At 38.6% G+C, this 121,896-nt stretch overlaps 1 protein-coding gene across 1 annotated transcript; it reads right to left on the bottom strand.

Moving 5' to 3' along the window:
• Positions 1-326: 326 nt before the first annotated feature.
• LOC5574517 (protein phosphatase 1 regulatory subunit 3A) lies at positions 327-79,971 on the bottom strand. Its single transcript, XM_001661440.2, has 5 exons — positions 78,788-79,971; positions 25,655-26,417; positions 15,371-15,508; positions 14,855-15,123; positions 327-2,920 (listed from the first exon to the last, which is right to left on the bottom strand). Exons 2-5 carry the CDS (start codon positions 26,354-26,356, stop codon positions 2,527-2,529), a joined length of 1,503 nt encoding a protein of 500 aa, XP_001661490.1. The 5' UTR covers positions 26,357-26,417; positions 78,788-79,971; the 3' UTR covers positions 327-2,526.
• Between the last annotated feature and the right edge of the window lie 41,925 nt (positions 79,972-121,896).

Genomic DNA, 121,896 nt, shown 5'->3' with positions numbered 1-121,896 from the left:
GGTAAGCTTATCACCAGAGTATACGACAATCAGACGCTGTTTCTAGCTTTGGGCGGACAAAACCTTTGAACTTCTTTGCTTTATTACATTATTTAGGACAGTAAGAAAAATATGACAAAAAATGTCCTGGATAGCGAAGTTATGTCAGAATATATTGCAATAATCAGAAATTACATTCACTAGCAAAAACTATGAAAATAACAGATGAATTAGCAACAATCATCAACGATGCATACAAATTTCAATGACTGCCTATTTCGCCTGAAAAGTGCACTTCAGGAAGATGTATTTGTGATATTTCACTCGTCGATTGAAAGATCATTTCGTTAACTATAAAAATATTTTACTCATGATTTCACTTTCTTCACTGAGTGCTTGCTTCCACACACGAAAGCTTCGCCTATTTACATAGCCAGATATCAAGCCAACTAATGGATAATAGTAGTTATGTTAATGTTATACAATCATTAAAGGCTATTATCATATCAAATCCTCCGTTTTCTTGTCGATCTGGTCTTCTCCTTGTGGTTCTTAACGGTAATAGTAAAGATGACTAAAAATATATATATATGCGATACATGTATGCTTGACTCTATGTGTATGTTGTATACCATCATAATGGGCGCAGTACAGGTATCTTCTATTGCTACACAATGACACAACGTACAGTCCGCTCTCCATAACTCGATATTATGGAGAGTTTACTGTACCACAATCCTTCGTAATCATTGCTTTTCTGTTTTGTTTTATCTTTGCTCGCTCCGGCAGATCAAAATTTTCCCATATTTATAGGATCTAAATCTCTAACTTTTCGACGTAAATGTGTAAAAATGTAACATAGATAAGCGTTTTCTATTTGTAGAAGTAATTTCAAACATTCATTGTAGCTTGCTTTTTTGTGCCCAAAATCATTCAACTATGTACAACAGCGGCGCAAAAAAGGCTTTTGCTTTGCTTCTGGCAATTTCTGAGTTCTGCGTGCTTTCAGCTTTCAGCTCGACCGTAAACGAGGTTAGAACTCTTCCAACTTTGCGGTCAGATTCATCTCAAGTGTAGGCGGAGGATACAACAGTTCGCTATTGAACTTGCGTTATAAATATAAATGTATGTAAATATATTTGAGCTATTATCGATGGGCAAGAGGGGCCCACCGGGCTTAGTCACATACAAAGCTAGCCTAAAGACGATAGAAAGATGAGGAAGTATATCTACAATAAGAAAGTCTGAGGGTATCTGTCGAGTAAGGTGTGTAGAAGCACAGGTCTGCCCCGTTCAATATCTCAGATTGGCGGACATATGGGAGTTTTGTCCGTACTTTTGTTCAGCTTCTGTTGGTTGTGCGATCGTGACGTAGCTGCGGATCGCACTTTTTCGACATTCATCAGTTCATTTTATCAGATTTTGTTTCTACATCTAGTCTTTTCAATTGCCGCTTGAGTGTTTTGAAACCTTCGCTGAGCAGAAAGTTTTCGTTTGCCTTTTCTCTTATTTACTTCAGTTGATTGATGATTATATTATGATTTACATATGGCCGTTCCATTTCTCTGAGCAGTATTTGATACAATTTATTATCTCCTTTATTCGACATTTGACATTTTGTTTTCAGCATTCAGATGAATTAAAACATTGCGGGAGACTTTTGCTGTTGTTTGTAAAATTCTGGACCTACTTTTTCTTTGTGTTTTTTTTATCAATCGCTCTTTCCCTTAAACTTTGTCTTTCTTCCACGCTATCGCTCTCGCTCTATCTCTCTCACATGCAAATTAATGTAATTTGTGGACACAATCAGTCTTTTGGTTTCCATTTCTCATCTCCCTTCATCGTGTGTATCTGCTCCCTCCTTCATCTTCCTAGTTTCCTTCTTCTTCTTATACCTCCTATCACTAGCTTTCTATCAAACTGATTGCAATAGTGATTACCTTCTCGACTTACACTATAAATAATTTCTTTCCTTTTTCCATTGTTATGGCTGTCTCATCTCTGTTCATTCGAAGGTTATTGTTTTTTTTTGAGTCACGTTAGCCGTTGTCTAGGAAACCATGGCTAGAGCCGCCGTAAAACGCGCAATCAACAAAATCGGCTTGCACAAAACCACGTGTGATGTGTCAAATCAATAATAAATAAATAGTACAATTATCGTTACGACGGCTACCATGGTTACCCCAAAACCCCGGACATAAACAGCAACTGTCGCTGATCAAGCAAACGGGTATAATAGCAATACAACGAAACCGCCATCTGCTGGCTGTTCGCAAAGGTTCCTGTTCACCCCCAGATTCCCCTATTTACACACTGCTTTCAAAAAGGGCAAATTTCAGTCGGTTTTCTACACGGATATAAATATTTCAACAAGAATTTACACGGAAAAAATTGTTCAACTTACACAGATAGTTAAAAAACGAGAAGCTTTCCCCATTTTGATAGTAGGTATAGTACGAGAGACAAAACGACATTTTTTTCACACAAAAAAAAAGAAATCAAGGCAAAGTGCCATGGTCCGGAGGAGCGCGTTGAAGCGACGCTTCATCACACTTGCACGTTCTGGTTGAGCAAGAGGTCCCTTAGGCTGAGCAGGTTGGCCATGAGGTCCTCCTGACGATCGCGGATGTAGTACTGCCGTGCGGTGGCCCTCGGATAGCTGGCCCTATTGCTGTTAAACTGCTGCTGGCGGCTGACGAACTGATCTCCGCATGAGATGCGTCGGACTGGCAACGGAGAGGTCACCGGGGAAGGCATTTTGACCGGTTCGGGCCGGGCCAGGGTCGCTTTGGAGGGAGTGCCCACCGGGGACGGCACTTGGTTGAAGGTGCTGTGCATCGCTGGCGCAACAGTGACCGTCAGCTGGGTCTGTGGCGCTGTGAATGCGGACGTCACCACCACGCTATGCTCATCGTTCTGTGCTTCTTTATCGATGTCCATGCTGGATATATGGGAAAAAGAAGGAGAACGAAAAAAACAGGCTTGGTTAGTGAGTGTATTCGGTTGGCTGAGTTTGGATGGTGGATTGTGGTCCCATGTTTCGGGGTGAAGTACTTGCTACGCGACTGATGGAGTGAATGTATATGGCATTGCGATTTATTGAAACAAAACGGCTTCATTGTATTTGGAATGAAGATCTTCGATTTAATAAATGCTCTTTAAAATGTGCGTTTCACTATCCTTATCTTGAAGTTAGATTACTGCCATCTGTTGGGTGCGTTCAATAAATAAGGTTTCAGACAAGACGCAAATAGATGGCTCTAGTTCGAACTGGTGCGTGTGCACATCGAACACATCGAAGTATTACCCTCGCATAATGTTAAGATCCACACTAAGTCGAACTTTGAGAATTTGAGAAATTCCGAGAAACGGTGAGAAAAATGAAGTGTGTACACTCAGAAATAAAAATAGTCACGGAATTACTGAAGTTTATGCATTAATGACTATTTTCTATCTGCCTCTCTTTCATTCTGCTGTGAATTTCTACACTTAATGTTATTTCGCCTGGGTTGAAGCTTAGCGATGCTTCAACCCAGGCGAATTGACAAATAGGAATAAAATTCCCTGCAGAATGAAAGAGAGGCAAAAAAAATAGTCATAAATTACTAAAATTTAGTCATTCTTTGACTAGCCATGTTTCTGAGTGTATAGCTTGGTACACTAGACTAAATGTTTACGTGTTTACTTTATTTAAAGGACACAGCAATTGTTTTCACATTGAAAATGATAACGAAGATCGATAAACGGCCAAAGGAAATATTGATGAAACATGAAAAGAGATATATGGTAATCAGAAAAGACGGGCCTATGATTGCTTCAATAGCAGTAATGGTTTCCATATAACTCAAGTCCCCGTCATGACTGTGAAGATTACAACAGGGAGGAAATTCCTTCTGCGGTTTGGTATTCCCACTGGGATAATGCCTGCTTATCAGTGTAGAGTTCTGAGAACGCTTCTACTTTTATTAGCTGAGTTCTGTTTATTGTTTAAGTTCAATCTTTTGACTTCGTATTTTGTCATCGTCGTAAATCAAGGAAATGAAGAGAACCCTTCCAGATCCTAGAGCGTATCCTTAAGCGTAATTTGTGTTTGATATTAGATAAGGTTCGACACACTCTATTAAGAAATAGTTTGACTTTAAAATCAATATTTTACTTCGAATAAACTGTTTTTCTGGAAAAAAACAATTGATTCGTGAAAAGAAAATTGTGTATACCATTTTGTTACGCTGGAAGTTTCTTGTAAAACTTTGTCATATCTTTGAAAAAATTGAGTTTGAGATGAAGTAGGCCGTCATTGAAATCTGTACGCGTTACTGATGGGTGTTGCTAATTCACTCCTCGATTTCTAAGTAATGACTTTCGAAACCACATCTCAATCTGACATTGACAAGATGTTAGAAAACTTGGTAAAACTAAAGTGACCAGACGTCCCGGATTGTGCGGGACACTCCCGGATTTAAACAACCAGTCCCGCATCATCAAGCAGATACAGCCTTATAAGGCTATCCATGAGGACTTTTCGTGATAGGACTGACAGCTAAAAGTGTGAATGCAACCGAAATGAAAGAGTAAACAAATCATGCGAGTTTTATCAGAGCTTTACATTTTCCTTTGTAATCGAAAAGTCACTCCGATCGCAAAACGTCAAAAGCACATGGTAAACAAAAAAAAAACAGCTGATCGCAGCTGTCTCATGGATTGCCTTATGGACCTCTGCACGGGTTCACTATTTGACGTTTTAGCGGTGCCGTGTTATTTATGGAACTATGGAAACCAATGAATTCGGCACCGCTCAAACGTCACATTAAGGCGAAGTAGGCCGTCATTGAAATTTGTACGCGTCGTTGATGATTGTTGCTAATTCATCTAACGACTTCGAATCAAAGAAAATCAGTTGGTTTTGCACTGACACAGCTGAAAAAGTATCAGCATACTTCATGCATGTTAGCGCGTACAGTGATACATTTTAAAGTCGATATAAACGGTCAAGACTGAGTTTTATTACTTTGAAATGCAAGCTGAAAAGTCATCATTGTTGGCAAAACGAATGACGGGCTACTTAGCCTTAAAGAGCTCGTGCATCGGTCCATAGCTGATTATAGAAAAAACGCAGTAGGCCGTGCCGCGAGCGATTGTATTTTCAACTGTCTGTCACGATTTTTCAAATTCTGCGTGATGGGCTTTTATGCGATTTTGCTGATGATTCAGCCGGCGCTACAATACCCGAATAGTTCTTCTTTCGTTTGTGATAAATGTGATTCTGATGAGAAATTATAGCAGTTATAAAGTTGTAACATTTAATCATGTCCGTCCCACTCGGGCTCAGATTGGGTACCACTTCTAGTACTGCATTCGGTTCCTCGGTAAAAAGTACCCAAGTTTGACAGATCGCAGTACACTTTTCACGGCATTCTAGATTACCGTATGAGCCATAAAATTTTGGGCAACTGCAAGGAACATGAAGGTCTTTAATTTGTCTTTGATTTAATGGTGACATTTAGTATTTGTTTTCTTTTGCAAAGAATCATTTGGATTGCGGAAACCGCTTCGTTTATGATAAAACATAGGAACCCCTTATGAAAATTCGCCACAAGGAATCAGGTTGAAATTCATAAATTTACCTTATGAAATCGAAATTTAAAATTAAAAATAGTTTCATCATGCACTACTATCCCCCCAATCTGATCAAAGTTGTAGAAGTATACGATAAACAGTCTATCATAATGTGCAGCATATTATGATAGTTATTCTCTCAATTTTCGCAGGATTCAATCCCTGCGCCTGCCATGTCAGAATGCAGACCAATGAGGGAAAGGGAGAGGAATTGATGATGCATTAAACTGGCTCCCACGTAGACCGTATATACCACTGCATCTACGCCAGTCCATGCGGTAGTGTATGGGTTGGGGAAAGGCATGGCAGAGAGGTTTGCTCTTTAGTTGCTGCACGATAACTTGAATGACTGTTTCATCGATTTTGAATTGCTTTCAGATTTTTCCGCCAAATTTTGGTGAGTGCTCGTCAAAGAATATTAGATTACGATTCTAATGATTTTGAATTTTCATCGATCCACAATGCTAAGGAAAATAGCCACGGTTTTTAGTGTGGTTTTTGAAAAATGTCACAACTTTAAGTAAAATTTTAGAAAACATAATTAAAAAAAAAGGTTTTTGAGAAAATATCTACGAAGGAAGAATAATTCATGGCTTTCGAATGCGCCATAGAGAGTTTCAATTGGACGTGTAAGCAAATAGATTCGAACAGACCCCTTTTGTATGTTTTTTTAGGGGCTGAACCCCAACTTTTGCACGGGAGTGTAGGTACTCTAATACGAGCAGATAGTCTCGAAACTGCTGATAAATCAAGAGGTGGGAAACCATTTTTTTTTAAATAAACTAGAAACATGGTAACTTTTGCAAGAATTTTGACTAATATGTTTTTTCTTAAAGTTCCAACTATATGGACGGACGAATGCAAACAATTGTTTACATGTAACACACGTTTTACAATGTATGATCTAGAATAATCTGTTTTTGAGAGCCTGTGCGAAAATATATCCAAATTGCGTTATCCTAGTAAAGTTACAACTTCATTAAAAATGTCTACTAGGTTTTTTTCAACAGGCTCATCAAATCGTAGAAGTGTAACTAAACGATAAATCACATAGGGGAACTTACGTATTGTCGGCAGCCTAAGCAGCTGAACTTTTAAGAGGGCAATTTTACGCAACAATGGAATACAACAATCAGCAGGAGACACCTGAACTACACTTGAGCACTCTTCATCTATTAGTTATTATACACAAAACACTATTTTATTCTCTTAATCTTCTATTTTTCCTCACCAAAGTCACGAGGCACTTGTTCATTTATCGGCAATGCAATTTCTATTGTCGGCAATAAAAATGTTCACTTCGGCAATTCAAAACAGCGCAAAAACTAGTTAATGTATTGATAACATTTCGTATTTGTTGACAATTCCTGAAATTAAACGTCACTCATTATTTTCGACTCGTTGAAAGGGCCAATGCAGAAAAATACAGACTACACTGAGAACAAAATTGCAGTTATAAATAAAATAGCAGAGAGTCAAATTGAATACACAACGCCACTAAATTTATGCAGACTAAGGCGCCGTCCACAAATAAGGTAACGCCCTAGGGGGAGGGGGAGTAGGCTCAAACACATTTATTTTTTTCATGCAAAGACCGTTGCGGAGGGGGGAATGGTCGAAAATTGTACATTTTAACGTTATGTCTCAAATAGACGCTGCCTAATGTCGTTTTCATTTAAATAAAAAATAAATAAATATTTAATCGAATATTTTTTTATTCAATGCAATAGTGAGCAGCATTTCGGCTGTAAAAATTGCCATGTCATGGTTATAAACTTGCAGCAAGTGCGAATCCAACCTAGAAGTTGCAGCGTGACGTCATGGTTAAATGATTCATAATATTGTGCTCTGCAAGAAAACTCCACGGAACACGATTATCGGATAACTTGAATGTCAGAGTTGCGTTTGAATGGGTTACATGGCCCTCACACTACTGTTTATTAGGGTGCGGCTTATTTTTCAAAAGCTCTCAAAACCAAAAACTCTTGTACTTTTATGAATTCGAATCATATTCGAAGAGAAACCTCAAAGTTTGAGCTAAAAATATTAAGATTTAGAGGGGGCACAAGCGTCTTGAAGGTAAATTTTCAAGTTATAAAAAATGGCCTTCAGTGAAGTCATCATAACTTCGGTAATTGCTAACCAATTTTGAAACTTTCAGCACCATTATCTTAAAAATTAAATTTATGAAAACTTTGTAGAATATCAAATTTGTGTAAAATCAAAACTCGTTTCAATAAAAAGTAGTTTACTTCGAATGTTTCCTCATTTTACAAAAAAATATCTTTGTTTGACAATAACTTCACGAATACTCAAACGATTCCAAATCTTTTTGCATGGTTTAGAAGCTTACTTAATTATTTCAAACTTGTCATACACCACATTTCACTTGAAAAAATATTTTAACCAAGTTATTCATCAAAAACTGCACAAAAACATGATTTTTTAACGAAAAACGTCGTTTTTTTTGTTAATTTTGGCAGTTAAACAATATTTTAAAGCTGAAACTGGCTCTCCTCATTTGTTAAACCTTTGAAAAGGATTTTAAATTATTTTGAAATAATAATATATTTGCTCATGTTAAAAAATATATGCACTATTCAACTCGTAATTAAAACAAAATGCTTTATAAACAGAAGTTTTATAAGAAAAATGTAATTTTTGGCAAAGTAACTTAAATAATCCAAAGAAATTCGATATTTTCTTTAAAAAACATTTTTTTTAGGTAGTTTTTGTTACAAAACTAAGCCAAAACCATTTTTTAGAAAAATGTGTTGTATGAATAATATGGGAACAACTATTTTTTGCTTCAAGAACATGTACATACAAATATTTGAAATCGGTTGAGTATTTATGATTAAATTTTTCAGTTTAATGAAGAAAATTTTCAAGAAAACTACTTTTAACAAAGACTTTTTGATTTAAGACAAATTTGATGTTCTACAAAGTTTTCATAAATTTAATATTGAAAATAATGATGCTAAAAGTTTCAAAATTGGTTAGAAATAACCGAAGTTATGGTGACTTCACTGGAGGCCATTTTTTATAACTTGAAAATGCACCTTAAGACGCTTGTGCCACCCTAAATCTTAATATTGTTTGCTTAAACTTTGAGGTTTCTCTTCTTATATGATTTGAATTCATAAAAGCACACGAATTTTTGGTTTTGAGAACTTTTGAAAAATAAGCCGCACCCTAGTGTCTATGCGCAAAAAATCGCTAAAAGGTAACGCGAAATTGAAAATGCTGCAGGCTTTTTTACATTTTTTTACGTTCATATTATTCTCAGTGTATGAGAAAATCAGAATAGGCCCTTTGCAAATCAATCATCTTATGATTTGACACAAATACATCATCCTCTGATTGCCTGTAGAACAACAAGAGTGTTGCCAAAATAGTTAACCTGTTGTAAGACGTATATTTTATATGTTTCTCAGTATATTGAAGTTTATGCGCTACAATCTTCAGATAAGGAAAGTATTGAAAGACTCAATTATTACCAATGCATGCTTTGTTGCCTAATTCCAATGAATTAATTAGTTGTGTTCGATTTTTTCTATTAATTTGAATTCTGAATAAAAAATACACCGCGATTGAATATGGTTTTCTGGCAACCTATTCCCGTAATAGAAAGTGATTGCCGAGGAAAGCAAATTGCATTAATTTTAATTTGTGATTTGAAGCATAAAAATTAAGTATTTTCGAGTGATTTATAGACAAATCAAAAGTTTTATAGTGCATGAGTGATCAGTGCGTAGCTTTTGTGACAAATTGGTATTAGAGCGGAGAATTGGACCTTTCAAAGTGGTGAGTTTTTCTTAAGCTGTTCTTGTGTTGTTTTATTCGGCAGCTCACGAATGACGATAATTTCGTAAGCATTTATTTCATTCAATGATGAAACCCATGTTTTATATTATTTTTGTGAAAGATGAGGTTTACATGGAAGATTATAGTTCAAGGAATATGTTGAGTACATTGAAGTTAACTCTTGTTCCGTAGATAAATTTAAACAAGGACGGTAAGTTAGTGCTGCCGAAAATACCCTCAGGGTTCCGAAGCCATCATTTACCCTAATAAATCTTCGAGCTGTGTAGTGGAATACCAATAAGTAGATAAAAACCGAATTTAGTACTATACCGTAATCCGGGGTAACATTGATCAGCGGGGTAACATTGATCGAAATGACTCATCTCGTAAAAAGTTCAAATAAAGATTTGTTGATGAAACATTTTCGAATCATGAATGGTGCCTCTCTTTCTCATATTCATAAGCTAATGAAAATTAAGGTTTTTGCCAAAATTGCGTTAACTTCATGCGTAAATTTGTCAACTTTTTGAAACAATGATTTCTAGCACTTTCACTGACACTACCGAACATTCATGTCTCACATGAGTTCTGCAGACGACGTGATCAAGAAAAATGCGGTCGTTACTAAATATGACATCGCCGAAAACGATTCCGTTGTCAAATCTTTTATATGTTTATTCAATTAGGCAACATTAACTAATTACAATAAAGAATGTAGAATTTCCTTAGGAAATTGCTTACTTTTAGGCGTATTCCGCGGTTCAAGGTGTTTTTAATTTTGAAATAACTCAAAAAGTAAATGACTTGAAGAATTTGGTCTTCATATTCGGCTTCAGGGGCCATGATTTTAGTAAATAACGACATTTCTAATATTACCGAACATTGTTTACTCGGGTGATCAATGTTACCCCATATCAGCTGAATCAAAAAATCACTTAAAACATTTATTTAAACATGTTTAAATCTTTCGAAAAACAAAATAAAGTATATAGTTAGGAGCGGTGGGTGCCAGTACTTGTTTTAAAAATATAAAACTTGTAACATTTGTATTGTGAAATGAAAAATTTAAGAAAAACTCAAAAATATGATCAATGTTACCCCGGATTACGGTACCATTTAATTACACTAGAGTTTGTATCATTTGACAGATACGCGTATTTCGACATCAACTATAAGGCCGTCTTCAGTGTCGTGTACTAAACTCGACTTACACGCTGTCTAGTACACGACACTGAAGACGGCTTTACAGTTGAGGTCGAAATACGCGTATCAGTCAAAAGCTACTGACTCTTGTAGAATTAAATGGTATAGTACTAAATTCGGTTTTTTATCTACTGATAAATCACAGACAGACAAACCTAGAAGAATAGGTGGTCGAAGGAAAATGATTAGAGTAATAAGTCTGGTTATCTATTGATAAACTCTGAGCAAATAGATAAAATATAGAAGTACAAGAACAACAACCTTCAATTGCTTACGAAAACGGACAATTTCGCAACAGTTCGTCTGATCGGATATGATGGTGGATTAGCCAATTCACCTAAATACCTTCAACGATTGGAACTTCCGTACACCACCCTCTGGAGGAGTTGTTGCATCCAGCCTTGGTGAACTTGACGGCGACGACACTGACCAAGAGTAAAGCTACAGAGACTAAGCGTATGCGTATATATGTACAGCAAGTTACCTGCAACTTACAGCGGACACAAACATAATAAAAAAACAGAAGCGCGACAGGTAACTAAAGTCATTCCATAACCAAGCTACCGACATTCCATTGGCATGACCCGGTCGAGGTTATTGCATCTAGCTTTGATATTGATCAATTCCTCAGTACACACAAAGTCAAGTTTAACCATGTTCAACAAAGATCGTACACAAGATCCTTCCTCAGCCTAATGGTAGCATCCGTGGCTACGAATCAAAGCCATGCTGAATTAGGCTGGGTTCTGTTCCAGGTCAGTTCAAGATCTCTTTTGTAATGTAAAGTTCCTGGAATTACTTGGGCCTAAAGTATCATCGTACATGCCACAAGATGTACAAATGTGAAAATTACAAATTTGGCAAATAAACTTAACTTTTTTTTAATCAAAACTTTTCAGTTAACACCTGTGGAATTGTTTTAGAACACTGAGCTGAGAAACAGGCTTGTCCCAGTGGGAACGTGATATCATAAAAAAAGAAAGAAAAATAAGTTGTCAAACTTTGCGAGAGTATGATTTTTTGTGTAACCAAGAATAGAACGTTATTCTTCATCTTTTATATTATCGCGAATAGATACTGCCAGGACGAAACTAAAATATTTACATCCCGTATTTGTGAAACATTTTTTTGGATCTAGAGGTTTTATAGCAAAATCTAGGAATCCAAGAAAAGTGAATGCGATCTGTCAAACCTGAATACCGAGAAATTTAAATTGAGTTATGTAGTATCAATGGTACTCAGTGTGAGGCCGATCATTACGACTTTATTTCGTCTTTGGCTATAAGGCTATTAACCGTGAATGCGTTTCTATGTCAGAGTGTTGGCCATGCATTTAAGTCATGCTTTGAGGGCTTTAAGCCGTGAACGCAATAGTGCTGCGGTTGCAGTGCTAAAACGGCAGATTTTGACGACTGCCCACACATTTTGTCAAAATCTACCGTCGTAGCATTGAGTTCACGGCAGGCTTAAATGCATGGCCTACTCTCTGGCATAGAAGCGCATTGAAATAGAAAAAAAAAATCATAACGATAATCGAAGGTGTTCAGTTACAAATCAAATATTTGTAATTTAAAAATAGCACTCATTAAGCTGACTCATCCAGCTAGCTCAGCTAACGATCTTGGCAATCGAGTAATGGTCGAACATTCAATCGAAATATGAAATGAGCAAAAACTCGACAAGCAAGTGATTCATCTCTGGTTCAAATGACGCAGAAATGAACGTCAACTAACGAACCGAGAGGATCAGTAGGGCTTAAGCTATTAAGCCACTGATAAGCGTTTAGCGATGCACTCTAGCTAGCATGATGGTGCATGCACCAATGAGCAGATAGGTATAGCATTGAAAACATTCTACAGTAAAACCAAAGACGACATAGACATAGTAGTCGGGTTCAGAATGGGTACCACTTCTAGTACTGCAATTGGTCCCTTGGTACTGAAAAATGAACCCAAGTTTGACAGAGCGCAGTATAGTTTTCACGGCATTCTAGATTATTATTATTCTAGATTCTCCATTATCTTATGTGCCATAAAATTTTGAGCACCTGGAAGGAACATGGTCTTTGGTTGAATGGCGTTTTCCCGTTTAGTATTTTAGTGTAAATATCCTGATTTTCCCACTCTAATTTTGACGAAAGTAATATTTCTAACAGTCGAAAAACTCATTGAAACTTGATTCCCTATGGATTTTACTATTCAGCTCTATCATCTGGTGTCGACGATCGCATCAAATGTGATTTGATCCGCTGCTCAATCCCAGAGTTGCATCAGAGTAACCTGTTTGATTGTCATTTGATTGATTTGCGCAACTAGTTAGGCTACTTAGCTAGCTAGCCAGCCTGCTTAGATGGCAGTTCTCGAAAAATCCAGATTGCTTCGATTGGATTTTAATCATTGTCGATGCAATCGGTGCGTTGTCGCTTGCTGCGACATCTGGATCGGATATATATGGAAATCGATCCCGATTATGACACAGCCAGCGATGCAATGAAGAGCTAGAGGGCATTGTGACGGTGCTCGAACTTTGTAGATATAGAATGTAGAACAGAGGATGTTTTGAGGAAGTTAACTCTCCTCTCACACAAAAACCGGTTATCGCCTATCTGCTTGTCGGACAGGTGACGACGGTGCGTTGAAAAGCAGCAATCGTTCGCGCCGGGGAAGAACGGTTGTTTATAATTCGCGTAATGGTTTGTTGTACGATCTGATATTGGAAGCACGAAGTTGATGGCGATCGATTAGCATAAACGGCAGTGGGGTTTCATTCACGAGATGGGTCACGAGACCACGGCAGGGATGCCAAAAAAATCTAATCTTCTATGTCGTCTATGGAATACCTTACGAATTCGTTACAATTTTTTGCTGGATCTACCAGATTTTTTTTTAATGTAGCCTCAAAAATCTTGGAAATCCATACAAATCTAGAAGGTTGGCAACGCTGGACCACAGTAATCGTTCACGCTCGATCCGATAAACAATGCTCCCACACTACAACGGGAAGTATCGTACCGTGCACAGGTTGACCGCTGCAAGGCCGTACACCTGGACAACGACACTCCGCGTCATACGGTTTCGCCTTCTTCCTATCTTCCTATACCCCGAAATCGAAGAAGCCCAGTTTTGGTTCAATAGAATCGCAATGTCGCTTTGTCATGGCTTACTACTACGTTAAAATACTAAGACTACTGCTAGGATTGCGTACGGTGGGCCAATCGGTTTGTGATCTTCCCATTAATTTTCGGTTTTCGCGATTACAATTATACAAAAAAGCAAGCGTTAGTCGATGTTAGTAGTACTTTCTACACTATCGCACATGAACACATGGATGTTTTGAGAAAAAAAAAAAATGAATTTAGGCACGCAAGGTATTGGCACAATTTTAGCACGCTGGTTTTTCGAGGGGTCGGCCAATTTAGAGGTTAAGTGTGTCGTTTGCAAACGAGATTTTCCTACCTAGAAGAGACCTTAATCATCATTTTCGAGGGAGAAAGGCTGGGGGCTTAAGTTAGTGTGTAGCCAGATTAGGTTAGTATACGCCACTTAAACGCTTACACAACGTCTACTGATAAGGATGAGTCCGATTCCCAGGCGCGGGTGTCGTGAGAGAAATGTGTACACACATACACGCACAAAAATAAAACTACAAAAAATTACACAGGTGAAACAATGGCGGAAAAAGAGTAGTGCGATTGGATGCTTAGCTACCAAGAGCTTGACAGTGGTTACCTTGTTTTGGTCATTGGGGACGGCGGTGGTGACATTCGGCGACTACTTTGATCACCACTCGCTCGCGTCAGTGATGATGAGTTTATCTTGATATAGAAGAGGAAGGTGGTGGTGGTGGTGGTTGTGGTTGATCTGCCTAAGCCTAGATATTGAGATTTGATTTTTTTGCCTGGTTCCCTCTTGCTAGTACCTAGTTCTTGTACACACTTAACACTTGATTACATTGAATTGTTTCGTTTTGAATCGCGTAACATGCCAGCCAAAATGTGCGCTTTTGGACAGAGAAATTTCCTAAAGAAGATTGGCATTTTTGTGTTTTGTTTTTAACAATTTCGACTGTACAAACGATCAGACACACAAATTCGATTCGCTTCCGCTCCGATCTAGTTAGCCTTCTTATGCAAATGATGGCACAATGTACCTATATATCCGACGCTTGCTTTGATCCCTGTTGCTTTGTTGTTAGACTCGAATGTTTCTGTTTTTTTTGTTTGTTTTGTGTGTTTCTAGCAAAAATTTACCAGTAAGGGCCATCGTGGGCCTCCGGGTGCATGTGACGCCACGTGTCCAGATCGACCGTTGGGTCCACATACTGAGAACTATAGGCACTTAAGCTGGAACATTGTCCATTGACTGTGGTGGTGCTGGGACTGGTGGTCGAGTTTGTACTATTGGGGGAGGTACTGTTGCTATTGTTACGGTTACTACTACTATTATAGGGATGCGAGGGGAAGAATATGCTAGACTCCTGCCGAGGCATGACGCGGTTGGTGAGGGAGTAGTTGCGACCCTGTAGGAAGGAAGAGAAGAGAACAAACACGTCATATATTTCACGTCCTTGAAGGACTTTCCGAACGGTATAGGCCAAAGACGAAATAAAGGCATAGTCGGTATCCAAGTTTGACATATCGCAGTACATTTTTCACAGCATTCTAGATTTTGCTGTATTTCCTCATGTCATAAAATGCAGGACAACTGCAAGCGACATAAAGGTCTTTATTTCGTCTTTGGTATAGCCGAAGGCCAGGGGTACTTACATCATTGTTGTCCCAGAACTCGCCGGCATCACATTTGTAGCAAACGCAGAACTCAATCCGTCTGGACTTAGGGGGAAGAGTGAGCTTGAAGGAGAAGGTGTCGTGCATCGTGTAGGCCGATGCCAAACCGCTACCAACCTGGAATGGGGGAGGGGAAGAAGGGTATACCGATTAATTACGTTTCCATTTTCCATTAATTGGGACGCACGCAATTGGAAAAGGCGGCAAAATGCCAACAAGTCAACTTTGGATGATTGATTTCATCGATTCCCATTTGAATACCTTTTCCTTCAAACTGGAATGGTCGTAGTAGGCTTTGAGGTGTCCATTGTTAATGAAAAGGTTGTTCAAAAAATCACTGCAAATACGCCTTTTTGATATCAAATAAGATTCCATAACCGACAGATTATTCTGGTTCGAGGGTTGTAATATCCGTCGCAAAAATAATTGCTATTTTCGATATTTTGACTCTCTGACTAGGCATACCGACTTTGAAGCTCTTTCACCAATTTTCATTCCATACAAATTGTATGGGAGTCAAAGAAAAACAAGCAACTTTTACGAATCATGTTATTTTTTCTGGTGGAAACCATTGAAAAAAATTTTACTCATACCATTGACCAAAATGATGCTTATACTCCTTTGTGTTTGAGCCCATCAATTTATTGAATATGAACTATTATGATGTTTTTTTTTTTCATTGAAGTAGGCTTCAACTTGAATACGACAAAGATCTCCACAAAGTTCTCTAAAAAATCTAAAAATTGTTTCAAGAATTTGTATTGGGATTTAGAACGGAATTTCTTAGGAGATTTCTCCGAGAATTTCTGCAGTAATTACTCCAGTAAAGACAGTTACACCCAACAAAATTCCTTCCAAAGGATTGTCACAATTTTATCTTGATTTCCTATCATAAATGTTATGTTGTTTTAAATCGAGGATCTGGTTCCTCGAGGTCCTATGCTAAAGCAAATCACAAGCCAAATTCCAAGAAGGAATTTGAAAGAATTTCTAAAAGAATTGGAATTTCAGACAAACGTTCAGGAGTTTAATAGTTATTTATGCAACGAGTTGCAAAATGATGATTTTTTCAGCACGAGTCGTACATTTATCCAACGAGGCTCGCCGAGTTGGATAAACACGACGAGTGCTGAAAAAATCGAGTTTTGCAACGAGTTGCATACAACATTTTTTGCAATAACGAAAAATGCCGGTAAAGTTGGATTTTTGGGGATATTTCAAAAAAATCCTCATGACCATCCATGCGTTGTAGCAACTCAGTATTTCTCAATCAGGTAGGCTGTGGAATGGCTGTCACAAATTTTCTCACTTTTATTGCTGATTCTACTTTCAAAGACAGACCAGGTAAGGACGCCCCGCTTAGAATCTTCAACCATATTGTATATGCTGAATTGCCAAGATTACAAGAACCGCCCCTTAACGCTCCCGTCCTTTTTTATAGTGAACCCATAAATCCTCTACTTCCGCAAGACTCACAATCCCCACGGACAACCAGCTTCTGATTCTAGGATCTGAATCCGATTTAATTCGGTTTGTCAAATGGATGAAGAATTAACTTAAGTTCTGATTCTACATCCATTTGACGAACCGAATTGAGTTGGATTCGGATCCTAGAATCAGAAACTGGTTTGAGAAAATCACAGCATTTCAATAAATCATGTATGGAGGTGATCCGACGCCGATTCGGTAATTTCCAAAACAGTACTGAAAAGTGCTACTTTTCGATACTGTTATTAGTGCTGAAAAGTAACACTTTTGCCTTTTGGAGTCTATTTGTATGGAATTATATTTTAATCATTTGAGAAATTAAGCTTTTTCAGTATCTTAAGCATATTATTGATTTATTTGATTCTAGGTTAGGCTTTAATGAATGCAAGTTAAGGTCTTCCAAGAATTTCTTGAAGTTTGGGCATATGATTCTACATGAGTAAATGGAGATCAATTCATCACTACTAAGTAGAAGAAAACCTCACAATATGGCACCCTAAATTACTTATATTTATAAGAACCGGTTGAAACATCATGTTTTGGTATATAAGTGAGTACAACAGGTGCCCTAGCTCATCCAAAAACTTCCTGGAATTAATACCTTTAATCTACTAGTGTGATAAGTAATCTTTTGATGGTTTTCAATATGACAACAACCCCTAACTATTCACATAAGTAAACAGGGCCATATAATGCTTAAGTACCGATGTTCTTGATCCTCCACGAAGTTAATGGAATACAGGCCTAAGGACCTACGCTCAAGCAGTTGTGTATTGATTGTTTTTAATAATGCTATAAACTCTTAACCTTTCATAGAACTAAACGGAACATTGCAATTATTTGTACCGTAATCCGGGGGCAAATTGATCACTGGGGCGAATTTGATCAGGTCGGTACCAAAAAACATTTCCTCCAAAGGATGCTGAAGGTTTCGTTGGCCACACAGACATTCAATATTTTCTAGTTTATAGATGTCTAATGATGGTTTTGATCTATTTCATTTTTGTTAGGATCAGTTTTGCATAGAAATATTCACATTTTTTGAAGGTGTAAGCAGTACAGTTGGAAATGTCGGTGCTAAACAATCCCCTGGTGCTATGCCTAAATGTCAGCTTTAAGTGTTGAAAATGATGTGTAAGCTTAAGTATGAACTACTGAACTCATTTTTGATATCAAACATCCTAGCAAGTATAGTGTTTTGCTCATAAAACCGTTTATTCTCAAAAAATGTGCTAATTTTAAGGGAAATTGCCTAAATTTAGGCGTATTAGGCAGATTTTCAAAGTTTAATTTTGCAATAAAATAATCAAACACTCGAGTTGTAAGAGTTTTGACATCATTTTCAGATTCAGGAGACCCAAATTTAGTAGATAGGGAATATATTTTTTCTTAAACCTGCTTTGTTATATGGTGGTCAATTTCGCCCCAGTGTGTAACATAATTTTTTTGATTTTAAAACTATTTTTATGATATCTTAAATATTATTTAATGGAAATCCGATGACATAAACTGATAAAGATCAATGGAGTACTGATTTTGTCGAAATTTGTTTGACAATATTTGAGTTCCGAATGATTACACAACAAAAAGTTGTAAAATAGTGATCAATTTGCCCCCGGATTACGGTACTAATGTTCTTCTCCATCGACCCTAACACTTTTAGGCGTAAGCAGTAGTCTACTGATAGGTTTTGTTTGTGAAACATACCCTTAGTGTTTGGTCGAGATTCATTCCTACGTTGTGATTTTACAGTAAAACAAGAGCTTTTGGACTTACATCCTGCCATGGCAGTTTTAGAGTTGCAACTGATTTATTTCTATTCAAGTGGTCAGAATACATACAAAACGACATACGTATACAAGTAGCATTCATGAATACAACACATTTGCGCGAACACTTAGTTATTTACATAAGTAAACGGAGTATCGTTTAGATTTGTACCAATGTTCTTGATCCCTCAAGAACTCCATGGAGCAGTTAACAACAGTTGTAACAATAGTTGTTTCTCGACCGATGTGAATCATGGCACATAACTCTTAACTCTTCGTATAAGTATACTGAGTGTTAATTTTATTTGTGCACCTAACTATTCATAGAATTTAACGGAATATTGTGCCTTTTTTGTTTCAATGATATTGATCCTCCAAGAACTCCATCGAATGTAGATTATCAACCAATATGTCATTTTCTATGAATGTAGATTTCATGATATATAAACCAAGATGCTATTGAATAAAAAAAAGTCTATTGAACACAATAATAAATTGATCTTAATAACATGAGCCTACTGGACGAGTACCGCTTATAAAACAATCAGTTATTGCGCTGGTAGACCTTGGAGTTCTTATGGACTGTCTTCTTGAAGTAATTGCATGGCTTAGAACTTTCGTTGTATTCATTCGCAGATTCTCAGTTAAATTCTTTAAACATTTCTGAGCATGTACCAAATTTAAAAATCTTCAATATGCAACCAATTACGGTTGTTGATTTAACATGTCAGGAAGTTCTTGGATGTCTACAATTCTCCACAAACATATTTTTAAAGGAACTCTATGACCATTTAATATAATGATTCAGTGGATTACTAATAGTGCGTACTGCATCAATAATCGTCCACTACGTACTTTATTACGTATGTAGATTATAAGATCCATATTCCAAGAAGTTCTTGGATAACTTAGAACATCTCTTGAATGCACCACAACAAAACAGCAACACAACAAAACAGCAACACAATAAAAGCAACATATTGCTCTGAACTTTTTTGCATATATAAAGATTTCAAATGTTCATCGGTCGCGCTTATAGATCTGGTGACTATATTCCAGAGTATTCTGAAGTTTATGGCAGGTATGACAAATAGAATGTTACAATAACTCAGAGATTAGACACGTCTGAATTCACTCTACAAAGCATGAGTTGAAAACAAATCATATTATTTCTGCGTAACTCATCATTCCAATACATAATTTCCCATTTATTTGTCAAACTCAATTAACGAACTTCGTAAAAAAGTAACGTAAATTGAGGTTTTAGTGTATAAGCCACTTATGGAAATACCGAAATTCTCCTTGATAAATCACTGGACAAGGAAACTTTGAAATTGTGGGAAAACCCTTGGACGAGTATTCGTTGGAATTTCAGCAGTTTTCGATGTATTTATGAGAAAATACTGGAAAATCTGGAACTAATTTTTGCAGAAGTTTATGCAGAAACGTCAATTGAGAAATTTCGGGAGACTTCTAGAACTACTTCCTATGGGAGTTTTTGAAGAAACTTTAGAAGGAATTCCTGAAGAAATAGTATCTCCATACACATTACATGAAAACTTGCTGAAGGATTTATTTAAAATATATGGCTTTTAAGCAATTTCAGAGGAATCTCTGATCCAAGCTACAAATTAGTTTTCATGTTTGATTTCAAATCTGTAACATTACTGTAAGTTTATTTAAAAATAAGACAAACCATAGTATGTTATTCGGGGAAGATTTGCTAGAAGAACCTCTTGAAAAATCTCTAAGAAAACCTGGAACATAATTCATGAATCATTGCTGCAATCGTTGGTAATACTAAGATAAACTCCAGTAGAAACAGATTCTTCGTAGGACTTTTAAAGGAGTTGCTGTATGAACTCCTGAATAATTCCCCCAAAAAAATCACTGGATCTATTGCTTGGGAAATAATTTGAATCTTCTCTGAAAAAAGCCTGGGAGTAACCCCTACTAAAATTACTCTGGATTCTCCTGGTAAAATGTCTGATATGCTCCAAGAGTAACTTCTGGAGGAATTCCCTGTAGAAAAGGAAAAACTTCCGAAAGGGTTCTGGGAATTATCCCATTATATAAATATTGGAAAATAGGATAAGTTGATTTCTACCCATGAATCGCTATTCATGATGCGAATGATTAGGTTCATCCGCTGAAAGACGAATCTGAGCAAATTACTCCTAATCACACGATCACATCAAGCGAAGAATAACATCGTATCTGTATCGGCCTATGATCAGCACTGTTTCGCAAGTTGAAACAAGCGTGATAAGTAGCAGTAGCGAAGGAGAGCCCAGAAGAGAAAGCGATGATAAAACGCATTTAACTCTTTCATTTGTCATTGGGGACAGTTGTTTTACTCTGCTAGGTTTGGAGCCTAAATACGCTGGGTTTTATCATGAACTGTTATATCCCCGATATAATAAGAACTGTAGCAGTAGACGACAAACAGACTCTCATGATGAGTAGCGGATCATGATTGTTACAGAGAGAGCGATAAGTGTTAGATACTCTCAATTTTCTCAGAAGTCAACCCCAGCTTGTATCACATCATTGTACATTTTAAGGACATTATCATCACGAGAAATGATGAATTCAATACAGAGTCAGAATTAGGGCGAATGTGAACACTAATACATTGTCAGTAAAATCGGTTTGAAGTTCAGCGGATATAATTTCAATTCTATATTACGTTTCCTATCGATTTAATCGCATGATGCATTTTTGTATGATCCATTACAATATTACTTTTGTAACAAACCATTTGATTTATTTTCATATTATGAACAACATGTTAAAATAAATAAAAAAGCATCATGCACAATTAATCAAAATTAAGGATTGTTGCGCCCCTCGGTTTTTCGTCTCCTTCAGTTTGACAGCAGTGATTGCACCTTTCTACCTCATCCTTCTGGTTTGACTATCATCAGCTTCGCCGTTTTGCTACGCTCTTTCACACGAACCTTCTTCACTATCGACCTTCTGCACACTCAGTTTTAAATGCGCCCTGCTGCCACACTCAATCGCAAATGCGCCTGGTTACCGCAGGGGGGGAAGGTGGGCGAAATTGACATCAGAGTTCGTATCGAAAGAGAATATCAAATGCGCCTTTATGTTTTTCTCACTTATTTCGTGAAAAACGTTATTTTTAAGAAACAGTTGTGCAGTATATGATTGTAGTTTATCAATTAAACTGTTTGGTTAATAAAACTCAATTTGTTTACATTTGTCAGTTAGGCCGTAGTTCTGGTACTGTATTGAATTCAACTGTTTTGTAAAGATAAAATGACCGGGAGCCTAATGGGAGTATTTTGGATACAGTCAAAGCTAGGGACCGTCGTAATAGAGAAATGTCACTATGGAGAATAGCTGTAGCATCAATATATTTTTCAAGGAATTGAAAAGTGTCGCTCTAGGGAACTTTTGTCGCTGTAAAAGTTGTCGTTATAACGAACTTCGACTGTAGTTCGATGATTACACCGGAGCTCTGGTTTAGTAACAAAGTTTCACTTCTTTTCGAAATATCAATGCTTTTTTTTAACTTTAATTTTTGGAAAGATTCACATTAAAATCTCTTATCCTCTCAAAAGAGTCCTATCAGAACTCTCATCAGAATCGGGGAGCAGGTCGATAGCTGAATGTCGTTAGGCCAAATTCCGTTATGCTGAGGGCCATTACGCCGTTAGGCCGAAAGGGTCGTTGGGCCGAAATAACATTTGAGCATTCTACTATTACTATACTATGTTTCTAACTATGGCTTCTTCTTCTTCTTTCTGGCGTTACGTCCCCACTGGGACAAAGCCTGCTTCTCAGATTATGAGCACTCCACAGTTATTAACTGAGAGCTTTCTATGCCAATGACCATTTTTGCATGTGTATATCGTGTGACTGGTACGAAGATACTTTATGCCCTGGGAAGTCGAGAAAATTTCCAACCCGAAAAGATCCTCGTCCGGTGGGATTCGAACCCACGAACCTCAGCTTAGTCTTGCTGAATAGCTGCGCGTTTACCGCTATGGCTAACTGGGCCCCCGTCGGCTTCTAGGTAATGCAAATTATCCTGACCTACCCTTGTAAGTTACCCTAATGAATCGTAAGATCTATCAGATATTTTCGGCCTAATGACTCTTTCGGTATAACGGTATTCGGCCTAATGGCTTTCAGGATTGATTCAAGGATTCTCATCAGAATCTCTCAGGATTATGATCAAAATCATCTCCAGATTCACATCAGAATACTCCAAGAATTCGCATCAAAATCCTTTCGGCATTCTCACACAATTTTTTTCCGGTTTTCCTTCAAAGCTCTACCAGAATTCTCATCATAATTCTCCCAAGAATCTCGTTCGAATCGTTTCAGAACTTTTAAATCCTCCCATGATTCTCATCGAAATCCTTCCCAGATTTACATCATTTCATCATAATCGTTCCATGATTCTGTTCTACCAAGATAATATTAAGAATCGTTCCAGGATATTTATCAGAATCCTTCTAGGATTCTTCTCGCAAATTTTCCAGTATGATTGCCTGAATCCTTTGAGTTTTTTATCGGAAAAAAATCAGGATTTCCATCAGAAACCTTCCAGAATTCTCATCAGAGACTTTCCAGAAATGTCATCAGAAACCTTCTAGGATTCTCAACAGAATCTTTCCAAAAATTTTATCAGTTTTCTTCCAGGATTCTCAAGAAGAAAATCCTTCCAGGAATCTTACAACAACAATTTCAGTGTATAAGGAATTTCAATAACAAAATAACAAATTGACCATTTGAAATCAAAAAGTAGAATTTTTTAGAAGTGGTGCTGGCGATGTCTGAATGCGTGACCGTTCTTCAGTTAATGACTGTATACAGAAACGAATCTATGACAAAAGGTCGAAAGGACAGAAGGTCGAAAGGACAAAAGGTCGAAGAACAAAAAAGGAGGAACAAAAGGTCGAACATCTATTTCCAAAGAAGGAAAAATTTCCCTCCATGCAAATCATTTTCGACCTTTTGTCCTTTCGACCTTTTTCTTTTGACCTTTTTTACATTCGAAGTTTTGTATTTCGATCTTTTGTCCAGAAAACCTCCAGAAACATTTAATTAAAAAATACCATTACATTCTGACAGGTCGTGTCATAGGGGCAAACATAGGTGTGTATTATAAAGAAATGTGCAATCAAGGTATATGAATGTAGGTGTGTATAATAAAGTAGCAAAGTTTATGTTTTGCAATTTAGGTTCAAGATATATCAAGATTGTTTAATAGTGTGATCAGAATTCTATGAAGATAATCTCCCAAAAGACCAACAGAAAACTCAGAAAAAACTTTTTTGTAAGATTCATCGATCTTGTAGTGTACACTGAGAACAGCGTTGCGGTTGAAAATACTATATCATAGGGTTAAATTAAATACACAACGCCACTTGATTTGTGCAGACTAAATTCGCATTTATTTAGAATATTTTGTGCATTCAATTTTACCATGGCACCATTTGTATAGTAAAAATGACTATATCATGGTTAAAAACTTGCAGCAGATCAGAATCGAACCGAGGATCTGGCGATTGCCAAGCGCGAACGCTAGCCGCTCGGCTATCGACGCGGTTGGATCGAGAGGGAACAAAACGCAAATAAAAAGCGTTCATGATAGCTCAATCGTGGTTGGAATAGTAAATTTAAAAACACGTTCATGGTTCTCATTACTGCAACGCTTGTTTCAGTGTATAGTTCCTACAAGGATGGAAGTTATTTCGGAAATCAATCTGAAAGTTATGTCGTACTCTCGTCTGAGAAATTTACGAAACAACATACGAATTAGACTCCATGTGAGTCCGATGAACTGCCAGAGGAAATTTTTTAAGGATTTCTAGGAAGAATGTCAGATAACAGGAACTATATCTCCATAATCACTTGTTTAAGGGTAATTCTAATCCCACAGATAACAGATGTTTATGCTAAATTAAAAATATTCTGAAAACCTGTGTAAATGTCCAAAGGGCAACACGTTGAAATCACTAGCGCCGCCACACAGCGTATTGCGTTAAACAGTGGTGAATATCTTCTTCTTCTTCTTCTTCTTCTTCTTGGCATTAACGTCCCGACTGGGACAGAGCCGGCTACTCAGCGTAGTGTTCTAAGAGCACTTCCACAGTTATTATCGTGTGGCAGGTACGATGATACCTCATGCCCAGGGAAGTCAAGGAAATTTCCATTACGAAAAGATCCTGAACCGACCGGATCTTTCAGTGATGAATATAAGTATCTTGAAATATTTCATAATCACCACTGAACCCGTCATGGGAACTTAGCGATCCGTGCCACCACGATGTTGTTACTTGTTGTTGAAGATCGAAGTAATCATCCTTTTTGAGTTTAATCTAGTTACCGATCAACACATCTCCCTAGTTACCTAATTGTTTAGACAGACTAACAAGTGAAAATTATGTTCATTCCCAATCCAACCTTCGTCCTGTAAAGACCTAAATATAAGAAGTTCCTCGTTCAACCATTGCGTTTCAATCACCACTTCAAGACTTGTGTTGCCATTTAAAATGACCGTTAATTGTCTTACACAGTTTCACAATCGGACTTAAACGTCTGTTATCTGTGCTAATCCTTTGACCTATCAACGCCATAAGCAGTACTTCCTTTCCACTGCAATATCTTTGACATTTCTCCAGGCAAATTCCTGGCGAAAGGCAGGTCGTTGAAGTTATCCTGGAAGCTTTTCAAATCTATTAATGCCTTAGTGAACTATAACTATTACGTACCTATTAGAGGTTTATGCTAATGGATGTATTCTTGAATTCGTTGGATTTTCTACGCTTGTAGGTTAAACGAGAGTAATCTGCGATCTTAATACCTTTATACCTATGTAAAGTTCAATGATTGGTCAAATATTTCTTAATGAACCTTCGAAAACAGAAACTTGTTACACCAAACTTTTAGTTACTCAGCATATTTTGTAATCGATTGCGTGCGCCCCTTATACACCAAATCTACCACAAACTCAACATCCAATACTCACCACAGTGTACGTGCAGTAGGTGTCCTCGTGCGTTTTCCAGCCGTCGCAGGTCGACCGGACGATGACCTCCTTGTTGTAGCTGATGTTTTTCACCTTGACCGTGCCGACGATCAGGTGCTCCGTCTCCTTGATGATCACGTTCTCCAGCGAGACGTTCTTGTCCTCGACCTTCTGGCGGAACTCCAGGTAGGCGCTGGCCGGCTGCCTGAAGTCCACCACCCACTGTTCCTGCGGCACCGGACTGATCATGCCCTGGGTGACGTGCGCCAGGAACTGCAAGCTCCAGATCGGCGGCATGTACGAGGGTTCCTTCATGACCCGAACCTGCGTCAACTGGCCACCCTGATCGTCCGCGAAGACCACCTTCTTCTTGTTCCGATGCTTGTCGTGCGTGGGGTCCAGCGAGCTGTGGTGCAGATCGATCGTACGTTCCTCCTCCGGGGTGAGGTCCTCCGGGCGTACCACCAGACACGATCGTCTCGGTGACGCCGGCATCTTCGGACAGATCGGGCTCGGTGGGGTCACCTGGCGGCGCAGTGGCGACGGACTGAGCTGCAGGGACGCGGGCCGACAGAAGCTACGGGTCGTGGGACTGCAGCCGAAGCGGGTCCCGTCGCCGGTTTGACTCGAAATGTAATCCACGAGTGAGTGATTGTAGATCGGTGGGCTTTGCGATACCAGCATCTCGGCGTAGGCTGGCATTCACCAAGCGGCACACGAGGCGCCCGCGTGTCACTACTAATGGGCAAGCGGGGAATGGTCACTGCAAAAGAGAGGGGAAGAGATAACAGAGAAGTCACATGTTAGTTGCACTCGAAAGACACGAGGACGGGCAGGGCTCATCTCCCTTATCAGCACGGAAATCTGTTCATCTCATCTAGTTGGCCTTTGCATGCGGCCTACTATATGATCGGGCTGAAACAGGAAAATCAGCGTGCATTCTATTTCGGTTTGTTTACTGCGCTAAAAATAAACCAAACGCCAATCGGTAACCAGGCAACCTATTTCGATAAGATAAGAATTCGATAATGGCAGTAAAAATGCCGTAAGCAACGTGCCTCATTGCATCGTGTTTATCTCCGTGTCTAGCGTGACCAACGACAAAATAACGACATGGTAGGCGGACTCAGAATCGGTACGACTTCTAGTACTACCTTTGATGTCTTGGTACTACACTTGGTACTTAAGTTTGACAGATCTCAGTATACTTTTCACAGCTTGCTAGAATTTGCTCTATTACTACAAGTGCCATAAAATGTTGGCTTACTGCACGTCTATATTTCGTCTTTGGTATGACGGTGGAAAGCCGTCGCTTTCTGATTATCTCCCGCGCCATAAATTTGATGACGCTATTCGGTGTGCAACACGAAATTAATTTGTTTTCCCGAAAAATGCGAGTAAGCTGACGCGGGTGTATTATTAACATTTTATTTTCACCAGTTTGTTCGGAAAAAAATCCGCTCATGTGATGTTTATTACGCGTGTCTCCGCCTGCTCTGAATGAGAATTTCAATTTTCCGCTTTCTTAGAAAGCTTAGCTAAAACCGGTTATGAAAAAATAACAAACATTTTTTGAAATCCCGATACTGCCCTAATTTTCCATGCATTATTTTGTTCGGAAGGTCACTCGCCAGATGTCACGGGTCCGGCCTGTCTGCGCGGATCGGACTCAGGCCAAAAGTTGGCAACGATGAGCAGATAAACAACTTAAAATCGAACATTCGATGGTATAGAGAGAGAAAAAAAATCTGTCAAATATTGAAATGGGAAAAGTAGGCGCTACAGCGAGCCAAAGCATACCGTTTTGATTCAAACATCGTACTGTATCTTGATGTTTTACTTTGAGATACAGTTTTACAATTGGGTTCTTTGATGGTGAAAAAGATATTGCGGCTCTCATTTTAAATTCACATCCAGCGGCAGCAGTAACGCGCAGATAATATGCGCGCAATTCAAACGCAACGTCAACTTTCAAGTAGGCTTGGATTGTTCCGTTCTGCAAGGACGCAAATGTTTTAAATTTTCCAAATATGAAATATTTGATGATTTTTATTATCACTGCGATGATATATCGAGATTTTCAGATAAAGGCATTCCGTAGATTTCTCTTGAAGAGCACAATACAGTCCGGGTCAGAATGAGTATCACTTCTAGTACTACATTTGGTCCCTTAGTACTACACTCGGTAGCCAAGTTTGACAGATCGCAGTACACTGTTCACAGCATTCTAGTTTTTGATCTTCTTCATCATGTGCCATAAAATTTTGGGCAACTGCAAATTATTTGAAAAGAATGAATTTCATTTCAATTCATTGAACAGCACCTCGTCCGGTAATAAAATTTTTCGAGGGGTGATTCAAAAATGATTCCCATGTTGTTTTACCATTGAAAATGCTAAAAACAACCCATTTGGCATAGTACCCGACAAAGACAAGTACAACTTTGTCCGAACAGGTCGAAACGCGAAACCATACGGTGGGCAAGCCGCCACCAGCGTTGGGAAACTCGTGCTCGCGAGTTAAAAATTACTCACTCTCTTACTCGTTTGCGAGTAATACTCTCGCTGTGAGTTACTCATTCCTTGCTCTTACTCACGCGAGAGTATGACGTCATAACTCACTGCGAGTATTACTCACGTAAAGAGTAATACTCGCAGTGAGTATGACGTCATTACTCTCGGGTGAGTGAGTAAGTTACTCTTTGTGAGTATGGTGAGTAAGCAATTCCCGATGCTAAATTAAATTGTACTTTCGTATGTTTCGTTCTAGGTGGAAGACTTTAAATATAAATAATTCATTATGTTAACAGCTGCTGTCGACTTCTGTAAAAATGCTTTGGTATGGGTATTTAAACATTACTGAATTTAGAGTCACTTTTTAAACATGATTCAACAAGTTATAATGACGAAAGTGTTTTTGTGTTCAAATATTTTCCACACCAATTTCGTTCGTATAGCGACATAAAACAATACTGAAACTTTTTCTGAATGCTGTTTTTTACTGATATTAAAATATTAGTAATAGTGTTATACATAAAGTTTGTTTGCGATTGACATCTTGCCCATTTCATATGTTGCAATGGATTTGAAGATTCTTGACAGGTGTAATACTCGATTGGCTGCTAATTTTAGACGACTTTGACAATAAGTGATACTTGGCTTCTTGTTAGTTTACTTTTCCTTTTGTATGTTCTTTGTGTTGCCAGAAACCTGGTGCGCATAATTAAAAATTGAAAAGGAGATCCTAAAAGGCTAAGCACAGAAGGTGCTGATATTGCCGTACAAATCATTTCTGGTTACGCTGTTCGGTGGACCAATCTGAGGCTGATTTGTTTTGGCACGAAATACAGATACGTATTATCGAGTCTCTGTCTCAGGTTTTTATTATTGCGGTTGTGCTATGATCCTTTTATTGTAGTATACTTGTATGTAATACCACACGTTTAAGGCGAAGTAGGCCGTCATTGAAATTTGTACGCGTTGTTGATGATTGTTGCTAATTTATCTCACGATTTCGAATCAAAGAAAATCAGTTAGTTTTGCACTGACACAGCTGAAAAAGTATAAGCATACTTTATCCATGTTAGCACGTACAGTGATACTTTTTCAAGTCAATATAAATTATCAGGATTGAGTTTTATCACTTTGAAATGCAAGCCTAAAAGTCATCATTGATGCCAAAACGAATGACCGGCTACTTAACCTTAATGGTGGTAAGCTCCATCGAAGTTACGACCGCTAATCGCGTATTAACTTCGATGGAGCTTACCACTATAAGTGATTCACAATACAGAGAAAAAAAACTTAAATAGAGAAACTTTAAAGTAGATGGAGTACCGTGTACCTTTTAATTCCGCTCCTAAATGCTTATCTTTGACAGATACGCGTATTTCGCCTACCACTTGCAGTCTTCTTCAGTGTCAGTTACTCGTATCCACAGTGGATACGAGTAACTGACACTGAAGAAGACTGCAAGTGGTAGTCGAAATACGCGTATCTGTCAAAGATAAGCATTTAGGAGCGGAATTAAAAGGTACACGGTACTCCATCTACTTTAAAGTTTCTCTATTTGAGATTCTGCTCAGAGGATTCGAACATTCATTAAAGAGAAAAAACTTAAGTTTTGAGTAAGTTAATCCAAGTTCAACAATTTAAATTGATTATTCTTTGAGCCCATAATTTCTCACTATAATTTTTCTTCCTCACGAATGTTGTCAAAAGTACAAAGAGCTGCATTTACTTTGACACAATAAGCCAAATTTGGTAAAATGCAAGTTTCCTACAGCTTTTATTAAATAACTCAATATTGCGTATAATCAACCCAAAAATGAGTATTTACTTTTCAAATTGAACTTAAGGTAAACTAAAGGGTCCTAGAAAACTTAATCAAAATAAAGTAATAGGACTCAACTACGGAATAGCTTTTAAAAAACGTCGTAAGTATATAAATTGCTACAGCATAGTTGTATTGATGAATTTAATACATCAGGACATGATTTCACAGTCCATTATTCTGGAAGAATTTATACTTTCTCAATACAAATCATCACACTGAAATATGCATTCCAATTTAATAAAATTATTCGAAACACATTTGTATTCATCGTCAAAAACGAATGTCATTTTTCTTTATTTGCTGATAAAATCGGGTCATCAATATTCATTTTTAGTGATGCTAAACTTTTCAAGGTGCTGCAATATTCAGTATGAGTGTTGCAATACGCGATTCCATACTTATGGCGGGTAGTTTATGTTTTATGGGTATGTAGAGGAACTTATATATATCATCGGATATGCATTTGGCAGAGTTTCGTAAATTGTTTTCAAGAAGCAACAGATCTCATTCCAATAAATGAGCGTTTTTGAAGTAACAATTAAATTTTTGAACATCGTTCTAAATGGCCTATTAAGTTAACACATTTGCCCAATTCACTATATAATTTTTTCTTCATTTGATATAAATTTTGTTTATTTTAAATCATCGAATGTTCATAGAAAACTTTGAAATGCCATTTTGTGCAAGATATTTTTAAGTGTTTGATAAATTTTGCTCTGTTTGTATTGGTATTGTCAATTTTTCTAATATTTTCTTTGAGTTTCTTCAATGCCTGACATAATGAAGATCCACTTAAATAAAAAGTTTGAAAAAGATCTACTATGCTCTGAGATATACCGTTTGGAATGTTCACAACTATCTACTTTTCGATAAATTCCTTACTCTCGCACTGTGCAGTGTCGAGAATAATCAAATGCGATAAGTGTTTATGAACAAGCTTTGCGAATTGTCAGACGTCGCCTTTCATGGCGAACTGTCAATATGTGTACACGGATTCATAAACTTGGCTAATTTTCACTGATCGAGTCCTTGGCAGAAGATACAAGTTCAATGTAAATAATTTTCGTTTAATAGCGGTGGAAAAAATACTTGTAAAACTCATTGTATTTCTTTACTTCATTCATTAATTTCATAACGCTGAAGGGGTTGGGTGGGTTTTGTATGAGCTGAAACATTTTAAGAACACCCACACACCCCTTTCAGGTTTATGAAATTTGTGAATAGGCCCTAAGGCTATCGTAATTCCTCTTTAAAACCCATTCAGTGCAAGAAATGCAAACTCTGTAAGGGGAAATGTGACAACAGTATATTCCTTCGTGGCATCGATGATTGCATTATTCTTGCTTCAGTGATTATTTTACTTCATAAATGGATGCTGGGATAACTTTGCTATACGTGTTATGATTTCTTCAGACATGACCCAAACTAGGGTCGTAGGTTCATGCACCATAGAGATGATCATCTAATTTTCATCAAAATGAAAGCCTTTAAAAGCTAGAAGTTGTACAACAAAACCAACTACAAGCCAAAATGAAGTTAAACAATATTGAGTACGATGCGAACAATACCAAGCTGAACTAGCACATCACGTTTGTAATTTTAAAACATTCTGAAGAACTGTTCCTGGGCTGATTATATCTACTTTTTCACTAAGTATATGACACACAAAGAAGCTCCGTAATCCTAAGCATCTCTGTTCGTGGTAAAATTAAAGAAAATGAAGCAAAATTCAGCAATAAAAACGATTTTCTAATATGTGTTTGAATTGCACATAATATATGACCATATTATGGTATGCATCAATTAAAAAAAGTAAATTATTCCTTCCTAGTGTGTACTTTAGAACACCGGTTTATGGACACAAACAGACAATGATATGTTTTTTTTAAAATTTAACCTATTTGCTGTTTAATCTTTTGGAGTGTTTAGTGAGTAAAGATTATATGAGATGAATTCACAATAAAAAGTAGGGTGCTCATATCACTCCATCGATGAAACATCAGCTCGAAAAATGACAAGTTTAATCATTTTTTCATTCGTGAAAATTATAAGGTAACGGAAGTCATGCGGGTCTAGTGTACTGATCTGAAATTAGAAATAGTTTAAAGAATTAAATTTTCATCTTTTCATTTGAATAAGGCCGCAACAAGAACAGCCTTACTCATTACCAATTATTAATATGAGCCATTCGCAAGCTTTTAGAACATTTACAACACTTCAAGTGAGTAAAATTACTCACGAGTGAGTTAGCGTTAGTCAAAAACTCACTCACGAGTATGAGTTGTACAGCTTGAACTCACGCCTGAGTATACTCACGTGAGAGTTCAAGCTGTACAACTCATACTCGCGAGTGAGTTTGCAGTTTTCGGTGAGTACTCACGAGTTTCCCAACACTGGCCGCCACACGCGCGACGGCAACACATTGCGTCAAACGGGACGCGTTGCGTTGCGGTCATCTTATTTACCATCACCTTTCACGTTGATAAAATATACAGCAGCTGATTGGTAAAAATAGCCGCCACTCTTCGGCGATCTTTGTTGCCATCCATACTGCTTGCACCACCCGTAATCGGCGGTCGCAGCAAACAGGAAAAATGGGTTGCGTGCGGTGGTTGTTGGCTGTTTCCAAAAAAAAAAAAAAATGCAAATCACAAGGAAAATCATCAACTACTCTCGAGTTGACAGCGCTTTTCCCCGAAACAGCACAGCAGGCATGTAGGTATTCAATGCACGGGGTATCATTCATCACTTTTGCTGACGCAAATGATCTGCCAATCGCACACGCGGCGAAAAGAATAACGCCAGAAGGGCAATGCATTGTAGATGAGTCGGTTTGAAATTTGAATTGATTCTCGCGCCGCATCCAAGGAGGCGCATGGTGGGTAGTAAGCGACTGAATCACCTCAGAAGTAGAGTCAACGCCTGCTGGTTTCGATAGGAGCTCGTGAGCTGCAGCGGCCTACTATGACGATGATGATGAGTGACTGATGACCATGTTCCAATTTTCAATTGCAAACGATACACATTTGGATCATATGGTATATAGTACAAACGCATTCCAGCGCCAGAACGCTTCTGATAGAAAAGATGCAACGATGTTCTTTAAATCACTTGAGTGTGTCGGATATTATGCAAATGAAGGAATAGAAAGGCACGTCTGGCCGGCGGCCTCAGATGTGATTGTTCAATGACCGACCTAAATAGATGCACCCGGCGTATGATCTCAGAAGGGAAGGCCGTTTTAGCATACCTCTACCATAGATACGTACGATACAGTAGTCTAAATCCGGTTACATTTCCGTTCCATTTCGATAGGTAGCTACCCCTCATTTTAAGGCCGTCCCTCGTCTATGGTGTGTGAATTGCCAGGCTAATAATAAACGTGACTTCAGAGGAGAGACGGACCTATAGTTTTTAAATTTTTAGATGCGACCTTTTGAGGGAAGACGTGTGAATGAAAACATCCGGACAAGACAGAATGGTTCAGCATTCAGGTTTGGCTGGGTGCCACTTGTCGATTCGCTAACAACTCCAAGGTTTTACATAGGAAGCGATTGAATAAGGCGTAACATGATATCGACGCGGTTTTTAGAATTCCGCTTGAGGTAAATGCCTATTATAATTGTATTATTATGCATTTTCTATCAAGAGATTACCAATGAAGCATGTTAATTCGAAGTCATGTACTTCACAGATGTCTTGGACAACTTTAACTAATAATTTGGTTCGAAGTTTGGCAGATTATGTTTGATACAGTAGGTTGTAGATCTGAAGACCTGTACTCAATTAGAGTTCTTGGTTAACGTTTAATACAACTTTCAGACTAGAGGTGATATGACGGCGTGCATTTATTACGTAACGCTAAAATTGGAAAATTTTGAATATTGAATATTTGAAATATTTCGCAAATGTTTCCACAACCTATCTAGAAACGCTTATTTGAGAAATTGCGAAAAGAGGTTTTAAGTTAGTGTAGAGAAATCTTTCAGGCGTATCTTTTAATGTTCAGTATCAATATCTTTGTTCGAGATTATTCTTCTTTAAGGGTTAAACAGCTTGGAATTAAAATTCATTAAAGTCCATTTTACGAGACGTTTTCGAGCAGCTGCTCGCATATTTTATGAATGAAATTTTGACAGGAGGCGGTGTCGTAACGTGCGAAAGTAACAGCAATATCATCAGTATTGTGGTTTCGTAAAATGGATTTTGGATGGATGGAATGGATTGCCATTTCATTTTTTTTAATGGAGAAGCGTTATTCTTCCGAATCAATAAATTGCGTACCCAGCTATTATGTTTTTTTTTTTTTTTTTGAAATTTGTATCGAATTCCATATATAATTTTTCAAATTCTTCGACCTTCCGCTTCCATAGAAGCATTGGTTTAAAAAACGAGCAAATTAAGATGATAATTGAATGATATTCTCATGAGGTTGATAACTCATGTCAGTATGCTTCTATCATGTTGATATTCTGTAACTTTGGATTTACAATCGAACCAGAGAAGAATAGATGATATTTTGGCTTTGTGAATAAAAGTCAACGACTTCATCAATTGTTATCTTTCCGAAACTATTTTGGTACACGGTGTTTCACCAAGTAGATAAGTTCCGGTATTACTGCAAATAACGCAAATGTTTTGTTGTTCCAAATGGAGTATGTTTCCTGGAATATTTCAAAAACACTTGGCCAGATCTGATTAATGACACCGATTAATTAAATGTAAGAATACTTGCCTTACAATGAACTTATTGATTACCTTTGTACTCTTGAAGTTCAATTCCGAATATCCATCAGTCTTGTTTTTAACTGAAGCATTTGCGACTATCATTCTCTTTTTCTTGGCATCCCCATGGCAGGCTCTATTGCTTCTCAATTCTAAGTGTACTTCCACAATAATTAACTCAGAGCATTATTTACTAAATTTCCTAAAATGGGAATAGGAAATTTACATTTCCATTATGAAAAGATAATAAAAAAAATCGTAGATTAAACCCGGAAACATTTTAGCATGACTTTGAATTGTAGTTATAAAAATAAATCTAGTTATGGTACTTTGTAACTTCAAGTGGATTTAAAATGAACAACATTTGGATACTCCTTTGGTGGGTTACATTCGTCTAATGTAGCAAGTTTTCTGAAACTTAATTCGTATAATTTATTCTGGTGGGTCGCGAAAAAATAGCCAGATGGTTTGGTGGGTCGCTCATCCGGAAAGTTTGGGAGCCTATGGGTTATCTTGATACTAAAGATCATACTTCTTAGTTCCAGTGAAAACTAGATGCATGATTTCTGATATCAAAAGAGCCTGTATTACGTATTATCAACTCTAGTCTGAACCTGGGAGGGAGGCACAGATACTACACACGAAATTTGATACAAAGTTGTTCCAAACTGCAAGATAACTCCGGTTTGCCAACGACAATCAAGCCAGGCTCGGTGCAAATCGCTAATCTTTATTTGTTGTGTATCTTCGATCTTTCTGGATAAACATTTAAAAAGGGCCACAGTTTTCTATGCGTTTAATTTTTATTTTTAATGAAAACAGTAAAAATATTCGTATTACAATACATTATATTCAATTAAAATAAAGAGTGCTTGCGTGACGTTACTTTTGAATGTGCATGCATTGATCCCCATTCGATTTTTGTTACCTTTGATGAAATGCAAAAATGTGCTTTGATTAATTACGCGCTTTTATTGCAATTTTAGGGAAAACTTTCCGTTTTACGGTGCAACGAAAAGCTACCGCAGCTGTCACATCACTGATTTGCACTGGTGAATCATCAGTAGGCTTCAATGATACCTTGGATACCGTCTTGATGATCGTTGTTTGTTGTTATTTTTCATAGCGTTTTCTCTTTTAAGCATACTATGATTGAATTATTTGCTTCAACAATGGAATGATTTCGAAGCCTGCGGTAGAACTTTGTCAGCTGCGGTAGAACTCTGCGGCTACCGCAAACCGGAAAATTTTCTTAACAACCGTAATATCATGTTTGTCTATTGTTTAAGATCTGGGCCTAAGACAAGACGTGACAGGTCACAGTACAAAAATGAAACCAATTGCCTGTCAAAAAAGACCACTTCTCATTGGTCGTTTTGGCAAAGGCCTACTTTCACATCGTTGAGTTGGATTTCAACAGGGCACTTTGTTGCTAGCCCGGCCGTGTTGCTAGATCATAAATTAAAGTTTCATAAAAAGTTTGAAAATTTGTCATGAAGTCTTTTTGTTTCGAATCCATTTATATTCCATGTTAACTTTTCTCATGTGCTCCTACAATACTAAAATCAATTAAATATACTTGATTGAGAGCAATATAATGGAAATTGTGTCAATTTTCTCTACAAGTATTGCCGGTTTCTAATATAAACCTGAATTTTTAAAAATAAAGCATCCTCTAATGCACTATACGAATGAAGCGTGCAAGAAACAACCAAATTATGGGCATTGATATTTGAATTTGTTCACAAGATTTGATTAAAATGAATACTGGTAGCACTGGCTTTTATATCGTCCAGGATATCGGCCGGAAAACAACTGGGCAGTCTTAGTTGAGCTGTCACGTCCTGTCCTAGATCTGAGCTAACAGTGACAGTCCGTGACAGCAAAATCTCGGCTCACTTTGACGTAGAGAAATTTTGTATCGGTTTCTCCCTCCCAGGTCTGAACCTGAGAGAGACTCGAGAAGTGGAAAAATATCAACGTCATATGTAACCTAGATTACGCTGTCACGAAACGTCAAATGCAGCCCGTCGTTTTTATGACTGAAAAAAAATGAAAAGTATTATATTCAAAATAAACTGTTATTAAAAATCTCAGTCAACGGAGCAGTGTTCCCAAAGATGCTGATAAATCTAACTACAAGGCTAGTTATTTCTAGTGTCTGCTACGTTTGCTGGCATGAAATTTCATTCAAAAGCCTGTTTATGTTTCGGAGCGATGCAAACGCATAATTTTTTGCTGAGATATTGCGGTCAAATCCAACATGGCCACCAAATATTTTTGTTTTTGCAAATGAAGCTCCTATGTTTTCTCTTTCCAAACCCATGTTGTTGAGTAGGGGATGTTGAAGAAATTTCTGAGTTATGGCATTTTGAGTGAGCCAAGAATTGTCAAAAATCGAGCAGTCCGCAAAAAGCTTTCGAATAAGCATAAATTCAAGCATTTTGAAACACCAAGTGTAAATAGTGGGTCATTCTCAGCGTGAATTGCTCAGTGCTTATTTAATTCCAGTATGCGTCAGTCTTAGAATCACAAATGATGCAGTAATATGGTTTCTATGCGGTGGAAGTGCTATTCTTACACGTGTAAGCATTTGTAGTGCTAGTGCATTGCATTCATGATGCTGATGCGGTGCTTATGGTTACTTGGGTTTTGTTTTGGTGAGTGCCAAAAGAGTTGCCTTAAATTATCCTTTGACAGCGTTATCATACTTCACTCACAAACCCAATACGTACCAACCTAAATCAGTGATTGATAGGTCATGGGTCAGTGTCAGACCACGTCAGTGCAATATTCATTTCGTAAGCCTCACAAATACGTATGTAACCATTGCATTGCGTTGTCATTTCCGATTTCGAAAAGTGGCCCTAAGCAGTATACGGTAATCGTCATTACCTATGCTTCTTTACAACATCGCAATGGCCGTTTGACCCCATACACGAAGCACAGACAAACAGACGTCACAGTTTCATCACCTTTTACCGGTTGATTCGAATATATGGTTGATTGGCAATCCACCACTCGGAGTGCTCGTATCGGTTTTGTTTGTGTTTGACGTTTACACACTACCGCCACCTGTTGGCCTATCGGCCAAACACAGTAATAGGACGTATATGTCACGTCACGACTCTGATTTAAATCACTATTTATTCTAAATGTTACGTCTGTTTGTCTATGGAAGCGTCGCTTGCTTCGACACTTTACCAGGGCCACGCCCGTCGCGCCATCTTCGATAGCCGACAGGGCAGAGGGGGCGCAAGCAAAACCAGAAGCGGCCGGAAAGGGCCGCTGTTGAGGTTAATTTTCATGGTTATCAACTGTTTTGGTTTCCTTAATGGTGCGCCATGCACAATGCAATGCCGGACAAGAGGAAGAACTCGCGGGGAGGGCTTTTCCTTCCTGGAAGCGTGTACTGATATGGGTTACAATCACCTTAGCTGGTCGCCGGTCTTCGCCATGGCCTACCACGATGATGACCTTTCTCGTGCGCGGGGGGTTTATGCTGCTCTTTGTTGCTGTATTAATCAGAGCAGGCGATAAACTGCTGCGCCTCCTAGGTGGCGTGATCCAGAAGATTCACGAAGCGTAAATAAAGCGTTGAAGTACGGCGACTATCGGACCGTCGAATAATTCTGGAAAATTAAATTACGATGTGATTAAAAGTAATCACAGTGCGCCTATTTTTTTCGCTAGCGCCACCTGGTGCCCGCTTGACCCAATCCAGGGGATTGACTTTTGTGTAATTCAAATTTGTAAACTGTGCTGCCATTTTCGCAGCCATTTGATCTTCTAAAAGGCAACACAGCCGACCGTGTTGCTATCCATGGAATTTTCCTTGCTCCAACGCTTCCATTCAAGTGTCATCTTCCACGAACTCTTGCATCGATAAACGTCATTCAACACCGCTCGAGACGATCAAATTTCAAACAACTTCAAAAAATCAAACTAAACATTTACCGTTTACAATGTTCCACAAGATCATGCGCTCCGCCCGGCAAAGATGGAGGCCGGACCCACACTATATTGTTCCGAAACGAACGACCTCATTTGGCCCCCGAAGCCGTTGCTGGCCCTTGGCGTGCACGCTAGTGGCCCTTGTCGCTGATGCTCTCGGGAGAAATTGAAATAAATTACGGAACCATTCACGCCACTTTAGGTCGCCGATGCGCATCCTCTGCTCGAGGGCGTTGGCTGCACATGTAGTGTGACTAAATCAAGCCTACACTGTGTAGTCCATTTTTCGACCATGGTTCATTCATCTTCATAGTTGGAGGGGTCTATGAGCCATTTTACGAGACGTTTCGGAACAGCTGATCGCCGCAACGGCGTCAATTGACAGGAGACCTGGGATAAAATCCAGCGTGATTTTCAATAACGCCTCATCTTACCAAACGAGGACATGGAGAAAATGACAAAAAAGAGATCCAAAAATGTTCGTTACTGCAACATTACACCTAGTTATTGTATCAGCTACCTCTTTGTTACCCATATTGCACATAAAAAAGCACTTTTGTGATCAAAAATATTTTAATAATTTTTCTCCATTTAAGTTTTCGCCTGGATGAAAAGCTACGCTAGAAATGCGCACAGTCATCAACCATCATCATCGCGAAAACTGACGCCGATGATTGAAAAATCCCAGGTCTCCTGTCACTTGACCAGGCTTCGTAAAATGGCTTATAGACATAGTAGGCCTCGCCCATTCGATCATGATGATGATGATGGATGATTCAGCGATTTTAGTCGTGATGGTGGCGCCCATACGCATGGCATGCTGCGATGGGATTGTTTTCCCGAATAGGGTTGCTCGCTCGAAAAGAAAATCCGATTTTGAATTCAAACACAAACAAAGACTACAGGGAAAACCTTCAGAAGGTGGTCGTCGTAGCGCGGTGGTGGTCGAAGTGGAGCGCGAATGGTGCTCGGAGACGCGATGTGTTATCTCTCTTACGTACGGCGCTGGGTAGGCATGGGCGGTAGGGCTGACAGCCACGTGTCAATCATAATGTGCGGTTCGATGGTTTTGACTGATTTAAAGCCAACAGCATTAACAGTTTGAAAGATCGCATTATAATCTCACGAGGATTGTCAATCCGTCAGTGATTTGTACCAAACTGTTTACATTTTGGTCTTACAATGTATACATAGTTTGACGAAGTTTATTTTTAGATTTGTTACGGTTTACAGTTTACACAATAGTTGATACTATTTTTACTTAAATCATCATCAGGTTTATAGGCCTTTTCATGTGACAGGTTCATGTATGCATTAGTTTACATCGGTGTAGGATTGTCATTTCCATAGAAGAACTGTCAAAGGGGCCCAGATAGCCGTAGCGGTAAACGCGCAGCTATTCAGCAAGACCAAGCTGAGGGTCGTGGGTTCGAATCCCACCGGTCGAGGATCTTTTCGGAATGGAAACTTTCTCGATTTCCCAGGGCATAGAGTATCTTCGTACCTGCCACACGATTAACACATGCAAACATGGTCATTGGCATAGTATAAGCTCTCAGTTAATAACTGTGGAAGTGCTCATAAGAACACTAAGCTGAGAAGCAGGCTCTGTCCCAGTGGGGACGTAACGCCAGAAAGAAGAAAAGAAGAAGAACTGTCAAAGTGCTTCGAGATCAGCTGATTTGAAATTTCTTGTGAAAAGGCATATCCTGGTTTATCTTTGTGACAGCACTTCTGTCAGAAGATAACTTACCATGGCGCTCTTTATCATATTAACTATTTCAAATAATTGATTTTCAAATGTACATTCAATGAAATATTGTAAATTTCTAAAAGCGGCCACGCGCTTCGTAAAAGATCGAAAATAAGCCCAAAATAGATTTTCCCATCGGAAGTTAGAAATGAATCGACAAATAAAGCAAAAGCTTATCCACCGTGACCACCGGGAACGATTAAATGCCAAAATTTTAATTTTCACCGCCATCTGAGCACGGCACAGAGAAGGAAACGGCGATCTCGAGCACTTGCCATAAATAGAAATTTCGATCCGTGGCCGAAAACGGACGTCATCGAAACGCAGTGGCCTGCTGCATGAAAATTGCACATTGCGCGACGGAAGCCACCGTCAGTGGACTATAAAATTAAATGCACACCCAAACAAAACAGAGTCATTCAACGGCTTTAACACTGCAGCTTATAAACATTTCAGCAATCGTGGCCATCTTTAATGCAAGGCAAGAAAAATGACATCGCGATTAATTTCCATCGATGATCGAAGCTCGGTCGAATGTTTTCTTTTGAGTGGCGCGTGGCATCTGCCACTAGGGCTGCCATTAAATTGTGCATCCGGGAGCAAAGCTGGTGGCGCTATTTTCGATCGATTGGACGCGATCTGTTTCCCATAACATCCGATAACGGGGGTGGTGGATCACCTGTTTCGATCGAGCGCTGATAAGCTTCTGGATCGAATGCATTGCATCAGCTTTTCTGTGGAACCATCGACACACGTGGTTTTATGAGCGGAGAAGTTCCCTGTACTTTGAAACGCATCTAAAGTAGCTGATCACGCGGTGAAGGCGTGCTTCCTAATGGTTGTTCCCCCTGCTTTCAAGACACACTCAACGACGAAAATAGATTCCTAACCTACAGTGACAGTAAATCAAGCGCTAAATTTACCGACCCATCTTGGCAGCCTACTAGATTTGTCTTCCCTTTGACATTAGGTAGGTTCTCGAGATGTGAAGGAATAAATGTGAGAGTTCTTTGATTAATACTGTTTCATTCGCCAGACGAAACACAGTTTGATAATCCTTGCCGGAATTTGATAAATGAGAATACATGAGGATCGCTTCGAAGGTAGAACACATCGCGCGCGAAGGTAGAACGTCTTCTGATAGGTTATCTTCAGCATGTCACAGTAGACTGGCCCTTAAACAAAAAAGTAGTAAAACTCACCGGGGCACCCCCTAGATATAAGCCTTAGGGTAAGAGAAAAGCTCCCTCCAAATGTCAACTCAATTGGTTGCTCCACCAGCTGGCGCATTCAATTTGAAGTTTGTATGGATTATTCGTCTCAAATATATTGAAAATTGTCCATATGTCACTGTTTCGTTCCGTTTACTAGTTGATTGCGTTTAATTGAGCCCAGAATGACAAATAATGAACAAAATTGCAGAAGGTTGTATCTGGATTTGATCTAATTTTCATTACCCTTACAGTTGATAAAAGTTAGGCTTAGTTCAGTACTCCAGTACAATCACTTATATGCATGCGCCTTGAGCAACGGCTCGCCCAGCGTCATAGGTGGCTATGATGCGCTTAGTGACTACCACCAAGCTAAGGTGAAGAAATACAAAGCAGTATTGCATGATCTACTTCAGATAGTTAAAACATCAACTTTCTCCATTCTCATCATAATACAACCTTCTACAATATTGTTCGCTATTATATCAAGTAGTGTTTTTGACATTCTGGTTCAATTGAACGCGATCAACTATTTACCTGAAGCAAACAGGAGATAATGTGCTGTTTCCCATATGTTTGAGCTGAAAATCCCATATTAAATACATTTCAATTGCGCCAGCTCATGGAACGACCAAATGAGCTGAAATTTTCAGGAAGTCTTCATCTAATCCCAAGAAATAATCCTGAGAGGTGCCCCGTGGAATTATACAACTTTATTTTTCTTCCATACTGAGATGGGCCAGTCTAATGTCACAGAAAGCCGGTCGCTTTTCCCTGTTTGCATACATGCGAAGATTAATGATTGTCGAAGAATGCCACAAAGGAGAACTAGATGAGAATTTTGTTTTTGGTGAGGGTGCTCCGCAGATGACGGTCATGGACGAAAGTGGCCATGTGTGATTCATTCAGAGGTTGCTTAGATTCTGGTGTGATCCGGTAGGTAGAGAGCTTTCATCTGTGCGACGACAATGACAGGGCCGGACAAGGGATCGTCATAAAATTCGAATTTTCTCCGCCAACGACGCAGTTTGGCTTTGGCGGGGGTGTCATCCCATTTGGTACACCTCGTGATCGGTCTTTAATCGAGAGTGGCGGTATATTTATAAAGCAAATACCGCCTCCTCTGACTGGCGATGATTTCAGTCGGAGTTCTTTTTCATACCAAATCTTTCCTGCAGCAGAACCGAATGCGAGAATGGCGCCAAGGTGTCGTGCTCGTGTCGTGTAGGACAAGTGCGAGCGGGACAGGTAAGAATGCAAACTTTCACTTGCACGGTAAGCCCTGTCTGTCTGGTGTTAATACCTGAAGAGCAAACATTTTTAAGGGTATCAGTGTCTTCAGAGGACCTGCACCCGTCTGGCACTGATAAGCGGCGAGCGAAATCCTTCGCACCCGCGCGTTCTCCTCATCCGCACCGCAGAAAACCTTTCTCTTTCGCTGAGACATGGTTTGTTGGCAAACAAACCCTCAATTATGTAAACACAGTTTCAGAGGAACGGTCTAGTCATCCGGATTCGTATTTGAATACCGCTAAACAGAGAAGACCTTAACCTTTCCGATCCAAAGTCTACTGCGCACGGTCAAAAATAGCCGAATGTTTGTATGCATGGCCAACTGAGTGGGCGGATAACAATGAGCGAACCGCAACAATCTATGGTCAAGTCAAACCTTTCCTGTTAGGATTCGGGACAAATTTCCGGTTGTGCAACGGGTTTCTGTCACGTGATTTTCCTGGATAATTATTCGACTACGGCAGTGGACAAAAGAAATTGTCAATCGGCAGAAATAGCTTGACAAGAATCGGCGCCGAACCACAGTTTGCAGTGCATTCCTAGCGGGACGAGGTTGGCGTCGGTTTTGGTTCTTTATTTTGGTTTCGATTTTCTCCGCCCTTCGACGAGAGCGTGTCACGATGTCCGGACAGTGAATTTCCGTCGAATTATTCTGTTTGCCGAAATTATAGTCGAATAAACTTGCTGGTTTGGTATGTTTAAATAGTAGAAGTATTAACCTAAGAATGCTAATGTCGCTGCTGTTCGTGTGACCAACATCTAGTTTGCTGCGATGTGACAACATGAGTACCGGGCCTCAAAGTGTCAAAGGCCAAAACAAATCATCCTCTATTACGTGGGATCAATCAATTAATGAAAAATAACAATTAAAGGTAATAATTAGGTCAATCAGTTTTGTGACAACAGAGCCACTAGCGTTCTACTACTAATATTTCTATTGTTTAAATCTAAGACGTTTGAATCACCGAATAATCTGATCCAATATGAACAATACAATAGTGCTAGTCTGAGCGCGTAAGTTGATGATCGGATTTTCTTCATCAATCATATAACTTACGCCCTTATACTAGCACACGTTTGCATTTCAGACGGAAAAACAAACATCAAAAAATTAGTTTGGTACAGCATTTTTTTGCGATTTCTCATTGTGATAGGCTGTTTTTCATCACGCCAATCCTCTATGGAATGGCCTACTTTTCTGCATCAATTTAAGTGTGTCAAAAGAGTTTATTACGCAACTGATTTCAATTGTGCAATGTTTCATTGCGCAACGCTAGTTCATCAAGTAACACGGCAAATGATTTTTTTTCGGTCGACGATGGATAACGAACAAGAATGGCAGTGATCGAAGAATAAACATAGCGTCTGCTGCTGGAGCTAATGAGACTGGATATTTGAAGACATGCCTCACGTTTCCGGTAAGCTGATATGCACTCTTCTTTGTGAGAGGTTCTATCGAGTCTCGAGTTCTATCGAGTATTTTGTCCTCGAATTTTAGGACATGCAGTCTAATTTTGTCTTCTTTCGATTGCTTCCAGTACTTTCTAGTTTACCGTCTTGTCACTAAAGATTATTCATGCGCCTTTTTAAACGCTTTTTCATTTTTTGGAAAACTGACATTTTGGTATCTGTCGTTAGAGGGAATGGCATTCGAGGTAACAACAATCGGGAAAATGTAGCAACATCGTTTTTGCATATCTTCCAACAGGTTATGGGCCCAGGAACAGTTTAAATAACTACACAGTTCGAACGAAACGTGTAAATTTCTGAGACATATAATGCACATAATTGGAGCGTGGAATATCATGGATATTTACATGATATGTAATGTAAACTTCAATTATATGGCATGTAATCCAGCAGAATCCTGAGTGATTACATGACATATAACACACTTTTACATGATTCCAGACTTAAACTTACATGACATCATGTTTACATCGCATAAGTAAAGTTTACATGACGTGTAATCTTCATTTTTTTTCAACTGTGTAACTACACGAACAACAGACTGATACGCTACCAGCCAGCTTCTCACTTTTATTCATTCTCTGACTATACAATTTTACAACTCGCTGAAAGCGCTACCTCTACAATGCTCACCCAAAGACATCTCCGCTGCAGGATGTGTGATGTACCTGCGCTCCAAAACTCCTCTTAATCACACAACCTCCGAACCGCACATCTGCCACCGAGCTCTTCTTGTCCTCTAAGCTCCTTCTGGCACCGAACTCCTCCTAGCCTCGAGCTCCTCCTGGTCAGCTGCACCTTAATCCAAGCTCCTCCTTGCTATTGAAATCCGGAAACAAGACTCGACCGCATCCTGGCCTTCAACTCTTTGGCACCTCGTCCAAGCCATGAACGCGTTCAACAGTGCCAGTTGGGAAGTTCTGCAAAGTTACTTTCAGAACCGGGTACTGGTTTACGACACAACCCAGGGACGGATGTCAATTGAAGTAACGACAGGAGTTCCACAGGGATCCATACTTGGTTCAACACTGTGAAATATGATGTACGATAGAGTGCTACCATTGGCACTGCCAAATGGAGTCGAGATCGTCGGGTTCGCAGATTACGTCGTTCTTGCGATAACAGGCGAGACTGCGGAAGAGGTGGAGATGCTAACGGCGGAATCGCTGGATAGTGTATGACTGGAGTCAAGCTGCAGTTGGTTCATCACAAAACGGAGGTGGTGCTGGTCGGCAACTACAAGATGGTTCAACATTTGGAGATCAACGTCGGAGGACACGCAATCTCATCGAAGCACTCTCTAAAGCACCTTGCAGTAATGGTCGACAACAGGCTAAACTTCAACAGCCACGTACATTATGCCTGCGATTATGTCCAACATTGGAGGACCAAGAAGTAGTACCTGGCGTCTTCAGTATGGACTGAGGTACGGAGTCCCGGCTTGGGCTGCAACGTTGAGAACCAAACGAGAGAAGCTGCCAGGTACGTTCCGGCTCATAGCTATACGGGTGGCGAGTGCTTACCGCACTATATCGTCGAAGGCAGTGTGCGGTATCGCCGGAATGATCCTCATCTGCATCACTCTGGCTGAGGACATAGCATGCTACCAGGGAAGGGACACAATGAATGTGAGGGATACCATCAGAATGGATACAATAGCGAAATGGTAGCAGGAGTGGAATAACTCGGAGAAAGGAAGGTGGACCCACAGGCTAATTGCTAACGTGTCGGTATGGACGACCAGAAAATATGGAGAAGTTAACTTCTTCCTGACCCAGTTTTTGTCAGGCCATCCATCCGGCAATATCCGGCAACAGCTCCGGGTCGCGATCGGAGTAGGCTAGATCCTCCGTCGAGGACTAGACCGAGTAGAGCGGGCGTAGATTAGTATCGGTAATAAGTCGTCGGGCGCCTGCAACCCGGAAGTTATCCTCCAACCGGAATTGCAGCACCGACCCTGGCACTTGGCCGACCAACGTCAAGTCGGAGTAGGCTGAGTCCACCGCCGGGGTTTAGCTGAGTAATTCGCGAAACAGCACCGACGAATGATCGTCGGAGCGCCTGTGAACCGGAAGCTTCCCACCACCGAAATTGTAGGACCGACCTCGGCATCTGCCCGGATACCATTGGTTCGGGAGATCTTCCACCGCCGGGAAAATTTTCGTCGGAGCAGGATAGATCCACCGCCGGGAACTACTCTGAGTCGGAGCGCCAGTGAACCGGAATCTCTGGACTGACTTCGGCACTCCACTGGCCAGCATCGAAGCACGAAGAAGCGCGAATCCAGAGTAGGCTAGCTCCACCGTCGGAGACTAGGCCGAGTAGCATCTATCTTCACAACCCAGTTTTGGGTCGTCGGGAGCGCCAGTGAACCGGAAGTCATCCTCCAACCGGAATTGCTGGACCGACCTAGGCAGCCAACTGGTCAACTAGCCAGGAGAGCTCGAACAGCAGCAGCGGAGAACGAGTCGCCGTAGAGCAACGAAATGCACATGAGCGTCAGGTAGAAGTTCAACAGGGCTCTGACGCGAGGCCAGCCCAAGGGAAGTATGCGTCGTCGCACAGAAAGCTGTCCAAAGCCCCGGCGAGATCTCCAATCACCAATTGAGCTGAAGTTGCTTGATGTAGTTCCGGGGGAGATCGAGGCATGGGAGCAGTAGAAAAAGTTTTTTAGTGGTCAAGCACGCCCAACGAGAGTCCCACACCGTTTCAAAACACAACTGGTCAGGCTTTTGAAGCTTTTTTGTACCCTACTAGTAAGAGCTAAGTGGCAGATTGTGTGAAACGAAAAATGAAGGAGTATGATGAGAAGAAATGTTGGACAATTGGTACATCACACATCTGTAGACTGTAGTAGAGATGTTTGGAGGTAAATTCGTCATAGAAGAAAGCTTAGGATGAACGTTATTACAAATATATCCAGACCTGGATAAAAGAGACGTGCTGAGCTGGTAGCGATGGAAGACTGAGTAAAAACCAAGGTTCTCCCTTACGTAACCATAGAACTTAAAGTCAAAGCTCGCGAAGAAAGCAAGGCATTGGCACCGTGTGTTTTAGGCGTGAGAAGCAATGCATTAGAATGTTCTCAGAACAACGAGAACGACAAGGAACCATGAAGTCTATGAAGAATATGTCCGAGGCGTTCCCAAGCCTAGACCATGCCTTTGATCTGACATGGATAGGAGAGCACTTCGTAAACACTTTGAAGAGTTACTCAAAACTCACGAAACTCAGAATCTGAAAACAAGAATGCATGATCTAGATGATTTAGGAGCGAGCAACATGTTTGATTTTTAAATAGATGATGAAAAACGATTCAGGGCAGAAGTTGAGTTGACAGCGGTCTACCTGGTCAATTGATCGCCAACGAAGATCATCTCCATTACTCCTTTTCAAAGGAGTTGACGGAAGATAATGTTTCGATATGTATGGATTATGTGTCTAGGTGAATCCATACTAAGTGGGATTCTAAGCGATACCAAGGCTATCGTTTAGACGATACAAAAAGCTAAGAACAATATGTTGAAAACGTTTCTAAGCCCAGACCAGCAAGAAATTGAAAGTCCTTCAAGCTGACATCGATGAGAAGTTTCTTAAGACTCACAAGGACTCATAATTCAGAAGGAAACGGAACGACTGAATTCCTGAACCATGCGGTTCAGGAGTTAACATTGTTGTAAGCAATCACTGTAGTCGACACGGTTTTGCTGACATTCGTTAGCCTTGGCCTTCAGCATTCACTGACAAAATAAAGTATGAGAAAACATCATTCGGGAAAAAGTAGCAACATCATTTTTGCATATTTCTCAACAGGTTATGGACCCAGGAACGCTCTAAGGAGATGATGATTCCGATTTGATGAGGGAGACAAGCGCAGGACGAGTAGGCAGGTCTCTACGAGGAAATGTTGTCTGGGCGACTAGATGGATTCTGTACGAGGAGGTAGCTTGGATAAGGAACCAAGAGTCGGAGGCCAAGATTCGGTTGCTGAGGCTAAAGAGGAGCAGTTGCTGGCAGATCGAAGGAGCTAGGTAGTTCTGGAAGGAACTGGGGTGTCAAAAGAAGCTAGAAGTTCGGTGTCAGAAGAGGTGGAGTGGAGATGTCTGGAGGTAAATTTGTCGTAGGAGAAAGCTATGAGTGAACGTTAATGCAATATACCCAGACTTGAAAAAAAAAAAGGAATGCTGAGATGATAGCAATAGCGGTATCAAGTAGTGGACAACCTTAACCTATGGTTATGGCATGAAGAACCTTCGATCTAATTTTCACTTATGAATGAGGAATCGAAGGCTCTCTATGCTATAACCATAGAACCCAACGCCAAGGCTCACAAAGAAAGCGAAGAATTGGCAGCGTATATTTCAGGCGCGAGAAACTGGCATACTACGTATTAAAATGCTCTCAAAAGTCATAGTAAGTGGGATCCTAAGATACCAATGCTATCATTTAGACGTCACAAAAAAGTTAAGAAGGATTGACAGAAGACTTCGTTAACCATTTCGAAGAGTTTCTCAAAACTCAAATCAGAGTGAAATAGAATGACATGATCAAGACGATTTAGGAAAGAGCAAAGGTTTTGAACAGAAATGATAGCGCATATATTCTAAGGCCGAAGCAGTAGCCTGGAGGTTACAGCAAGTATCTTCAACACATCCACAGTAACCTAAACATTAGCTAATGAATCATCAGAAAAATCGGCGTGATAAGTCGTTTATCTTCGTGTGACAAGCAAGAGACACGATCGTTCATCATAATGGATCGTCAATGACGGATTGAAGAATTAAAGTGCAGACGATGAAGTACCATCTTCCTGTGTCGTTTGTACATGTCCTTCACATAACCCAAAACCAGAGTTCAACATGTTCCGGACCAGTGACAATCATCAATGGGCATTGTTTACTACCGTTTTTACCGACCCCAACCGGATCCAGATCACACCGATCGCCACTCAACCATATAAGTAGACGATAACGTGCGGTGAAGATCACCTTGGGCCGATCTGACGGAAACTAGAAACGATCAGTCGGCGAGAGAGAGGAACATAAAAAACCCTGGCCCTTCAACACAAAACATGGGAAATGACGACTACCCTGCGCAGCTATATTACGCTGATAACCGCGTCGTCGACTCGCATTTCATCGCAGCAAGCGGTGAGTGATCCTGCTATCAAAATCATCGACGAAAAAAAAATCCCTATGGCGCCGCCGACTGCGATGGTCGTCGACGGTATCACGCCGTTGGCACGTGAATGCATCACAGTAGCCCAATCTCTCTGGCCGCCGTCGTCGTAAGAGCGACACAAAAGCAGAAGCAGGGGGCGCTTCCAACACACAAAAATTGCATCTTCGTGCGATAAGCTCGCCGTGGTCGTTGGTCTACTGAACAACGTTCATTCAGTTCAAACAAAAGCATCAGAGACAGACAGTAGAGTGTCATCAGAATCAGATCAGTGGTCGACGTCGCGTGCGTTTACACGCCGCTTCAGTAAGTTAGAAGGCGAAGGGTTGCCATAAATAGATTGTAAATAGATGTGGCGGTCCGCACAGTTCGGATCGCAATCATCTGCCGTGAGTGGGCAAAGTATGGTGCGGTTTGACATTCATCGACCCTGGGAACAAGGGCGGATGCGGGTTTGGTTGGGCGAACTGGCAACCTTTCCCGAAAGATGACAAAGATCTTCGTACTGTCAAAACCAAATTGCATCCATCACTCCCACCGCAAAGGTGCACGAGTCAATTTGTGACAGTTTTTGAATATTTCACTCGTGCATGGCAATCTACGATTGCCGTTCAATTCATCGCACTCTCTGCGAGGGGGATTACCCAAGGGGCGAACAAATCGATTATTTATGTTTTACTTTCCTGCAATCGGAAACATGACCAGCACTGAAACGTGATAGTGGTTGGCTTGATCATGTGCCGATCGAGTGATCATCGTTCACAGCACAGTCTTGACGGGATTCATTCGAGCACCTTGTTGTTTTGATACAATGTGGACTGCAATGGCGCCCTCGTCAAACTTGTCCGGTTATTTCACTTCGCCCGCGACCATCGGCACCGTCTTGAAATATGGAACCAACGTCATAAGGTCGCTCAACCAGAAATTTTGACACAGTTTAGCAGTAGATCGATGTCGGTTTTCGGGTGTTTCGGAATTCTCGTATCAGTCAACGGGGTGATAAGCAGGCCTTGTCTGAGCGCGAACGCAAAGCAACAAAAGTGGGGGATGTCATGGCTTGCTGCTGACTGATGATACCCGACACCCGAATGTACTTGTGCGATGACCCGCATCACATCAGCTGCTGCGGCTGATTACACCGCATCTCAGCAGACTGGCAAGCGTGAATGGGCTGTCGTCTGGTCGATGCAAAGAACATGCGTGACAATAGACTTCTGGATGCGACGTGACGTCATCGCATGTAATGCGATTTTGAATGAGCGTCCTACCCAGTCGTTGCATCATCGTCTCGTGATGGAATCGAGCCTCTTGCGATGCAGCGATGCCGCTGCCACACGCCTGCACCGTTTCGGTGCACGTGTCCGCGATGCTCGTCTCGGAAATTACTCCGAACGAAAAAATGCCGGCACACCGTCCGCCATCGTACGTTGTCGCCGCCGGCACATGGTGGATTGTTTTTGCGACTGTTTATAGCCGAGAATAGATGCCACTGGATTATATAATTATAGGAACGAGGGGTATGTCGCGAGTTGACCGAAATAGAACCAACTAAGGATAAGCAAAGGTTATGTTTGGGCGGTGGCCAATTTGTTTTCGTCGTGGGATTTTCCCTGTTTACATCGAGAAGGATTCGTGTAAATGCACCTCTAAGGAAATTTCTCGATCTATCTTGGTGCGTGTAGAATTTACGCATATGAAAAGTTAGGCTCGCTACGTGGTGATTAAGAGAAAAAAATAATTTGCGCTTCAGTTTACGGATGAAAGTTTCCGTAAGGAAATGTAATTTTTACAGTATCATTCAAAAAAGGTAAACCTATTACCTGTTACATAAGAACTAAACATAATTCGAACATTGGTCACTCACCTGTAATGAGAAGAAAAGAAGTAAATGTTAGAAATTTAATCAAAGTTGAAACACTATTTAACTAATCTAATGTGTTTAACACCCAACACTCAAATTCTCTTTCAAGCCTTTGACAAAAATGAGTTCAGTGCTTTTTTGACTTTTGATTTATCAGCAGCAGCACTCTTGCAGGGTGAGCTCAACTTTGAAGCTTGTCACATAATTGATATTTCTAAAAGTTTGAGAAATCTAAAGGAAGCCTTCAGACGATTTTCGAAGGAAAAATTAAGAAAATAACTAATGGTTATGTCTCTAAGTTTTATTGAAGAAATTTCATGTGCAACTTTTTTCGCAGACCCAAATGAATATGCTTTGAAAACTTTAAAGAAAAATCTCTGAGCAAAGTATTCTCATGACATGAGTGTCTCAGTGATATGTTTCATTTATCATAGACAAGTTTTTCCCAATGTTTTTTCGTGTGTAGTGATGTTGACTATGTTTTGGTAAAGTTAACAGATTAATGTAGTCAGATGAAAATCGTTGGTGCAGTTCTTAATTTTACCATGGATTCAGTAGTTTCTACAATAAAATTCATTTCAGTGTACGAGGAATGGAAAAGATAATGATCGTATCGCTTAATGCAGCCCACAGACGCTCAGACGGTTTGACCAACATTGACTTCCACCCCCCAGGTCTGTGCTCATGTTGGTGCTATGTTTGACCGTGTGTGATGCTGCTTGACGAACCAATTTGACAGTTTGCGAAACATGTTTGACGGTTGACGAATCGGTCGGCCAAAATCAAACGAGTTTGATTTCACTCAAACCGCTGTTGGGCTGAGCCAAGTGTTTGACAAACTGATCGTACTGTCTGTGTGGCAGTTGTACGAACACCGGCGTCAGCTAGTCAAATAGTAGTTTTGGCGCCTCATCAACTACCAATGCGCATGGGTGGTAATTTAATTTGCGTAAATTTATGCAGCATTGTCGCCGTGGGAATGTAGAAAATGCGCGCTTTCGAGTTTAGAGGAAAATAACCATCATCGTTTTCAAATTTTCCAAACCAGTTTTTTAGCTCAAAATCGAAGCAATGTTCATGAAAATCTACCATTGCATTCCACTTACTATCTGTAATTCAATAATAGATTATCATAAGGATTTCTTTAAAGTTGAACGAAAAAACTAGTTTTTAGTTTTATTTGAAAATCTATCAAAACTTTTACGGATGTATAACCAGAACATCTACAAGAATAATGTACGTCAGTAATACCAATATTGATTCAAACATGATTTTTTTTGGGGTTTTTAAATTAATTCTTCTAAAGGTTTCTCAAGGAATTATTCTAGGGATTCAAGCAGAAATTTCACTAGATATTGCACCAGGAAAACTCCGATAATTTTTCCCTGGAAAATTTTTCAACGTTCCCACCAAAATTTCATCATGATATTTCAAAAACGATCAAACGATCAACTGGATGGAACATACACTTCGTAGTTGCTACTCCGTGATCAATCAGGATAGTGCTATTGCACAGAGAACCACTCAGATGAAGCTTGGGTTTTAGCTTTTTTTTCCATCTTCAATGTACAATCACACTTCCCTTGATATTTTTCGATTGATAACGGCGCCGGCCACGTCCTTATGTCCACCGGGAAGAGGAAGGAAGTTAATTAGTTAGCTGTTGTTACTAGAAAACCGGAGAATCTCCTGCGTTTCCCACAGCTACCATGGAGATAGGAGTGTTTTTTGTTAGTGATGGATGAGGTATTCGACCGTATGGATACCACTGTGGTAAGCGGTTAAGTCGATATATTCAATTCTAGCGATAGATAGAACTGATGATCTTTGCGCCATAATGACGAAGAGAGATAGAGAAAGACAGCTTTTTTAGAAAGAGTGTTACAAATATGTGAAAGGGACGGGCCTGGGATTGAACCCACGACCTTCTGCTTGCAAAGCAGAAGCGATAGCCATTAGACCACCAACCCCGTCCAAAATTTCATCATGATATTTGAAAGAAAAACTGTTCTTCTGGAATTCCATATGGAATTCTACCAGACATTTCCACTTGGAATTTAGAAAAGATTACACAAAACAATTAACAGGGATTACACCAGTACTAGTTTCAGAATTTTGACTAGGGATTCCACCAGAAATTCTTCCATCGCGATTTCACCGAAATTCTTTCTACGGATTCTACCAGGAATTCCTCCTATTCAAGCAAGAATTCTTCCTGGCAATCCTTAAAGAAATCCATCAGAAATTTCACAAGGGATTCTACCGGTTTTTTTGTACAGGGCAACCTGGAGTTTCTCCAGAAATTTTAACTACGAATCCCCACAAGGATTTTCTCTAGGATTTGTATCAAGATTTCTCCCAGAGATTCCAACAGGATTTCCACCAGAAGTAAGTATTTCAATTTATTCTGTCTGGGATTCGACAACGAATTCTCCCAGGAATGTGACCAGAAGTTCCTCTAAGGAATCCACCAGGAATTCCTTCATGGAAACAACCTGGAATTCTTCAAATAATTTCACCCAGGAATTCCTAAGAGTATTTCACTAGGATGTTTTCAAAGATTACTTCAGAAATTCCTCGTGAAATTTCACTAGGAATTCTTTCAGACATTCTACCAGTATTTTTTTTAGGAATTTCAGCAAGAAATCTTCCAGACATTTTATCAGGAATTTCTACTAAAATTCCAGCATGAATTTCATCAGGAATTAATAGTTGCCTCCGGCGATTTCACCGGGAAATTTTCCAAAGATTCCACCAGAATTTTCACAAAAAATCCTTAAATCTGTTATTCAATTGCTTGGTGGAATCTACAAAAGAATTCCTTGTAGAATTCCTGGAAAAAATCATGGTCAGATCTCGGTCGGAAATCTTGATTTAATCTCCTTTGAACACATCCTGGTTAAATTCCTGAGAGTATTTTAACTGGAATCTATGGAGGAACTTCAGTGAAATCGCTCTAGAAAATAATGGTGGAATCTCTGGTAGAATTGGAAACACTGATGATATTAGAGGTGAAATAAAGACGTTCATGCCTTTTGCAGATGCACAAAAATGTATGGCATCTGAGGCTGTAGAGCAACATCTAGAATGCTGTGAATAGTATACTGCAGTATGTCAAACTTGGGTACCAAGTGTACTGTCGTAATTTGCAGAAAGTGACGTAAGCGCCAACAAGTCTGATTTGTTTTGTTTTCTTTTGTACCGATTAAGTATGTCATGGGTTTCATTATTAAGATATTTACTACAAATTTTGCTACTTTTACAACAAAAGTGGTGGCAAAATGATAAAAAACTTAATAGACAAATGAAAACAGAGTGCGTAAACACCTTTTCAACTACCGTGAATACTCACGGAATCCCTGAAACATTTTTACGTGGATATTCTGATGGATTTGCTAGTTGAATTCCATGAGGCAAAACTAGTTGAATTTCTGAAATAATTTCTAGTGTAATCCTTGGAGGAATCTTTTGAAGAACTCTTGAAGGTAGAATAACTTTTTCGTAGAGAGATTCACTGGTAGAATCTCTGGAGGAATTCCCGAGGCAGAATCTATAGAACAATGGATTCTCTGGAGAAGTTCCCGGTGGTTGCGAAAATTCCTGGTGTTATCTCTGTAAGAATACCAGGGGCTATTAGTTTGTTTTTATGAAGTTCTTGTCTGACTTAATGGTGAGATCATTGGTGGATTCTCAGGTTGAATCCCTAAATTAAATACCCTTGGAGAAACTGGTGGTATCCCTGGATGATTTTTTTTGTAAAATTGGTGGAGAAATTCCTGGTGAAAATGTTTAAGAAATCTCCTAAAGAATTTCTGGAGGATTTTTTGAACAATATTCTGATAAAGTTCTTGAGGGTTCCCTGAGCAATCTTTGTGGAAATTTATTGAGTAGTTTAAGTGGTAATTTTTGTGAAATCCCTGAAGAAACAAGTGAAAAAATTCCTGCAAGAATCTCTGCAGGAATTTCTGACTAGATCTCTGAAAGAATTTCTTGGGATATCCTCGAAGGAATATTTTAATGATACCATTGACGAGTTTCTGTAGGTAAGGAACGCTATAAGGAATCCTTGGAGAAATTCCTGGAAAAGCCTTGGAGAAATTTCCGGAGGAATTGTAAGAGGAATCTCTTAACAAATTTCTGGAGGAATACCTTGGGGGTATTTCTGGAACAGTCTCTGTATAAATCTCAAAAAAAGTCTCTGATGATTTTTTGGAGGAAGCTTCAGGTATATCGTTGGAGAAATCTTCGAAGAAAACTAATCAAAGATATGTTATGGAATCCCCGGAATACCTTCGGGGAAGTTCCTTAAGAAACTCATAGAACAATTCCTAGAAGAATACCTGACGGAATTCTTGGCGAAGCTTTAAAAGAAATGTTCACTATTTGCCGGTAATATAACAAGAGAAATTTTTGAAGTAATCCCTGGAAAATTGGTGACAGAAATCCTTGTGGTATGTAAGGATAAACTCTGGAGGAACTCCTGGAAGAATGCTTGGAAGACCCCTTGGAAGCAGCCCTGGAAGAATCCCCAAAGAGACTGTTGAAGGAATCTCTATAGAAATTTCTGATAATGCTTCATACAAAATGGTGTAGTAATTAGCGATGGAGTATTTGGAGAGATTTCTGTAGAAATTCCGGGAAATTGGTGGAAAAAATCCTGAAGGAATTTCTAAAAATATATACATGGATGAGTCACTAATGAAATTCCTGATGAAAACTCTCAAGGATTCCTGATGGAATATTTGGAGGAATTCCTCAAAAAATTTCACACACATTTCTAGTTTAATCCCTGGAGAAATGCCTGGAGGAATCTTTAGAAGAATTCTTGAAGGTATGGCTGGAGAAACTCCTGGTTGAATTGCTTATGGAATCTCTATGAAATCCTTGGATGATTTCTCACACATACCTGCAGGAATTCCTGGATAAATCGTTGGAAGCAATCCTGGAAGAATTCCTGAATTAAGGAATCCCTTAAATCCCTGGAGAAACTTTAATGGAAATAGTGAAGGAATTTGCGTTGCGTTGCGTTGCGTTGCGTGGTAACGGAGTATTTCGTAGATTGCATACTGAAAACTGTCATGTTAGAAACTTTACAACACTTATTCCAATTACTCATGGAATACTATTTTGGATCAAATAGTTATCCAATCGGAATTCAGAGATGCAAAGACATGATAATTTCCATTGCCGGCCACGCCCATCTTCTCCGTTACGAGGAAAGGAAAGGAAAATGATGAAATGACACCTACTTGAAGAGAGGCCAGCTACTCACCGACGCCCTCATAGATGTCAAGGAGTTGGATGATGGGAAGGGTAATGGTCTAGGATTCACTATAAGCGAGTGATGCGACCGGATTGAAATTTAGTGTATGTGTAGTTTAGTATACTTTTTGTAATTGAGTGTAAGCGTGAATGTAATGTTTTCATCATCGTTGGGAGTGACGTTGCTAAGAAAGTTAAAGTCACTCCATGCGTGTTCGTCTTCCAGGGATGAGACACAGGTATTTCCACCTTGTGCCCTAGCTAAGAAGCTTTGGTTTGAGCGCCATTACTCGCTCTCTGGAACGAGAAGATAAAGTGACCCAACCCCATGCTACAGAAATAGCCCAGAATTAAAAACAGCGGTTAAATCGGAACAAACTCACCAAATCCGTCCACTTATCGAAACGCCGAGTAAAAACACGTTTCTTCAAAAACTTTAATATTAATCTGTTGGGAATTTGAATCGACATCCTCTGAATGGTTTCATATCTGAATTTGGTTTGAACTAATTTCTGCGTAGCACAATAATTATCATCGAAGGCGGCTTTCATACTTAACACAGGTTTTCAAATTAAAAATGATAAAAATCTCACAACCGTATGATTTTTTATCTTATTTTGTCAAAGTCACACTTATTCCAAAGGAAAAAAAAACTATCCGGGTGGCGTAACACTAACGGAATCATGCAAAAATTTAGCACGCTACAAGCCATCTTTAAAATCGTCGCAAATAAAAACTAACACGTAAATCACTGCATTATCAGCCAGTTTTATTGCAGCTGTTTATCACTGTACAAAGCACTACAACCCGGATTACGTTGCACCTGCTAATATCGGCGGATTTGAGAACAACGAGATCACAAAACAAATTTGAAGGTGGCATAGCGCCATCAGCCGAATCTATTTTTCACCGCCCGAAACGCAGAACCGAAGTAAACGTGACAGAAAATTCAAAACGCAGCCGCCCGCGCGCACGGCTTGCTGCGATCTCTATGACTGAAACGCATTTATTTTCACTAAAAACTAATTTTATTATCTATTTAAATCGTTTTACAATTGCTTCCTTGCTACACAAAATGCTTCCTTCTTCTCAGACAATTTTTCCACTTCTCTTAATGGAAATAGTGAAGGAATTTGCGATGAAGAAGAATTTTCGTTTAATAAATACCGGAGTAAACATTTGGGATAACTTCTTAAAAATGAAGTGGGAAAAGCATGATAAAATTTATGAAAAAGTACCTGAGTTAATTAGTAAATATCTATAAAAAATCATGGTTTAACTTCTGAAGTAGTTCCTGGAGGAATATCAGAAGAATATTTTGGGGAACCCCTTAAGATTTTTTTTTTTTTTTGAATCCCTGATGAAATTAAAAGAACACTATCGATATGAATTCATGTAAAATTTCCTGAAGAAATTTTTTAGGGACTCGTGGAGAAACTTCTGAAAGTATTCCTGGTGAAATTCCTGGAGGAAATCTTTAGAAATATCTTTGGAAAAATTCAGAAAGAAATTACAGGACCTGGTGGAATTTCATAAGAAATTTCAAATTTTCGAAGGATTTCTCGATACAATCTAGGAAAAGTTTCTTGATGGAATCTAGAAATAACTCCTAGTAAAATTCATGAAGGAATATCTGGAGAAATGTTTGAAGAAACTGAAAAATTACTGGAAACATTCCTTGAAGAATTTGTGAGAAATTACCTGGATTAACCCTTTGCCATAAGTTTTGTATTGATACCTGGATGAATTGCAGGAGGAATTTCCGTAATTTTCTTTGAAAGAATTATTGAAGGCTTTTCTGGATCAATGCCAGGAAAATTCAGAATTAATTTTAATCTTTGCTTATGATATCTTCAAAATCTTAATGTATGTACATAGAAAATTCCTGTACAAATTTATTATGAGAGTATTGACAAAAAAAACTCCGTAATCCTGGTACATACCCAAGTAACCAAATAGCACTTTAATTCGCCCTCCGTGCTAATATAGGGCTTTTATAGAGCTGACGTGCCCTTTATTAGCCGTATAACAGCCCTATAAGCCCAAAAAGGCGAATTAACGGGCTAATGGTTACTTGGGTATGTTGCCTTTAGACAAACACCAATGCAATGTACGATGATTAGCTCAAATATCGTACTAATAACATTTCTAATTAGTTTGTCTTGATGCTTCATAAATATTTTCTCCACTGTGGAGCGTGGTATTAGCTATTCATTGATTTTTTTCTTTTTATCCGGTGGATATCAGGCGCAATTTCTATCTTTTTCTCATTCACGGGAACAACAGTCAATCGAAATATCAACTGTCGAAAATATTCTCCGTCCCGATCACATTAATGTTGGTGCAACAAGATTTGACAGTTCGTCAAGCGGTCGTACGAAGATAAATTGGTTTGACTACCTTTGGGGCGGAGCCAATGTTGGTCAAACAGACTGAGCGTCTGTGGGCTGCATAAGGAGAATTCTTTAAACACCGACGCCCTCATAGATGTCAAGAAGTTGAATAATAGGGAAGGTAAAGGTCTGGAATTCACTTTTAGTAAATGATGCAATCTATCTAGGGTGCATGAATTGAGTACATGTTTTGTAATTGTAATTGTGATTCGATATTCCATGCATGTTTGTCTAGTGATTTATAAGATTTACCTTGATAATGAGACAAATAGGAGTAGAAGAGCATCATAGAGAACAAAGTAGTCGGGTTCAGATTGGGTACCACTTCTAGTACTGCATTTGGTCCCTTGGTACTGCAAAAGGTACCCAAGTTTGACAGATCGCAGTACACTTTTCACGGCATTCTAGATTTTGCTTTTCAAGCAACTGCAAGGAACATGAAAGTCTTTATTTCATCTTTGATCCAACCCTTTGATAGAAATGAATCTGTTAAAAAAGTATCAATGCATACAAAAATCTCACTTGTGTCTATTATTTAATGACTCATGATAAATGCCCATTAGCCGTTACTTCCCAAACAATTTCTCCGTAAACTTCCTAAAATCCGTTATCAATTGGAAAACAAAATTAAGCCGAAACAACAAACGCCAAACATTCTCGTGGCCCTCTTCGATCGGCGTCGCGTGTGCATCGTAAACGCAAGCTCCCCTGCCGGGAAGCGTCGCGTCGCATCGCGTCTTATGCCTCTGCATGGGAGGAGGACACTTTCAAAGTCAAAGGCTACTTATCTCAATAATTGCACGTCTCGCACCTCACGTCGCGATTGGAAATTGCGCGAAGCGCGACTTGTTTTTGCTACCACACCACGCTATTTACCTACCTACCTATCATCATCAGTACTCCGTGGCAATTATCAGCGCTCAGGAAAAAAAACGGAGCATTATTGTCGGGAGTAAACACACAAAAACGCGGTGGTCTTCGTTGAGGTTTTGTTGATCCGCGCGGGATGCAACGTGTGCACGCGGCTACCTCCCGAAAATATGATCGTCTATTTTTGTGTGTAGAGTATAGAAATTGTCCGGTCACTCACCGGTCGGATGATTCAGTCATTCCGAACGCGTGTGTGGAGTAACTTCTTTTTTCCCCGATGGGCATTGTTTTCGACGGGTATGTATCACGAACTCGATGCGGGATTTAAGGGTGTTACTAAACACCGTCGTCGGTCGCGGCCTACTGCTATCAGCCGCACAGTCACTGAGCGAGCGATTCACCTTTTCGGCGATAGTAGGGTCGCCGAAGCAACGCCCTCTCGTTTTTTAAGGCGACTTCCCTGCTCGATAGAGTTACACGAGCGTACAGGAAAACGTTTCTTCTTCAGGTTGGCATTTCGATCGAATTTGAATAATTGAAGGCTATTTTTGGACACGACACGTATTAATTGGCGCTTCGACAGTGAGATTGCGGCTTGCAAATGTTATGGAAGAAGCGAATTAATTTCTGACGCAGACGGCGGGTTTGAGTCTTCAGATAAGGACTAGGTCTCGCGAAATGCATGAATGGAATTTTTCCACTGTCAAACAGATGTTGGTCAGTAAAATATTTGACCCTGATGTGTACTGTAAGGTTTTTGAGTCACCCCTCGGCGATAGATCGAGCTGTCATTATATGCATTGAACAGTTATTATGTCCGAAATCTCGTTTCATGCTCATCGAAGAGTTTGCGCAAACCCTATCTTCGCTACTTTAAAATCTACACACGAACAAGTCTAAATTGATTTATTCCGTCAATTCTCGATTACTTTTTCAAATCGACGTAAGTAACTTTCATACGGTTTTGTGAAAACTAATTGAGAAGAATCACAACCTGTCTTCTAAAACTGTTTTAAAATGAATCACCTTTTTAACATTTTTTCACCGTGTACATCGCTCAATATTTGCATACAATCAGATCGCGTTCAAAAACTAGGTAGTTTTTATTATTTTCAACAAAAATAATTATAACAAAATGATAAGCCGTTTCATACAGTTACTTTCGACGTTTTTCTACCAGTGTAAAATCGGCTCAAGTAGTGCTTTGTTTTGATTCGTGGTTAAGTCACTTTGTCTCTCTATACAGCGGGGTGGCGAAAGTAGTGGTTAGGTTGCGAAAGTTGAAAATCTTACTTTCGTCGTTTTGTAAATCCGGAAATTAAACGTTCTAAAAGTGAAAAATCTAGTTGGGTAGGAGCGGAACATGTCGAATTTCGCCTGCGAAACACGTAGGATCAATAAAGTAAGTTTATTCCCTTTTTTGACTTGAGACTATTTGAATAAGTTTTCGAGAATTAATAACCAACATATCAACGTTAAACGTGCTCGCAGCCCAAAGTGAAATTAACAGACCCTATCAAATCGCACCTCCTCTTCGCCTCAATGCAATCAACTGCCCTTTCGGGTCACGACGACGACGACAGATTAATGAATATTGTATCCCAATTGGTAACGCCCAACGACGAATGTGCTTTTCCCTCTACATACATTAACCGAGTGCCGATAAATGACGATCTTAGGCAGCGACGACGAGGAGCAAGAGCAACATTGTATGGAGGCAATCATAGAGCTCCATATTTATAACGTTTCTTCACGCAATCAAAGTAAGCCATGACGACCATCATCCCCGGCGCGGCGGATCCGATGCAAGAGAGCAAGGTATGCTTGCGTGGGTACCCGGATAAAAGTTAAGCGATTAAAACCATTGGTTCACCATAAAATGATCAGTTCCGATATAAATTTTGTAATCAAATGGAACTAAGCGTATTTGGCAAGGTTCAATCATTCTGCATAAACTGTCGCCATAAATAATGCCCAGTTTGCTAAAACAAGCTACCTGGATGTTGGGATATGAGAGCCTAGGCTTCAACCATTAATGCCGTGGGTTTATTTTTTTTTCATCCCGCGCATCCCTTTTGGATTTTCAACAAATGACGGACTATTCCACCGCGATTCAACTGCTTTGTTGTTCTTCTACAAATCAGAATTTCTTCAAATGCGTAAGGAATTGTTGTTCAGCAATCTCCAGTTTTGTCTTCAGTACTATTTATTGAACATTTAGCATTTTTAAAAAAAAAACCTTATTTTACATATCTTTATTTTTTTTATATTCCGCTCTGTGTTTGAAGAAATTAACATTTACAAAAAGCAGGCTGGTCCATCATGGTTTGAAAGCTTTATTGCATCCCCGAAAATTGAACATGAGGAGCTTTCTTTATTTTTAGCAGTCATAAATGTAAAACAATGAATATACGTTTCATTTGCTGCACTTATTACCCATTTACACCAACATCGAATAGTAAAACGAAATAACCGGTTTTATCGAATCGGCTTACATTGCAGAATTTTAAAACTCTAGTGGAATGGAAAGATATAGTGCTAAATTCGATTTTTCATTTATTTAAATTATTAAAGTTTGTATGAGAAAAAACATGTATGTAAGACTGCGAATAAGTTGATGTTTGAGTACACGTATGATTTTGGGGAAGTATTGATGCATTTTGAGAAATCAAAAATAAAGATTTACTAACTTTTGTATATATACAGCATACTTCAAGTGAAATATGTCGGAATCCAAACATGGCCGTCACAATGGCCGGCTTGTGTCCCTAGTAAGGACTTCCTACTCAAGCTTACAAAGGCTCTAATTTGCAGACATATTGAACGTATGAAGTCGATTTTCATATTTTAAACTTTTTGCTCTTCTCTCAGATGCTGGGAAAGCTTCTCTCAGAAACTGAGAAAGCCTGTCTCAGAAGCTAGAAAATCTTCTCTTACATGATGGAAAAGCTTAACTCAGAAGCTGGCAAAGTTTCTCTCAGAAGCTGACAAAACTTCTCTCAGAAGCTGGCAAAGCTTCTCTCAGAAGCTGGGAAAGCTTCTCTCAGAAGATGGGAGAGCTGTTCAGGATTCCATTCGGTATTGTGTTCAGCATTTCGTTAAGTGCCTTGTTCCGGATTCAATTTAGTGTCCTGTCCAGGATTCTTTTTAGTATGCCGCTCAGGATTTCATTAAGTCTCTTGTTCAGGATTCCTTTCCGAATTTTGTTCAGGGTTCGTTCAAAATCTTGTTCAGATTTTGTTCAGAATCCTGTTAAGGATTCGTTTGGATTCCTATTCAGGATATATGCAAAATACTTGTCAGGTTTTGTTCAAAATCATGTTGAGGATTCGTTCTGTATCCTTTTCAGAATTCGTTCAACTCCTGTTCAGGATTTGTTGTTGTTTCTTTTTTCCAGGATTCCGGTCCAAATCATATTCAGGATTCAGTTTCAAGTCCTGCTCAGGATTCAATTCCGAATCCTGATAATCCGTTCCGAATCCTGTTCAGAATTCCGTTCCAAAATTCGTTCAAGATGCCGCTCCGAATCTAGTTGTTCAAAAGAACTAGAATAGAAATCGCATTCTCGTTTGATGCTGCTTTAGCGAAATTTCTGCCTGGAGTTTGGATTCCAAGCCTTTTTACCTTAACTAAGGAGGTTATAATCAAAAAGGTGGAAGCGAAAAAAGAGGTAATTTTGAATTAATCGACTTAGAAGTATTTTCAGCAATGTTTCATTCCATACAAATTGTACTAGAGCCAACCTTCTACGAATTTTGTTATTTTTCTGTTGGATGGAAAAATCACCTAAAGTATCGATGGAAAGCTTGAAACAGTAATATTTTTTAGCATGTTAACTCAAATCCGACCAATTGTCATGTGCGTTAGGGCCTTTCAATAGGGTCCTAAAGCCCTGTCTCAATTTGATTACCAAACGCTCAAGTTTAAACCAGAAACACGTGTTTACTCAATTTTTAAATGTTTTTCGTTTGTTTAAGTACAATGAACATTTTTTTACGATCTTTGTGATTTTGTAACACCCCATGTTTAAAATTAAATTTTGGTTGTGTTCTGTTTTCCGTATCTGTTTCGAAATGTCAGATAGGAGCAACTCCAGTGTTAAGTAGTCAGATACACGCTAACTTGAAAATGGGTTCCGTGTACCCATTTTTATAGCAAGTAGGGGAATTAGGGGCATAATGGACACGTTAAGCAAATGTTCGTTTTAAGACCATACAATGGCAATGTTTTTAATTTACCCCCGGCTAGTTTTCAAGTTTGATGTTAGTACGACGTGCTACATTTGTTCATAATGATAAAAATCATATCATATGTCAGAGAAGCGACATAGAACATTTGGTTGAAAACAAGGCTGGTAAAAAGGTATCGGGGCGAAATGAACACCTGCATGAAAGTAATGATTCCTATATATTTAATGACTGTCAATCGTTCCGATATATAAAAGAGCTCTCCCTCAATCATTATAGCAAAAAAGAACCTTTCTGGGTTCATTACTTTGCTCAAAAATTAGATTCTTCCACGGCCTTGCTTATATGCCAATTTGAAACTGAAAAAAACTTTTAATCAAATTTTGAAGGAAAATTGGAGCAAAAATTAAACTTTTATACCGTCAAACATTTCGAATGCAATACAGATTTCATGCAGTGTAGGAACTTTTGATGAAGTATGCATATTCTCAGATATTGAGGGGGTGTCCATTTCGCCCCGTATGTTCATTATGCCCCTAATCCCCCTATGAAGTTGTCAGAAGAAGGGCATTTCCAATGACATAAAAAGGATACTTTAACCTCACTATGAAGTATCTCAACTGGTAATAATAATGGGTATTAGCACACATAACCCTTTTCAAAGCAACAGCGCCATTTTTAGACCTTAGTTTGTAGTCGCACGGGGTTAGTGGACAATTTTAAAGTGAATATTTCGGTTCTTCAACACATAAGTCATATAATTGTACATTTCCTGGTAAATTGTTTCTTTCAAACATATTTTCTTATTGCAGATTTCAAATGACTGCGAAGATAATTAGCTACAGCGATTCCAGCGATGTTTGGGATGTTTTGCGGAGATTTCATCATTCCATTCGACATCTGAAGAGATAGGCAAAACGGTTCATTTTAATGAACGCATCCGATTCGAATAACTCATTTTAATGAACCGGATCTTTTAAACGGTTCAGTGGCTCGCAAAGCAAGAGCGAACTGACCCGAGTGAACGAAAAAAAGAGCGGTTTACTTCTGTTGCGCGACATGCGTATCTCTCGTATTTTTCGCTCTCAAACTCTCGATACACACGACCGGTTTCCCCTACCCGAACCGAGAGAAGGAAGCAAAATCAAGCGTGTTCTAGAATAAGGGCGTAAGTCTCATGATCGATCCTCTCTTCTATGAATAAAGATGACAAGATGCGGGTTTGTCAGCATTTTTTCACCTCAGGATGCAAGATTGCATTGCTGCCGAGCGGTCTGAAGCGAAAAAATGTTAACAAACCCGCATCTTGTCACTTTAATTCACAAAAGAGAGGATCGATGAAGAAAAATAGATCATGCGACTTAAGCTCTTATTCTAGCACTCGCTTGAAATGTGCTTTGCCATTCACGTGTGTACTACCTGCTTGTATGCAAATGAGCGGAATGCCATTTACTATGGAGAACTAATAGTTAGCAACCAAGTTTCTCCATGAGTTTGCTCTGTGGTATGGAAACGCTTATTCCTTAATTAAATCATCGGAAAACCTCAAAATTTAAGCAAAAAAGTGAAAAATGTCGGAAAATTAAAGAAAAATCTATGAGTTTATGTCCAAGGGTTGTGGCGGCAACTCTTGTGTAAACATATTTTAACATTGTTTGGCAAAGAATACAAATTGAAACGTTCTAGGGAAGATTTATGAGGTGAGCCATTTTATCCCATCACTGCGTCTTGGACTGTGTTCCCCTACTGTGTTTGCATGTGTGCCGTGGCGTGCGTGTCAAGCGGTTGACTAAAGACTAATTTATTCAAATAATCGTTACACTCAATATAGTTCAACGGTTGCTACGATTCGCAATCTCTAACAAATCGGTCGATGTTCAGACAAACTGAACTGAGTGATTTTTTATGGTTTCAGAAAAACGTACCCAAGCATTTGAAATTTCAAAATATTTGTATTGTTTGTTGTAAAAATGGTACTCATTCATATGATAATACATCTGTATAAAACTAGCATCGAAAAAATCAGAATTGATGGAGTCCTTAACGTAGCTTTAGACCGCTAAAATATCGTCTAGTCCAGTTTGTCTGAACACCGACCAATTTAAAACCAGATTTTATCAAAAGTTTTAGGATCCTATTGTCAATTTTTTAAGTCTATGCTATTGTTCTGCAATCGAACAGGAGACCTGTCAAAACTGGAACATGACGTCACTCTTGATTACAGGCACTCTAATCCTAACGCACAAACACAGTTAAAATCCCGAATAAGCTATTAAGAAACTTGTAGAGTTCAAATGATTTCTAGATCTGTATAGACTGCATAATACCATATAGATTTTTCTCAATCAGCTTATGAGCCATAAAATTATGGGCAAGTGTAAGCAACATGGAGGTCTTTATTTCAGCTTTGGTATATCTGAATCTGAGTATAATTGAAAACAACTTTCAATATACACTAGAAATCATCGTATTGCAAAAAGCGGTATGAAAAAGTTAGTTATTGAATGGCAACGATACTTAGAAAACTATGAAATCCATGGAATGAAAAAAAAAAACCTAATTTACCACTTGCTATAATGATCAAAAGTTTCATTTTATGATATTCCCATCTGTATTTTTACTGTGATTTCTTTGGTACGGGAAAAATGGTGCAATAACAGCGGTATAGTTTTTCACTCGGGTATACAGTTGGTGCACTGCCGACTCCCGGCAATCAAAAGCCGGTTCGTTCCCTCGGATGTCAGAAGGGAAAATTAACATAAAATACGGTCCCCAAATGCATCCGTGGCGCGACGCATAACGCGTCTTCGTCGTCGCCAACGTCCCATAAAAGGAATCTTGCCGAGGCCGACCCATTCGACCGACCGCCTGTGCCTACTTAGTTCGATATGTGTGCGAGTGGGCTGGCATTCACACAAGAGTTATGGGCCCGTTCAATTGGTTTATGCTGCGCCGAAGAAAGCATAGCCTCCTACGTGAACCAAATTGCCGGCGGGACGCTGAATCAAGGTGCCGATTAACTCTGCGTGGGCAAGGACGTTGCCGTTGTACAAATTAGTGCAATTGCATGAGTCTGAGGCGCAAAAGAAAACGACTAATGCTTCAATTGGGATAATTTAGATCCCTTTGACGTCACGCAGCGCAACCATCAATTCTGATTGAATCGAACGAAAACTGGTTCGGTCCCGTTTCCGCAGCGCGGCATCTATGATTAACTGACACATATGGCAATCGTACATCACCTGCTGACTAACGGAACCGAATCGAAATAGCAGGTTTCAAAAGCGGAACACGGCTGCATGCGAAGGACCTTCAACCGGTCAGCTTCCTCTCTATCTCTCTCTCTCTCTCTCTCTCGCTAAATAGCGATGCGAATAGAGCAGTAAATCCGAGCGCATAGAATTCGCATCATCGGCATCGGGCTTGGGCTTGACGACTGACACATGTAAGTCAACGACATCGAGAACTGGCAAAGCAAGCCGTTGAATAATTCATGAGCTAGCGGTGAGGTACTAGAGCGCGCTGCGCCCCGAAGAGTGGGAAGTCGGTTTCGCGCACTTCCTCCTCTTGTTGGCACGCGAGCTGCACGAGATTCACGACCGATTGCGAACTCGTGTCGTGTGATTGTGACGCTAACTGCTAAGTAATCGTCCAATGAACGAAATATCTTAAGACGTATTCAGAAATCATTCCAGAATTGTGTCTGTGGTAACAGAAGCGGCAGCAGGTGTCAAATTCGTAGCAAATTCGCTCGCCTGCTACGATTATTGCAGTTCATCAAAGATAATCAGCGATTGAATGCACGAGCTATGAAACATTCGGGTTGATGCCATTTTTTTCAAGTCATCAAACGGATATCTGGTTGTAAAACCACACCTTGATTTTAATCGACATACTTTGGCCCTATCTAAAAAATGCAATTTCTTCAGTCGCTCGAACATCGAGCCCGTTCTAGATAAGTTACGAGCCGTGCGATAAGCGCATTGTAAAATTACGGAGCAAATACTCGAAGCTTACGTCTGCACGAACAAAAGTGAAAGCAAAACACAATCATACGAATCATACGATTCTTCCCATTGGCCGTCCGACGCCGTCTTCGTCGGAATGGTTCACTTTCAGACTGCGTGTGTAATGCACCGCATTCTAGATGACGTCCGTCGGGGGCGACATGGTCATTTATAAATATCACTACAGCACAATAAACTGAGCAAGCCTTGGCCGCGAAGTGGAACAGTTTGAGCGGACAGTCAAAACCCGTAGACTGGTGAATAGGATTTGAAATGAAACGTCCGAACACCTGAGGCGTCTCGGAAAGCATCTAAGAAGGCGGTCGTTATTGAGTGCTCTTTATACTTTTCTAAACTTCAGAACCTTAACAAGCAATAGAGAACGGATAATAGAGCGAATAGTGTATTTTACAATCCTCTTCTCATTTTATAACATCAAAGACCAAATAAAGACCTCCAAGTCCCGTAAAATTCTTCAAAATTATTTAATTCTTGTAGAAATAGAACAAAATCTAGAAAAGCAAACTGCAATCTGTCAAACTCGAACACTTAGTGATCGAATTTGGTACTGAAAGTAATACCCATTTTAAGCTCGACTACTCAGTCTTAATTTAGTCTTTGTTATTATGTCATAGTGAATTGACAACTGATTAAAAACAACAACAAACAACTGAATCAAGTTTGCAAGGCAAGGTCATCCACCCCTTCGGCGGCGATGCATTTGCGGAAATATCAAGGATGTCCGCAGACGACATTCAGCGAGTTTTATTCCGAACATGCGCCGGCAATTTTCATAAACAATAACCCATTGCAGGTCGCTTGAAGGCGACGACGGAAGATTCCATTGAATCGGTTTTCTCTTTTATCTAGTATTCATATTTTGTGCAAACGATCGGACCACCGCACACGAAAACAACATCCTAATTTCGGAATCTCATCAGCACTGGCGTTGCGGTTGCTTGACAACAGCGCAGCACTGCTTCGTCTATGGTGTTCTACCATCAATCCAACAGACGCAACAACTCCGCTAGGCAAAAACCTGACGAGCTGCAGCGGAAAATGGCCACCAAGAAGAAGCTTCTTCGTCCACGCGAAGCTCTAGTAGCCGACCTGTCGCCTCGGCCGGTTCGCTGTTGAAGGCGTCTGTCTGCATACACAAAACCGCAATCTTGGACGCGCGGTGGACATGTGATTTGCGCGTGAACAGCAATACACAATTAGCGCAAAATTTCGGAACCGGTTGCTGCGATGGCGTGGCGTGTGGAACGCCTTTCGCCCGGGTACCTACTCGAGTCGAACTCGAACCTGAAAGCATGTAGGTATTGGCATTTTATCGCAGTATGCTGCGGGTTGCAGCAGTGATAATAATTTATTGGTCGGAAATTGACTTGTTTTTCGCCGAGGCGAACAACCCTTGGGAAAGCTTATTGGCGCCAGCATTTTTGCTGCGGGACGCTTAACGCTGTTTCACCGTGATTTCTTGAAATTTTAGGCCAATTTCAGGGCCTAAATATTGTCGCTCAAACAGTGAACTGAGCTGTCATTATGGACACAACATTTACTAAATTTTGAATTGAATGATAAAAAATTTAATTAAAATGGAGTTAATGTTGGGTTCATAATGAAAGTTCAGTTTACTGTTTGACAAGTATGCGCGCAGTTGGACGCAAATATTATGAACACATATTTGAACTCCGATTCATCTCGAAAGTTCAATACCACATCTATATCTGTCAAATACCTAGTGTTGAAAAAGTCAAACACCCTTAAACGTCAATGTTTGAACTGACGTAATGCTGAATTTTAAACACTGCACAGCAAACAATCCTCAGCAATGGGCATTTTTCGAAACATCGAAATCTTCCGATGCGATCATGATCTCCTAAAGCGGAGATCCTCACGCGCGATATCGCGGAGACTTTATTTATTTTGGTTTTGTTTCGCTTTTCATTCCATTTTCTGCTGTTGCTGACCGATACGACGAAGCAAAAGCTATAACAGTCTGCCCAACTCGAGAGAACAGGTTTCGCTAAATATAGCTAAATATTTACTCGCATTTTTCGGTCGCTGCTGCTGCTATCGTCCCTTTAATTGCAATCACGCGTGCAGAACCGGCGGGGTGCCCGAGCAGAAAGTGTTGCATCCAAGTAGGCGAGATTTTCGAAAAAAAAAAATGAGATTCTGAATTCTTTGAGAAGAACTCCAATACGTCTTGGTATTATGTCTATGATAGAACGGGTTTTCTTCTCATCTCTTAGCTTGATTATTCGAAATTAACATTAGTTATCATTTGTTATCGCCCAATTTCACCTCGATCGGGTGCAATATTTTTAATCGGGATAATGTCATTGCTGAGGAGACGATAATTGGATTTTCAAACATGATTGTTTTCTGAAGTTTTTGGAGACTCTTTGGGCAGTTAATTAATTTACCAAACGAACTGTCCATTGCCTTATTGTCATTTACAATGGCATTTTCCATATAAAGAATTACCACAGACAACTGGACGTAACATTTAGTTTTTTTTTTAACCACCGCCTACTTCGTTCATTACACGGTGATCATGTTTAGCGAAATACGATTAAGTTCAAAAATGACCTGCAGAAGGCGCTAGTGTGAAACATCGAACACTAATGAAAACGATTCGCGCGCCTCTGGTTGTGAGGTATAAAACATAGAAAATTTAAAATGATCATTTGACGAGTGATCGATGGAAATTTCGCCACTGTTACGTCTGTTTATCCGTGGCATTACCTTCACAATTCACCAGTTTCTTCGAAACAAAATCGAAAACAACAAGATGTTGACGACGAACCTTAAAACTTTTTTTTTTTTTTTTTTTTTTTTTTTATTAAGGCACTCCGTGCTCGTGGCCACTACTGTGCCGGAATCAGTTTTATCTGTATCTTCCTTACCGATACAGTTCTATTTTTAACTAATCTATATTTACATCTGCTTTCACTCTCTTCTGCTCTTTTGCTCTCACACCGAGCAGGTAGGAGAGTGCTCTGCTGTTGGTCCAATCGATTTCCTTAAGCCATAGTCCATTGCTCTTTTGCGGTGGTTCGTTTTTGCCGTGTTCCTGAGTCGTTTGAGGCTAGCTGCCTGCGAAAAGGGTCAATTTGTCTCAGTCACCATCTGATACTGACGGAGGATGGATGTGCTCCCCTATGCACGGTCCTCCGTGCGGCGTCTTCTGGTGGCTGGACGGTTTATTTTTTGGAGGGGCTGGGATTTGAATCCATGACCTTCCGCTTATGAAGCGAAAGCGTAACCTCAAGGCTACGGACCCCCCTATAACGACGACGAACCTTGTCGTCGGGATTCGGAAAAGGCGAAACTGATTCACCGAGCGTGGGATTGCTCGACATTACCCGTTGATTGGATTATTGCCGCAATAAGAGCAACCGTTGCGCCGTTGCGTGCGTAAATCGAGGACTTACCTTTAACATATTTATAAGTAAATGTTTCATAATCAAATATGATAATCATAAGATTAATCTAATCAATGTGACTTTCGCTCGGGAAAATTACAATTCGGGATAAATCAACGCCTTCGGAGCCGCCAATGAGTCATTGACTATTCCTTCGGGACCTATCCGACTCGTGAAATTCCGGTCCGCCAACCTGTATAAGCCATGCGAGCTCTTCGACTTGTTCGAAACATAATATGTATTCCACTTCAAGCATAATTTCCGCGTTTCCAGTGCAACAATCGTTCAACGCATGTGGGTCGCAATAATACAGTAGGCGTAGACTTCAGTGTGCAGTTGGTCATGGCGGGGTTGCATATAGCAACCGCCCAGCAAAACCGCCTACTGGTTTGTTTTCTTATTAACTTCGATGCGATTGGAAATGCTTGTTTTGCGTAGGACCTCCCCGACTCTTTGGCGGTCCGACGACGTCGACGTTTGAAAATTGCGTGCAATCAATCGCCATCGAAGATCTTGTTTCGATAACGATCTATGCATCCATTAAAGATGGCCATCCTACCACAACGACCTGGATCGGGTACGTTGAGGCTGGTATCGACATTCGAAGTAGATTGCTGAAGTAAAATTTGACGCTAATTACCTATTTTGGTATCCTATCTTACTTTGGTGGTTAAAAAAAAATTTACTTTTTAATTTTACTTTTCCATAGCTGGATTTTTTGAAATATTTTGTTGATTTTGAGCTAGAATTCAAAAATTCCGCAATTTATAGTTTTGAGCAGGCAGTCTTCCAGTTTGACATGTTTATCTTAATTTTTGAATTACTCTCTCTAAATTGTAAGAATTCTTACCACAACAATAGAGAAGTGATAACGAAGTTTCTGATTTCCATACAGTTCCCTAGTTGATTCTATTCTATATGATTTTTTTTTCGAAAAATATGTACTTTCGGAAGATATTTAGGTTCAATTCCGGTCAAAACCTTCGAGGTTCTGTCGAAACCTCGCTATTGTCAGAGTGATGAAATATCCGTGAGGGACGAATGACCTTCTGGATAAAATCCCTTCCGAACAACAACAACAACAACATGACATATCCGTTGTAATATCGATAAGAACCTTAGTAAAAATTCAGGTTTACTACAGGATTATAAAGATTTAGGATTCAACCGTTTCAGTCCTAAGAGCTCAAAAGAACATTTGAATGTATAAAACTACACACTGAATAGAAGTCAATACTTTTCGGCAAAAGCCTTGTAAAATTGACTGCTTCCGTGGCGGAAAACATTAATAATACATATTAAAGGCTCAATTAAGTCTCAAGAATCCATCCTTCAATCATCAAAAATAAACCAGTTTTTTCGTTCAAATTTAGAGAAATCCTCATGAAAATCTATCATGCACTACAGATAGCAAGTGTAATGCAATGATACATTTTCATGAACGTTGCTTCGAATTTGAGCAAAAAAAAAAACTGTTTTTGAAAATTTGTAAAACAATTGTCCTGGTAGCGAAGTTATGTCAGAATATACTACAATAATCAGAATTTACATTCACTAGCAAAAACAATGAAAATAACGCTTGTGGATGCTAAATTCACGTTCAAACAATTTTCGAAATTTTTATGGGCCATACTATATGTTCAAAACTTCGTTCCCTCTTTAGTTGAGATTCTGTATAACGTTCGATTTGTTTTTTAAGGCGATCCAACATTCTATAGCAGTCGTACTCAGGCTAGTATATACTGCGTGCTATATCAATCAACGATACGAACCGCATAAAATAATCAAAATCCTACGAATATTAAGCTGAGTATTGCAAACTGGATTTAGAAGAATTCTAACGGAATCATATGTCTTCCTAGTGGATTTTTGAGATATTTCAGCGGATACTTTAGGATATCATGCGGGACCTGGAGATCCTTAGCGGACATTAGAGGTTTCCGGTGGGATCCTGAGAATGTATGATTGGTTATTGCCGTTTGTAAGTTTTGGCGGTACCTAGCCAACTCTTAAGAGTTTCTAGAGCGTCCTATGAATAGGTCCTGCATAGGTTCCCAGCAAACTTTTGGAATAGCTAGCAGTAGCCTGTTGGTCCAGTGTTCTGAAGTTCAGGACAGTTTGATAAAAGCCCATACAAGAGAAAAATACTACTGTTACAACTGGGGATCTAATGTTCTGAACTCCACTACAGCTTGAGTAGAATATAGAACATCAAAAGTATGGTTCAAGGTTACCTCAAAATCGTCTGCTGAACTTATCGAAAGCGGAACTTACTTGATTGTACACCTATCGCAATATTTTATATCAAAAAAGCTACTTTAAGTTATGTATTCTGAAACAATTTGTATGACCTAGAACATCTCAGACAATCCTTCGATGTCTGTTTATTTCTCCGAAGTTTTGTTGAACCTGGTTGAATACATATCATAATAATGAACTTCAAACCAGTTTGGACCACCTAGCATACCAAAAAAACGTTCTTCAACTATTTTTGATTATTACATTTTTATTAGCCTTCAAGATAATCATCCAATAATGCCTTCAAATGACAAAATTTGAAAGCGCCTGAGGGGATTTTCTTCGCATTTGGTTAGCGTCTGCGGCCAAAGGCTAAAGTAAGGCCTTCATTTGTCAAGAATTGAGCTCATGAGCTAATAAAACGAAATCTTTGAAGTTGTGAAAAGCAAACTGCAATCTGCCATACATGGGTTCTGAGAAAATAATATTAGTAACAGTAATCGTTCTCAGTTTAAGCCCGACTATCATGTCTCAAATTCGTCTTTTGATTCACCCTCCGTATTTGTACACTGAGGCAAACATACTTTGGTTTTCCATAAATCATGACTTATGAATTATCCAAATAATGGACGTTTAACCATTTGAATGACAATAGTAATTTTTTTTTACCAAAATCATAAGTAAAACTAACAAATTTCAATAATAATCATTCTGGCGCCAAATCAACACTGATTCTAAAGAAATTATTAGATTATTTTGCCTAAGTGCACAATTCACGCTTTAAATTCAAATGTTTCTAAGAATTGATTGCTAAGATAAAGATTTCGCAGAGAATTTACCGAAGATATCGAAAAAAGTTGCCAAGCATAGCAACCATTTTGGTTTAATTGCAGTTTTATAGGCTATTCTATGATTATACGTCAGCTTATTAGAAAAGACCATTTCAAATCCGGAAGTATAGCTAGGAAAGCGTATTTGAAGTGTCACAACTTTTTTGTCAAGGATTTCCCAGTAAACACACGATCGTATATGATGGGATATAAGAGTACAAATGTGGAGGCGATATACGTACATCTTGCATGCAGCCTTATGGCGCATGCACGTATATCGCCTCCACATTTGTACTCTTATGCGCTATCGTATACGAGTTTGTGTTTACTGGGTTTGCAATCAGCCACGAATTCATTGAAGAGATTTTCGGTGAACGATAGTATGTCAGTTTTCAGTGGTTAGAGACTACCAAATTCTAAGAGATAGAAAGATTCAGACTCAGGCCTAAAACCTCGATAAAGGTTTTCCAACTCTGGAAACAGTTTTGGTTTTGAAGCAGTTTTACAGACCATTTTCTGACGGTTACAAAGCAAATTTAAATAATAAAATGTTGTTTAGAAAGCGTAATTGAAGCAGTTTACCAAGGATCGATCAGATTTTCGTCAAGAATGTTGAAATCTTTCATGAATTGTTTTCAGAGATTATCATAACTTCGACATTCTATATCGTTCGCAGTAATCAGAAAAACTAAAATACAGGGTTATTCAGATTCAGTTCTTTTTGAGAATTCGATAAGGAATTTGTTCAAAAATCTCGATAAAGGTTTCCCAACCCTGGCACCAGTTTTGGTTTCAAGGCGGTTTTATTAAGCATTTTCTGGTTTTAAATCAGTTACTAGACCAGTGTAAACCCTGAAAGGTTTCTTGGGAAGCTTTTTTGATAAAGTGTATTGAGAATCGCCTAGATTTTTGTTTTTTTTTTTTTTTTTATATCTTTATTTGAGTGTATTTTAACACACGAGGGCTAGTTCTACACTACCTAGATTTTTGTCAAGGAATGACAAAAACCTGAAATGGTACTTGGTAAGTTTCTGAGGGTGTTTCCTTAGCATTTTGGTGACGTCTGTGGGCAAAGATTAAATTAAGACCTTCACTCTCAACTCTCAAGAATGGATCATAACCTTCTGAAAAATTAACTGCGATCTGATAGTTTACACAAAGCGGTACAAAGTGACTAAATGTAGCAATAGAAACCCGATCACTACGACTCAATGTTGTCTTTGGTCCAACTTCGATATTTGTTTTCCAATTTTCGTAGCCACTCTGATCATCCAACAGGTATTTCAGGGATTTCTATTTGATGTGCAGGGGCCTAAATGACCAGGACAATATATCGATGGTTTCTCATCACACAATCATAACCTCTTGATCATAAATTGTATCCCAAACTCTGCAAACTGCTAGTATACGATTAACCAGGCCTACTATTTAGATCAAGTGATCTGTAAATAGGTTTTCCAAAACCAGCAACAAATTTATGAACTACTTTCTGGTTTTAAGTCAGTTACAAGACCATTATCAATTATAAAATGTAGCTTGCCAAGCGTTTTTGAAGGAGTTCGAGGATATTGGAATTTACCATTCTTTTCAGAGATTCTCATAACGATAGACTACAGAAGACTACAAAATACTAAGATTTAGGACGATTCAAATTCAGGTCTTGCTAAGAACGTTTGCCAAACAATGAATGTTAGTTTTATTGCGGTTTCATATACAAGTTTTTCAAGGATGTTTTCAGAGATTTTCAAAGCGATAGAATCATAAGACTATAAAATACTAACGATTCAAGTTCAGGTCTTGCCAAGAACTTTTCCCAACAAATAAATGTTAGTTTTATTGCTGTTTTGTAGTCCAATTGATTGGTTTTAAGTCAATTACAAGACCTTTATAATTCCTAAAATGTAGCTTGGAAAGCGTTTTTGAAGAAGTTCCAGGATATTGGAGTCTGACATTGTTTCCAGAGCTTCTCATGACGATAGAATGTCTGTTCGCAGTAATCAGAAGACAACAGAATACTAAGGTACATGACGATTAAAATTCAGGTCTTGCTATGAACGTTTTCTAACCAATAAATGTTGGTTTTATTGCAATTTTATAGGCAATTCTTTGGTTTTAAGTCAGTTACGAGACCATTATAAAAAAATTAAATGTAGCTTGAAAAGCGTTTTTAAAGAGGAGATTAAGGTCTTCCACTCTTTTCGGAGATTTTCATGACGATAGAATATATGTCCACAGTAATCAGAAGACTACAGAATACTAAGGTATATGACGATTCAAATTCAGGTTCTGCTAAAAACGTTTTCCAACTAATAAATATTGGTTTTATTGCGGTTTTATAGACCAATTTCTGGTTCTAAGTCAGTTATAAGACTATTATAAATCATAAAATTATAGCTTGGAAAGCATTTTTGAAGAAGTTCGAGGATATCGAAATCTGGCATTCTTTTCACAGATTCTCACATCAATAGAATGTCAGTTCGCGGTAATTAGAAAACTGCAGAATACTTAAATTTAGGACGATTCAAATTTTAGTCTTGATAAGAATTTGATTAGGATGTTACAGGGAATTCCTCTACAAGCAATTTCTGAATCTAGCAATACATGTTGGTTTTATAGACGAATTTCTGGCTTCAGTCAGTTACAATACCATTATGAATCCTAAAATCTTGTTTGGATGCAGTTTTTGAAGACATTTGCGTAGATTCGACCGAATTTTTGGCCTTTTATGTATGTATAAGGCTGACATCTTATATGGGATAGTTGCACATACAAGCATTGCATAATGCAAAATGTTATTTCGTTATATGCTTGCTTTATAACAATAATATGGAGGGAAACTTTCCTACAGGTTTCACAAGTCACGTGTGCTTTAGAAACCTAATCGAACGAAATCACATCGTTTTGTGAGACAACCAAACGCTAGTTGATTAGCACTCTCCGGTGAAACGATAAAAGTCGAGTAAGGTGCCTGCCACAAAACAAACACGAATCAATTAGTCAACTTTGAACGCCTTTTTTTCGACATCAATTTCACGTCCAATAAAGGGCGTTTTTTTTTATTACTGCCCAAGCCGGACGGACAAACTATCAAAGTAGGCGATTGAAAAGAGCATTCCAGTTTATGCTCTCTTCGTCTCTGCCGTTTATCTTTCAATGAACGGAAAACCAAACGCAAGATCGAAACTGGAGATCAAAATGTAAGACCAGAGAACGGGCATTAATCACATTCATTCCCAAAGGTATGCATTTTTCGTTGTATGCATTCCTAGGCAAATTCCGAATATTTGAGGCCGACATACACTAAAAGAAACGTTCAGCGTAAAGGTTTTCAAATACATTTTGTTTATATTTCATGAAAACTATCATAGAAATTACATCTTAATTGACTTAAAATGTCATAAAATTGTGAAAAAAAATCAATTGTGACAATTTCCAGTTAAGGAATTGATAAATGACATTGCTCATCAGGTGGAAATTTTCCACTGATTTTTTTTTGTATGCTACCTCAAACACCATAACAAGCGAAGGTGTGCAACGACGGTGATGCAACGGATGCGAAAGAAGTCAAAAGAGTTGGCACGAAAATGTCTAAAGAGACACCGGAAAGCTTTCTATGGATGGGCCCATCCAGTGTCAGCCTAGATTTTCGATGTAAGGACAGCAAGCACTTAACGGTGCGGCCAACCGAGGCCTACTATTCGGGGGTCTCTGTAGGCATTTTAGTCCGTACACCGCCATGGCTACAATGCACGCATGTAATGGTATTTTTCACGATGCCGAACGACAAGCAGTCATGCAGACATGAAGCAGCTCCGAACGAACCAACCGGTCGGTCAATGCAGTTCGATGGAGATTGTTTGACGACAACTTTCATTTCGTTTACACCCCCAATATTTGAACTGGTCGCATTAGTGCTGCTGCGTTTCGTTTGTATACGGGTAACTGCTCGGTGCTGACGTGGACAGCAATCTAGTAGGCATCTACCCGCTCGAATGTTTGCAAACAGGCCTTAGCAGTGATGCTTGCCCACCAACGATATGTTTGCTTTGATGAACAAATGCATGTCGTGTCATTTATGAGCATGTATGTTTAACGAGCCTAGCAGGCGCAGAAAGAGAGTTGAAGAAACTTACCTCAAATCCTACTGGAATTCCTTTCAGGCACCACAGAGCAACGCCTACTTTGGTTTTGAATGATGCAGAAAAATGCCGAACGGGTCGAGCGGAACCGTAGAAGTTGTCCACGGATTGGTAGCACGATCGTTAATTTTCGCCTAGCGAATGACGTTAGTTGTGGATCAATTATTTTTGCTGCCTGACCCTTGCAGTATCAACCAGACTACCAATTTCAAGTTGCGGCGTCCACTTCTCCTAGGATAGACGCGTGCAGATTTTTTGCTTTTCCCGCTATTCGACTTGAACCGAGTATTTTTAGAAAGTTCAAACACCGGCTTTCCACACTAGTAATCAAATTCGGAGCGATTCTTTGCACAAAAGACCGCCAGCTAACTCGGCTTGCGGGTTGTGTAGAATGTTTCCCGTTTGCTTGGATTTTTTCTAGACATCAGAAACAGTACACCACTTAGGCTTTCACCAAATTACAGCACTAGGCTACTTGATCTTCCACGTTTACATGCAATCCTTAGACAAAGTTACAGACTCTTAAAATTGATTTTCACAGCTTAATCACTACACTTTAAAAACGACATTTGTGCACGACGACTGCCATCACAATTTGGGCTTCTGAAGGTATTCTTTTCAACAAAAGACGTAATTTCACTTCACTCTCCGAATCTCTTCCCTTCTCGCCGAAGCTAACCAATTAGCATTATTCTTCTTGTACACTTTGCTGGATTGTGTCCCTTATCGTGAGATATTCTCTTTTCCACACTCTCTCTCACTTGTTGATAACACGTCTGATATTGTGCGATGATTGCCGATAAACGAATCAACCGACGAACGAACGAACTGATGGGATGCTGCGACAATGGTCCGCGGAGTTGCCGTGAAACTGATATTCTTCCTCCGCGCGCTGATTGGACCCAATTTGAAGACAATTGACTATACTCCTCAGATACTATCCACGCTGCCTCTGCTTACGAATAAAAACGCTTAAGGTACCCTAATTTGTGATGATTGTGATACTAGGCTTAAGCAGTAGAGGAACCTTCTTTGCTTTCAGTTGGACAGGTTGAGTATGAGTACGTCCATACGCTTCGACTGTTTATCGAAGACTGAATGCGACCAGCTCCTCGACAGCCAGTAATAAATTCAAACGCCACTCGGTCGAACCGTCGCCGGTCGATGCATACAAATGCCGCTAGTGTAGTATAGCTCTCAATTTCCCATCTATGTGTACCCGCCCTGTCGTAACCCGAGTAGAAATGCAGAGGAATTAAAAACAGGAGAGCGTATCACCATCGCAGTAGGCGCGCGATAAGGTTGTTCTCTGCTCCTACGGCAATAGTTATGCTCTTCTGCTCCCATTCGCTCACACGTTGGTTGAGGCAAATGTGACCTGTCTGACCGCAGTCGCAGCCCATGCCCGCAAGTCCTCAAGCGGAGATTATATTATTTTTCCTTCTGGTCGATTGGCTTCTAGGAGAAAGTGGTCACTCTCCCATTTTGATTGTGTGCTCACGAAAATAGGATGCAGCCATAGGCAGGTAGCTGTCTAACCGGAACATCCTTGCGACACCTTGATAAACAAATAAGCAGATAGGCTCCCTTGACACGCTTTGGGATGGTGATTGCACCTGTGAATAGAAAGAGATTGGAAAGTTTGATGATCAATAACTCACTATCAGTAATGAGTAATTTCCAAATCATTAGTCATGTGAAAATTACTCCATATGATTGCGTTTAATATGAATTTTCTGGATTACTTACACTCATGTTCATATAGTTGATTAACAAAAGTACAAACATTTGATTCTGTATTATGATTTTGCAATTTCTCATCGTAATAGGCTGTTTTTCATCACGCCAATCTGTCACGAAACAGCCAACTTTCCTGCACTGATGTATGTAGTGCGGGAACAGTCATTATGCAACTGAAACCAGTGCTGTAATGATTCATTAAGCAATGCTTTCTCATTACGCAACTGTTTGGAGTTGCGTAATGAATCATAACACAACAATTTTTCAGAAATTGTAAAATAATGGTAAATGCATTCCGTTATAATTTCCGATACCCTCAAGTGGTCTTTTACAAAATTGCAAAAAAAATGTTGTACGCTGGGAGGGAGAAACCAATACAAATTTTCTGTACGTCATAGTGAGCCGAGATTCCGCTGTCACGAACTGTCACTGTGAGCCCAGATCTCAAACATTGGACTAACATGAAAAAAGCGCGTAACTGATTAAAACACATTTTCGTATTTCTTCAAAAGTGATAAAAATCGAATGAAAATCAATTCATGAACATAACGCAAGTAATGTCACGTGAGCACCATTTAATTTGATTGAACATAAAGCATTGAAAAACGCATCGTTCTACTTTTTCCAATGAAAATGAATATTTAGTGCATAGAAAACTGTGGCCCTTTTTTCATGTTTGTCAGGAAAGATCGAAGGTGCACAACAAAAGGAAACTACCGATTTTCTCGAAGCCTGCCTTGATTGTTGTTGGCATGCTGGAGTTATCTTGCAGTTCAAAATAACGTTGTCTTATATTTCGTGTGTAGTATCGTTGCCTCCCTCCCAGGTTGTACGTAAATCTTGGCAGAGCTCGACTTTTACAGCACTCGTCGTAATTATCCTATAAATTGACGACTCGTGTTGTAAAAATCATCATTCTGCAACTTCTCTCGTAAACTATATTAGGGGGAGATCCCCCAGTACCGGACACTTAAGCCACTAAACTCATAATTCGAAAACTATTGATTTTATGGGCTCGTGTTACCCATTTATGATAAATATTATCATTTTTATAGTGTACAAAACTAAATTTGAAAATATAAATATGAATTTCGACATCGTATTTTGATGATGTATTTTAGTATCAAATTGATCGTTCTTGAAAGGTGGCACCCAATACCGGACACAATCTGGAAATGTCTCAAAATCTGTTAATTTGAACATCATTGAATGTTTTTATTATAGGAGTAGTATAGAATTGCCAATTCAATGCATTTGCAACATTAAAAAGAATAATTTGAGTTTTTCTTAGTTTGCAAGATGCCTATCAAAAACCTCTTCCATATATGATGAAAAATTGCACATTTTACGAAGTTGTTCTGAATGTTCATTCTTCTTAATTTTATTGCATGTTTGATACCATGATCGACCCATGAAAAATCAAAGTATTTTGAGACACTGACGCAATAATTACAAAGATATCATATAACAAATCAAGCTGTCCGAAACTGAGGGACAGGAGGTGCTTAACGAAAATTGTAATTTGTCCATATTTAGTTCAATTGTGGTACAAAATACATTCATACTATCAAATAAGGATTATGTTCGATCATGCTTGCGTGATCCAAAGTATTTTTTCATATACAAAATAATTATTAAATAGGCTCAAAATTAAAAGAATACGTCAATTTTTTAAAGACTTTCAAACTTTTCTACTTTTATAAAAAGGCATGCATATTTCAAGGATGTGTTATTCTACGCAAACATTAGTCTACATAATAGCTTTCTTTTCTACTAATACACCATCTTGATTGGACCATGATTTCTCAATGTTTCAACTTTGTCCGGTATTGGGTGCTGTCCGGCACTGGGGGATCTCCCCCTACAGCACGATTCGTACATTTATCAAACGAGTCCATTTGAATACCAGAAATAATATTAAGTTGCGCACATTTTTTTTTTAATTTTAATCCGTTTTGTAAGAATCGTAATGCAACTTAACTGGCGTAATGGTGATGTTATGAGGAGAACAAAATATGAAATTTTAGGTGCGTCATTCATAGGTCAATGAATAAGGTGTGAAGATATTTTTTCTAGGTGTTTTAGTTGAAGTACTTAACACAAATTGTTAATGTTGATGTTCTTGTAGAATGAGTTTTTTGGTGGGTGTTGGTGACGAAATTGAAAATTATTTGTAGCTGCACTGTCGATGATGGATTTTCAATTGGTGAGCTCGTTCCATACTTCTTTTCCAAATAAGTGTTCATGTCTACACACATCCTTACCGTGACAACGGCGTAAATGTTGCATTTATTTATTTTTTCAGGGTGTCGACAGAATGTTAAGAATGGTATTCCCTGACTTTCCCCGACCTTCAAGTCTATTAGCAGAAAAAAATCCAAACGATTGATTTCAACCAAAACGAGAATGATTTGTACAAGGTACATAACTGACATTTTGCATTACACATATTTTAAGTTATTAAACAATACATATATAATACATCTATCTTCAGACATTGCATACATTCATAAATGGATAGATTTAAGTCCCCAGAACATTTTGGATCACATTCTAAAATCAAGAATAAGAGAAGTCCTTAAATTGATTACAAAAAATAGTGCTCTACAGGATACTGTGAAGCTTTATTTCTGAGTAGACTCATATTCTAAACACCCTAAAATAAAATTAGCTTTCCATCACTCAATATTGAAAAGATCATTGAGTTTGAGATATTGAGTGTGCTACGGTTCAAGAGATTATTAAGCACAAAGTAACCATAGGCTACTTAGCAACCATGCTCCATATCACCGCCAGCCTAGCAAAGAAAACCAATCGTTGACTTCGCCTTCCTTGTTGAAAAATCTTACCGCGTTTGGTGTTCCCGCATTTGATATTTGCATTTCAAACGCACATAGCAATATCTATGGTTCTATAACTAAAAATCGAGATATGGAATTGCGATACGTCATATTGTATACAAAAATACTGTTGATTGTACTCCAATTTGAGTGCGTAGGAACGTCCCCACTGGGACAGAGCCGGCTACTCAGCGTAGTGTTCTAAGAGCACTTCCACAGTTATTAACTGAGTGCTTTCTTTGCCAAAGTTGCCATTTTCGCATTCGTATATCGTGTGGCAGGTACGATTATACTCTATGCCCAGGGAAGTCAAGGAAATTTCCATCACGAAAAGATCCTGGACCGACCGGGAATCGAACACAGACACCTTCAGCATGGCTGTGCTTTGTAGCCGCGGACGCTAACCACTCGGCTAAGGAACGCCCCTGGGAGGAAATCGTAACTGCTTTTAAATTCGAAGTTAGTAGCCTTCTGCATTTTGAAGTCTATGATAAGAAAAATATTAGAAAGCTGAACATGTTTTCAATAAATTAGCTTACTTTGATTTGAGATACATATGAAGTCACTGACAGCACCCGACATATAAAAAACATCAGTTTGAAAATAGGTTTCTCCCATTTCTTCATTTTGACGTTGGTTAACGTCTTACGGCAACATACTGGGGTACAATTTCGAAAAACGAAAATCGCTCGCGTCACGAAAAGTGATTAGGTTTTGACTGGTAATAACATACTAACGCTCAGATAGATTTTCTAGATTTTTGCACCAATCGATTGGACATCTTTCTACGAATCGACTCCAATAATGAAAACTATTGATTTTCATGTCTAAACTATTGATAAATGGGTGAATATCGAGGCATGTCATTGTCCACAGGAAAGCATGTTTTTCTTGGTGTTATAAGGTTTTGACGTACTGAAGTTTACGTGTACCGTAATTTCGCTTGAAATTGATCATTTTTCATGGTTATCTTGTCTGTTTTCAATAATATTGAAAATGACAATAAACTGGTGCAGGGAAACAAGTACGACGGTCAGCCTCTTTGACTCATGTGCCAAAATTTTCTAACAAATGTGTTTCGACGTTGGATAACGTCCTTCGGCAACATATACACTTAACTCTTAAGGTGAATTTCACCGTAATCTCAACAGCTGAACAGTTCGGTGAAAAAAAAACACCGTAATTCCGTCGAAATTTTACGGATTCCGGTGATTTTTCACCGAATACTGTAAAAAATTACCGTACTCCGTTAATTTATTTCACCGAACTGTTCAGCTGTTGAGATTTTACAGAAATTCGTAAAATAATTTAAGTGTGTATGGGGGTACAATTCCAAAAAACGTAAAATTGAGCATGTAACGATAAATGGTCAGGTTTTGACCGCTAATAACTCAGCCATTTATCGATAGATTTTCAATATTGATCCATCAATCGATCGGAAATTTATCTACGCGTTGATTCAAATGGAGAACACTATTGATTATTAGCAACAAACTATTGAAAAATCGTTAAATGTTGACCCCTTTCTTATCTAACCAATCACGTTCAAGCACATTTTTGGTTTCCGCTTTCCACTACACGGAGCCAAAAATAACGTACGAATTCCATAAGAGAACGCTTGTGAATTGCTTTCTTGACTGGCTTGCCCTCTTTTATAAGATTCTTATGAAAAGTAAAACGTCCGATAATCACAAGAAATTCTTGTCGTTGTCATTAGAGCAGAGTTGCTCGATGTCACTATCAATGCTTAAAATTTGCTGATTTGTACAGGCCGACTGCGATACAAATCGGATCATTCCATATCACATCAACATCATGCAGTCTATTCCATCACCAGTGCATTGATGGCGATAGACTATGGATATCACTGATGGGTTAAGTTTAGCTTCAAATTAAGCAGATAAAATGGCAATTCATGGTACGATATTTTCGAAAGTGTTGCAGATAGATTGAAACTATATGTTGGTCACTGAAAAACATAAATAGCATGGATAATGACCACGTGATCACTAATTCTGCAGTTATTTTGATCTAGCGTGCGATGTCGAATCACTGCTGTTGGTTGTCAAATCAAAGTGATATTGATAGCTCGCAAGTGATATTGATAGTTTAAGACCATCAGCCATCAGCTGATTCGATTGATATTAAGCAACTCTGCATTAGAGATCTTATGAATATCTCTTTTTTCTTAAATTCCAAGAGATTCTCTAAATACATAATGGTCCTAAAAAATTCCATAATTGGAATCTATGATGATAATAGCACAAAATGTTCATAATAGGTCAGAATTGACATGCAACAAATAGTGTGAAAATTGATTGGATTTTTAGCAGTAGAAATCTTTCATAGGTTCGTGACGGTCTCAAGCCAGGAAATAGAAGAAACTAACGTTATCCAACGTGAATTTGGCGGTCGTATTTTTTACTTTTTTAATTTAAACTGATTTCAAATCTCAATTCTTTAAATACTATTGTTTGTTTTGCCTTAGGTTCATTTTTCTAAAATATTGCTTCCAGCAATAATATTTTTTTTTTCGGAAAACCAAAATGATGTCTTCAGAGTTCATACTTTGTTCCCTGAAAATTTTCGTTAAAATTGCCAGTTTCAGGAAAGTAGATGTTTGTTTGCTGAAATTCAGAAAATACGTACTTTGCTAACAATCCACAGTTTTCGTCGATATCTAGTTTAACATTTATTTATTCACTTTCTTCAGCTTCATTGTATTTTCTCTAATGTTCGATTATTTGCTTTTCGAAACAATACTTTAAAGAGAGTCTGTTAAAAAAAATAATCAATTGGGTGGAACCTTTTTTTCGGAATGTTAGAACCCCTATCTCCCTTCGTAGTCATTTGTCCATACACAAATATTAAAATATGTAAAGAGCTTAGTGACATTTGAACTCACGAACACTTGTATGCGCTCATAATACACAGTTTGATTTATTTTCCTCAACGAAACTTGCACACGCTTTTCAGACTCATCGAAACGCATATGTAAATATTACCCAATTTGAAATTTGTTTACCCAGATTCTCGGTGAGACAGAGTGCATACTATTTTCCTCTGAGTTTTACAACTACATCTGCACTAGAGCACCCACACTATTGAGAGTGATAACCACTATAGACCGTGGTCTTTGGCAAGGGTGAAGCACCTCCCGCCATGTATGACCATGATGTTGCTGTTACCCTAGAAAACATAAAAAAATCATATTGTAATTTTATGATTTCTTGGAAACAACTCAATCAATTTATTTGATTTTTTTTTTAGAGAAGGTCCTTATTACCTGACATTGCATAGACCATATTTATTTTTAATAAATGAATTAAAAAATGAACTAAAAATAAATGAAAAAATGATAAATGAACTAAAAAATGGTGACCAAAGAAATTTTATACGTAGAAGGTCGGGGACTAAAACAATAATATATCTTAAAAAACCGGATGACCAATGATTAATATCGATACAGATTCTGTAAATACAAAAGATAAATATTTCTAAGAACTTGTGAAAAAAAATGCTGCAAAAATATAGAAGACAAAAATGTTATCACGATTTGAATATTTTTGCGGTAAAATAATGAAGCTGGTAGTAGAGGGGCAAAGACAAAAAAATGGCTTGAGTGACCATTTTGATTAAAATAGAAATAGAGACTTTAGAGATCTTATATAGTACATTGACTGTAGAGATTCATAGTCTAAACATGTTTTACGCTGAATAAATGAAAATGACAAAAAAAAGGACTGAATAACACTGCTTGACAAAAAAAAAATTGGATGGATCAGGGACGCGTTTATATGGGTCTTGAAGTGCAAGAAAAGTGTAGAAAGAGGCCGTTTTCAAATGATATGCTGCACCCTTGGATTATTTTTTGACAAAGTTTGAAAATTTGGCATTTTTAATCACAAAAAAGTCTAATAAGCAAAATATCAATATCTTTTGAAATTAAATTCAACCTTTGAATTTGTCAAATCAATATGTTTTAGCACTGAATGACTTCAGAGAAACGTGCACAATTTTAGGAGAATATTGGCATCAATTTTATATATGAACTTGGAATGTTAACGATCATTAAACAAACATATGAGGATGTACACCATATAAATACTACTTTTTTATTAACTACTAGTGGTCCCGGCAAACTTCATCTTGCCATCAAGTAGGCTGTTGAAACCCGCAATGAATCGTCCCATATAAAATGACAGTTCCGTTCATTCTCGTTTTTTCGACTTTCCCGGTGAATATCCTGGAACTTTTATACACACAAACACGTCGGAACCCTTGACGAACAAAATGGAGCAATAATCATTCAAATCCGTTGCCCCGTTCGTAAGCCATTTCGTGACATACAAACACCATTCCATTTTTATTTATATAGATGTAGATTTCACACATCTGCTTCATTATATAATAGTTGTTATAGGTTCAAAAAGACGCTTGATTTGGATTTGATTCTTTGCTCCATTAGATAAAGCAAATAGCAATGCAATCCAGTAACATTTGATTTGATCAAGAAAACGACTTAGGAAAATGTATGTGTCTGTTATGTTTATATGGGGTGGTTGGTCTAATAAACTCTCAACTATGGGCTGGTTGGTCTAATAAACTCTCAGCAGAAATACAAAATTCATATAGGTTGGACACTGACATGTAAGTGGTCTTACATGCGCTAGCTGGTTTATCAGGAGACCATGTCTGTAAAAAAATGTGATAACATTGTTATTTGCGATTTCTAAATGTTTTGATAGGTACTCATTAAGAATAGATTACATAACGTGAGATTCATTTTCATCAGAGTATCCCTTGAAAAGTTACAGAATAACATAAAATAGCATCAAATAATTCAGTAATCAACATTGACGGGGTTGGTGGTCTGATGGCTACCGCTTTTGCTTCATATGCAGAAGGTCATGGGTTCAATCCCAGGCCCGTCCCTTTCCTCGTACTTTGTAGTTGTATATCTCTCACTTGCTTCTATCTTCCATTCTAAATATATCACACTCAAACTATTCGTTCATAGCAAACGCTAGAACCAGAGACGGACAAGAAACCGTTTCCCTAACGCTTCCCACTTCCACGCGCACGCCTGATACATAGGCAGTCTGCTAACCACAAAAGCAAACCTCTCTGCCATGCCTTTCCCCCATCCATACACTCCCGCATGAACTGGCGTGGATGCAGTGGAATATACGGTCTACGTGGGAGCCAGTTCAATGCATCATCAATTCCTCCCCCTTCCCCTCATTGGTCTGCATTCTGACGTGGCAGGTGCCATTGTTGCCTAAAAATAGAAGATCACCAGCACTTATACACTGAGGATGCCTGTTAGTCCCAAGCAGTCATTCGGTTGGTTCCTTGTGTAAGTGCAGCTGATCTGGCGATACTGGAGTGCATCCACGGGCGGCCAATCAAGCTCAAGCTCAAGCTCAAGCTCAAATAATTCAGTAATCAACATTGTCACATTTTTTGTGAAAGCCGCTCAGGCAGGCATGAGCTCCTTTTGATTCAGTTTGTGCATACTATTCATTTTTGAAAACTGATTTAGTGGTATCATGCCTGCTTCTTACTTGTAAGATGAAACAATTTCTGGTTAAACCATTCCCGATATTTTTTTTGTTCTACATTTCACATATTTTTCGGCAATTTTAATCTAACTTTCAGGTTTGAGGTTTAGATTAAATTTCACAAATAACTTCGATATAATCTAAATGAGTAAATGAGTTTTTCTATGTCTTCCTGTTTAAAGAAAGAAAAACAGACATTATGTGAGGTTTCGCAAAATTGTTTATCATAAATGTATGGCTAAATTGTTCCTTCACTCAATCGAAAAGCATTTTTACTTGTTTAGAGGATATGAGAATGGGAATTCATAAATGGACACGATTGGCCCCATATGGGAAACTAGTTTAAAATTAACCTTAATGGTCGACTTCTTTATGCTTACAACTAAACCCATTGAACAAAAAACTAACACTTCATTTGAAATTTTGATTAAAATTGCCGAAAAAAATGTGAAATGTAGAACCAAAAAATAAAAAATAAATATCGGAAATGGTTTAACCAGAAATTGTTTCATCGTAAAAGTAAGAAGCAAGCATGTTAACACTAAATCATTTTTCACAAATGAGGACAAGCTGAGTCAAAAAGACCTCATGCTTGCCTAAGCGGCTGTCAAGTGGTGTCGCAAAAAATGTGAAAATGTTGCTTACTGAATTATTGGTTGCTATTTTATGTTAGTCTGTAATTTCTAGATATAATCTGATAAAAAATGGATCTCACGATAGGTAATCTTTTTTAACAAAGTGTCTACTCGTTTACCGAAATGAAATTCCCTGATATTTCCAGGTTTTTTCTAGGTTTTATAAATTAGTTTCAGGTTTAAGAAATACTCTAATTTTATAAGACCAAAACAAACTAATGACAATTTTAAAAAGTGTTTTAAAGTGTATTAACTCTTCTAGACATTTAAAGCAATGTGCTAAAACTATTAAAACTTAATTCGAATATTCATATGAATTGTATTTTGTTTTATTTTGTTTGTAAAAGTTCTGTCCATCATCGTGTTTAGAAAACGGATAATAAAGTTCCCGTTTAATCGAACCCGACCTGTGTAACATTTACAAATGTGGTAATTTAGGTAAATGATTAATTGTTTGCATTTCATTCGAAAACTTTCAAGATCTCTGAATGAATCATGATTGCAAAAAAAAAATAATTCAAAGTTGTTCAAATTCCAGATTACTTATCCGGAATCGGGTTTTTCCGAAATTATTTTCCAATAATTTTAGAAATTGTTCATGAAGCATGGCTGAGTGTTTTGAAATTAGAAAATTCAGAAACCTCTTTCTTTGAAAAAGGGACCAAACAGTAATCAAAAAACAAACCGAGACCTATCAGGAACCAGAAGAAAAAAGTTTGATTCTCTAAGGAATCAGACCTGACATTTCTCTGAGAATATTTTTTTGTTTGAACTTCCTCGAGACATTACGACAAGTAATAGTGTTTGTATTACCGCATTTTCAATGATTTTTGATAATCTCAGGTATTTGTCCAAAGATCCAGATATAACTCTGAAGATTTCTTCAAATTAGATAAATGGATAGATATTTTAATTTCAGAGATTTGAATTTTTCTCCCGGATTTCATTTAGTGATTATTTCCCATAAATCCACTTCAAGAATTTTCTCAAGGAATTTCTCTAAGAATTTTATTTTGAATATCTTAAAAAACTGATGTTTTTCTCAAAAATAAACACAGAAATTATCGCGATGATTCCATCAGGAATTACTTCATAATTTCAGATATTTTTCAAGAAAATCTCTAGTCCTAAAGGTTTTTTTTTGGTGATTTTCCCATCGGTTTCATAGAACATCGTCCAAAGGCTCCCGCTTGCAATATTCAACCTGAAATGCCTCCAGGGATTTCTCAGGATTTCCTACATAATTGTCCTTCAGAATTTCTTCAAGATTTTGACTAGGAATGTCTCTAAGGATATCTTGAAAAATTACTCCAGATATAGCTTCTAAGATTTCTTTGAAAATTCCAGAAACAGGAAATTTCACTAACAGTAACTCCTCCAGTAAATTTTAGAGATTTCTCAATAAAGTTTTCACAGATTTTTCCAAGCATTCTTCCAAGAGTTTTTCGTGAAGAATTTCCAGCAAATATTAGAGTAACCTTTAAAAAAAAACTTGTGTAAGTTCTTAAGTCATTCTAGGTAAATAAGGATTTTTAGAAAAACTCTTGACAAAACTTAAGAGTAATTGCTAAAATTATTGAAACAAAAAAAAAACAGATCAATATTGAATCTCTGTGAAGCAACTCCTTGAAAAACGAAATCGCTACGAAATTATGTATGAATGATCGGAGGATTTCTTGGAAAAGCAGTTGTAGTAGTAACTAATGTGGAATCTTAGATGAACTTTTGAGAATTCTGGAACAACTGTAATGTTTGAGGAATGTTTGGAACAACTGTAATCTTTGGATGAAATACAGAGGAAATTCCAAAAATAAATAATAGAGAAACTGAACCACGAAACACAGGTCGAATATGAAATGTTCCTAATAACTGATTTACTGATTAATTACTCGAGGAATTTTTGTAACAATTCTTTGGAGTGAATGTGGACATAATGGCGTAAAAATTCTTAAAAAAAATCCCTGAAAGTTTATTAATTAACCTTGCGGGCTTCTTGGAAGATATTCTGTGGGAATCTTTGGAAAATCTAATAGAGTTACAGCTGGAGAATTCAGTTGAAGAATTAGTGAAAAAATATCTCGAGGAAGTCCTAAAATAGTCTTTGGAAAAAATAATTAAAGTAATCCCTAAGGAAATGACTGGAGGTAGTATTGTTGAAGTGCTCAAGGATGTCCTGAATTTAATTCTGGTGACATTCCCTTAAGCATCATTTGAAAAATTGCTGGTAGAATTGGCAGAGGAATCTCTTGAAGAATTCCTGGAGAGAATTCTGTATTAGTCCCTGAAAGTATTCCAGATGAAATATCTGGAGAAAACACAAGGAAAATTCTTGGAACATTTTCTCCAGAAATATGTGAAGAATTTCTGATAAAATTAGTTGAATAGTCTCGTAACAGGCTCTGAAAGTTTCTCGAGGCCTTATAGAATGTTGCATCAGAATTCACTACAAGCAAGATATGGAAAAGAGATCGTTTAGAGACCATATTGGTTAAAATAGACACTTTTTAGAGATTTGATCAAAAATAGAGACCAAGTCTCTAAAAAGAAACCTGCCCCAGCCTTACATACGTGAATCCTATACTGATAAGGCGATTAAGTTCCATACCTAAAAAGATCCTCGCTGAATAGCTTAAATAACGTTATGATAGCGGGCAGCCGAATTTTTTTTATTGAAGAGAGTATTCTGGAAAGTAATAGTAATCTCTGGATTTTGACGCAAAAATCCTTTGTAGTGAACATATTCTACCATGAATTACTACCTCAAAATATTTTCGCTGATTGTAATTCAAATTCCCTGAGAATTCCAAGTTTTTTCCAGGTTGAATAAAATTCATGATAAAATTCCCTGACAATTCCAGGTTTTTGCAGGTAAACCTGTTTAAATGAGTACCTATCAAAATCTTTGGAAATCGTAAATAACAATATTATCACATTTGTCACATACTTCACCATCGGCTCCTGATAAACCGACTAGCTCATGTAAGACCACTTACATGTCAGTGTCAAACCTAATTTTGTATTTATGCTGAGAGTTTATTAGACCAACCAGCCCATAGAAACATAGCAAACAACAATTTCCCGTAGTCGTATTCTTGTCACTCAAAAATGTTACTGGATTGCGTTGCTCATTGCTTTATCTAATGGAGCAAAGAATCAAATCATAATCAAGCGTCTTTGTGAACCTATAACAACTAATGAAGCAGACGTGTGAAATAGTTAAAAAAAAAAACAGTAGTATTTATATGGTGCACATCCTCATATGCTTGTTTAATGATCGTTAACATTCCAAATTCATATACAAAATTGATGCCAATATTCTCCTGAAATGGTGCACGTTTCCCTGAAGTCATCCAGTGCTAAACAATATTGATTTGACAAATTCAATGGTTGAATAATTTAATTTCAAAAGATATTGATATTTTGCTTATTACACTTTTTGTGATTAAAAATGCCAAATTTCCAAACTTTGTCAAAAAATAATCCAAGGGTGCTGCAAACCATTTGAAAACGGCCTCTTTCTACACTTTTCATGCACTTCAAGACCCATATAAACGCGTCCCTGATCCACCCAAAAAATTTTTTTGTCGAACAGTGTAATGCAGGTAGTGGTTTAATAGCGGGGCAGCCGATAAAAAATTGATCGGAAATAATTTGTATCACAAGAAGAACATATTCTACAAAGTGTTACCTACAAATTCAAAAAAATACCTGAATATACCCGAAATTCCACGATAATTACACGTTTTTTCAGGTTCTATGAAATTCCCTGATAAATCCAGTTTTGCCAGGTTTTTACTGGTAGCAGACACCTTGTAATAGATTTGCCTAACAACATTCTTAAAACGACTTTAATATTATTATCTTTTAGTTGAAACAACGAGGTTTTTACGTTAGATAATGGTCGATTGTCATCAATTAAACGACATTTGAATAAGTGGACCGGTCCGGAACACCGAAGTCGTTTCCGCCAGGGACCCTGGCCCGTCCACTTATTCAAATGTTGTTTAATTGATCACAATCGATCATTATCTAATGTTCAACATAAAAACTTCGTTATTTCAACTGAAATAAATGAAAAAAATAATCACTTTTCCAAAATTTGGCACTCTTGTGACCCCCCCAAGTATAACCGGGATTATCTCCGACATGGTTCTGAATTCAGCATTATCCATTCATAACAAATAACTGGTACCGTAATTTCGGGTGAAATTGATCATTTTTCACGTTTTTTCTAGTCTGTTTTCTATAATGTTAACAATGTCAAACAACTTAATGCAGGAAAACAAGTACGAAGGTTTGCCTCATCGACTCATGTACCGAAATTTTCTAACAAATGTCATATTAGTGTTAACAAATATCTCTAAAATAAAAAATCAGAGAATCTCATTTCGGGGTGAAATTGATCACTTGTCAATGTCATTATTGTTAGTTTTCAAAACAACTCTTCATGATAAATTTGAGCTCCCTGAATCCGAATATGCTTGTCTAATTCTTAACAGTGCAATATTTATATAAATAGTGAATAGTTAAATTTCAATAATTTTGCGGAAAACGCCTAAATGTGTGCAATTTCCTAAGGAATTCAATGATATCTAACATAAATTCAATTATTTCAACCATTTGAGCTAATTGGAACGAGTTTTGGTGATGAAATCTGGTTTGGGGATATATCTCAAGCATCCTCACAAATTTTCAGGTTTATACTATGTTCAAATCCTTGCTTATAAATAGAAGTTTATAGGTGTTTGTCAATACTGCACCGTGCATGATTTTGAAATTTTACATTATTTTCATAGTAATTAACATTCTTCAACGCAAAAAACTTCACAACACACAATTCGACAATAGTTACGACAAAAAACGTTCATTTACTGCAGCTTACATTGATATTTGTGCTCCATTACGAATAAATAAAATCGTGTGATACGATGATCAATTTCACCCTTCTGATCAATTACACCCGATTTTACGGTACGTTTTTAGTCAACTGAGGGTGGTTTAAAAAAAAAGGGGGAAATTGGCGGAATGGCAGCTATTTGAAAATGCCTTGTCGGGGGTCAGTAACGTAAAGGATATTCAATAAGCAAATCAAGAACATCACTTCATTCAAAATATTGGATCATTTCTCAAGAAGTTGATTTTGGAAGGAAACAGTACGGTGTCGGCGGTGCCAACAATTGTCGGGTTCAACTTAGTGTGTATTTTCCTATGCATTTTAACGGTACATAATATTAGACTTACTATTATTTTTCCGTGCTCATCTTTGTTTTACAGAATTGTATCAGTGTTTTATCAAACTTCTGAAACATTGAGGCATGATTGAAGTGAACTCTAATATATTTTTTTCTGTCATTAAATGTCTATAAATATGCAAAATGTCATCATAAGAGAATGAATATTATTAGTAAACCGCCGCTGATTTGAACGGTACCTCATGCAACCCATCGGGGTTCATTTTTAATTTAAACTTCTAGTCACCCTAAAATCGTGTTTCTAGTTACTTCTTTCACTGCTTTGTTTTAATTCTGCGTTCCGTTCCACAGCGTTCCATTTCACTTTACTTCGTTATATGAGCAAAATGACGTATGAACCATTTTTAATCTGAATGAAATGCAAATTAACGGGGTACAAATTGAAAAGTGTTTAAATTAAGTTTGGTCAAACCAACGGGGATACCCGGTGTATTGAACTATCGAAAGGTAACTTACCACCTCGAGTAAGTTAGATATATCAAAGCAAAATAAAAATATTGCAATTAATTATATTGAATTGGTCTTATGAATAACTTTGCCGACAACCAAATATGTCAATGCTCAGTTTAATAACAATCAAAAAATTTTATCTGATTCATGTTGGAACAACTTTGGGGCCTTCCTTAGCCGAGCGGTTAGAGTCCGCGGCTACAAAGCAAAGCTATGCTGAAGGTGTCTGGGTTCGATTCCCGGTCGTCGGTCCATGATCTTTTCGCAATGGAAATTTCTCTGACTTTCCTGGGCATAGAGTATCATCTCATCGTACCTGCCAACGAATGCGAAAATGTCAACCGTGGCAAAGAAAATTCTCAGTTAATAACTGTGGAAGTGCTCATAAGAACACTAAGCTGAGAAGCAGGGTTTGTCACAGTGGGGATGTAATGCCAAGAAGAAGAAGAAGAAGAAGAGAAGAAGAAGAAGAAGAGAAGAAAATTGGAACAACTTTGGATATTAGAACATAGTATGAATGTATTTTTTCTGACCTTAAGTGAAGTGAAATTCCCTGACTTTCTAGGTCAGAAATGAATATCCCTGACATTCCCTGGCTTTCTAGGTTTTTTCAGCTCTTAGTGTCGGCCAATTATTTATTTAGATAATACATATTGAAGGACATTTTCCTTCGGATCTGATTATTGCTCTGATATGTGACCTGTACTATCAAAGTTACATGCATTATTAAATATACTTTTTTATCTTATCTATATTATATTCCATAGTTAGTGAAAGGTAATGTATATTGACCCAATCGCCGTAAAAACGCTCAAACGAACCTTTCATTAGTAGAAATTGAATTGAAAGAGTTCATTTTTCGATCGTAAAAGACATCCATTTGTGTCAATATTTCTCCAATTAAAACGAGGATTTTTAATTACTCATGCATAAATTAGTCCCTCCTGCCGGTCAACGTGGACGACCGTAACCAACCAGTTTTTCGAGCCCGCGCATAGGTTACTGTGATTTTAGCCTCTCTCCTTCGTCATCGCGTTATCACCCATCGCCTGCCTAGACTGTCACTCCATATCAACGACTCAAAATGCATACATAGTAGAGGAGCATCCGATCATACACGTGTCGATCACGTGATCATCGATTTGTGCTATGCTGTGGTCGATGGGAGTCTTCTCAAAAATGTGCAGCATCATCAAACATGTTGGTATTCAGTCCTACAAACTTTCAGTAGGATTTGTGTAGGGCCAAGATGTTGTTGTTGTAAGCATCGTACGATCGTTTAAAGGGCTCTTTTCATACCTACATGTCTGGAGACCGGATAACAGTTTCGATGGGAAAAGGCATAGACGAAACGATAGAGAAAAAGAAAATATTAGAAAAACCTCAAAATGAATTTTAAGTTACTCGATAGGGCCTCTTGGTCGCCGAGCCAATAAGCTTACGCGGAAGACGAACATTCCTGTGAAGCCTTTAGCGAGGCATGGATAAACACCAGACATCTGAAATGCATGAGACAGATACGAAGAAGAATGATAAGTGTCTTTCTTTTCATAGAGATTGGCTGCTTTGCTTTGGTTCACCGCCTACGTGATCTCGGCCTCAACCTGATCTAGCAGTCTATTATTTTATTGATTTCTAAACATCAGCTTATTTTGCTCGCAAATAGTGCTAAATGGTTTTCTCAGGTCACCTACGCCCACCTCGACCCGAGCAGGATCTACAACAGCAACAATAAAGCTTCTTGGCTAATGAAATCCCTTCACAAACACGACCGATCGACAGCTCGATTCAGCGCATCTCAAGTCAAGCGCGCTGTCGCCAGTCGCGAGGTGATAAGAACTTTCCCTCCAGTAACACCCGGCAGTGCTGAGAGCCCCGTACAGTCACCCCACAGTTATGGGCAACCCACCGATATGGATCAGTTTCGGGTGTTAAACACGGAATTTCTCATCATATACCGTAAGGGTGCCATTCACCGCTCATTGAATTATTTTGAAAAAACCTGAACAAATTTTCGCAATAAAATATACAAATATACAAGCTGTCAAATTTGCATGCAAGTTGGCTGAAATAGTCGAATTTCGGATTTTCAACAGTTAAAATCTAAAAAACTAGACGTGCAGTGGATTGCAGTGGCAGTGGATTCAGCAATCCTTGATTAGGTAAATAGCGGTATTTTGGTGTTTGTGATAAAAATATGTTCCGCGGTGTTGCAGATTCTACATTTCTATAAACAGTCAACTCTCCCTTACTCGATATTCTGTATCTCAATATTTCCTCCAACTTGCTGGAATGCGCGGTTCCTTCTCTCTAACTCAATGTTCCCTAACTCGATGCTATCTATTTCAGTTTCCCATGTAGAGTTCTGTTTGATCTTTCGACCTTGACACTTGCTTTTCCCGGGGCGAGCGACGAGGGCAGGATCAAACATGTCGCGCGTTGGTCTAGTAAGTGAAAAAGTGGCGTGATCGGTGAGTTCGGTTGGAGTAACTGAAAAAGTGCCGCGATCGGTTAGTTCTGTTTGGTCCTTCGACCTTGACGCTTGCTCCTGGGCAGTGCGTCAAGAAAGCCCGAACAGTTTTTTTTTTTATTCTTTTTGGGTCGCGCGCTTATTTTTTTTTTCCTGAGTGCTTTTTTATAGCCGAGCAAACGAGTGAAGCCGAAAGTGGATTGTGGCTGCTCAGTCAAGGATAACGGATCAATTGGTGAGCTCGTTTCATGCTACTATTTCTAATCTATAAAATATGTATGACTGCACATTCAATCGTTACAATGGTGGGATGTAAATATGATTTTTCAACAAACTATGGATGGTTCGTCACTGTGAGTGTCGACACAAACTCTGATTCATGATTTATTTATGTTTAACATTTTTTTTCAGAACACCTCTTATATACCTTTATTTTTGTAATTAAAAAAACTTTGAATGGTTCGACACTACAAGTGTAGACTTGCGAAAGGTTCACTTTATTCAACAAACTTTGGATGGTTCGCCACTGTAAGTGTCGGCATAAGAATAAGAGTGTTCTATGATGTCCCAACCAATCGAGTTTTTTGTTTCTTTTCAAATGAGTAAAATATAATAACACATGCTTTCGTCCTGACAGCTGTAGGAATGTTACATTTAGGTATTTGTTCAACAAACTTTGAATGGTTCGTCACCTCAAGTGTCGGCATAATTTTCCTCTACATAGAAATTGTTCATATCAAATGAAAATATTATATTTACGTATAAGCATGTATATATCTCACAAATCATTGTTTATCATGGTCTAATCGCTTATCAAAGTGAATCCTATGACCCAACGATCCTCCCCATTAACAAACATCCCTCCCAGTAACCTTTGTGGAGATGCAGAGGCAAACACGGTCTCCAAAAAGCAAAGGTTACACACTAACATTCCTTCCCCCAATCCCACCTGACTGCAAGGACGTGGCCGGCGCCGTTATTGACCCTGTATAAATAGAGGCACTGAATTATGCACACTGAAGGAGATTATGGCCAATCCCAGCCGAACTTCTAGTTGATTCTTTGTGCATTTTCACTGACTTCGGTCAATCACGGAATAGCAACCATTGATATGTGTAGTCAGTCTAAGCTAAGCTATCTATTTCAGTTTCCCATGTAAGTTTACCTCTCTAACTTGATATTTTCATGAAAAGTTCCAAATGTACTCCAAATGTTAATAAATTTCATTAATTTGAATATTATGATTAAATTGATACAGTAACCCCACGCAGTTGAATCACCCACAATTTATGAATCAACTGATTTAAAAAGACAAAATTATTATCAAACTTATCACAAAACATCACAGAATCATTTTTAGCGATAAGCAACACATATTGTTCAGCCATTTCAAGGCTTTTTATCTCCGAAAAAAAGCTCTTGATCGCGGTATGAACCGACAATATTACTAAATTATTTTTGTAGCTATTTGGGCTTTATTTTTGGCCAACTTTGTAAGCCGTGTGGCTGTTGACGCTTAGCTAGAAACGACGTTTTAAAGTTGGTTTCAAAGATTTTTTCTGAGAGATTAAGTCCCAGACAACTTTTACAGATTCAATAAACATAGCTATAAGAGATAAACGCGTATTTATATGGATTTGGCTAAGATTTTTGAGTAAAATACTTGATCAATAAATTGTGGGAAATATACACACCAGTCACAGTTTATGAATCAGCGTTCAAACTACTAGTGCTTAGTATTTTTAAAAATGATTTTTAGTTTCAAGTAATTTCCAATGTTAAATTTTGTTACGGGAGAGCAAAAGTGGTTTGGGACCGTTCATAAACCACGGATTTTTTTTTGTGGAGAAGAAATCTGAACATAGAAATGAAATTGCATGATTTTGAAAAAAAAACAAATACTTATGAAAAAAGTTATTAAGGGGGTTTAAAGTCTTATTAGACTATAAAAATTGTGGACGTTGTTAATATGTAAGGCCTCAAAGATTATTATGTTGAATAATTTTTGGATAAATAAAAAAATCCTAAATTTGTGATTGTTCCTCAGTTTACAGCACAGACGTAAAAAAAATAAAGAATTTTTCTAGTTACACCTGATTGATTCTTCATAATTTTGCTATAAAAACTAGGTATTGCTTCTGCAGAAGGACCAAAAAGCAACGAGTGGAAATAAAAAAGAACTGGTTTGTATCCTCTCTGATTGATATCAATACCAATTGTTTGTCATTTTTATGATCACTTTTGTTGCACGTATGTTTTTTAGATTAACTCCCAGGCTAAACTATAAAAAAATATTTATTTTCTAATCTTTTATTTATTTAGTTATCTAGTTTGAAGAAGTACGGACTAAGATTCTGATGCATGGACAATATCGGTGTCATTTCTTGACTTTATCAAGGGATCCGATTTTGACTGATAAAGGGGCGTGCCTGCGGAGAGTGACCCATCAACGAAACCTTTCAATTAGAATCCTTTCCTGAGATCAAGTTAGGAAAGGCAACTGTAAAAAAACGAATACTTTATCACTTCACGATTGTGACAAAGTAACACGACTTGCACGGAACAAAGGACAATAGATCAAATTTTGGTCGCAGTGGTTTATGTTCCGAACAGAAAAAACCTGTTGGCTCTTTTATCAGACACATGGAGAAGTAAAATATATTCACACTTTTAAAAATAAAAACATCGGACAACTTTACTAATAATAGAAAAATCAAATTTTCATAGAACACATTCAGCTTCAAAATTTGCTTCTTCTCTTTGGAAGAATGATGATGACTGTCGTTCGACACGAAGTCCAACCGCAGTTTAGTTCGCTATGGGTTGATCGCAAACAATTTACGGATGGTACACGAATTATGTCACGTTAAATTTGAACTTTTTCAACACCTCCTCCCCCTTTCGTCACACTTTTTGTATGAGTCCTCCGAAAATTTTGTAAGGCTTCTCACGCTTGACTCGACGCCTCCCCCTTGAACGTGACGTAATTTGTGCATGACCCTTTAGAAGTTTTGAACATGGAAATCGATAGCAAAGCTCATCGATTTCAACATAACAAACCCATTGCGCAAATCGATTAATTGACCAACTTGAACATAATGATCATGACACAAGCTAACCATAAGCAAAACACATGTGTTGGGTGATGATCTATATGCATCCATAGGTTGACGCATACAAATCTGAAGGGAAAGCTTCGGGAACTTATGTGGAAAAATTTTGGAATTCCAGTAATCGGTTGATGAATCAATCCATGAAGCAAAAAAAAGGAATTTGATGTGTAATACGGACGAAGTTTGTAAGAAAATCACAGCAATTCGATATGAACGTTTATGAATCGATCCATAAGTTTAAACACACAAATCAAACGTGTGAATTTTTATCACTGCAGTCAAGGCAGTCGAAGAATCAAGCATTTACGAGTTCTGCAATCTAGATCTAATGATTGTCTAATTACACTACCTGCCATCATCCTCCAAATGAACATTCTCCAAAAGCATATAAATCCACCAATTAAATGTTCACTAGTTTAGCCCGCTCAGTAGCAACATTAAAAATCATGCAATGTCATGCAGATTAGACTGGCCCTTAAACAAAAAAGTTGTAAAACTGAACGGGGCACCCCCTATATATGAGCCTTAGGGTAAGAAAAACGCTCTCTCAAAATTTCAACTCAATTGGTTGCTCCACCAGCTGGCGCATTCGATTTGAAGTTTGTATGGGATATTCATCTCAAATATATTGAGAATTGATCCTATGTCACTGTTTTGTTCCGTATACTAATTTTTCGCGTTCAAATAAGCCCAAAATGACAAATACACTAGTTGATACCCTAATGAACATAATTGCAGAAGGTTGTATCTGGATTTAATCTCATTTTCATTACTCTTTTAGTTGTTGAAAGTTAGGCTTAGATCAGCACTCCCGTACAGTCACTTATATGCATGCGACATGTGCCTCAGCTCGCCCAGCGTCATAGGTGGCTATGATGCGCTTAATGGCTACCTCCAAGCTGTGTTGAAGAAATACAAGCAGTATTGCATGATATACTTCAGATGGTTAAAACACCAACTTTATTAATTTTGATCATGGTACAATCTTCTACAATATTCTTCGCTATTACATCAAGCAGTGTTTTTGACATTCTGGGTCCAATTGGACGCGATGATCAATTTTTCTGAACGAAACAGTAGATGATGTGCTGTTGCTCATATGTTTGAGCTTAAAATCCCATATTAACTTCAATTCAAATGCGCCAGCTCATGGAACGACCAAATGAGCTGAATTATTCAGAAAGGCTTCCTCTAACCCCAAGAAATAATCCTGGGTGGTGCCCCGTGGAATCATACAACTTTATTTTTCTCCCATACTGAGCTGGGCCAGTCTAATGCAGATTCTTGAAATACTTGGTTCCGGTTAACCTCCGGATATAATTAACGTTGTCCGTGGCAGTGTTCTAATAAACATATGAACTATATAGCATTTAATTACAAAATAATTAAGAGTAAATAACTGATTCATAAATCGTGTTCACATTGATTCATATTTGTGGGCAACTTTTTTGCCGATTCATAAATTGTGGTTTAAGACAATGTTCAAATAAGTGAAAATTTCAAATGTTTACAACAATTTTAATGACAATATTGTGCATGAACTGCAGGTATATACCCCACTTTACCATTTGGCATTGATTTAAACCAAAAATATTGTTTATTTTGCTCTCTATAATTTTTCAAATTTAAGCTGAGCCTTAAATGATTCATAACTGTGGGACCAGTGTAGTATAATTGAGGTTTACTGGCTATATCTAAATATTGAAATATTCAATTTTTCCAGATCGTTAAAAAGTGTCACTTACAGTCAGTGACAAAAGTTAGTAACCAAAAGTTGTTTTTCCATACAAAATGCCCAAGTTTGGGGATCTATATCTCAGCTACAGGTAGTTCGAATTAGCTGAAATTTGGATGACAAATTACAAATAACCTGAAGTTTTGTGTATATTGAGCTCATTCAATTTCAATAATTTTCCGAGGAGTTTCAAAGGGTTGGTAAAAAGAAAAGTAAGTAATCGAGAGACTTTACGATTTAATTCAATAACTCTAAAAAACCTCAAATCCTTTTGGGACCATTGGCGTAAATAGAGAGGGGCCAGGGGGGGCCTGGCCCCCCCGAAACGTGGACTTGCCCCCCCTTAAAAATTTTGAAAAATAGATGATGAGATAATTAAGGGGGCCCAGATAGCCGTAGCGGTAAACGCGCAGCTATTCAGCAAGACCAAGCTGAGGGTCGTGGGGTCGAATCCCACCGGTCGAGGATCTTTTCGGGTTGGAAATTTTCTCGACTTCCCAGGGCATAAAGTATCTTCGTACCTGCCACACGATATACACATGCAAAAATGGTCATTGGCATAGAAAGCTCTCAATTAATAACTAAGAAGTGCTTATAACAACACTAATCTGAGAAGCAGGTTTTGTCCCAGAGGGAAGTAACGCCAGAAAGAAGAAGATGATGAGATAATTAAACTGCATGTTGAATACATATTTTCTAAACTATATAAAACTATTGATAAACAATCAATTAACTATTGAAAAACAACTTTTTTTAACGATTTCGAAAAGTTTATTCTATTTGCAACATTGTTTGCTCAAGTGCTTTCCATAAAAACACTTTTTTTCGTAGAAAAAATGGCGATCAAAGTCGTGGGGAGAAAGCAAGGGTGATATTGGCGGCTCTTTATTGCTACCCCAAAGTGTCGCTGGTTCTAAAATGTAAACAACCATACAAAATAACAACTAAATAATGGTGAAAGAGTAATCATTTTTTTCGCAAAGATCTTTTTTGGGAATTCAGCAGAATTTTCTGATTAAATTGCCAACAGCGCACTGCAGTAGCACGTACCAAATAACTGCTTGCAAACAATTTCTTTCGAGCGCATTGATTACCTGTAATTTTGCGAAGAATGATTTTTACTTTTCCGCGTTAAGCCTTAAAACTGGTCCTGGACTTAGGTTGGCGGCTTTTCAATTTCCCTTGAGAGAAAGGCTTAGATCTCTAGTTAAACAAAAATATATGGGTGAACTTCAACTCATTTCAGTTTTATTTAAAATCATTGTATTTCATTTGAGCCACATCATCTGATTGTGTTCAAAACGTTATCTTGCCAAACAAACCAAAATTATTAGATTTTAGTGATGTACACTACACGTAATTATCAAACGATTTGTTACACTTTCGAAGTTATGGCCTACTTTTATGTGAAGGTGTGCCACTGTAATCGATTTACAAATATTGTCTAAACAAGCATCGGATTTTTTTGTAGATCCTTAACAATCCAATCCAACACCTCCAATGCTAAGGGACCGTGGCCCCCCCGAAGTCTGATGACTAATTACGCCCATGTTTGGGACGGACGATTTTCCACCTTTATTATTCCTCTCGTTAAGTAGAAAACATCCAGAATAAATTCTACTCGTCATGAGGTGTCGATGCAACTCAATCACTATGGATATTTGACGACGGAGAGGAAGAATATATGGATCCCGCTGTAAATGAGACTTTTCTAAAAACTCTGTCCAGCACAATTGTGCTGCTTCGTCCCGATAGGGATATCGAAATTTTCAGATTTCTTCAAGGATACTAAACCAATTTGTATGATTTTTTTTTACAAAATAGTTCCTTATTACCTGGCAGTGTATAGTACACATTTTATTTTTTTGATAAATATACCAAAAACAAAATGACCGCCAAAAACCTTTTATATGGAGAATGTCGGTTCCCCAAGGAACATCGGAATATCTTCAAAACTAGAGCACCAATGATTAATATCGATATGTATTCTTAAACTAGAAGATTTTTTTTTGAGATCTTGTGGTAAAATGGTGGGAAAATATCAAAAAAACAAAATAGTTATCGCGATATGAATATTTTTTTAGCAGTAAATAATGAAGCTGTCGGTAGAGTGGTTAATATTTTATAAGCCATACTTCAAGATCGATCGAATTAATATTACTGTTTTGATTTCTGGGAAGTTTCCAGGATGATTTAACTAACGGAATTCATCATATTTTGAGTGCTTCCAAATTGAGTTGTTGTACTGCAATAAGTAAACAAAAAATATGTTTTCAACTAATTGTCTGTTGTGTAGCCACTTCAAAATAGGAAGTTTGAAACATAAACGTAAGGCTTAACCCTTTTATTATCAGACATGTGATGCGAAACCCCCCGAACCCTTTGATCGTTTTACACGTTTCTCAGTTTAATTGATATCACAATTTACATGCTCTGCACAAGCCATTATGTTTTCTATAAGCAGCATAAAACGGAATAGGTTTGATGAAACTAATTGTGTTGACCAATATGAACACGTTTTGATATGATATTCAACATTATGAATGAAGAGTTTTGGGCCATTTAAAATGTACCGGATGTGGCCACTCGACCTTAATGCCCTGAAGTGCCGGCTATAGATTTGATGGATACTAAACCGTTTCAATTCTCGAAAAGTAAAGATAAAAACAAATAGTTCACAAAAATGCGTTTGCATTGGCTTGACACAGATGTTTAGGTCACTAAAGTAGTACATTTTATTATTATCTTTATTATCGAGACTTTCAGCCGGAGGCTGGTTCGTCTCCAAAGTAGTACATTTGAGATGTCCCGTGACCCGAAAATGGTCATTTCTAGGATCAATCAAATGCAAGGAAACGTGGTTATCCAAATCAATCGTTCCTCAAAAGGTTTTTATACGTTTTTGACGATTTTCTTGAGAAAAACACATTAAAATATATCAGGAGAAGCATTTCTATTCATTTACTACAATCTAGGGTGAAGAAAAGCATTATAGAACACATATTTCGTCCATTAATTATGTAAGACGATTTTGGCGGTTCTGAGACCCCCTCCTCCCATAAGGACTGTTCATGTTATAAAGTGGACAACTTGTGTAGGAGAAAGGGGTGGAACACTGTGCCTTCTACCGAGAAAAACCAAATTTCGATGAATTTTTATCACACACGAACGATTTAGAGCATAAATCAGAGTGTTCGGGTTGGTATGGAGGTCAATTGAAGTGAAAATATCAACGAAAACTAAGATTTTAGAAAATTAGGTTTAAAAATTAGAACTGACGTAACTTTTAGCTCGGAAATCTTGAGGTTTTACAGTGAGGTGAATATGTTATGTCAAGTCTGATACCTTTAGAATTATTTTAGAATTGGTTACAATCATTAATGGTTATATTTTCAGTAATGCAATGAAAATTTTCTGAAATATTTGTTTAGCTCACGTTCTTTGCATGATGTTCACTTTACCACCAACAGCTGTTCTTTTTACCTACAGAGTGCAGGTAAACTGAACATTTGCATCGTTTTTTGCCCTTCATCGATGCTATATCTATTTAATTTATTAATGAAATTACAATCGGTTTTCTGTGCATCGTTCGACTAATAGTGTTCCGGGTTTTGTTGGCTCTACGTCCTTCAAGACATGACCTGCGCCACAATGTTACGCCAACTAACTCGGTCCATGGCTGGTAACCTCCAATTTCTCGATCGCCACCTAGCTCGTTGCGCTCCCCTTCGTCTTGTACCGGCCGGATTTGAGGTGAACAACATTTTTGCGGGATTGTTGTCCGGCATTCTCACAACGTGTCCCGCCCATCGTACCTTTCCAGCTTTGGCGACATTCTGGATACTGGGTTCACCGCAGAGTTGCGCAAGCTCGTGGTTCATTCTTCTCCTCCATACGCCGTTCTCACATACTATGCCGAAGATCGTCCTAAGCACACGTCGTTCAAAAACTCCTATCGCTTGCAGGTCCTCTTCGAGTATTGTCCACGTCTCATGCCCGTAGAGGACTACCGGTCTTATTAGCGTCTTGTACATGGTACACTTAGTACGGAAGTGAAGTTTACCAGACCGCAAAGTCTTGTGGAGTCCGTAGTAAGCACGACTTCCGGCAATGATACGTCTTCGAATTTCTCTGCTGCAGTTGTTATCCGACGTTATCAATGTTTCGAGGTAGACAAATTCGTCCACCACCTCGAACTCATCCCCGTCGATCATCACGCGTCTGCCAATGCGAGCTTTATCGCGCTCGGTTCCTCGAGCCAGCAGATATTTCGTCTTCGACGTATTTACCTTCAATCCAACCCGATCTGATTCACGTTTCAGCCTGGTATACTGTTCAGAAACCACCTGGAACGTTCTTCCGACAATGTTGATATTCGCGACATTTTTGGAGGATCTGTCGCAACATAAAGATTTGGTCTGTTGTCGATCGCCCGTCCACAAAACCAGCTTGATAACTTCCCACAAATCTGCTTGCCAGTGGCGATAGACGGCGGAAGATGATCTGGGAAAGAACTTTATAGGCTGCGTTAATAATGGTGATCGCTCGATAGTTCTCACATTCTAACTTGTCACTCTTTTTGTATATTGGGTATATTATTCCCTCCTTCCACTCCTCCGGTAGCTGTGCTGTATCCCAGATCCTGGCTATCGATCGGTGCAGACAAGTGGTCAACCTGTCCGGGCCCATTTTAATAAGTTCCGCTCCAATACCATCCTGTCCAGCTGCTTTGTTGTTCTTGAGCTGTTTCTTAACTTCGCCTATTGTGGGAGTTGGCACGTCTCCCTCATCCGCCGTACTGATGAAGCCATTCCTCCTGCTGTCCTGATCTTCCTCCTCTGCGCCGTTTAGGTGTTCATCATAGTGCTGCTTCCACCTTTCGATTACTTCACGTTCGTCCGTCAAGATACCTCCATCCTTATCCCGGCACATTTCGGCTCGCGGCACAAAGCCTTTGCGGGATGCATTGAGTTTCTTGTAGAACTTACGTGTTTCTTGAGAACGATACAGCTGCTCCATCTCTTCGCACTCCAACTCTTCCAGGCGGCGCTTTTTATCCCGGAATAGATGGGTTTGCTGTATTCGCTTCTGTTTGTATCGTTCCACGTTTTGACGGGTGCCCTGCTGCAGCATCATCGCCCGCGCTGCATTCTTCTCGTCCAAAACCGTCTGACACTCCTCGTCGAACCAACCGTTCCGTCGATTTCCGTCCACGAGCCCAATGGCACCTACCACTGCGTTGTTAATGGCTGCTTTGAGACTACTCCAGCAGTCCTCAAGAGGGGCTTCGGTGAGCTCTCCATCTTCCGGCAAGGCTTTGCGCGTATTCAGTTGCGACTTCGGGTTGCTTGAGTCGCTCCAGATTGTACCGGGGTGGGCGTCGGTACCGAATGTTGTTCACAACGGAGAGTCGTTGGCGCACTTTAACCGTCACAAGAAAGTGGTCCGAATCGATGTTTGCGCCGCGATAGGTTCTGACGTCGATAATGTCCGAGAAGTGCCTTCCATCAATCAAAACGTGGTCGATTTGTGATTCAGTCTGTTGGGGTGATCTCCAGGTGTACCGATACGGGAGGCTGTGCTGGAAGTAGGTACTACGTATGGCCATGTTTTTGGAGGCGGCGAAATCAATCAGTCTAAGGCCGTTTTCGTTCGTAAGCTGGTGAGCGCTGAACTTCCCTATAATCGGTCTAAATTCCTCCTCCTGGCCAACCTGAGCGTTGAGATCTCCGATAACGATTTTGACATCATGGCTTGGGCAGCCGTCGTATTCACGTTCCAGCTGCGCGTAGAAAGCGTCCTTATCGTCATCGTCACTTGCTAGGTGAGGGCTGTGCACGTTGATTATGCTGATATTGAAGAAACGGCTTTTGATCCTCAACTTGCACATTCTGTTGTCGATTGGCCACCACCCAATCACGCGCCTCTGCATTTCGCCCATCACGATAAAAGCTGTGCCCAGCTCATGTCTATTGCCGCAGCTCTGGTAGATGGTATAACCATCCCTATACGTATGTACCGTCGACCCTTTCCAGCAAACCTCCTGCAGCGCTACGATGTCGAACTTGCGGACCCTCAATAATTCGGAAAGAATGCGGGTACTTCCCAAGAAATTGAGAGACTTACAGTTCCATGATCCGAGTTTCCAATCGTTAGTCCGTTTTCGATGCCTGGGTCTATGCCGATTATTCCGGTCAGAATTTACATTGTATGCTTCCTGTACTGATGATTTTTACGGCTGGCTTGTAAGGCCTGCACCAAACCCCTGTCTCGCCGGAGGATCATCGTGCACAGCACTGTTTAGAGTCCCACGCTGGCACTAGGACGATGATCAGCCGCTCCTAACATGGAGAACAGACGCTGTTTTGAGCCGCCCCTAACATGGAGAACAGACGCTCTGATAAGCTACACCCTCAGAAGAGAGGAGCCCCCCTTCCCTGTCAGCATACGACCAAGGTTCCACCAGGGTTGGTTACCCGATCTTCCCTACGGTTACTCGTATCCCAGACGGCACCACGGGGAGGTAGGGATAGGAGTTACTGGACAAGAGGCTAAGGACCACAAATGGGGTCTATTTTATACCTGCAGGTACGCGAAGTACGAATGGTACGCATTGTCCAGTCATTTACCACCCTATCTATACCCGAGCAGAAGCCGAATACTGACCATTAAGCTTAATTTGATGATTGTAGATCTAATGAATAGTTCGCTGCTATGGGTTAGATCTTAAAATAGCTAAACATTATAAGGAGAGATCCCCCAGTACCGGTCACCTGATCATAATTCCAATGTTATTTTTTTTATTCCATCTTTTGACCCATTTATGACGTGCAAAAAAATCAATTTGAAAATATGAATACGAATTTTGACATAGAATTTTGAATCTAAATTCAGTAGCAAATTTGAGAGATTATTTTCATACCTTTTATCTCTTATATCTATCAAGTTAGTATCGCTTTGAGCTATTCATATCAAAATTTACTTTTCCTAAAATTTTTCGCTGCTCGGGTTTTGTTCACAATCATTTTGAAACTAAAAATTTTTTTTTTTTTGTTTTCACATGAGGGAAATCTGCAAACAGACGCCTGAGCTCAGGCAGTGTGGGGATGCCGCACCAACTTTGAACTTTGATGGTGAAGATTCCTCGCATTTCTCCACACTTTTGTTAAGATAGAATTCAAGCTTGAAACTTCAACTTACATGTCCCGTAGATAAATCTTGCAACAAATTGTAACTTTGAAAGCATGCTTAAAATAAGTTTTTACCATTAACAAAGTTTACAGATGATCAGAACGTTATATTTAGTTGGCCTACACGTTTTTGATTTATTTTGGACCAATATTTTATTTTGCCTTTAGGGTAGCCATCTTCAGGATAGAGTTGCCAGAAAACACGATTTTAGAAAATATAAATTTCAGCGATTTTCAATCTGTTATTTTTTTTAACCGAAGATGGTTAATTCGTGTTCCAACTTGGGTTGTATCCCACCACCACCATGAGTTTCGGAACAATATTTCTACATTAGGTACCTATAGGAAACATCAATCGCCCTTTGGTGATCACAAACAAAAATATGCTTGTTTGATTTCTTCGACAACAGTTTGTACCTTATAGCCTGGTTTGCTACTGTAAAGGAATCGCTAAAGAAATTTCTCGCCGATTCCTTGCAGAAATTTTCTACAGCGACTCCCATTTGAACTGACAGTTCTTTTCAACTGCGTACTGCGATCAGAAAAAAGCCCATTCTTGATCGATTCCTTGCAGAAATTTCCCATGCATCAAGATAGGCCGAGAAATTACTTGTCAGCAGCGAATTAGGCTTATAGCCTGGTTTGCTACTGTAAAGGAATTGCTTAAGAAAATTTCTAGTCAATTCTTTGCAGAAATTTTCTACAGCGACTCCCATTTGAACTGACATTTCTTTCCAACTGCGTACTGCGATCAGAAAAAAACGTATTCTTGATCAATTCCTTGCAGAAATTTCCCATGCATCAAGATAGGTCGAGATATTACTTGTCAGCAGCGAATCAGGCTTATACAGTAATTCCTCGCATGGATACAGTATTTTTCAGCCATATAATGTTTATGAAAATTTGAGCTTTATATTGCAGAAGGTTTAGGGACAAAACGTCGAAAGACAAACCATCAAAACCCAAAACGTAGAAAGCCAAAACGTCGACAGCAATATTTTTTCTAGAGAAGATTCTTGGATAACTAGCGTTGTTAAGGAAAAGAATGGTTGCGATGTAGACAGCGTTGGGATCATCAAAATTTGCAATTTCCATCACAGTAAGCATGGAACCAATTTTCAAAAATGTCAAACAACCATTCATTTTTGACGAGAAAAGAAGTAGTACAGCACTTGATGCATACTGAAATTTAATTCTGAGATATTCAGAAGTGATGTTAACCATTATTTTGACGAAAAGATGGCAGTCAAAACTAAAACGGCAACTGATGGTTCTTTTGAGTGGGAGTAAAATTGAAAATTTGAAACGAAAAAGTAGTGTCGAAGGTAAAACAAAAGCGTTCATTACTTTATCGGTACATAATATTATTTTCATGTAATCAACGTTCGTAATAACTGTCCATACGATTGGGCTGTTCTCGACTACCATTATTCCATTTGTGGTGGAAGTTTGAGAATCTTGAGAACCGAGCGTAGCGCGCTGTATGAACAGAATTAAAAACATCACGTTTGTCACCCAACCGTTGCAGACATAGTGCGAATGATATGGGAAACACCTGAGACGAGACTCGCGGAGACGGTCTTCTTTTTCTGCGATTGCTGAGTTTTTTTCTTATTCCACTCAGTGTTTTCATCAATCTTGCGCAAGCCGTTCAAGCTCTCACATGGCAAAAAACTTTTGCGTTTGCATCACACCGAAGCATAAACGGCATTTTGAGTGAAATTTCATGCCAGTAAACGTAGCAGACTTTATAAATAACTAGTCTTGTGCTTAGATTTATCAGCAAACTGAGAAAAATTGCTCCGCTGACTGAGGTTTTTTTTATAACAGTTTTTTTTTAAATACAATACTTTTCACTTTTTAAGCCATAAAATCGATGGGCTGCATTTGACGTTTCGTGACAGCGGAATCTGGGCTGCATATGACGTTGATATTTTTCCTCTTCGCGAGTCTCTCTCAGGGAAACACAAGGGACTTGTTCAAAACCAACTGAAGTTAAAGAATGAAATTTCCACATACACCTACACTACACAAAATACTGAATTACAATTATAAATATTCATCACAAAACATGCACACCGAAACCACTGTGTAGAATCACAACGCACTAGCTGCCAAACAGTACAGCATTAGAGTGGTTCAAAAAATCGTTTTTGCTCCACACCGCTCATTCGATTCTAGATCAAATTCTGAGTGTCCTCCCAAAATTTGAGCTCATTTGGATGAAAATTGAGACTGCACAAGCCCTTCAAAGTTTATATGGGAATTACTATGGGAAAAGCAAGCAATTCATTCAATCGGTCATAGTGTTTTCCCATGTGCTCTTGGGGATTAGAGCTACGTTGATACTGTGAGATACATTCATCAGCTACAACTTTGCCGAAGACCATTTTTAAATCGGACGCCTCAGTAATTAGTTATTGATGTATATCCAGTCACAAATTCTTCGACAGTGCTCGTTTAACTTCTGAACAGGCAACATTGCTGCACTTGGCGCGAAAGATAGCACGCACAAATCATGGCTACTATGTTTTACTGCATATATCCAGTGATGCCTGCAGAACAGCCCAATAATTATAGCCAAAGTTTAACAACTCATTCCAAAATCAATAACTAATTACCGGGGCGTCCGATTTAAAAACAGTCTTCGGCAAAGTTGTAGCTGATGAATGTATCTCACAGTATCAAAGTAGCTCTAATCCCCAAGAGCACATGGGAAAACACTATGACCGATTGAATGAATTGCTTGCTTTTCCCATAGTAATTCCCATATAAATTTTGAAGGGCTTGTGCAGTCTCAATTTTCATCCAAATGAGCTCAAATTTTGGGAGGACACTCAGAATTTGATCTAGAATCGAATGAGCGGTGTGGGGCAAAAACGATTTTTTGAACCACTCTAGTACAGCATAGACCATGTAAATAGTAGCATAAGTAAAATAAAGTTAGTTGAAATCGTCACCCCGCCGCGTATACATGCACTAATCGCTGCGTTCGGTTTTGTGGTGTCCGAATAGTCCCCGCGAGTTTTAATCAATAGTTATCCCCGTCGATTAGTGCAGTGTAGTGGACAAACTCATGAAATTGAGCCAGAAGCGGAAAGAAAGACCGTTTGCTTACCGGGAATCAATTCCTTACGACCCCAAGTGAGAAGAGTTGTTAAGTGCTTTGTACAGGACTGTCAGATTGTGATGTTGTCGTAGCCAGCATCAAAACTGCGCAACACTGTGCTTTGAGGCTGGCTGTTAGCTTGGGCCTTTGGCTTAAGCCTTCTAATGATGGCTACGGCAACATCGTGTTGGTTTGTATAGTGCTGCCAGTCCCTTGGGGAAACACGTTAAAGGTGGGTCAAATAGGTATATGTTGGTTGTTTGTTTAGGGTTATTTTTTAATATAAAATAAGTATATAAACTTCCTTAGCCGAGTGGTTAGAGTCCGCGGCTACAAAGCAAAGCCATGCTGAAGGTGTCTGGGTTCGATTCCCGGTCGGTCCAGGATCTTTTCGTAATGGAAATTTTCTTGACTTCCCTGGGCATAGAGTATCATCGTACTTGCCACACGATCTACGAATGCATAAATGGCAACTGTGGCAAAGAAAGCTCTTAGTTAATAACTGTAGAAGTGCTCATAAGAACACTACGCTGAGAAGCAGGCTCTGTCCCAGTGAGGACGTAATGCCAAGAAGAAGAAGAAGTATATAAACTTCATACAATTATTGTGGCGTGATAAAAACGAACAGAAAACCGTGCTAAAATCTAGAATAATGAAATTAAGTGATCAGGTATTAGGTATCAGAAGGCCAGCTCCAGAGGAACGTTTCCCGCCATTTGGGAGATTTGTGTCAACGACGTATTTGAGCCTATTTCATCATCTACCCGATGGGAGAGGAAAGGGAAGGGCAAGATGGGATGAAATAGGAATGGAATCCCTTGAAGAGGGAAAATCACATAAGCGAAATGAGAGCATGTAGCTCCATACCTAAAGCGATCATATCTGTCCCGCGAAACGAGACACATTTTCAGATCTCGTTCCCAATTAAACATTATTCGTATTGGATGTGTATTCTACAAACATTTTAGGTTTGAATCATGATCTATTTGCTCAGTTTACTTAAACAATTGAATTTGACGCAGTAATATCATGTCGAAAATTGCAACGTCTAGTCACCTTATCCATACCACAAAGGGTTAAAACAGCGCCCTAAAAAGGGCACTGCAAAACGCATGAGCGTAAAGAGAGCTCATTACCACAGCGGGTTGAGAATAACAGTCAGTTCCATAATCGGAGTCACAACTATCACACACAAATGTATCAGCACGCTGAATATTTACCATGTGATAGTTGAGTCGGCAGTGGCCAGTCAAGGTTGTAACCAAGAGACTGCAATTCTTCTTTGATAGATTTGTTAAATACTTAGCCATTTTTGGAGATGGCTAAGTAATGCACAATTTTGTTTGACGACATGCCTAAAAATTATTCCAATATTGCTTGTGCTGAGTTGCCGCCCGAGAATTTATGAAGCTCCACCCATCACTTCGAAACTGGTATAGATGCTGAGGGCCAATGAAGTCATTCGATGCTCCATTGCGAGCTAGTTCATTAGCAAATTCATTCCCAGCAATGGAATAATAGCCAGGACCCATATAAGGTTCAGTTCCTTAAATTGAGTTCGACATGCGATAACAAGCAAGAGCTATTAAAACAGCCTGACTATCTGACATATCTCTTTACAAATAGCCAGACGTCCACTCTTCCCGTGAAGGGAGTTGTGTGGAAAATTTGCTATAAAAGGAAAGTGACAAGCAATGGATCATTAAAACAACCAAAACGGCCGCTATGGAAAGCATAGATAGCGCCACCGTAGTCTTGTGTGTTTGACAGAACAGCAATGCTGTCACAATGTTAAGGCTAAGTAGCCCGTCATTCGTTTTGGCAACAATGATGACTTTTCAGCTTGCATTTCAAAGTGATAAAACTCAGTCTTGATAGTTTATATTGACTTGAAAAAGTATCACTGTACGCGCTAACATGCATTAAGTATGCTGATACTTTTTCAGCTGTGTCAGTGCAAAACCGACTGGTTTTCTTTGATTCGAAATCGTGAGATGAATTAGCAACAATCATCAACGACGCGTACAAATTTCAATGACGGCCTACTTCGCCTTAAATCCCATATACAGGGGCGCCTTTGTTTTGATGCGGTGAGCACTTGCAAAAGCTACCTTCAATGATCCATTGTGAGATCACTCGGAGCAAGGACAATTGTGTCCTAAGCCACCAGAAGTGGAAACATTAAAATCACTAGGATTTCCAAGGGATGGCAAGAATCCATGGAATTTGGTTGTAACCAATGTTTGTGGAGCATAAAAAATGTAAAGTCTGCGAATTTTCATTCATAATATGTTCATAGAGATGTAGCGATGATTCATGATCTGATACATGTCAATTTGTCAATTCGTGACTGATTCTAGCAGAGCATTATGTCTAACACTTCTTCTCTAGTAGATACCATGAAGGTTGGACGATTTCCCATAATAAGTAATCAAAGATTTTAACTACTCAAGCATTCCATCAGACTGGAGCTTCTCAAATTGATATCTGAGCTGGTTCAGATGATAAGAAGAGTATTAGCATCACTGCCCAAAATCAGCAGAAGGCCTTTTATAGGCAGTGTACGATAACTCGTTTGAAATCATCCGTTGGGGATGGTTCATCATGTGGTAAATACACCACAAAACGAAAGACGTGTTTCCTATTGAAGTCACCGTAAGGGAAACTTCTATCTAGGAAACATTGTGGACCCAGTTTTTCTGAAACATGAAAATGGCAAACTCACGTGCCAGGCCTCGCGCGTGCGTGCTCGTAAATAGCGCTATCGTTGGTACACTCATTTTTGAGTAAACAACCAAAGATGTATGTAAGAAGAATTATTCTGTTATCAAAATTTGCATTATAGAAGAAAAATCCTATTGAATAACCTGTACTTATAACTAATAAAGCTGGGCATCAAGCTCGGTCCCGGTAAGGACGTAACATCAGGAAAATGAAGAACAATAAGAAGAAGATAAGTAACCTTGTGTTTCTTGGTAGTCTCTAAATTCGGCATGTTGAGTGCTATCAAGGTGAAAAATTCATTCTACTAATTAAATTCAAGATGGCGTCAAAATCCAAGATGGCCGTCAGATTTTATCAGTCTAAAAAATACTCTTATTCTTCACTCGACATTTTATTCGTGTCGAGTGAAGAATAAGAGTATTGAGTATCAACGATTGAAAACTTGCTTCTTTATTGTACACAAAAAAATGTTTGCATTGATTGCACTCGCCATATACGTCAAAATTGTAGAACATGATTTAAAAAATCGTTCTTTTCATAGGGTAAATACCATTGCTCACCTAGTTTTTGTAGCCTATAGTACGCAATTTTTCCTCAGCTTCTGATGGTGATCTCAGAATTCAAAACGAGCGGTGGTGAAAAATGGTGAAAAAATGATTTTTCTAACAAAATTCAAGATGGCGGCCAAATTTAAAATGGCCGCCAATTATTTCTTAACTTCAAATGAAAGCTATATCTTTTCTTTATACGATGCCACTAAGTTTGCTATGTGTTCCAAGAGATATATGAGACATATCACGTGAAGAAATACCAAAAATTTATAAAAAATGGGCTTTTACGCACGCTGTTTAGCTATCTGGCGTACGAGGGGTCCACCAATTTGGGAAAACCGAAAGGACCACCCTTAAGTTTTATCGAAAACTAGCGATCAGTGACATAAAATTGGAACTCTAACGATGGATGATCTGGTTTCAGCGAGAATTGCTCAGAGGGTGCCCTGGTACTCCACAGGCTCCGTTTGCGGTTAGGTTTTATTTAAACCCTCCTAACCATTCATTCTTAGGCACGGTAAGTTTAACGCCGCATGAATTAGGGGTCACCTGTAAGGTGGACTTTTACCACAGAAACAGGCAGTCCGTAGTGTTAATTCTCAGCCAGTTAAAATAACCGCTACCGACACTACGCGGCTATCTAGGCTGCTCGGGAAAAGGAAGTTAACATTGATGATTGACTCCAGACGTGCCCAAACAGCCGCTCGACGTTTTGTCCCTCCGACATTTTATAATTTCTACGTTTTGTAATTCGACATTAAGGCACATTTTGTCCCTTCGACGTTTTGTCCCGTCGACATTTTGTCCTTTCGACGTTTTGGCATTCAACGTTTTGGCATTAGACGCTGTGTCTTTCGACGTTTTGTCACCCAACCGTAGCAGAAACAGAGCGAATGAAATGGGAAACACGTTAAAGGTGGGTCAAATAGGTATAGGGTAGGTGTACCAGTTATGGCCATAGTGGTTCCCTATTTCGCCATACGTGATATCTTGAATGCCTTCACATTTTGAAAAATCTTTTGTGTTTTAGCAGTAAAGTAAAGGATAAATCTTGATGTTAAAAAGTTCAAGAAGATTAAAAATGTAAAAGTTATCCAAATTTTGCATATGGCCAAATAGGGAACTACTATGGCCATAACTGGTACACTTTCCCTATGTTGCTTGTTTTGGGTTATTTTTAATGTAAAATTCTCGATTACTTTTTCAAATCGACGTAAGTAACTCTCATACGGTTTTGAGAAAATTAATTAAGAAGAATCACAACCTGTCTTTTAAAACTGTTACGACAATGAATCACCTTTTTGACATTTTTCGCCGTGTACATCGCTTAAATTTTGCCAACAATTAGCTCGCGTTTGAAAACTAGGTAGTTTCTATTATTTCCCACAAAAATAATTATAAAAAATGATAAGCCGTTTCATTCAGTTACTTTCGACGTTTTTGTACCAATGTAAATTCGGCTCAAGTAGTGTTTTGTTTTGATTCGTGGTTAAGTCACTTTGTCTCTCCATACACGGGTGCGGTGAAAGTAGCGGTTGGGTTGCGAAAGTTGAAATTCTTACTTACGCCGTTTTGTAATTCCGGAATTAAACGTTCTAAAAGTGAAAAATCTAGTTGGGTAAGAGCGGAACGTGTGGAATTTCGTCTGTGAAACACGTAGAATCGATAAAGTGAGTATGTTCACTTTTCTGACTGGAGACTATTTGAATAAGTTTTCGAGAAATAAGTGTATAAACTTCATACAATTATTGTGGCGTGTTAAAATCGAACAGTAAACCGTGCTAAAATCGAGAGTGATGAAATGAAGTGATATTAAAACGAGCAGTGAGAAACTACTGTAATTCTTCTTCTTCTTGGCATAGACGTTTTCACTGGGACGCCAACGTCTCTGCTTAGTGTTCAATAAGCACTTCCACAGTTATTAACTGATAGCTTTCTTTGACAAAATGGCCAGGTACGATGATACTCTATGCCCAGGGAAGTCAAGAAAATTTTCATTACGAAAAGATCTTGGACCGACCGCTACTCTAACCATTCGGCTAAGGAAGTGACCCTCAGTTGATTCATATCTGCGGTACGACTGTAAATATACGTGTAGATCGGCAGCGCCGTATCACTCTCCTGGCGAATGCTTCCCATGTGCCAGCGCATGGAGGTATTTACAGTTTATTTTTATTGTGTTTAATCACACATATAGTTCGTATTTGGTGTAATTTTGCCTGGAAGCGATTAGCCCTCAGTAGGCTAGTTGAGCAAGGAAAAGTTAGCATCCAAACAAAACGTGATTGAATATGCGAGCTTGCAAGAAGCACAATGTCAAACCTTCCCATCCCATAGCTTAAGAACTTTGGATCCCGATTGGGATCTGATATGAAACTCCTTGCATAAGTAGATGCGCGCATGATTCACCATCAGTGCAACGCATGGCAATCAGTCATGCATGTTTCATGTGTAGGCAGCAATGAGGTGGCGCAAAGATTCTGTCATTTCCACCGCCTGCCTGGACGACGCATGCAGCAATGATTCAAGCGTGTGAACATCGCTTCGAGAACAGAAAGTAGATTAGGTTGACCATTTTTTTTGATTTCCTTTTCTATTTTTGTTTCATTCCGTCCTTTTTCTATTCTCCGAGTGCCCTTTTGAGGATTGTGTCCGAAATAGCGATAGGAACGATCACGTGATCGGCATGCTAGAACCCGCATCGTTTTTCGTGATGCGGAAGGTTTCCCTATGGGTTAAAGCCAATGCTGGCTTGTCTACAAACCCGTGGTGACCCTATCTCGTTTGTGAACGATTGTTTGTAGTTTAGGCCAAATGATTTTTTAGAAATCTGAATGGCAATTCAGCGATCTTTTCAAAAAATATTTATTGTGATGTTCTCTGTAACACAGTAACCAGTTTGCATACCTTCGTGGTGGTTTGGAAAATCCGTCTATTCAAGTGATCGAGTTTGATGCAAATCAGGTCTAAAACTATAGCATTTATAGAATTCTTGAAAGCGCGATAACTTAGGGAGAGGCTTGATCTCACTTTATTTTCTAAAACAGTTTTTTTTGCTGTAATTTTGTGCAATACTTCGTCCATACCAAAATACAACGTAAGAGATAAAAATCAATCAGGTGCAGGGGCGCGGGAAGTGGGTAGGACAGGTAGGACATGTACTACTAGGGCGGTTCACAATTTAAAAATGTTTGAGAATCCAATCTCCCATATGTCCCTTACCATCCTTACTATAATAAGAGTGTTCTGTGTAATTTTCAGCTTTCTAGCTGGTGATTTGAAAGTGGCCCAAAGACAATGTAGGTTTATATGGAAATTACAATGGAGAAATTTTGAGAAATGTTCCAAACACGCTAGTACTGTAATGCAGATAAAAACTTATTATGCCATAGTAAAAACTCTTTCTTCAAACCATAATAAAGAGATTTGCTGAAGAGAGATATTCAATCCGACAGATAGCAGAAGAGCTATACTTGAGTTTATTTGCTATTATTTAGCTTAATTTGGGATTACAGCCCTGCAAACATGTACAAAAATCCCAAACAAAATTAGCTCAAAAGGGATTTGTTTCTTCAGCAACATCCTTCAACACGGCTTGAACATTGAGTTTTCGATATGAGATGATAATTTTCTACTTACATTACAATACTAGCGAGTTTGGAACATTTCTCAAAATTTCTCCATAGTAATTTCCATATAAACCTACATTGTCTTTGGGCCACCTTTAAATCACCACCTAGAAAGTTGAAAATTTCACAGAGCACTATTTTTATGGTAAGGGTGATAAGGAGCATATGGGAGATTGGATTTTCAAACATTTTTAAAATTTGAATCTCCCTAATGTACTACGCACAAAAATGCCTGGGTAGGACAGTCAAAGGATTGTTCTACCCACGATTCTACAAAAAAAATCAAGATCAGCACAAGAGCACAACTATTCCATATTGATTTTCGTGCCACCTCTTTTTTATTGAAACATTAATGTTTTGATAAATATTTTACTATGCACATAAAAATTACCACACATTGTTTGAAAATGTTGTGGAAAATATGAAATTAGTGTAGTCCCATATTGAAAAATTGAAGGCATAACAGTCTCTAACTCTCTACAAGTTCTTGGCTTATTCCATAGAAATTTATGGAAGTAGTTCGTAGTAAATTCATGAAAAATGATTTGATTAAATTCGTAAACATATTTAGAGCAGATTATGACGATTTTTTGAAATTTTGTTTTGAGTATTGTTGAAGAAATTTCTGCGTAATATATGACTCGATGAAACATTTTCCATACATCTTTAGTTTCTCCTGAATACTTTTGCGATTAGACGAGTTATTTCTGTGCAAAGAAAAAAAACTATACAAATTCACAGAATATTTGCTGTTTATCCATGTTAGAAATAGATGAGGAAAATAGAACAACCTCACTAATTGTTAAATAAAAGCAGTTTGGTCTTTTTTTTTCCAAATTTGTTTAATAAAATTGATTTAAAAGGGATTTAAATATTTTTTAATATGAAGGATAACGAAAGTTGATCCAATGAATCCTAAAGACAGGACTGGTAGTAGGATTCTTTATAAAGACTTGGTCTCTATTTTAATGCCATTTCAATTTTTAGATTTTTATAGAATTTTTCCTAGAGTTTTCTCTACCAATCCTACCAGAAATTCTTCAAGCGATTTGTCAAAAGGATGCTTAGAAGAATTTCTCCAGAATTTGCTTTAGAGAATCCTTGAGCACTCTAAAGCTACTACCTCCAGTAACTTCCTCAGGTATTACTTTGATTGTTTTTCCAAAACTATTATAGAACTTCCTCCACATATTTTTTTTGCTACCGAATTCTCTAAAAGATCGTTCAAAGATTTCTACAGAATTTCTTCCGAGGAATAGGGTTTTTTTTTAAAGAAACCCTACAACAATTCCTCTGTCTGTTCATGTGGATTCCTTCAAAATTTCATCTACGTTTCCACCCAGAAATCTGTAATTCCTTGAGGGGTTTGAACATTTTTTTCCAGCATTTATTCAAGGCAGTACTCCTGCAGTTTTAGCAAACATTCCTTCAACACGAAACATTCTCATGCACTCTTCAAAATTATTTGAGTTTTCACACCAGTTTATACTACAGAAATTTTTCCAATTATTCCTTCGATCATTCCTACACAAATTTCTAAGACATTCTGTCCATTGGTTTTCGAGAAATTTCTTTAGAAAATCCTGCGGAATACTTTATCGAGATTCGATTGATTTTTTTTTTAGATTATCTAGGAAGTTATTTCTAGGGAGTTATTTTATGATCCTTGCTCATTAATGGTGACTTTGAAACTTACCCAAATTTTTTTCAGAGATTACTCTAGGATTTTCTTTAGAAATATCTCACGGATTTATATTTTCGGAAAATTTCCTTGGCATTTTCCTGGAGACATTCCTTGAACAATTCGTGACAAAAATCGTTCAAGACTTACTTGAGAAAACTCAAAGAATTACTGAAAGAATTTCAGTAGAAATCTAAGAAGGAATATCTGGAACAATTGCTGAAGGTATCTTAAGGGAAATCCCTACTTGCAGCCTTATATAAATTGTAAGAGACAACTTTAAAGAAAATTGGTAGAAATTTCTGGAGCAGTTATTGATTGAAGTTTAGAAGATGTTTTGACTAGGAATCTTGTAGGATGTCCCACAGAAATCTATGGATGAATCACTAGCTAAAATGTTGGAGCAGTTGGGACTTCCTT

The sequence above is a fragment of the Aedes aegypti genome, chromosome 3, assembly GCF_002204515.2.
Source record: "Aedes aegypti strain LVP_AGWG chromosome 3, AaegL5.0 Primary Assembly, whole genome shotgun sequence".
Classification (NCBI taxonomy): Eukaryota; Metazoa; Arthropoda; class Insecta; order Diptera; family Culicidae; genus Aedes; species Aedes aegypti.
Note: the sequence above shows the minus strand (reverse complement) of the source record. Positions and strands in the feature narration are given on the sequence as shown.

Coding starts and splice junctions, on each gene's coding strand:
- LOC5574517 (XM_001661440.2), bottom strand. CDS start 26,356: ATGCCAGCCTACGCCGAGATGCTGGTATCGCAAAGCCCACCGATCTAC. Junction 15,509..25,654: donor CCTACTGCACGTACACTGTG/GTGAGTATTGGA, acceptor CCCCCATTCCAG/GTTGGTAGCGGTTTGGCATC. Junction 2,921..14,854: donor GCCCACGATGGCCCTTACTG/GTAAATTTTTGC, acceptor CCATATATCCAG/CATGGACATCGATAAAGAAG.